Source organism: Rutidosis leptorrhynchoides, chromosome 1 (genome assembly GCF_046630445.1).
Source record: "Rutidosis leptorrhynchoides isolate AG116_Rl617_1_P2 chromosome 1, CSIRO_AGI_Rlap_v1, whole genome shotgun sequence".
Classification (NCBI taxonomy): domain Eukaryota; kingdom Viridiplantae; phylum Streptophyta; class Magnoliopsida; order Asterales; family Asteraceae; genus Rutidosis; species Rutidosis leptorrhynchoides.
Window position 1 is genome coordinate 133156581 of NC_092333.1, and position 144179 is coordinate 133300759.

The window sequence follows — 144179 nt, forward strand, 5'->3', positions numbered from 1 at the left end:
CACATGGGACGGTTGCTTTTGGGTTTAATATTACAACTTTACACTTTACACTGTAAAGAGGAATATTACACTTCATCAAACTGGCCAGTTATCAGTTCTTAAAGCTATATACATACGCAGTACTGGACATAACAGAAAGAGGGTAGACAGAGATAGAGAAAGAGATCACAACTATATATTTTTAACTAGTGTCCTTGTTATTTATAGTACTCCGTATAATTTTATTTTAGTTCCAATCATTTTTAAGGTTCAAGATTTAGGATAGTTTCAATATTAAGGGCGTATTGTTCGTGATTAAGGGTATTGTTGTGCGAGTGCAAGGGTGCTTTCATTTCTATTTTCTACCATTTATAATCATTAAATTGAAGACCTTTTGTAAGTTTGTTATCATTTTTTTTATTGTCATTGTTACTTATTATTATGTTTATGTTTATGTATTTTTATTTTTACTCCCGTATCATTATCATGATTAATTAGTAAATTCCAATAGTGTTTGCTTAGATGTAGATTCCATTAAAATTATCGTTATCAATTTTTATCATTATTATTATGTTTATATTTTTATGTTTACCCTAGTATAATGAGTAGCTAATTTCCCTAGTGTTCACTTAGATGTAGAGCCCCTAGTGAAATGGATTGTTACCTTTTGTAAAAGTAAAAATGTAACTCTAGTATTTTTAACATTGAGCCTAATTAAAAGAACCATTATTATGTACTTGGATATTTAACCCCTGTCACTTAATTTATTAGATTAAAATAACGAAAGTTATTTTTATTTATATAAATTAAGCTTCAACATTTAAAAGATATTTAGATGAACTCATGAATAATTTACTAACACTAAATTAGGAATAAGGTTCGGTGGTTTGGGTAATATCATTAGCTACATAAAAGTGAAATTGTAAAAAGGGAAACCGTTATGATTTGGGTTTTGGCGAAGGTCAAAACTGGGTTGGGTATCAATTTAAATATTTAGGAACTAGTAACTATCTAAATAAAATCAAATGAAAATTAGATTTAATTTAGTTAGTCAAAACTTTATATTTATTCGAAAGGAAAATATAAGTTCTATACTAAACATTTTAATACGAGCTTAAAACTTAAAACAATCCATGGATCTAGAGGTGACACATTTAAGTAAACACTCCCATTTATATATATTGTAAAATTATTATTATTATTAATTACGTATTATTATTATTATATACTAAAAATATAAAAATATACATCAAAATACTAAAAAGTGTACCAGTATTATTTGTCACCTGGAATATAACATACGCGGATCGTGTAGACATCACACGAAACGCGTATATGCAAAACATACGCGAAACGCGTAAGCATAAATCCAGTACTGTTAAGATTTTTTTTAAATTCCAGGTTTTAATTAAATCTTTTTAAATTTACTTATAAATAGTTTAAGTCATAAATTTTATAATATTGTAATTTCATTTACTTCACTTTTAATTAATTTTAATCTTGTATTTTTATTAATAAAATTATTTAGTTAGTTTAATTAAGTTGTATCTTATTATTATTTTGTTAAAAACAAATTCCTAATCCAAAACCCCCACTTTTTAGTATAATTAATTGTTGTTAGATTCTTGAATACTCTTCTCCCTGTGGAACGAACTTGACTTGTCAGTATCTATTACGGCACGATCGGGACCAGTTGCCCGTAGTGTGATAATATTTATTAGTTAGTTTTGTTGTAAAATTTAAAGGTCGGTTTTATCACATCAGGTACCAAGTGGGTTTTCAAGAATAAGATGGATGAAGATGGGATTGTGGTCAGAAACAAAGCTAGATTAGCAGCTCGGGGTTTCAGACAAGAAGAAGGATTGGATTATGGAGAGACATATGCACCAGTGGCTAGGATGAAAGCTATTAGATTGTTCTTGGCATATGCTGCTAAGATGAAGTTTAGGGTATATTAGATGGATGTTAAGTCTGAATTTCTAAATAAAAAGCTGCAAGAAGAAGTCTATGTCAAACAGCCTCCTGGTTTTGTAAGCAGTAAATATTCAGACCATGTCTACAAGTTAGACAAAGCTCTATATGGCCTAAAACAGGCACCAAGAGCATGGTATGAGACACTTCATGTGTATCTCACTGGTATAGGTTTTAAAGTTGGAACAATTGATACCACTTTGTTCTCAAAGGAGATAGATGGTGATCTCTTGCTGGTACAGATATATGTGGATGATATTATTTATGGTTCTAAAAATGAAAAACATTGTCAAGATTTTTCAAAACTTATGTCAATGACATATGAAATGAGTTTACAAAGAGATTTGAAATACTTTTTAGGATTGTAAATTAAACAACTTGATGATGGGATTTTTATAAGTCAAGATAAATATATCAAAAATATGCTAAAAAAATTTGGTCTGACCTGTTTAAAAGATACAGGGACTCCAATGGCAGCATCTATCAAAATAGATGCTGATCCCAATGGTGAACCAGTCAATATCACTGAGTATGGAGGAATGATTGGGTCCCTACTTTATCTCACAGCCAGCAGACCAGATATTATGTTTGCCACATGTCTCTGTGCCAGATATCAAGCTGATCCTAAAGAGTCACATTTGCTGGCAGTAAAGAGGATATTTAGGTATCTGAAAGGTACTGCCAAACGTGGTCTTTGGTATCCCAAAGACCAGGATTTTGAGCTAATTGGGTATTCAGATGCTGATTTTGCAGGATGTAAAATAGACAGGAAAACTACTACTGGTGGTTGCCAGTTACTGGGTGGTAGGCTAGTCAGCTGGACGAGCAAAAAGTAAAATACTGTGTCCACATATACTGCTGAGGAAGAATATGTTTCTGCTGGGAGTTGTACTACTCAAGTACTATGGATGCAAAGTCAGCTAAAGGACTATGGTGTTCATGTTACAAAAACACTAATCTACTGTGATAACACCAGTGCAATTGCCATTACCAACAATCTTGTGATGCATTCAAGGACAAAGCACATTGATGTTCGATATCACTTCATAAGGGATCATGTTCAAAAAGGAGATGTGGAGCTTCACTTCATTTCAACAGACCAGCAGTTAGCAGATCTTTTAACAAAGCCCTTAGATGAGAAACGTTTTAACTACCTCATCTATGAGCTGGGTATGCTTGAACTCTAAAATAAAAGACAATTTTGTTGGTGTGCTGGCTCTACAGCATGTAGGGCAAACCAGTAAGTCACAAGTTTTTACTTACTGCCTACATGTTAAACAATCAGCACAACAAGGTCTTTTATGTCATGGTTATACAATGTACATAATGAAGTAATAAATAGCTCACAACAATAAAAAAAAATACCTTAAAACTGAAACTCATTTAATCCCAATGATTTCAATTAAATATACGACATATTAAATGTAACAAAGATTTTTTGTATTTAATACAAACTTTATTTTGTGGTCTTTAACTTCAAATTTTGAATTAAAACCTATTGCATTTAATGCGTAATGGGAGGTATGAGTGTTCAATTCGATTAAACATCATGTCAACAGTCCATGTCCCCTCGAAAACATGTCAGTCTGTCACGTCTGCCCACGCGTCTGCAGATGACAGTTGCATTTTCTCTCTCCTGCACTTTTTTCACCAATCCGAAAGGTTAAATAAGGCGATCCATTTCTTATAATAACCTTCGGTTATTAAACTTTTCAAATTTACCTTTCTCTCTCAAAATCCCCAAACTTCAAATCTTCAAACTTTCATCTTCAATCTTCAACAATGGCAGAACAACAACAACCACAACCAGATGTGAACCAACCCGAGGAACAACAATCACAGCAACCTGAATAACCACAGCAGCAACAACCTGAGCCACAACCTGAACAAAAACTCGAACCCCAACAAGAGCAACAGAATGAACCTGCATCATTGTTCGCACTTCATCCGAGTCTGGTCAAGGCTGATCCTGCTCCTGCTCATGAAGAATTTCGCTTATCAAGAGGCAATGCTGACCATTCTCTCTCGATTCCCAAATCGAAAGCTAACATGGGTTATGAAACCATGACTGCATATGTGAGGCAATCTCGTCTTGCCAGATCGATTACTGGTGTTCCTTCTCGATTTTATCCAGCCTGTTTAGGCAGATTCTGGTATACTGCCACCATGGCCACCACTCAACAGAATACTCCATGTATTCGTAGCATGGTTACCGAAACCCTAACCTGCTTAATCACTGTTGATGTTATTCGACGTGCCCTTCATTTACCAGATGGACCATTAGTTGATTCACCAAACAGTGATACCTGTAGGCGAGAAGTGTTGGAGATCATTGGATATACTGGTCAAGTAGCCCATACCCCTTTGAGGAAGCATATGCCACTCTTGTGGTACTACTTTTTCTGCCTACTGACACAGTGTATCAGCCAAAAGTCTAAGAGTTTTGATCAGTGTTCTGATTATGAACTCAAAATTGGTCATGGGTTGCTGTACAATTGTAACACTGATTATGCTGCTGAAATTTATTTGAGGCTAAGGGAAATGGTGCTGGCACCAAAAAGAAGTAATTTGATCCCCTTTCCAAGGTTTTTAAGCTTGGTGTTTGAAAATGAGCTGGGTGATGCTTACCAGCAAATTACTGATGAATCTATTGACTTACCATTGAAACAAGGGGGGATGATGAAAGCAACACCAACAGCTCCATATACTGGTCTGACGCCAGGAATGCTTGAGTATCTTGCTGCTAGGGGTGGAGCTACCCAATCGACCGCCTCTGGTAGTGCACCAGCTGAGGGGGAGGGACCTCAGCGCAAGCCAGCTGTCCGACGGAAGAAGCCAGCTACCACAACTAGAACAGCCACCGTCTCAGATACTGGTAATGTAGTAGTTGTATTAAGTTTTACAAATGAGCTCATAAAGAGTTTATGAATAGTAAAAAAAAACAATCCCTAAAGCACTAAGTACAACTCTTCAATAAACACTTCTACCCTATTAAAAAGTTGTACCTTTAGCTTTTAAAAATGTACACACAAGGACCACTACTACAGTGAAACCTCTATAAATTAATAATGTTGAGACCGGGATATTTTATTAATTTAGAGAGATATTATTATATCGATAAATTAATAAATTATCAATTTAAAAAATTGATTTATATTTGTGAGCAAGTCTCAAATTAATGCATCGGCATTCGAAATTATTATGTTCATTCACTTTACCTATTTGAATAAAACATAAACAAGGACCTTCAAAATTCTCATGCATGTACATTCACACATTAATGAACTTGTCAAGTTCAATGTATATTGGGATTTCAAAACAAAATTTAGTAATTACTAATTTATAGTTTTGCTGAGACCAATATATTTACATTGAGATTTCAAAAAAAATATTATCTTATTATTTTATCGATTGAGGTCCAAATTTGTACTGGTCCCAAGTTGGGACTGGACAAATTATTAATTTTATCGAGGTTATTAATTTATCGAGTATTAAATTATAAAGGTTTTACTATATATCTTTCCCCACTTCATCATCATCATCATCATCATCATCATCATTATTATTATTATTATTATTATTATTATTTTTATTATTATTATTATTATTATTTTACTTATTATTATCATGATAATTATAATTACTACTACTATTATCATTATACTACTATTATTATTACTACTAATACTATTATTACTATTGCTATTATTATTGTTATTATTCTTATGATGATTATTTTAATTATTATCATTATTATTATTATTTGATTTTATTCTTACTATTACTATTACTATTACTATTACTATTACTATTACTTTACTATTACTATTACTATTACTATTACTATTACTATTTACTATTTTACTCTAAATGATAAAATGTTATAAATAGTATATTTTTAAGTTTTTACAAATGAGCACAAATATTTTTACAAATGAACACATAATATAAATAGTAATTTTTTTATTTTTACAAAAGAGCACAAAAGTTTTTGTTCATAAACTTTTTACATGTTACAAATGAGCACAAAACTTTTCAATTTTTACAAAAGAGCATTTACGAAGTATTATGTAATGTAATTATAACAGATGAAACGTTTATAATGTGAATATACTATTAACAAAACTAATTATTAAAACTTTCACAAAACATCTACTTCAACGCAAACTATCGATAACTCAAACTCCGCCGGACTTATCACTAGTTATCCAAATATAGATACTCTGTAGTTCCCAAATGTTTCTCGAAGTACCGTAGCTTTGAAAAAATTACACCCCAACTTGCATGTTATTAATTGATTGATGTAATTGCGATAGGGTGGTTATATATGTCTTTTATATAAGTATATTGAGGGTATGAAAAGAGTGATCATCATCTTGATCAAGTCTATCGATCACAAACTAGCTTATTAGCTCCTTTTATATCAGACGAAAAATAGAGATGGAGAAGGAGATTGGTAACATTTTTTATTTTCTTCACCACAAAACAATTTTCGTCACTGGGGCTACTGGGTTTCTCGCAAAAAGTAAAGTCCCTTTGTGTGTTTATATATATTATACAAAGTATTGTATAGGAATAGGTACGGCGTCGTTTTTATGTTCATTCTTTTTAAATTGATTTAATATTTATTTTTCATTCTCATGTATTAAATTTTGGTAGTTATACCTTTTTACTCAGTAGGTTTCAAGTTTTTATTTTGGATTTTTAAATTTCTATTTTTTCTTATACAATTTGATAATTATAATTTTTTACAAGTTACATGGTAACTATTAATGATAACTAATTTGACAGACGTGAAATATGAATACTATACAATACAATTAGAACGACTTAAGACAATTAATTTGATATAATCCAAAAAAAAGAATATTTGATAATGGAATTGATCGTAGATATAAATTTTTATCAATTATCATTTTTTGTACAAAAATAATCGGCAATATATGTAAAATATTCTTTTTACCATACTTTTCGGTTACAAGTCGTATTTTAGCTACTTATTATTTTATTGTCATACAAAATCTCTAAAATATATTCTAAAAGCCTGGGTGGCCAGGGTGCCCCGCAAAAGCTCAGTTGACCTAGTCAATTGGCAATTCACTCCTAGATGGCGAAGGTTCGAATCTCGGTTCGGCCACCAGTTGTATTAGGCGCTGAGACAGGGGTTGGTTCCGACCACACTTGCCCGGAGCTGTGCTGATCCGCGTACAGTTGGCATCCAAAGGGTGCATGGGGTTAAAGGTTCCCCACCATGATAACCTTTTTCACTCCTAGAATACACCCGTTTTGTTATACCCCAACCCAAAACATATCTTTTTCTAATTTCATTTTTTTCCCTTTTCATATATATTCAACCTAAATATTTTCACATGTTTTAATATATTTTTTTAGAACCCATCATTTAGAGATAAATCAAAAGTAAAAAATACAAAAAGTTGAAGGAAATAAAAGAGCTTAAGTTTTATATTAAAAATAATCATAATTAAAAACCATTTTTCCAGACATTTTAATTTAAATAAAATTTAAATAATCGTTTCAACTTTTTTTTTTAACCTTTATCAGAGTATTATATTTATATCCGTTACTTTTCATTTAATAAAATCTTTTTACCAATTATCTATGTGCAAATTTTGTTTATAAAAATATGAAGCGAATCATTTTCCGTAGCAACGAGCGAACACGATCTCGTTTGTTATGTTCATTATGCAGAAAAAAAAAAGGAGTAGTCATTTCCAATGGCGGAAGATAGTGTATCCGGAGGGGGTATCCACCCCACCTAGATTTAATGGGGACAAAAATTTTACACTAAAAAATTGAAAATTTTATTAAAAAATAAGATTTTTTTTTTTTAGTGTTTACTCCTGCTGACAATGAAAAATTTATTAAATTTTTACACTCGCCCCATCTGTACTGGGGTTCAAGTTCCGCCACTGATCATTTTTATTATATAGTGAGTGCAGATGGGTAACATATATAGTACGTGATTATTTAATGTGAATTTCTAAACTATGTGATTTTTTTTTTAACTATTAATATGATACGAATGAAGTTTTATTTAATGTGAATTATATAGTGAGTGCAGAAGTTTTATGATGTGCATTTGGTAAATTGATAACTTCATAAGTTTTGAGTTGTAGTTTGTCCATATGTTAGTAACTAATTAGTATACATTATACTTATGTGCATATATAAATGCAGTTTTTGTGGAGAAGATACTTAGAGTTCAACCAAATGTTAAAAAGCTTTATCTACTTATTAGAACTGTTGATAACAAGTCTGCCTTGCAACGCTTCAACACCGAGGTATTATCTTTGTCACTCACGCATGTAAGGCACGAAAGCTAGATTTATATATGTATAGTATTGTAGTTACAATCGAGTCATTTGTGCATGAATATGTAGGTAGTCGCAAAGGACTTATTTGAGGTTCTGAAAGCGAAATACGGCACAAACTTTTATAATTTTCTAATGAAAAAGGTTACAGTGATTGCCGGAGATATCGCGTCTGAGAACTTGGGAATACAAGACTCGTTTTTGAATGAACAAATGTGGAAAGATGTTGATGTTGTCGTTAATGTAGCTGCCTCCACCAAGTTTGATGAAAGGTCATGTATATATAAGTATCTACTTTAGTATAATGACTCATAAAAATACGAGCTTTATTAAATATAATTTCCATTAAAATTTGCTTACAATAATACCACGAATTAAAACACACCATAATAATTACAATTTAAAACTGAAACCATACGTGTTCATCTAATGCCTTTTAGCATTATGAACGTATAAACAGTCATAGTAATTACGAACTGTTGCTCCAAATACTAGAGTACGATTATTAGCTCCAAATACTATAAAATTGTATAGCACCAGTCATTACCTAAATAATGATCCAAGTAACGGAGTATTAGCCTCCAATATCTACTTTCACCAAAAAGAGTCATTGAACATGAAATAAAAAAAAACATTGTTCAGTATGCAGAAACAAATTAAATACCACATGCCTTCACCAATTCAATCTACTATCAATCTATCTATCATTATTATAGCACTTATAACTTATTAAATCAAAATATAACACTTGCACTTATATGGAGTCTATGAGCTTCTCTTAAAAAGTTATAAAAGTTAATGGGTTTTGTTTTATCTCATTATGTGCAAAACAATCTACTATGGATAAGAATGAGCAGTTTAAATGGGTATATTAAGAATTATGACAAATACAATTTCCATTTGTAATTTGTAATACACATTATGTCCTAGCAATAAATGACTACAATAAAACCATAAACAACATTTAGGATGTTCAACACATGCATACATTATAACTAAAAAACTACATACCTTAAATCTCTTATACATGTTTCTATTAAACATATATCATTACCTGCTCTACTTTTTAAAAACACATTTTCACGTGCTAACAACCAAATTTTCTTAACGAAATAAGTGAGACTAAACAAATTTATTATAAACTATTAACAAGACCCCCTAACTAATCTTCAAATGAAAGTAAGATAAAACATACCATGTAATTGTATTTTTCTCGGACCGTTCATGAACTTGCGCAATCACGATTTAAGTGTCGCTTAAGAACCTGCATAAATTCCAATAAAAAAAATATCATATTTGATATTAAATATTGTCCATAAAGTATAAAATGCAAGCAAAGCACACGTTTTCAAATATAGTAAGCACACTATATGGGTCCAAATTGCTTCATTATAAAGTAACTTGCGGTGACATCTTATCTTACATACATTTATGCCAACATCATAAAATTGCTACTATAATAGATCAAAAAGTATGTTGCACTTTATTAATCCGTTGAGCTTAGAACATTTTCAAGAAGAGATACTATAAAATCTCAAATCTCAAAACTTCACCATATCAGCTACAAAACTCACAATTCTATTTAAATACCAGATTCACCACCACTATTACAGAATTAAAAATAGTTCTACCAAACTATTACAGAATTCAAGCATACGCTAAATGACTGATTAACACTTCATCAAATACCTACCTCGTAAGCCATCACAAGATAGCTCAATGGTTGAGTCCTGAGTTCCCTGCAAGAAGTCTCGGATTCGAATAATGTCAAGGATGAATATCTGTGATGGTCAGGGAAGGGTTGGAAACAGCCAGGGAAGTAATCTTGCTGGGCTGCGTACGTCATAGTATGGAGTCGGATTACTCGCCCTCCCGGGTATTCCGAACAGGAAAAATATTTCTACATTCTTTTACTAAATACCTACCCCTTGACTTCTATAATGCTTCTTTAATAGTTTTAGAGGTTTTTCTTCGTTATTAGGTGATAACACTTGCTGATATAATATGGTAGAAAAGTTTCAGTTAAAAAGCTTGCCTGGTGAATCCTTCTATTCTTCATCCAAACAAACGCACTCCTATGCAGTTTGCATAATTAACTACGATATGATGATCACCACCCTGGGACATGTAAAGTAAGGTAAATACCAACCTCCGACACATCATAACAACATCATAAAAATAAAAAATAAAAATGGTATAAACAAAATAACAACTAATAATACAGTTAAGGCATAGTTTGTAATGTATTTCGTTAAAGAAAAACAGCATAACAGATCTATACAATCACCTTTCGTGAGTTATTAAGATTGCTAATGTCTTCAAACATGTTGCAGTCATCTCTGAATACCTACATATAATTCAATAACTTAAACGTGCACATATTAAATTAAAACTCAATAAGTATACAACTATATATTGATGCTCAACCAATGCATATTAATAATTTGAAGTGCAGATCAAATAAAAATGCATAGACCAACGCAAGCCTATCTACACTTTAAAGCTACATATATTCGCCCATGTACCCATTAATATAAATCAAGTGCAATACATAAATAAAATTGTAAAGTTAATAGTTTTTTGTCTTAGGTATTTCATCGAACAATTTATACACACTTCCTTTAAAAAAAAGCTGATCGATTCAAGCATAAAAAAAGGAAAGTTTAAATGCTTATACATAATACTGAAGTTATATAAGACAACGAACTCAACGCTAATGAGAAGGATGAAAATGGAGTTTTTCATTTTCTACAATCAAAACAGTATGGTCGCAAATGAGATGAACTTGGTCAGACTAAACTCAAAGAAAACGAGCATGGCGAAGACAGAAATTCAAATGATAAAACTCATTGTAAATGAAAGGAGAGATGTGTACCCAATTTGAATTTGAATTCGGAATTAAAACAACGAGTTATTTACTATGAATGAAAGGTTAAGGAAATAATATGAACAAGAATCTGAAAAACTAAATGTGTTGGATTGATTTCAAATGGTTACAATCAAATCCTTATATAGAGGATTAAAGCAAAACATAATCATAACATATCAACAACTAGAACCACTTGTAAAGCTAGATGACAACTAGCATACATGTGAACACACTAATATGACAACTAGCATACATGTGAACACACCAATATGACAACTAGCATACATGTGAACACACCAACAACTAGGCCTAATAAAACAAAATAAAATACAACTTGATTATGCAAGTATGTCATAAAAGATAATGTCAAGTTGGCCACTAAACACCTTAACCATTAATTTGATCAATAATGGCCTAAACCCACTTGGACAAGTTAAGCAACTTGAGCAATAAAGTTCGAAAATCAAATTGAGCAAGTTGAGAAACTTGCGCTACTTGAGTTGTGCACTAACATTTTAACACTCCCTCTTAGTGCAAACTCCCGATCAAAAATTCCGACAACCTCTCGAAACTCTATAAACTTGATTTTCATCAAAGCTTTAGTAAAGACATCATTCGTCTTTACCTTTGTGAGCTTTATATCCCCGCTACAAACCTTTTCACGAATAAACCAACAAAGCATTTCTATATGCTTAACACGTGAACAAAACATAGGCATCGAAGCTACCCTGATCGCACTTCCGTTGTCACAATTCAATTTGACAACACCATATACTTGTTGAAGTATATCACCAATCAATCCCTTTAACCAAGTAAACTCTTTTGGCTCCTTTTCACAATCTTTCTCTTGCTTGAGTTTTGGTTCTATTGAAGTAATCATGTGTCATGACTCCTCCATGTTGGAATGCTCCAAGATACCCTTTGCATAATCCTTGTTAGAGATTAAAAATTCATTTTCTAGCTTACCGGTTTCCACCCCTAGAAAACAACCAATCTCCCCCAGATTCTTCATTTTACAATGACCCGAAAGATCATCACTAAGCTGAGCCTTGAACCTATTAATGGTTCCATATGAGTTCTTCTTCAAGAGGTTAGCCCACTTACAAGTAACCTGATTATTTGCTTTCGGCTTCTTATCAACCTCCCATGTTTCAATCTTCTCCAATGCACCATTCTCTTCTTGCATTGCTATTCTCCAATCCGGAGAATCTTTGGCATCCTTGTAACTTGTCGGTTCCTCGAAAATGCCACCTGAAGAAAAATATGTAAATACCTTGTTGATGTCCATCTCATCATCATTGAGATGCCCGGGTTGTCTTTCTTCCTTTGTTGATTTCTTCTCCTCCGGTTTGTCACTTACTTCTTCATTTTCAACTCCATTTTCAGCATCATAACTCCTTGATTCTGAAATTTGTGTAGAGTCTTCACCATGAGAAGTTCCAACCGAATCATCAACTTCGATAGAAAGACAATGCTCCCAACTTTCATTAACACTTAAACCTTCCTTTTCTTCCGAGAAAAGAACATTACTAACAACTTCCTTATTACACAGGATGGTTTCATCACTGGTCATACAACGAGAGCTACCCGAATCAAAATCCCATTGATTCGCCTTCCTAACCGTGTCAATGGCAAAACATTGTTCCCATTTCACTTCATCATCGTTGCTTGAGCAAGCCACGTTTGCTTTTGTGACTTTAGAACGACAAAATCTCTTAATATGACCAACCTTTCCACATTTGTAACATGTTGGAGGTTTCCTTCCTTTGTATTCATTTTCATCATCAGTTGACGACTCTTTCTCCTCTTCATTCTTCTTGCGGAATGAATCTTCCTTGTCGTCTTTGTTGGATGAAATCTTCTTCTTGTTTTTTCCTTTTGAGAACAATACCGCATCATTTTCAAATACTTTAGCCATTTACTTGGCCAAAGCTTCTTGATTAGAGAGTAAATTCTCCAATTCTTCAACCGAAGGTTGAGTAGTCCACCCCTGAATAGAGGTTATGAACGAGACATACTCTTTCTTCAAACCGAAAATTAGATATCTTTGCAAACGAGCTTCACTAATTTTCTCGTTGGCATCAATCTCTGATATTTCAGAACAGAGATTTTTGACCCGTAAGAAATATTCGAAAACAGTCATACCTTCTTGTCTTAAGATTGCTAACTATTTTCCAAGAATTGCAACCTTGCGGTGTTTTTCTTAGAAAAGAGTTTCTCAATAGTATCCCATACTTCTTTTGGAGAAGTAATATCACGAACGTGTTCTATGAACTCTTTGTTAATTGAAGTTCTCAATGCAAAGAGAGCCTTTCCACACCTTACCTTCCATTTTCTTCTTGACTCTACATTCTCTAGAGTTTCTACCGGAATTATGGCATCACATCCGGCCACAAGTTCTCATAGATCATGACCTTGAAGAAAAGCCTCCATACACATCTTCTAATACGTGTAGTTGTTGCCTACAAGTTTCTCCATTTCATTGACCATACCACCATTGTTTCCATTTGTGCCTTTCATTTTTGATAGCAAGATAACTAGTTTGGAACTTTTGAGTAAACTTTGAGTATTTGCACACAAGAGTTTAACTTTGAACCAAGCTCTAGATACCATAAAACAACAAGTTATTTACTATGAATGAAAGGTTAAGGAAATAGTATGAACAAGAATATGAGCAACTAAATGTGTTGGATTGATTTCAAATGGTTACAATCAAATCCTTATATAGAGGATTAAAGCAAAACATAATCATAACATATCAACAACTAGAACCACTTGTAAAGCTAGATGACAACTAGCATACATGTGAACACACTAATATGACAACTAGCATACATGTGAACACACCAATATGACAACTAGCATACATGTGAACACACCAATATGACAACTAGCATTCATGTGAACACACGAACAACTAGGCCTAATAAAACAAAATAAAAGGCAACTTAATTATGCAAGTATGCCATAAAAGATAATGTCAAGTTGGCCACTAAATACCTTAACCATTAATTTGATCAATAATGGCCTAAACCCACTTGGACAAGTTGAGCAACTTGAGCAATAAAGTTCGAAAATCAAATTCAGCAAGTTGAGCAACTTGCGCCACTTGAGTTGTGCACTAACATTTTAACAGGAATGAAATTTAAAGAAGTCCGTGTAAACAATTTTGAAGAAACTTTACAGATAACGAAAAAAGTGGCCCAATGGAAGAAATATGCGTGATTACGGACCAACGTATTTATAGAAGTGTAATGAAACTATGAAAACTAAATGTGTTGGATTGATTTCAAATGGTTACAATCAAATCCTTATATAGAGGATTAATGTCACAACCCCATTTCGATCTCGAAATGTGACGTGATAGGTGTCCCAGTTATAGTTAACGATTTCTAATGATGGCAGCGGAAACTTTTTTATTACGACATACAAGTACAAGTTTTAAGTTACATGTCGGGACTTAAAAGAAAAGTACAACAAATACAACCAAATCATGACAAAGTACAACACTTAAACATAGTGCATGATGATTTATTTTTAAAACGACATCCCGACATCCTGACGACATCCCAAAAGCCAACCTGAAAGTATGCGGACTCCTGCTTAAGGACCTGAGAAAACACATGCTTAAAAACATCAACATTAATGTTGGTGAGATCATAGGTTTAATGTACATAAATGTATGGACCATGAGATTTTCAAGTATAAACAGTTGTAAATATATTCTAAGTAAACATGAGCTCCCGATATCGAACTTAACAATCAAGAACCCGAAATCATGTAGTCTCACTTAGCTAGAGCTACAAAGTTGAAGGTTATGCATCCGTTAGCCTGAAGACTATGCCGGATGTGAGGAGTCACCCTCAAATAGATCTATCCATAGTATTCGGGTTTACCACAAACAAGTAATTAACGATATTAGAATCGGGGTTTAAGCTAAGTCATAAACTCAACACAATAGAATATAGTTTTAATCACTTATGTCCATAATGTGTAAAACATAAAAGTAGCATGTTTCTCATCCTAAAATAGTAAGTTTGCTAAAAGAAAGTAAAAATGGGACTATGATACTCACAATGATGCGTAACGGCTAAATGTATTAAGTGCGGTTAAGTGATTCGACAACTCCGAGATCAAAAACCTAGATAAATGATTTAGGTCAGAGGTCATACTATGATAAATATAGTATTTAGTTAATTTTATTATATGAGTTAGCAAGTTTTACATGTTCATTTCGGTTTTTGGTTTCGTTTAGTTCTTAGTTTCTTAACTCAGTGTTTTCAGATTTTACTGTTTTGTACCATCATTTTGATCCTAGTGTTTCTCCCAAAATACACATCCATTTAGGATGAGATTACCACCTCTGGAAAGGTGTTTGAGTCCTCTTTTCAAATATGTAAATCTCTATTTAAGACTTAAAATAAAAGTTGGTCGAAATTACATATCTTTACAGGTGTGCAAAATGGTCCAATTTTACATTATTAATTCACATGCAAGCTTAAAATTAGTAAAACACATTTGTTTGACTTGAGCTCTTTAAAGAGATTTTAGAAGACATAGAATAACATATGTTTAAAAGGACTTGACTCCAGGTCTCCATTAAGCTAGTTTTTGCAAGTGGTTTTCTAGTCCTAATTCAGACAGCAAAAAATTTCATAGTTCAACAATAAAAGGTCATTTCTCCATGAATATTACATGTTTTTGAGTGGTTCAAATTGTATTTTACTCCTCTATGTGTTCTCTTTACAGATCAAAAGATTATGTTTCCAGAACCTTTATAGTTTTTGATTTATACCCCAATCTTTAGACCTTGGTCAGATCAATCCAAAGTCTGACACATAGTGAGAAAATAAAAATCAAAAATACCTTTTTCTTTCAGAAAAATCACAAAAATTTTACAGAGAGCGTAGAACATATATATATTATGGTGGATTAAATTTATAAAGCCCAGATCTAAAGTCTAAGTTTGTTTTTAGGTGATGAACATACAAAGGCGGTTTTGGACAGCTTGATGGTTTTAAAGTTTCTAAGTGTTTTAGTTAGTTTTTCTTGTGTTTTATTGTTCAAATCTTCAAAATAACTTTTATTAGTGATATATAACATATATGTAAGTATATAAATATAGCCACAACTTGACAAGATCATGGATTTGGCACATGAACATCCTTGTGTTTAAAACACTAGTTCTTGTATTTTCACCAAGTTTGATCTTGTTAGAGGGCTTGTAAAAGATGAAGAATTTGTTAAATTTTTATACCTTTATGAAGATGATTGATGAAGATTACTTGAAGGTTTACTTGAAGGTGTATGAAGATGGATGAATATGGATGAAGATGGATATGATGGTTAGAGAGGAAGTGTAAGTAACAAGACTAGAGAAAATGAAGAGAGAGTGGTGGTGGTGCGTGTTTTAGGGAAAGGAGGGAGAAAAAAATGACTAAAAGTTCATGCATCATTTAATGTTGTGAGGTGATGGCTAGTGCATGCAATTAGAAGGCTTAATGACATGCATTCTCTTAATCCATGTTTAAGTTTAAGTAATTGTGGCTAGTGAATTAATTTTGAGTTTAAGTGTTAATGGTTGTTAGTTAGTTTTTAAGTGATGCAAGATTCATTTTAATGTGCATGTTCAAGTATCACTTTGATATAAAAATGTGTATTTTACATGTTACTAGTTAATAAGGTCTTTTATATATTATAGTAAATACTTAGGAAATTTATTTACATATACTTATGAAATGGCATATGTAAAAATTATTATAGTCTTTTATTTGTTGTTACCTTGTGAATTAAAGTTAGGGTGAAAGTAGTAGTTCCCTAAATGCTTACAAAATAACTATAAATCTTACAAAAGACTAAAAAGACTCAAGACATCAAATTGCTTATTGTGTCGAAACTTAAACCATTCAAGTTAGGTTAAGAAAACCTAGTCGGAAAAATCCGGGTTATCACAGTAGCCACCCGTTAAATAAAATTTCGTCCCGAAATTTTAGGTAGTACCTGACGTTTGTGTGATATCAGTGAAAAGATGTGGATACTTCTGCCGAATATGGTCCTCCCATTCCCAAGTAACTTCCGCTCCTCTACGAGCGTTCCAACGAACTTTGACAATCGGAATCTTACTATGCTTCAATCCCTTAACCTCGTGATCCATGATCTCAGCTGGTTCCTCGATAAAATGAAGTTTGTTGTCTATACCAATCTCTTTCAACGGAATGACGAGACTCTCATCGGACAAACACTTCTTTAAGTTTGAGACGTGAAAAGCATCATTGATACCGCTCAGTTCTTTCGGTTGTTCCAAACGATACGCCACAGGACCAATCCTTTCAATTATCTCGAAAGGTCCAATATATCTTGGGTTTAGTTTTCCTCGCTTCCCAAATCGAATCACACCCTTCCAGGGAGACATTTTAAGCATGACTTTTTCTCCTACCTGAAATTCTAAGTCTTTTCTGCGATCACCAGCATAGCTCTTTTGTCGGCTCATGGCAGTCCTCAATCTCTCTTGAATCTGAAAGATTTTCTTGGTTGTCTCATGTATGATTTCTGGACCAGTGAGTTGTCTATCACCCACTTGATTCCAACATAGAGGCGATCTACATTTTCTACCATAGAGAGATTCAAATGGTGCGGCCTTAATACTCGCATGATAACTGTTGTTATACGAAAATTCCTCTAACGGTAGATATTTATCTCATCCACTACCAAAATCAATAACACATGCCCGTAACATATCTTCTAGAGTTTGGATGGTCCTTTCACTTTGTCCGTCGGTTTGCGGATGGTAGGCGGTACTCATATCCACGAGAGTTCCTAAAGCTTTTTGCAAAGATTGCCAAAATCTTGACGCGAATCGACTATCACGATCAGATATAATAGAGACGGGCACTCCATGTCTTGAAATAACTTCTTTCAAATATAATTGTGCCAATTTCTCCATCCTATCCGTCTCTTTCATAGCTCGAAAATGTGCAGACTTAGTAAGACGATTGACAATCACCCAAATAGTGTCATAACCACTCGCGATTCTAGGTAACTTCGTTATAAAGTCCATTGTTATTCTTTCCCATTTCCATTGTGGGATTTCCGGTTGCTGCAACAACCCTGACGGTTTTTTATTCTCCACTTTGACTTTCGCACAAGTCAAACATTTGCTCACATAAGTAGCAACGTCTGCCTTCATGTTAGGCCACCAATAAAATTCCTTAAGATCATGATACATCTTCCCGGTTCCAGGGTGACTTGAATATCTCGTCTTGTGCGCTTCATCTAACACAAGTTTTCTTAATTCACCATAATTTGGTACCCATACACGTCATGCAAAGTATCGGGTCCCATCACCCTTTACTTCAAATTGCTTAACGAATCCTTTAATCGCCTCATCCTTCCAATGCTCCACCTTCACAGCCTCTAACTGAGCCACAAGATTCGCACGAATAGTCATATTCAATGCTCTAACTCGCAGAGGTTTAATCCTTTCCTCCCGGCTCAACGCATCGGCAACCACGTTAGCCTTCCCAGGATGATAACGGATTTCGCAGTCATAATCATTCAACAATTCAACCAAACGTCGTTGTCGCAATATTTAATTGTTTCTGATCAAAAATATGCTGAAGACTCTTGTGATCCATAAACACAGTGCATTTAGTTCCATACAAATAATGTCTCCATATATTAAGTGCAAAAACAACAGCTCCCAACTCTAAATCATGAGTTGTATAGTTCTGCTCGTGCACCTTCAGCTGTCTCGATGCATAGGCAATGACCTTCTGTCGTTACATCAAAACACATCCAAGTCCTTGAAGCGAGGCGTCACAATAAACCACAAAATCATCATTTCCCTCAGGTAATGATAATATGGGTGCAGTAGTTAATTTATGCTTCAATTATTGGAATGCAGACTCTTGTTCCTTCAACCATTCAAACTTCTTTCCTTTGTGAGACAATGCAGTTAAAGGTCATCATTTTATCGAGGAACCAGCTGAGATCGTGGATCGCGAGGTTAAGGGATTGAAGCATAGTAAGATTCTGATTGTCAAAGTTCGTTGGAACGCTCGTAGAGGACCAGAAATTACTTGGGAACGGGAGGACCATATGCGGCAGAAGTATCCACATCTTTTCACTGATATCACACAAACGTAAGGTACTACCTAAAATTTCGGGACGAAATTTTCTTTAACGTGTGAGTACTGTGATAACCCGAATTTTTCCGACTAGGTTTTCTTAACCTAACTTGAATGATTTAAGTTTCGACACGATAAGATGTCTTGAGTCTTTTTAGTCATTTATAAGATTTATAGTTATTTTGTAAGCATTTAGGGAACTACTACTGATGTTATGCGAGGTGTATATAAAATAGCTTTATTTTTACAACGAAAAACTATTAAATACGATACAATTTTACACAAGATATTTATTTATTTATAGAATGGATATACTTAAACCTTGCTACAACACTTATAGGCAGTGTACCTAATCGTACAGTAGTGTAGTTTTTAGTAAGTCCGGTTCGTTCCAAAGGGAAAATCTTTAAACAAAGCTTAACGCTATATTAGTTTTAATTTATAAAAATACAAATATATAAATAAGTAATATTATTATTATTATAAAAGGGGGGTTTTTACCGTTTAATGACCGGTTTGTCGATTTTAAAAACTTTAGTCGCAGTTAAAACCTAATGTAAAATATTAAAAATAAATATAACTTAATTTAAAGCATAAAGTAAATAACGATAATGAAATTGCGATAAATAAAAGTGCGATAAAATAAAATTGCGATAATTAAAAAGTACGATAATTAAAAGTGCAATTAAATATAAAATAAAGGAAATTAAATATGAAATAAAAGAATTATGCTTATTTAAACTTCCGTAATCATGATGTTTGACGTGTTGATTTTAGTTTTATGCCCATGGGTTAATTGTCCTTTGTCCTGGATTATTTAATATGTCCGTCTGGTTTTTGTCCATAACAGTCCATCAGTCATAAATATAAAGTGCGAGTATCTTCGTCAAATTATCCTTATATCCGAAGTCAAATATTCCAATTAATTGGGGACTTAAACTATAACAAGGTTTTAATACTTTGTTTAATAATTACACCAGGATATCGACTGTGTGTAACCCAAGGTTTTAATACTTTGTTATCAATTATGCCAAGTGTCCTTGTACATAATTTCACTCCTGTTTTAATAATTTCATAGACTATTAATCCATTCCCGTGTCCGGTTAAATGAACGATTATTCGTACATATAAATACCCCGCCCATCGTGTCCGATCGAGTGTATATGGTTATTTATAGGTACGTCCAATTGTAAATCTTTATATTAAAATTAACAAACTATCATTTAGTTAAACAAATATAAAGCCCATTAATAGCCCATAGTCTAATTTCCACAAGTGTCGTTCTTTTGTCCAAACCCCAATTATGATACAAAGCCCAATTACCCAATTTTAGTAATTAGCCCAACATCATGATTACTTCGGCTTAAATAAGCATAATAATAACTTAGCTACGAGACATTAAATTAAAAAGGTTGAACATAACTTACAATGATTAAAAATAGCGTAGCGTTACACGGACAGAATTTCGACTTACACCCTTACAACATTCGCTAACATACCCTTATTATTAGGATTTAAAATTAAAATTAAAATTAAAATATAAATATATATATATATATTACGTATGAATGAGGAGAAGAAAAAGATATATAAAATGTTCAGAATGCGCGAGCTTTTATAGGCATTTTTGTCCAGGACAGCTCCGCGATGTAGTGACCCGAACTTTTCCATGTTTATATATATTAATTGAGATTGATATTTACATGATTAAATGTTTCCAACATGTTAAGCAATTAAACTTGTTAAGACTTGATTAATTGAAATATGTTTCATATAGACAATTGACCACCCAAGTTGACTGGCGATTCACGAACGTTAAAACTTGTAAGAACGACATGATGATATATATATATATATGGATATACATATGGTTAACATGAGATTATGATAAGTAAGTATTTCCATAAGTATTGATGCGGTAGCGGAGTGGTATAAAATACTATTAAATTTTTGCAGGAAATACTATTAAATACGATACAATTTTACACAAGATATTTATTTATTTATAGAATGGATGTACTTAAACCTTGCTACAACACTTATAGGCAGTGTACCTAATCGTACAGTAGTGTAGTTTTTAGTAAGTCCGGTTCGTTCCACAGGGAAAATCTTTAAACAAAGCTTAACGCTATATTAGTTTACTTTTATAAAAATACAAATATATATATATATAAGTAATATTATTATTATAAAGGGGGGTTTTACCGTTTAATGACCGGTTTGTCGATTTTAAAACTTTAGTCGCAGTTAAAACCAAATGTAAAATATTAAAAATGAATACAAGACTTAAATTAAAGCATAAAGTAAATAACGATAATGAAATTGCGAATAATAAAAGTGCGATAAAATAAACTTGCGATAATTAAAAAGTACGATAATTAAAAGTGCAATTAAATACAATAATAATAAAAATGCGATATTTAGAAGTGCAATTAAATATAAAATAAAGGAAATTAAATATGAAATAAAAGAATTATGCTTATTTAAACTTCCGTAATCATGATGTTTGACGTGTTGATTTTTGTTTTATGCCCATGGGTTAATTGTCCTTTGTCCTGGATTATTTAATATGTCCGTCTGGTTTTTGTCCATAACATTCCATCAGTCATAAATATAAAATGCGAGTGTCCTCGTCAAATTATCCTTATACCCGAAGTTAAATATTCCAACTAATTGGGGACTTAAACTGTAACAAGATTTTAATACTTTGTTTAATAATTACACCAGGATGTCGACTGAGTGTAACCCAAGGTTTTAATATTTTGTTATCAATTATACCAAGTGTCCTTGTACATAATTTCACCCCTGTTTTAATTATTCTAGTGGCTATTAATCCATTCTCGTGTCCGGTTAAATGAACGATTATTCGTTGGTATAAATACCCCGCCCATCGTGTCCGATCGAGTGTATATGGTAATTTATAGGGACGCCCAATTGTAAATCTTTATATTAACATTAACAAACTATCATTTAGTTAAACAAATATAAAGCCCATTAATAGCCCATAGTCTAATTTCCGCAAGTGTCGTTCTTTTGTCCAAACCCCAATTATGGTACAAAGCCCAATTACCCAATTTTAGTAATTAGCCCAACATCATGATTACTTCGTTTTAAATAAGCATAATAATAACTTAGCTACGAGACATTAATGTAAAAAGGTTGAACATAACTTACAATGATTAAAAATAGCGTAGCGTTACACGGACAGAATTTCGACTTACACCCTTACAATATTCGCTAACATACCCTTATTATTAGAATTATAATTAAAATTAAAATTAAAATATAAATTATAAATATAAATATATCGTATGAATGAGGAGAAAAAAGATGATGATTTGCGATCAGAATTCGGTTGCTTTTATAGGAAAATTCGACTTTTGGGGCTCCGCGACTCGCGGTGAAATACTCTTCAAACTCCGCGAGTCGCGGAGAATGAAATTACAGCTCAGTCCCTTTGGAGTCTTTCTTGCCGACGGTTTTTATTATTTATTATAATATATAAATAATTATAAGAATTATTTAAATATTATATTATATTTATGTGCATAGTTGACTTGTAATTTTTAGTCCGTTGCGTCGAGCGTTGAGAGTTGACTCTAGTCCCGGTTCCGGATTTTCGAACGTCCTTGCATACAATTTAATATCTTGTACTTTGCTTTTGAATCTTGTACTCTTGTAATTTTGAGACGTTTCTTATCAATAATTGGAACCTCTTTGGTTGTCTTTTGTACTTTTGAGCTTTTTGGTCGTTTGCGTCTTCAATTCGTCGAATCTGTCTTTTGTCTTCACCTTTTATTATTTAAACGAATATCACTTGTAAATAGAACAATTGTAACTAAAAGCTTGTCTTTCTTGAGGAATAATGCTATGAAATATATGTTCGTTTTTAGCATTATCAAATATTCCCACACTTGAGCGTTGCTTGTCCTCAAGCAATATCGTCTTGAAATACTAGAATCACTTCTTTATTCTTCACACTTTGTGCATCAGTGATTTCTATACGGCGGTATAAACAATGGTAGTAACGATATGGTTTACAGTCCCACATGACTATAAAAATTTAGATCCATTAAGGAAATTGGATCTTTATGAAAACATTTGATCTTTTGAAAATTAAATCTAGTTTTTACCCTAGATAAGTTTTCCGGAATAACTCTTTACCGGTGTTTGCAAAATATTTTTATGGGTTTGGTGGGTTTCAGATTTGAAAATTTTAGCTCAAAACTTGCGGTTTTGTGTCATCCACTTGCTAACCTTGTATTTGGAAAGCAACACGTCCAGTTTACTTGTCCCGTATATTACCTTTCGGTAAACTACCGTCCGGTTGAAAGGAAAGCGTTGAACAAGCAACTGTTAAGGCAATGTCCCCTGATATGCTTTTAATTATGGTCTATAACGTGTCGGACGCAATTACTATCCTTGGTAGGAGCAATAGTAAAGCTCACCCTTATAATAATTTTTTTTATTCGGTATGGCACAAGGTCCTGTCTTTTACCACTATGCAACCACCGTTCTTACGGTTGACACCCGATTTAGTTCAGGTGACCTAATGAATTCCAGGTGAATTCCTAGGATTTTACGTTCAATGGTAATGAACGCATTGAAAATAGGGTTTTCAGAAAACAAATCGGTTTGTAATTTTGATCAAAATATTTTCTCGTTCAAGCTCGAGTTTAGATATCATTGAATTCCATGAGTTTGTAATTCTCAATCTTTAAGGTCAATCTCAAGAATTGAGTGATATCAGTCTTAAAAGCTGATTTTTTAATTTTTAAGGAGATTATCCTTTCTGGGGATCTGATTCATTAGTCTTATCCAGCTAATTTGCATGGTGCCCCCCATTGTACAAGATAAATCCATCTCATAGTTAGGATAAATCTGACCACTTGGCGACCCTGTTTAATGCTGAGGTCCGTGGATTTCCTGCTGATTTTAGTGATGACTTTTCTGGATTTTTCGTCAACCTACAGCTGGCCTGGACGACAACTTCATGACCTAAATCAAGAAGCGTGTTTCTTTTTCGGAAGACTTTACTTCCTTTTAATGATAGAATTGATTCATCGTGTAGATCTATCTCTTCTTTTCTTTCATCAGTTAAAACAGTTTAGTTTAGTCCAAAGCAAAAGTATTTTCAGTTATTTGTTACAGATATATGTGACATATGTTTAAGATAACTTGGTAAATTTTCCCACACTTGGCTTTTATTTTCCTTTTTATCATCCTCTATTCCATTTTAAATGAATTTTAACATTTTAGTTTGTTTCTCAATTTATGTCCTTTCCGAGGTAACAATAATTTCGGTGTTAAAACCTAGTTTTATCGTTCATAAATATGTATAAACATGATTTTGAGTTCATTTAATTGAAAATTTTGAAAAATTTTACTAGAATTGGGTAGTTAGTATATAAGACTAGGGCTGTTCTTTTTTATCAGAGAGCACTAGATTCTAATACAACTACTGCTTTACTAGTATTTTTAATGGTAACCAAGTGTATAAAGTAAAAAAATTTTAAAATCCGAAAGAATTTAACCCCTTTCCACACTTAAGATCTTGCAATGCCCTCATTTGCAAGAAATCAGGAATAATTTAAATTATTGAGGGTGATTTGTGTGAAAATGATTAAATTTTTTCCAAAGTTTCCAAATATATTGGCGTTTGTTTGCTGAATGATAAATGGTGCACATCATTTGTTCATTCCGTCTTGTTGTTATTTCACATATATCTTGTCGTCAAAATTAGTTGCTTTTGCTGAACTTAATGCCAGTCTTTGAAAATGCGTTGTTTTACCCTGTTGTGTACATAAGATAAACTGCAACCATATATACATATTTTTGAAGTTTGGTATATTACCCCACATTCAAAAATTATTAAAATCTAAGAATAAAAGTTAGACAATTATAAAAACTATTACAATATTAACAAAAGTATTAAACGTATCAATCATTACAAATTACAAAAAAAAAAAAAAAAAAAATAAGTATACTAGGGATGATACTGGTACCAATAGGGGTTCCAGGCATAACCATAGGTGCTATAGAATGCTTCGGCAGGGTTATACGTAGGATATGGTGGCTGCATCTCTATAGACCAGGGAGGGAAGATGGGTTTCGGTGTAGGAATATAGTTTCTACCTATATGTTGGCAATGAGCTATGATTTGGTTCTGATGAACTTGCCAATCTTCAAATGCTCTCTGTCTAGCATTTTCGTATTCCTGAGAAGCTATAAACCTTTGCATTTCTTGCATCTCATTCCCCCCTCCTACATTACCTTGCTGTTGGTTTCTCTCCACCTGTGGATGTCTACCATGGTATCGTACTGCGGCGTTATTTTGCCTCTTCAAAACTTTCGCACCATGGTATACATTTAAACCTATAGTATCGCGGGGTTCTGGTTCTTCTACTAATAATCCCCCCCGACTTATATCCACACCGAGATATTCACCAATCAAAGTAATAAAAATACCACCTCCTATTATGCTATGCGGTCGCATCCCCCGAACCATAGCTGATAAATAATAACCCACACAATACGGTATACTTACAGCGCTTTGTGGGTCTCGAATACACATATGGTAAAACAAATCATGTTCATTTACTTTTTCCTTGTTCTTACCCCTTTGTGTAATTGAATTAGCTAAAAACCAATGTATCACTCTTAATTCGGCTCTATCTATATCCAAATAAGAGTAATTTCCCCCTTTGAAACGGTGATGGCTTGTCATTTGACTCCACACACCGTGTGTATCAAAATTTTCATCTATCTTTCTACCGTTTAGTATCAACCCTCTACAATCGGCAGATGCTAACTCCTCAGGCGTATATATACGTAAAGCCTGAGCCATGTCCAGTAAAGACATGTGGCGCATCGAACCGCCTAACAAAAATCTAATAAAAGAACGATCGGTTAAACTAGCTACCCGATCATTCAACTCTATACTACACAACAATTCTTCACACCATACTTTATATACAGGTCTACGCATGGTGAATAAACGTACCCAGTCATTAAAAGTAGAATTACCATACCTCTGTACAAGTAATTCCCTAATTGGCCCGGCCAATTCTACAGCTTCTAAGGGTCCCCATTCTATGACCCTCGGTACCTCAACAACCTTAGAATGAAGAGTATGCAAACCCCTTTGATATTTTGGATAATCTATCCAAAGTCTGTCAAATCTCAGGTTCGGGTGCAACTCTTCCAAGTGCATATCGGAAAAGGTCATTACTGGATGAGGTATATCCTGCTTGTAGTAGTTATCCACCTCCTGTTGTTCCGCATTCTCAGCAGGAGCATTGCGGGCTTGGGATGAAGATTCACCCCTTTCAGTCTGCAAAACACATCAAACACAAATTTTGTGCATCCAAATATGCATTAGTGTCAGCAAAATCATCAATCAAAATAATTACAATGACATTATCAATTTATATCAAACTTAAGCTCATTTTCATATTTTCATCAAATCTACACTTTTTCAAATAAGCATATACGAAAATGTTCGCCAAGTTCATAAGCATTCAATAACATGTCAAAATAATCATTACTAGCAATTAAACAAGTCTCAAATGGCATTATCTTTCAAAAATCAAGTTCATGAATTTTAGACTTGAAAAAGTCCACTTTAATTCTCAAAATCATGTTTAGGCTCAAAGTTTGGATCATTTAACTACCTAAACATGTTACACTACTTAATTTAGCAACAATTCATGACAAAAATCGGCCATAACCTGTTTATATCAAAAAGCCCCAAATTGCTCAAGAACACAAACCCTAGATTATTCAAAATTTGAAGTTTAAGGCTTCTAATCATGTTAAACAGCATCAATCTAGGTTATACAAGCATAATACATAAACAATTTAAGCCTAATTACACTAAAAAGCATCAAAATCAAATTGGGGAAAAATTGCTCAAGAACACCAAATTTCGGATTAAATGGTGTTTAGGTGTAGAAATTTACCGTTTTTCTTGAGTATTTCCTAGATAGCATCCTTCTCAACATGATTTTAGTAAAAAATTTGGTGATTAACGGTTAAAAATTGTGATTTTGGGGTGTATTTTTCGGGTTTTTGCGTGCAGTTTTTCGCAGGTTTTTTTTGTTTTGGGGTTGGGACTGATCTGTTCCAGCTCTTTATTTTTTTTCTGATTTTTCATCCCTCCGCGACTCGCGGTGAATTACACTTCAAACTCCGCGAGTCGCGGAGTTTGCTATTTTTTTTTTTTTTTTTAGTCATTAACTTATAAAACAATTAAGTACTTAATTTTAAAATTTTGTTTCCCTTGTTATTTAGGACGAGGTCGTTTCGGATCGATGTCCTAGTCTGTCCCTCGACAAAATTTCAAAATTTGTCTTTTTGTAGCTATTGTTTTAAAAGCTAAGATTTTTGGGTTTTTTTTTTTTTGTTTTTGGCATACTTTAATTCAATGAGATTAAAAATAATGATAATAAAAGTTCTCGTCCCTCTCTCGGGTAAAGCAATTTCGGTTCAAAGACCTAGTCTTCAACTTACGACGAATTTTAAAAATCATATTTTTAACTTAATGAAATAAAGTAAATTTTTGTTTTTAAATTCACACAACTTAAATATAAAATTTAAAATTAATATTAAAAATTCACACCAAACTTAAAATTTAAAATGCATAAAATTAAAATTTCATATTTTAAAAATTAAAAATTCACACTAAACTTAATTTAAAAAATCATATTATAAATTCACACCAAACTTATATTAATTTTTCAAATATTTACAATTTTAAATATATTGTTTTTACAAAGTTTACAATATTAATTTAAGATTTAAATATTAATTTTAAAAACATGGTAAAAATAAAATTAAAAATCTTTTTGTCTTTTTATCCCACTTTAGTCAATCAAATATTATCAAAAATATGCGCCCCTCTTTTCGGTAAAGTAATTTCGGTTCCAAGACCTAATTTAACTCATGACGAATTTTTGAAATATTTTGGGTTGATTGTTTAAAGATATTTATACCTTAAGAATAAACGTTAAATTTCGCAGCGATGTAATAAATTTTTTTGAATGATATCAATAATTTCGGTCGCCAAACCTAATTTTATTCAATACCAATTTAATACTTTTTAGCGAACAAATTAGCGTTTATTATCAAAAGGTTAAAAATAAAAATAAAAATAAAAACTGTACAGACATACCTGTGGAATAGATTTCTTAGTTATATGATCTATCCCATTCATAAGATAGTCGGTTTAATTGGTTTTCCATGGCTACATAGGCGTAACCTCGAGCATTCAGTGTCTTTTCTTCTAAACATATGAACGGTCCGTCTCTGCATAAAGTAACAAATTCGGTATTTGAATAGGTTTGATTATTTGAACATTTACCTCCATGTGACCATTTTCCGCATTTGTGACATCTTTCTAGGTGTCGTGCTCTTCTTTTCGCTGCGGATTTTGATTTTCCTTTACCAAATTGTAATTTATTATCTTCGCATCTGGATTCTTTTCTAACTCTGTCCATTCTTTCTCTGATTACTGATACTATTTCACTTGGTAGTATGTCATTATTTCTTTTAGTGATCAAAGCGTGTAGCATTAGACCATGGTTTAGTTCACAGGCAGTCTTCATTTTGTAAAAACCTAAAAAAAAAAATTCAGAATGGGGGGAGAAGACTAGTTCTTTAGGGTCTGCTAGGGAAAGACCATTCGGGTTCCATTTTCGAGAACTACACGAAAACAGACAATCTAACTCTAACAGAAATACATATTATCCTTTAAAGACTTGATTCTCCCCACACTTAGTTAGCTGTGGTGTCGAAATTGTGATTAACTTCGTTGTCGACTTCCATTGGACCATGTATGTAATGTTTAACTCTGTGACCATTAACTTTAAATTCCATCCCATTTGAATTTATTAATTCTATCGTTCCGTATGGGAAAACTCTTTTGACTATGAATGGTCCAGACCATCTTGATTTCAATTTTTCAGGAAATAGCTTGAATCGTGAATTGAAAAGAAGAACTCTGTCTCCTTCTTTAAATTCTTTTGAACTTCTGATTCTTTTATCATGCCATTTCTTCGTTCTTTCTTTATAGATTAACGAATTTTCGTATGCTTCATGTCTTAATTCTTCTAATTCGTTTAGTTGACTTAATCGTAGACGTCCGGCTTCATGTAAATCAAGATTACATGTTTTCAAAGCCCAAAATGCTTTGTGTTCAATTTCTACTGGATTTGACATGCTTTTCCATAAACAAGTCTAAAAGGTGTGGTTCCAATTGGAGTTTTGTAGGCTGTTCTAAAAGCCCAGAGTGCATCCTCCAATTTAATGGACCATTCCTTCGAATTTGATCCTACGATTTTCTCTAGAATACGTTTTAAAGCTCGGTTGGTATTTTCAACTTGTCCACTTGTTTGTGGATGATATGCGGTGGAGATTTTATGAGTTACTCCATATCTTTTAAGAACTTTCTCAAGTTGATTATTACAGAAATGAGTACCCCGATCACTTATTAAAGCTTTCGGTGTTCCAAACCTTGCAAAAAGACGTTTTAAAAAGTTGACTACAACTAGTGCATCGTTAGTTGGGAGAGCTTGTGCTTCCGCCCATTTAGATACATAATCAATGGCTACGAGTATATATAGATTATTATGAGATTTTGGAAATGGACCCATAAAGTCAATACCCCAAATGTCAAATACTTCACATACTTGGATGACATTTTGTGGCATTTCATCACGTTGACTTATTTTTCCGGCCCTTTGACATGCATCACAGGATTTGCAAAGAAGGTGTGCGTCTTTGTAAATTGTAGGCCAATAGAATCCAGCATCATAAACTTTTCTTGCTGTTAGTTGAGGCCCATAATGCCCTCCTGTTGGTCCTGTGTGACAATGGTTTAATATTTTACTAGCTTCATCTCCAAATACACATCGGCGTATTATTCCATCGGGACAACTTTTAAACAGATGTGGATCTTCCCAAAAATAGTGTTTTATATCACTGAAGAATTTCTTTCGTCTTTGGTACGATAATCCTTTTTCAAGGAATCCACAAACTAAGTAGTTTGCATAGTCTGCAAACCATGGGATTTCTTTATAATCTATTTTTAATAGATATTCATCAGGAAAGTTGTCTTGTATAGCTGATTCATTTAGAACTTCTAATTCGGGATTTTCAAGACGAGAAAGATGATCAGCGGCGAGATTTTCTGCTCCTCTTTTATCTCGGATTTCAATATCAAACTCTTGTAAGAGTAAGATCCAACGGATTAATCTTGGTTTAGCATCTTGTTTTGAAAATAGGTATCTAAGAGCAGAATGGTCGGTATAGACCACCGTTTTTGCTAGAACGAGATATGATCGAAATTTTTCAAAAGCAAAGACAATAGCAAGGAGTTCTTTTTCAGTAGTTGTATAGTTCGTTTGTGCTCCTTGTAATGTCTTACTAGCATAATATATAGGTTGAAATCGTTTTTCAATCCTTTGTCCTAAAACAGCTCCCATTGCAAAATCACTTGCATCGCACATTAGTTCAAATGGTAGATTCCAATTTGGTGTTATCATGATCGGCGCATTAGTGAGTTTCTCTTTAAGAATATTAAAAGATTTGATACACTCATCTGAAAAGATGAATGGCGCATCCTTTTCTAGGAGTTTATTCATAGGAGTGGCAATTTTAGAAAAATCTTTTATGAAACGTCGGTAAAAACCGGCATGCCCTAAAAAACTCCTAACTCCTCTAACATTGGTGGGATGTGGAAGTTTAGCAATTACATCTACTTTAGCTCTATCCACTTCAATTCCTTCTTTTGAAATTTTATGTCCAAGAACGATGCCTTCTTTAACCATGAAATGGCATTTCTCCTAATTAAGTACTAGATTTGATTTTTCGCATCTAATTAGCATTCGTTCCAGATTAACTAGACATGATTTAAATGTATCACCGAAGACTGAAAAGTCATCCATGAATACTTCCATGCATTCTTCTATCATGTTGTGAAAAATCGCCATCATATACCTTTGAAAGGTTGCAGGGGCGTTACAAAGTCCAAATGGCATGCGTTTGTAAGCAAAAGTACCATAAGGGCACGTGAATGTGGTTTTCTCTTGATCTTCGGGTGCTATTGGAATTTGAAAATATCCGGAAAATCCATCTAGAAAACAATAGTAACTATTTCCGGCTAATCTTTCCAACATTTGATCTATGAAAGGTAAGGGAAAGTGATCTTTTCTGGTGGCGTCATTTAATTTTCTATAATCAATACACACACGCCATCCTGTTACAGTCCTAGTAGGAATAAGCTCATTTTTCTCATTTGTAATGACAGTCATGCCACCCTTCTTCAGCACGCATTGAACTGGGCTTACCCATGGAGTATCAGAAATTGGATATATCAAACCTGCATCTAGCAGTTTAATAATCTCTTTCTTAACTACATCTTGCATATTAGGATTTAGTCTTCGTTGGCGTTGCACATACGTTTTATGACCTTCTTCCATAAAGATTTTATGTGTGCAATACGAAGGACTTATTCCTTTAATATCATGAATCTTCCATGCAATGGCTGGTTTATGAGCTTTCAACACAGAAATGAGTTGTGATTTCTCATTTTCAGTAAGAGAAGACGATATTATTACAGGTAATTCAGATTCACCATGTAAATAAGCGTATTCCAAATGGTTTGGAAGTGGCTTTAACTCTAATTTCGGAGGTTCTTCTATCGATGATTTGTATCGATATCTGTCTTCTTCTTTTAGCATTTGAATTTCTTCTGTTGTTGGTTCATATCCATTAGCTATAAGTGTAGCTAACATTTCAGCTTCATCAATTGGTTCATTACCTTCTCCTAAAGAACATTCTCCTGTTCCTTGTAATTCTGGAAATTCTTCTAATAATTCTGCATGTGCATCTATAGTTTGAATATAATAACATGTATCATCTGCAGATTGTGGTTGTTGCATTGCTCTATCAACTGAAAAGGTAACACTCTCATCCTCTATACTTAGGGTCAGTTTCTTACCGAACACGTCTATCATTGCTTTAGCCGTGTTTAAGAATGGTCTTCCTAATATGAGAGGAACTTGAGAATCTTCTTCCATGTCCAAAACAACAAAATCTACTGGAAATACTAAAGTACCAACTTTAACTAGCATGTTCTCCATTATCCCTCTAGGATATTTTATTGATCTATCGGCTAGTTGTATGCTTATTCTGGTTGGTTTCAATTCTCCAAGGTCTAGTTTAGTGTATAGTGAATACGGCATTAGATTTATACTAGCACCTAAGTCTGCCAATGCTTCTATTGAACTAAGACTACCCAGAAAACATGGAATTGTGAAACTTCCTGGATCAGATAATTTTTCTGGTATCTTATTCAACAGCACTGCTGAACAATTAGCATTCATAGTAACAGCCGAGAGTTCTTCCATTTTCTTTCTATTTGAAATTAGATCTTTCAAGAATTTAGCATATCTAGGCATTCCTGAAATCACATCAATGAAAGGAAGATTTACATTTATCTGTTTAAACATATCCAAGAATTTGGATTGCTCGGCTTCAAGTTTCTCTTTCTTCATTTTACTCGGGTAAGGAAGTGGTGGTTGGTATGGTTTAACATAAGGTTTATCCTTAACTGTGTTATCTTCATTAACCTTTTCAACTACCGGTTCTTTTTCCTTATCTTGATCAGGTTGTGGTTCTTGTGGAGTAGGAATGGCTTCATCAGAAGTTACAGGTATTTCAGGTGGTTTAAGTGTTGTGCCACTTCTTGTGGTAATGGCTTTAGCTGTTTCACTCCGGGGGTTAGCATTTGTATCACTGGGTAGACTTCCCGGTTTTCTTTCACCTATTAACCTTGCTAGGTTACTTACTTCTTGTTCCAGATTTTGAATAGAAGCTTGTTGATTTCTAAATGCTTGAGCATTTTGTTCATTAGTTTGTTTTTGAGATGTGAAAAACTGCGTTTGAGTTTCAACTAGCTTCGTCATCATATCTTCTAAATTCGGCTTTTTATCATCGGTTTGTTGTGGTGGTTTGTTTTGAAAATTAGGTCTTTGCTGATTATAAGTATTATTGGATACTTGTTGATTGCTAGGACCTTGTTGGTTGTTGTATGGAATATTTCTGTTATAATTCTGGTTTTGATTGTAAATCGGTCTTGGCGGTTGATAATTATTCTGATAATTATTTCCAGGCCTTTGGTTTATGTATGAAATATTCTCTCTTTGTTCCATTGTTAATTCAATACTGAGACAATCTTTTGTCAAATGTGGTCCTCCACACTGCTCACAACTAATTCGTATTGAGTGAATATCTTTAGTCATCTTTTCCATTCGTCTCTCCACAGCATCTATCTTTGCGGAAATGGAATCTAAGTCATGGCTAGAATCGGCTCTAGCTGCTTTAGATGATCTAACGATGTCTTTTTCTTGGTGCCACTCATGTGAGTGGGAAGCAGTATTATCAATAATTTTGTAAGCATCAGTTTCGGTTTTCTTCATAATAGAACCACCAGCTGCTATATCTATGTCTTTTCTTGTAGTGATGTCGCATCCTTGGTAGAATATTTGTACTATTTGACAGGTGTCTAAACCATGTTGCGGACATCCTCTTAATAACTTTCCATATCTTGTCCACGCCTCATATAGAGTTTCATTCGGTTTCTGTGTGAACGTAACAATTTCTACTTGAAGTCTTACGGCTTTAGATGCAGGAAAGAATTGTTTAAGAAATTTGTCAATTAAAACATCCCATGTATCAATCGCCCCTTCAGGTAACGATTCCAACCAATCTTTGGCTTCTCCCTTTAAAGTCCAGGGAAATAACATGAGATATATCTGTTCATCCTCCACTTCTCGGATTTTAAATAGTGTGCAGATCCTATTAAAAGTACGTAGATGTTCATTTGGATCTTCCTTCGGCGCACCACTAAATTGGCATTGATTAGTCACCATGTGTAGAATTTGTCCTTTGATTTCATAATCTGGCGCATTAATGTCTGGATGAGTAATTGCGTGACCTTGGCCAGTGCGTTTAGCTCTCATTCGGTCTTCCATACTTAAAGGTTCCAGATTCTCCATAATTGAATTTGTTGAATCGGTATCACTAGATGATTCTGATTTAATGGTTCGTTCCTCAACAATCTCTGTTTGAATGATTGGTGGCTCCGGAGGAAAGTTTAATGGTTCAGGATCTACGAACCGTTCCTGAATATTTTCCGAATTCTCAATTGTGAGGTCGGGTTCAAAAAATGGATTATCGGAAATTTGAACTGAAGTACTTGGTCTACTGGATGACGATTCTAAAGAAAAATCAACGGCGGTTATATTTGCTAAATGTCTTGATCTAGTTACAGGTGGTGAACGTACAAAAGGTGGTGAACGTCTTGCTCGGTGCATTCACTGAATATCCTATTAGTTTTAAAAAGGAAAGAAAAATTATAATAAGTTATCCAATCAATAGACTTTTCTGATTTTGCCCACGTTTCGAATAGCCAAAAGATGCAGCAGAGGGGCAGGATTCGTTTGGTCTCAATATAATTGAGGACTGTTTGGCTCCAATAACCCGGTCCACGTACAAATCCAACTATTACTACGAACCAGAAAATTTTGATGTCTATCAATTTAACCACTCAAAATAAATTTTCGTAATTTTAAGAAATTTAGATAAGAAGTAGAATAAAAATCTATGTCCTAAAACTAGAATAGCGAGAAATAAGAAAGAAAAAGAGTTCGTCGAAAAAGGTCGAAAAAGAAAAATGGTTGAAAAATAAAAGGTGACGAAAAAATAAAAGAAACTTATAAAACTTAAAAATACTTGACTAACCTAACCTTATTACTACAACTAACTTAAAATTATAATCGCAAATTGAAATTACTAATTGGAATGATAATTGATACATAGGTAAAAGTCGTCTAAAAATATTAAAGCTTACAGGAAAAACTAAATCCCAAATGGAAATAACTTAAAAAGAAACTAAAACTTAAAAAGGCGTCGCAAAATTCTAAAGCACCTAAATCTTAGTCTAAAGAAAAGCACTTAAGGAATTTTACGGCAAAGCCTAAAAATCTAGGAGTAAAAATAACTATAGCAAAAACTAAGTTTAAAACTAAATATGAGCTAAAAATACAAATATTATGCTACAACGATTAAAAATGGACAAAATATAAAAATATACAAAAAGTTGTAAAAAGTACAATTTTTATAAAAATATTATTTTTATATTATTTATTTAATAAAACTATTAATTTAATATTTTAATTAAACTAATTAAACAAAATAATAATAAAAACTAAAAACTAATTAAAAACTAAAAACATAATTAGGGTTTTAATTAATAAATAATAATAATAACAACTCCGTAATTAATGCCTGATTAGGGCTTCTGTCGCGTGTCAGAATACCTCCGAGAGTTGCGGTATTTAATGCATCAAACCCCGCGAGTCGCGGGGTTCAGAATTTCAACTGACGGGTTTAATCTTCGACGCGTTTTTCTTTATTTATTTTTATTTTTTTTTATTTTCTGTTTTCTGTTTTTATATTTTCTGTTTATATTATCTTATTAAAATATTTATGTAATCTAAATAAAACTTATCTTTAATAACTAAGATAAAAATAAAATACTTTATAACAATATATGTAACGATTAAACAAGACTACTAACTTAAGGATTTCGAAACGAGACATATATGTAACGATTATCGTTGTAACGACATTTAAATGAATATATATCATATTAAGATATATTAATATATCATAATATCATGATAATATAATAATTTAAAATCTCATTTGATATTATAAACATTGGGTTAACAACATTTAACAAGATCGTTAACCTAAAGGTTTCAAAATAACACTTACATGTAACGACTAACGATGACTTAACGACTCAGTTAAAATGTATATACATGTAGTGTTTTAATATGTATTTATACACTTTTGAAAGACTTCAATACACTTATCAAAATACTTCTACTTAACAAAAATGCTTACAATTACATCCTCGTTCAGTTTCATCAACAATTCTACTCGTATGCACCCGTATTCGTACTCGTACAATACACAGCTTTTAGATGTATGTACTATTGGTGTATACACTCCAATGATCAGCTCTTAGCAGCCCATGTGAGTCACCTAACACATGTGGGAACCATCATTTGGCAACTAGCATGAAATATCTCATAAAATTACAAAAATATGAGTAATCATTCATGACTTATTTACATGAAAACAAAATTACATATCCTTTATATCTAATCCATACACCAACGACCAAAAACACCTACAAACACTTTCATTCTTCAATTTTATTCATCTAATTGATCTCTCTCAAGTTCTATCTTCAAGTTCTAAGTGTTCTTCATATATTCTACAAGTTCTAGTTACAAAAAAATCAAGAATACTTTCAAGTTTGCTAGCTCACTTCCAATCTTGTAAGGTGATCATCCAACCTCAAGAAATCTTTGTTTCTTACAGTAGGTTATCATTCTAATACAAGGTAATAATCATATTCAAACTTTGGTTCAATTTCTATAACTATAACAATCTTATTTCAAGTGATGATCTTACTTGAACTTGTTTTCGTGTCATGATTCTGCTTCAAGAACTTCGAGCCATCCAAGGATCCGTTGAAGCTAGATCCATTTTTCTCTTTTCCAGTAGGTTTATCCAAGGAACTTAAGGTAGTAATGATGTTCATAACATCATTCGATTCATACATATAAAGCTATCTTATTCGAAGGTTTAAACTTGTAATCACTAGAACGTAGTTTAGTTAATTCTAAACTTGTTCGCAAACAAAAGTTAATCCTTCTAACTTGACTTTTAAAATCAACTAAACACATGTTCTATATCTATATGATATGCTAATTTAATGATTTAAAACCTGGAAACACGAAAAACACCGTAAAACCGGATTTACGCCGTCGTAGTAACACCGCGGGCTGTTTTGGGTTAGTTAATTAAAAACTATGATAAACTTTGATTTAAAAGTTGTTATTCTGAGAAAATGATTTTTATTATGAACATGAAACTATATCCAAAAATTATGGTTAAACTCAAAGTGGAAGTATGTTTTCTAAAATGGTCATCTAGACGTCGTTCTTTCGACTGAAATGACTACCTTTACAAAAACGACTTGTAACTTATTTTTCTGACTATAAACCTATACTTTTTATGTTTAGATTCATAAAATAGAGTTCAATATGAAACCATAGCAATTTGATTCACTCAAAACGGATTTAAAATGAAGAAGTTATGGGTAAAACAAGATTGGATAATTTTTCTCATTTTAGCTACGTAAAAATTGGTAACAAATCTATTCCAACCATAACTTAATCAACTTGTATTGTATATTATGTAATCTTGAGATACCATAGACACGTATACAATGTTTCGACCTATCATGTCGACACATCTATATATATTTCGGAACAACCATAGACACTCTATATGTGAATGTTGGAGTTAGCTATACAGGGTTGAGGTTGATTCCAAAATAAATATAGTTTGAGTTGTGATCAATACTGAGATACGTATACACTGGGTCGTGGATTGATTCAAGATAATATTTATCAATTTATTTCTGTACATCTAACTGTGGACAACTAGTTATAGGTTACTAACGAGGACAGCTGACTTAATAAACTTAAAACATCAAAATATATTAAAAGTGTTGTAAATATATTTTGAACATACTTTGATATATATATGTATATATTGTTATAGGTTCGTGAATCAACCAGTGGCCAAGTCTTACTTCCCGACGAAGTAAAAATCTGTGAAAGTGAGTTATAGTCCCCCTTTTAAAATCTAATATTTTTGGGATGAGAATACATGCAGGTTTTATAAATGATTTACAAAATAGACACAAGTACGTGAAACTACATTCTATGGTTGAATTATCGAAATCGAATATGCCCCTTTTAATTAAGTCTGGTAATCTAAGAATTAGGGAACAGACACCCTAATTGACGCGAATCCTAAAGATAGATCTATTGGGCCTAACAAACCCCATCCAAAGTACCGGATGCTTTAGTACTTCGAAATTTATATCATATCCGAAGGGTGTCCCGGAATGATGGGGATATTCTTATATATGCATCTTGTTAAAGTTGGTTACCAGGTGTTCACCATATGAATGATTTTTATCTCTATGTATGGGATGTGTATTGAAATATGAAATCTTGTGGTCTATTGTTACGATTTGATATATATAGGTTAAACCTATAACTCACCAACATTTTTGTTGACGTTTAAAGCATGTTTATTCTCAGGTGAATATTAAGAGCTTCCACTGTTGCATACTAAAATAAGGACAAGATTTGGAGTCCATGTTTGTATGATATTGTGTAAAAACTGCATTCAAGAAACTGATTTCGATGTAAAATATTTGTATTGTAAACCATTATGTAATGGTCGTGTGTAAACAGGATATTTTAGATTATCATTATTTGATAATCTACGTAAAGTTTTTTAAACCTTTATTTATGAAATAAAGGTTATGGTTTGTTTTAAAAATGAATGCAGTCTTTGAAAAACGTCTCATATAGAGGTCAAAACCTCGCAACGAAATCAATTAATATGGAACGTTTTTAATCAATAAGAACGGGACATTTCAGTTGGTATCAGAGCGTTGGTCTTAGAGAACCAGAAATTTGCATTAGTGTGTCTTATCGAGTTTGTTAGGATGCATTACTGAGTCTGGACTTCGACCGTGTTTTCTTTAAAAATGATTGCTTAACATTTTTGTTGGAAACTATATATTTTTAACATATGAATATTATGTGATATATTAATCTCTTAACGTGTTTGATATTATGTGATAGATGTCTACCTCTAGAACAAGTCCCATTGACTCACCTAATAATAATGAAGAGTCAAATGTAAATTGGAATGATTCGTGGACTGATTCACAAGTTCCCGAAGAGGAACCGGAAGAAGAGTCGGAACCGGAAGAAGAATCGGAACCGGAAGAAGAATCAGAACCGGAAGAAGAAATAGAACCGGTGGGGGAAATAATAAAACGGTTAAGTAAAAGAGAATCCTCAACCAACCGACCAACGTTAAATATGGTCAATGGTGTTTCCGCCAAGGAAGCAAAATATTGGGAGGATTACCAATTCTCCGATGAATCGGATTCCGACGAGAATTCCGATGATGTTATAGAAATTACCCCAACTGAATTTAAAAAGGCAAAAGAAAATAATAAGGGAAAGGGCATAAAAATAGAGAAATCTAATTCCAACCCCGATGAACTTTATATGTATCGTCAACCCCCGAAGTCCTTAAGTTGTAACAATGACCCGGGAACCTCTAAACCACCAGGTTTTTCTAAACCAATGTGGACAACGACGGCTCGTATTAGGGGAACATCATATATCCCTAGAAACTTGGCAAAACGAACCAAAACTGAACAAGAAGAAACGAGCGAGTCGGAATAAGATAGTTGTATTCGTGTGGTGTAATATATGTAATATAGTGTGCTTATGCTTTATGATATATGTAAAAATTGCTTGTATTAATAAGTATTTTTTTTATGAATCTAACTCTTGTCTATTTTACAGTATAAAAACACAAAATGGATAGACAACCCAATATTTTAAGAGACCTACCCGGAGACATGATTGATGAAATCTTGTCTAGAGTCGGTCAGAATTCCTCGGCACAACTATTTAAGGCGAGATCAGTTTGTAAGACATTCGAAGAACGTTCCAAGAATGCCTTGGTTTATAAAAGGCTTTCGTTCGAAAGATGGGGGATATCACATTGGGAAATCCATAAGTTACGATGTGTTTACTTTGACGCATATATTGCGGGGAACCCAAATGCTATTTTACGCAATGGGTTAAGAAATTATTTTGACTCAATATATCCGAATATTGGACTTCGTGATTTAGAAAAAGCTGCTAACATGCAACATAAAGAAGCATGTTATGCTTACGGATTAGTAATGTTCGCTTCTCACCAAAGTGAGAACAAGAACATCGGGCTACAACTATTAAACAAAACGTTCCCACAAGTGACGGAGTCGGTAATTGGGGTAAGAAATGAGGTTTTTAGATTGTTACGGGACTGTTGGACATTACGTAACCCTCGTCCCTTTGATGACGTTACAACACGCTGTCTTATCAACGACCATAACGGTTATGTTCCACAAGACCAAGGATGGGAAGTAATCCTAGTAAAACCAGAATGCATGACTTGTTTCTGGACGTATGAATTACGTGTCTTTATTGCCTTTGCTGAATGACTTGTGTACTAGCTAGAATTATCTTCACAACCATCTTGTATCAAATTTATTGTGTGCTATATTTCATGCTATATGTAAAATAAGCGGTATTGTAAGTTTGTAAAATATTGTGAAAAAGTTTGAACGCGAAATATTATTATAATCAGTTTTTCATATAGAATTGTAGTAGTTGAATTGTATATTAGCTACTAAGTATGAACTTAACGGGTAGGTACTACCCGAATTTAAACTTATAAAATGCTAATATGAAGAAAAAGCTTTTATAAATGAGTTCATATTATGCTACGAAATACTATTAACTACTCTTAATATTCTGTATGATTAACTTGTTCCATTTGACTATTTTGAAGGAAATGGCACCGACTACTCGACACACCGTGAATATGAATGAAGAGGAATTCCGTACTTTTCTAGCTTCAAACATAGCCGCAGTACAGGCTGCGCTACATACCAACAATAACCTTGGATCTAGCAGTACAGGAAATCGTGTAGGATGCACCTACAAAGAATTCACTGCCTGCAAACCTTTGGAATTTGATGGAACCGAAGGACCGATCGGATTGAAATGGTGGACCGAGAAGGTCGAATCGGTGTTTGCCATAAGTAAGTGTACTGAAGGGGACAAAGTGAAGTACGCTACGCATACCTTCACAGGTTCTGCGTTAACATGGTGGAATACCTATCTAGAGCAAGTGGGACAAGACGATGCGTACGCACTACCGTGGTCAGCATTCAAGCACTTGATGAATGAGAAGTACCGTCCCAGAACCGAGGTCAATAAGCTCAAGACAGAACTTAGAGGGTTACGAACCCAAGGATTTGATATTACCACGTACGAAAGATGATTCACAGAATTGTGCCTATTGTGTCCGGGAGCGTTCGAAGATGAGGAAGAGAAGATCGACGCGTTTGTGAAAGGATTACCGGAAAGAATCCAAGAAGATATAAGTTCACACGAGCCCGCCTCTATACAACAGGCATGTAGAATGGCTCACAAATTAGTGAACCAGATTGAAGAAAGAATTAAAGAACAGACTGCTGAAGAGGCCAATGTGAAGCAAGTCAAAAGAAAGTGGGAGGAAAACGGTGATAAGAATCACCAATACAACAACAGCAATTACAACAATAATCGCAACAATTATCCCAACAATCGCAACATCAATCGCAACTACAACAAACGGCCCAACAACAACAACAACAACAACAACAACAGCAACTACAACAATCATCCCAACAATAATAATAACCGCAACAACAACAACAACAATCAGAAGCAGCTATGCCAAAGGTGTGAAAAGTATCACTCGGGGTTCTGCACCAAATTTTGCAACAAGTGTAAAAGAAATGGTCATAGCGCGGCGAAGTGTGAGGTCTACGGACCAGGGGTTAATAGAACGAAAGGAACAAATGGTGTCGGAACGAGTAATGGCGGAGCAAGTAGTGTCGGAGCAAGTTATGCCAATGTAGTTTGTTATAAATGTGGAAAACCGGGCCATATTATTAGAAATTGCCCGAACCAGGAGAACACGAATGGACAAGGCCGCGGAAGAGTTTTCAATATTAATGCGGCAGAGGCACAAGAAGACCCGGAGCTTGTTACGGGTACGTTTCTTATTGACAATAAATCTGCTTACGTTTTATTTGATTCGGGTACGGATAGAAGCTATATGAGTAGAGATTTTTGTGCTAAATTAAGTTGTCCATTGACGCCTTTAGATAGTAAATTTTTACTCGAATTAGCAAATGGTAAATTAATATCAGCAGATAATATATGTCGGAATCGAGAAATTAAACTGGTTAGCGAAACATTTAAGATTGATTTGATACCAGTAGAGTTAGGGAGTTTTGATGTGATAATCGGTATGGACTGGTTGAAAGAAGTGAAAGCCGAGATCGTTTGTTACAAAAATGCAATTCGCATTATACGAGAAAAAGGAAAACCCTTAATGGTGTACGGAGAAAAGGGCAACACGAAGCTACATCTTATTAGTAATTTGAAGGCACAAAAACTAATAAGAAAAGGTTGCTATGCTGTTCTAGCACACGTCGAGAAAGTACAAACTGAAGAAAAGAGCATCAATGATGTTCCCATTGCAAAAGAATTTCCCGATGTATTTCCGAAAGAATTACCGGGATTACCCCCACATCGATCCGTTGAATTTCAAATAGATCTTGTACCAGGAGCTGCACCAATAGCTCGTGCTCATTACAGACTCGCACCCAGCGAGATGAAAGAACTGGAAAGCCAATTACAAGAACTTTTAGAGCGTGGTTTCATTCGACCAAGCACATCACCGTGGGGAACTCCTGTTTTGTTTGTCAAGAAGAAAGATGGTACATTCAGGTTGTGTATTGACTACCGAGAGTTGAACAAACTTACCATCAAGAACCGCTACCCACTACCGAGAATCGACGACTTATTTGATCAACTACAAGGCTCGTCTGTTTATTTAAAGATTGACTTACGTTCCGGGTATCATCAAATGCGGGTGAAAGAAGATGATATTCCAAAGACTGCTTTCAGAACACGTTACGGTCATTACGAGTTTATGGTCATGCCGTTTGGTTTAACTAATGCACCAGCTGTGTTCATGGACCTTATGAACCGAGTGTGTGGACCATACCTTGACAAGTTTGTCATTGTTTTCATTGATGACATACTTATTTACTCAAAGAATGACTAAGAACACGGTGAACATTTGAGAAAGGTGTTAGAAGTATTGAGGAAGGAAAAACTGTACGCTAAGTTTTCAAAGTGTGCATTTTGGTTAGAAGAAGTTCAATTCCTCGGTCACATAGTGAACAAAGAAGGTATTAAGGTGGATCCGGCAAAGATAGAAACTGTTGAAAAGTGGGAAACCCCGAAAACTCCGAAACACATACGCCAGTTTTTAGGACTAGCTGGTTACTACAGAAGGTTCATCCAAGACTTTTCCAGAATAGCAAAACCCTTGACTGCATTAACGCATAAAGGGAAGAAATTTGAATGGAATGATGAACAAGAGAAAGCGTTTCAGTTATTGAAGAAAAAGCTAACTACGGCACCTATATTGTCATTGCCTGAAGGGAATGATGATTTTGTGATTTATTGTGACGCATCAAAGCAAGGTCTCGGTTGTGTATTAATGCAACGAACGAAGGTGATTGCTTATGCGTCTAGACAATTGAAGATTCACGAAAAAAATTATACGACGCATGATTTGGAATTAGGCGCGGTTGTGTTTGCATTAAAGACTTGGAGGCACTACTTATATGGGGTCAAAAGTATTATATATACCGACCACAAAAGTCTTCAACACATATTTAATCAGAAACAACTGAATATGAGGCAGCGTAGGTGGATTGAATTATTGAATGATTACGACTTTGAGATTCGTTACCACCCGGGGAAGGCAAATGTGATAGCCGATGCCTTGAGCAGGAAGGACAGAGAACCCATTCGAGTAAAATCTATGAATATAATGATTCATAATAACCTTACTACTCAAATAAAGGAGGCGCAACAAGGAGTTTTAAAAGAGGGAAATTTAAAGGATGAAATACCCAAAGGATCGGAGAAGCATCTTAATATTCGGGAAGACGGAACCCGGTATAGGGCTGAAAGGATTTGGGTACCAAAATTTGGAGATATGAGAGAAATGGTACTTAGAGAAGCTCATAAAACCAGATACTCAATACATCCTGGAACGGGGAAGATGTACAAGGATCTCAAGAAACATTTTTGGTGGCCGGGTATGAAAGCCGATGTTGCTAAATACGTAGGAGAATGTTTGACGTGTTCTAAGGTCAAAGCTGAGCATCAAAAACCATCAGGTCTACTTCAACAACCCGAAATCCCGAAATGGAAATGGGAAAACATTACCATGGATTTCATCACTAAATTGCCAAGGACTGCAAGTGGTTTTGATACTATTTGGGTAATAGTTGATCGTCTCACCAAATCAGCACACTTCCTGCCAATAAGAGAAGATGACAAGATGGAGAAGTTAGCACGACTGTATTTGAAGGAAGTCATCTCCAGACATGGAATACCAATCTCTATTATCTCTGATAGGGATGGCAGATTTATTTCAAGATTCTGGCAGACATTACAGCAAGCATTAGGAACTCGTCTAGACATGAGTACTGCCTATCATCCACAAACTGATGGGCAGAGTGAAAGGACGATACAAACGCTTGAAGACATGCTACGAGCATGTGTTATTGATTTCGGAAACAGTTGGGATCGACATCTACCGTTAGCAGAATTTTCCTACAACAACAGCTACCATTCAAGCATTGAGATGGCGCCGTTTGAAGCACTTTATGGTAGAAAGTGCAGGTCTCCGATTTGTTGGAGTGAAGTGGGGGATAGACAGATTACGGGTCCGGAGATTATACAAGAAACTACCGAGAAGATCATCCAAATTCAACAACGGTTGAAAACCGCCCAAAGTCGACAAAAGAGCTACGTTGACATTAAAAGAAAAGATATAGAATTTGAAATTGGAGAGATGGTCATGCTTAAAGTTGCACCTTGGAAAGGCGTTGTTCGATTTGGTAAACGAGGGAAATTAAATCCAAGGTATATTGGACCATTCAAGATTATTGATCGTGTCGGACCAGTAGCTTACCGACTTGAGTTACCTCAACAACTCGCGGCTGTACATAACACTTTCCACGTCTCGAATTTGAAGAAATGTTTTGCTAAAGAAGATCTCACTATTCCGTTAGATGAAATCCAAATCAACGAAAAACTCCAATTCATCGAAGAACCCGTCGAAATAATGGATCGTGAGGTTAAAAGACTTAAGCAAAACAAGATACCAATTGTTAAGGTTCGATGGAATGCTCGTAGAGGACCCGAGTTCACCTGGGAGCGTGAAGAACAGATGAAGAAGAAATACCCGCATCTATTTCCAGAAGATTCGTCAACACCTTCAACAGCTTAAAATTTCAGGACGAAATTTATTTAACGGGTAGGTACTGTAGTGACCTGAACTTTTCCATGTTTATATATATTAATTGAGATTGATATTTACATGATTAAATGTTTCCAACATGTTAAGCAATTAAACTTGTTAAGACTTGATTAATTGAAATATGTTTCATATAGACAATTGACCACCCAAGTTGACCGGCGATTCACGAACGTTAAAACTTGTAAGAACGACATGACGATATATATATGGATATACATATGGTTAACATGAGATTATGATAAGTAAGTATCTCCATAAGTATATTAACAATGAGTTACATACATATAAACAAGACTACTAACTTAAGGATTTCGAAACGAGACATATATGTAACGATTATCGTTGTAACGACATTTAAATGAATATATATCATATTAAGATATATTAATATATCATAATATCATGATAATATAATAATTTAAAATCTCATTTGATATTATAAACATTGGGTTAACAACATTTAACAAGATCGTTAACCTAAAGGTTTCAAAACAACACTTACATGTAACGACTAACGATGACTTAACGACTCAGTTAAAATGTATATACATGTAGTGTTTTAATATGTATTTATACACTTTTGAAAGACTTCAATACACTTATCAAAATACTTCTACTTAACAAAAATGCTTACAATTACATCCACGTTCAGTTTCATCAACAATTCTACTCGTATGCACCCGTATTCGTACTCGTACAATACACAGCTTTTAGATGTATGTACTATTGGTATATACACTCCAATGATCAGCTCTTAGCAGCCCATGTGATTCACCTAACACATGTGGGAACCATCATTTGGCAACTAGCATGAAATATCTCATAAAATTACAAAAATATGAGTAATCATTCATGACTTATTTACATGAAAACAAAATTACATATCCTTTATATCTAATCCATACACCAACGACCAAAAACACCTACAAACACTTTCATTCTTCAATTTTCTTCATCTAATTGATCTCTCTCAAGTTCTATCTTCAAGTTCTAAGTGTTCTTCATATATTCTACAAGTTCTAGTTACAAAAAAATCAAGAATACTTTCAAGTTTGCTAGCTCACTTCCAATCTTGTAAGGTGATCATCCAACCTCAAGAAATCTTTGTTTCTTACAGTAGGTTATCATTCTAATACAAGGTAATAATCATATTCAAACTTTGGTTCAATTTCTATAATTATAACAATCTTATTTCAAGTGATGATCTTACTTGAACTTGTTTTCGTGTCATGATTCTGCTTCAAGAACTTCGAGCCATCCAAGGATCCGTTGAAGCTAGATCCATTTTTCTCTTTTCCAGTAGGTTTATCCAAGGAACTTAAGGTAGTAATGATGTTCATAACATCATTCGATTCATACATATAAAGCTATCTTATTCGAAGGTTTAAACTTGTAATCACCAGAACATAGTTTAGTTAATTCTAAACTTGTTCGCAAACAAAAGTTAATCCTTCTAACTTGACTTTTAAAATCAACTAAACACATGTTCTATATCTATATGATATGCTAATTTAATGATTTAAAACCTGGAAACACGAAAAACACCGTAAAACCGGATTTACGCCGTCGTAGTAACACCGCGGGCTGTTTTGGGTTAGTTAATTAAAAACTATGAAAAACTTTGATTTAAAAGTTGTTATTCTGAGAAAATGATTTTTATTATGAACATGAAACTATATCCAAAAATTATGGTTAAACTCAAAGTGGAAGTATGTTTTCTAAAATGGTCATCTAGACGTCGTTCTTTCGACTGAAATGACTACCTTTACAAAAATGACTTGTAACTTATTTTTCCGACTATAAACCTATACTTTTTATGTTTAGATTCATAAAATAGAGTTCAATATGAAACCATAGCAATTTGATTCACTCAAAACGGATTTAAAATGAAGAAGTTATGGGTAAAACAAGATTGGATAATTTTTCTCATTTTAGCTACGTAAAAATTGGTAACAAATCTATTCCAACCATAACTTAATCAACTTGTATTGTATATTATAATATTGAGATACCATAGACACGTATACAATGTTTCGACCTATCATGTTGACACATCTATATATATTTCGGAACAACCATAGACACTCTATATGTGAATGTTGGAGTTAGCTATATAGGGTTGAGGTTGATTCCAAAATATATATAGTTTGATTTGTGATCAATACTGAGATACGTATACACTGGGTCGTGGATTGATTCAAGATAATATTTATCAATTTATTTCTGTACATCTAACTGTGGACAACTAGTTATAGGTTACTAACGAGGACATCTGACTTAATAAACTTAAAACATCAAAATATATTAAAAGTGTTGTAAATATATTTTGAACATACTTTGATATATATATGTATATATTGTTATAGGTTCGTGAATCAACCAGTGGCCAAGTCTTACTTCCCGACGAAGTAAAAATCTGTGAAAGTGAGTTATAGTCCCCCTTTTAAAATCTAATATTTTTGGGATGAGAATACATGCAGGTTTTATAAATGATTTACAAAATAGACACAAGTACGTGAAACTACATTCTATGGTTGAATTATCGAAATCGAATATGCCCCTTTTTATTAAGTCTGGTAATCTAAGAATTAGGGAACAGACACCCTAATTGACGCGAATCCTAAAGATAGATCTATTGGGCCTAACAAACCCCATCCAAAGTACCGGATGCTTTAGTACTTCGAAATTTATATCATATCCGAAGGGTGTCCCGGAATGATGGGGATATTCTTATATATGCATCTTGTTAAAGTTGGTTACCAGGTGTTCACCATATGAATGATTTTTATCTCTATGTATGGGATGTGTATTGAAATATGAAATCTTGTGGTCTATTGTTACGATTTAATATATATAGGTTAAACCTATAACTCACCAACATTTTTGTTGACGTTTAAAGCATGTTTATTCTCAGGTGAATATTAAGAGCTTCCACTATTGCATACTAAAATAAGGACAAGATTTGGAGTCCATGTTTGTATGATATTGTGTAAAAACTGCATTCAAGAAACTGATTTCGATGTAACATATTTGTATTGTAAACCATTATGTAATGGTCGTGTGTAAACAGGATATTTTAGATTATCATTATTTGATAATCTACGTAAAGCTTTTTAAACCTTTATTTATGAAATAAAGGTTATGGTTTGTTTTAAAAATGAATGCAGTCTTTGAAAAACGTCTCATATAGAGGTCAAAACCTCGCAACGAAATCAATTAATATGGAACGTTTTTAATCAATAAGAACGGGACATTTCACGCGAGTTGCGGCATTTTTGCACTACAAACTCCGCGAGTCGCGGAGTTCGTAAATTCAGCTCACACAAGTTTGGATCCTAGTCTGCCGACGGTTTTAATATATAAATATAATATATATATATATATATATAATTTATATAATTAATTATATATTATATTATATTTATATACATAGTTAACTTATAATTTTTAGTCCGTTGCGTCGAGCGTTGAGAGTTGACTCTGGTCCCGGTTCTGGATTTTCGAACGTCCTTGCGTACAATTTAATATCTTGTACTTTGCGTTTTGAATCTTGTACTCTTGTAATTCTGAGACGTTTCTTATCAATAATTGGAACCTCTTTGGTTGTATTTTGTACTTTTGAGCTTTTTGGTCGTTTGCGTCTTCAATTCGTCAAATCTATCTTTTGTCTTCACTTTTTATTATTTAACCGAATATCACTTGTAAATAGGACAATTGCAACTAAAAGCTTGTCTTTCTTGAGGAATAATGCTATGAAATATATGTTCGTTTTTAGCATTATCAAATATTCCCACACTTGAGCGTTGCTTGTCCTCAAGCAATATAGTCTTGAAATATACTAGAATCACTTCTTTATTCTTCACACTTTGTACATCAGTGATTTCTATACGGCGGTATAAACAATGGTAGTAACGATGTGGTTTACAGTCCCACATGACTATAAAATTTAGATCCATTAAGGAAATTGGATCTTTATGAAAATATTTGATCTTTTGAAAATTCATTCTAGCTTTTACCCTAGTTAAGTTTTCCGAAATAACCCTTCACCGGTGTTTGCAAAATATTTTTGTGGGTTTGGTGGGTTTCAGATTTGAAAATTTTAGCTCAAAACTTGTGGTTTTGTGTCACCCACTTGCTAACCTTGTATTAGGAAAGCAACACGTCCAGTATACTTGCTCCGTATATTACCTTTCGGTAAACTACCGTCCGGTTGTAAAGGAAAGCGTTGAACAAGCAACTGTTAAGGCAATGTCCCCTGACATTCTTTTAATTATGGTCTATAACGTATCGGACGCAATTACTATCCTTTGTAGGAGCAATAGTAAAGCTCACCCTTATAATTTTTCGGTCTGGCACAAGGTCCTGTCTTTGACCATACTATGCAACCACCGTTCTTACGGTTGACACTCGATTTGGTTCAGGTGACCTAATGAATTCCAGGTGAATTCCTAGGATTTTACGTTCATTGGTAATGAACGCATTGAAAATGGGTTTTCAGAAAACAAATCGGTTTGTAATTTTGATCAAAATATTTTCTCGTTCAAGCTCGAGTTTAGATATCATCGAATTCCATGAGTTTGTAATTCTCAATCTTTAAGGTCAATCTCTAGGATTGAGTAATATCAGTCTTAAAACCTGATTTTTGATCTTTTAAGGAGATTATCCTTTCTGAGGATCTGATTCATTAGTCTTATCCAGCTAATTTGCACGGCGTCCTCCCCATTTTACGAGACAGATCCTCTCATGGTTAGGATAAGTCTGACCACATGGCGACCCTGTGTGATGCCGAGGTCCGTGGATTTCCTGCTGATTTTAGTGATGACTTTTCGAGATTTTTCGTCAACCTACAGCTGGTCTGCATGACAACTTCATGACCTAAATCAAGAAGCGCGTGTCTTTTTCTGAAGACTTTACTTCCTTTTAATAATGGAATTGATTCATCGTGTAGATCCATCTTTCTTACAGAAAATCGGGTAAAACTTTTTATTTTTGTTCAAAACAAAAGTATCTTCAATTATTTGTACAAAAATATGTGATATATAATTTGAATAACTTGGTAAATATTTCCCACACTTGGCTTTTATTTTCCTTTCTTTGCCTTTTTATTTTCCTCTATTCCATTCTTAAATGAATTCTAACATTTTGGGTTGTTTCTCAATTTATGTCCTTTCCAAGGTAACAATAATTTCGGTGTTAACACCTAGTTTTATCGTTCATAAATATGTATAAACATGATTTTGAATTCATTTAGTTGAAAATTTTGGAAATTTTTACTAGAATTGGGTAGTCAGTATATAAGACTAGGGCTGTTCTTTATTATCAGAGAGCACTAGATTCTAATACAACTACTGCGTTACTAGTATTTTTAATGGTAACCAAGTGTTTAGATTAAAAAATTTTAAAATTCCGAAAGAATTTAACCCCTTCCCACACTTAAGATCTTGCAATGCCCTCATTTGCAAGAAATCAGTAACAATTTAAATTATTGAGGGTGATTAGCGTAGAAAAATGATTAAATTTTACCAAAGTTTTCAAACATATTGGATTTTTTTTCTTTTTTTTTTATTTTTTTTTATTTTTTATCTTTAACTTATAAAACAAATAATTAATTAATTTTAAAATTTTGTTTCTTTTAAGAATGAGGGCGTTTCGGTATGTTGACCTAGTCTGACCCTCAACAAAATTTTAAAATTTGTCTTTTTGAAGCGTTGTTTTAAAAGATAAGATTTTTTGATTTTTTAATTTTTTTGGCATACTTTAAGTCAATAAGATTAAAAATAATGATAATAAAATTTCTCGTCCCTCCCTCGGGTAAAGCAATTTCGGTTCAACGACCTAGTCTTCAACTTACGACGAATTTTAAAAATCATATTTTTAACTTAGCAAAATAAAGTAAATTTTTGTTTTTAAATTCACACCAAACTTAAATTAAAAATGCATAAAATTAAAAATTCACACCAAACTTATATTATATTTTTGTTTTTATACATACAAACTTATATTAAAAATATTAATTTTTTCAAATATTTACAATTTTAAATATATTGATTTTACAAAGTTCAAAATATTAATTTAATTTTTAAATATTAATTTTAAAAACATGGTAAAAATAAAATTAAAAATCTTTTTTGCTTTTTATCCCACTTTAATCAATCAAATATTATCAAAAATATGCGCCCCTCTTTTCGGTAAAGTAATTTCGGTTCCATGACCTAATTTAACTCATGACAAATTTTTGAAATATTTTGGGTTGATTGATTAAAGATATTTATACCTTAAGAATAAACGTTAAATTTCGCAGTGATGTAATAAATTTTTGTATGATATCAATAATTTTGGTCACAAGACCTAATTTTATTGAATACCAATTTAATACTTTATAGCGAACAAATTAGCGTTTATTATCAAAAGGTTAAAAATAAAAACTGTACAAACTTACCTGTGAAATAGATTTCTTAGTGATATGCTCTAGCCCACTCATAAGATAGTCGGACTAATTGATTTTCCATGGCTACATAGGCATAACCTCGAGCATTTAATATTTTTTCTTCTAAACATATGAACGGTCCATCTCTGCATAAAGTAACAAATTCGGTGTTTGAATAGGTTTGATTATTTGAACATTTACCTTCGTGTGACCATTTTCCGCATTTGTGACATCTTTCAAGGTGTCGTGCTCTTCTTTTCGCTGCGGATTTTGATTTTCCTTTACCAAATTGTAACTTATTATCTTCGCATTTGGATTCTTTTCTTACTCCGTCCAATTTTTATCTGATTACTGATACTATTTCACTCGGAAGTGTGTCATTATTACGTTTAGTAATCAAAGCGTGTAGCATTAGACCATGGTTTAGTTCACAGGAAGTCTTCATTTCGTAAAACCTAAAAAAAATAAAAATTCAGAATGGGGGGAGAAGACTAGTTCTTTAGGGTCTGCTAGGGAAAGACCATTCGGGTTCCATTTTCGAGAACTACACGAAAACAGAAAATCTAACTCTAATAGAAATACATATTATCCTTAAAAAGACTTGATTCTCCCCACACTTAGTTAGCTGTGGTATCGAAATTGTGATTAACTTCGTTGTCAACTTCCATCGGACTATCTATGTAGTGTTTAACTCTGTGACCATTAACTTTAAATTCAATCCCATTTGAATTTATTAATTCTATCGTTCCGTATGGGAAAACTCTTTTGACTATGAATGGTCCAGACCATCTTGATTTCAATTTTCCAGGAAATAGCTTGAATCGTGAATTGAAAAGAAGAACTCTGTCTCCTTCCTTAAATTCTTTTGAACTTCTTATTCTTTTATCATGCCATTTCTTCGTTCTTTCTTTATAGATTAACGAATTTTCGAATGCTTCATGTCTTAATTCTTCTAATTCGTTTAGTTGACTTAATCGTAGACGTCCAGCTTCATGTAAATCAAGATTACATGTCTTCAAAGCCCAAAATGCTTTGTGTTCAATTTCTACTGGAAGATGACATGCTTTTCCGTAAATGAGTTTAAAAGGTGTGGTTCCAATTGGAGTTCTGTAGGCTGTTCTAAAAGCCCAGAGTGCATCCTCCAATTTAATGGACCATTCCTTCGGATTTGATCCTACGGTTTTTTCTAGAATACGTTTTAAAGCTCGGTTGGTATTTTCAACTTGTCCACTCGTCTGTGGATGATAAGCGGTGGAGATTTTATGAGTTACTCCATATCTTTTAAGAACTTTCTCAAGTTGATTATTACAAAAATGAGTTTCCCGATCACTTATTAAAGCTTTCGGTGTTCCAAACCTTGCAAAAAGACGTTTTAAAAAGTTTACTACAACTCGTTCATCGTTAGTTGGGAGAGCTTGTGCTTCCGCCCATTTAGATACATAATCAATGGCTACGAGAATGTAGAGATTATTATGAGATTTTGGAAATGGACCCATAAAGTCAATACCTCAAATGTCAAATACTTCACATACTTGAATGATATTTTGTGGCATTTCATCACGTTGACTTATTTTTCCGGCCCTTTGACAAGCATCACAGGATTTACAAAGAAGGTGTGCGTCTTTGTAAATTGTAGGCCAATAGAATCCAGCATCATAAACTTTTCTTGCTGTGAGTTGAGACCCATAATGCCCTCCTGTTAGTCCTGTGTGACAATGGTTTAAAATTTTACTAGCTTCATCTCCGAATACACATCGGCGTATTATTCCATCGGGACAACTTTTAAACAAATGTGGATCTTCCCAGAAATAGTGTTTTATATCACTAAAGAATTTCTTTCGTTTTTGGTACGACAATCCTTTTCAAGGAATCCACAAACTAAGTAGTTTGCATAGTCTGCAAACCATGGAATTTCATTATGATCTATCTTCAATAGATATTCATCAGGAAAGTTGTCTTGTATGGCCGATTCATTTAGAACTTCTAATTCGGGATTTTCAAGACGAGAAAGATGATCAGCGGCGAGATTTTCTGCTCCTCTTTTATCTCGGATTTCAATATCGAACTCTTGTAAGAGTAAGATCCAACGGATTAATCTTGGTTTGGCATCTTGTTTCGAAAATAGGTATCTAAGAGCAGAATGGTCGGTATAGACCACCGTTTTAGCTATAACGAGATATGATCGAAATTTGTCAAAAGCAAACACAATAGCAAGGAGTTCTTTTTCAGTAGTTGTGTAATTTTTTTGTGCTCCTTGTAACGTCTTACTAGCATAATATATAGGTTGAAATCGTTTTTCAATCCTTTGTCCTAAAACGGCTCCCATTGCAAAATCACTTGCATCGCACATTAGTTCAAACGGTAAATTCCAATTTGGAGTTATCATGATCGGCGCATTAGTGAGTTTCTCTTTAAGAATATTAAAAGATTTGATACATTCATCTGAAAAGATGAATGGAGCATCCTTTTCTAGGAGTTTATTCATAGGAGTGGCAATTTTAGAAAAATCTTTTATGAAACGTCGGTAAAAACCGGCATGCCCTAGAAAACTCCTAACTCCTCTAACATTGGTGGGATGTGGAAGTTTAGCAATTACATCTACTTTAGCTCTATCCACTTCAATTCCTTCCTTTGAGATTTTATGTCCAAGAACGATGCCTTCTTTAACCATGAAATGGCATTTCTCCCAATTAAGAACTAGATTTGATTGTTCGCATCTAATCAGCATTCGTTCAAGATTAGCTAGACATGTTTCAAAAGTATCACCGAACACTGAAAAGTCATCCATGAAAACTTCCATGCATTCTTCTATCATGTCGTGAAAAATCGCCATCATGCACCTTTGAAAGGTTGCAGGGGCATTGCAAAGTCCAAATGGCATGCGTTTGTAAGCAAAAGTACCATAAGGGCACGTGAATGTGGTTTTCTCTTGGTCTTCGGGTGCTATTGGAATTTGAAAATATCCGGAAAAACCATCTAGAAAACAATAGTAACTATTTCCGGCTAATCTTTCCAACATTTGATCAATAAAAGGTAAGGGAAAGTGATCTTTTCTGGTGGCATCATTTAATTTTCTATAATCAATACAAACACGCCATCCTGTTACAGTCCTAGTAGGAATAAGCTCATTTTTCTCATTTGTGATGACAGTCATGCCACCCTTCTTAGGCACGCATTGAACTGGGCTTACCCATGAACTATCAGAAATTGGATAAATTAAACCTGCATCAAGCAGTTTAATAATTTCTTTTTTAACAACATCTTGCATATTAGGATTTAGTCTTCGTTGGCGTTGCACATACGTTTTATGACCTTCTTCCATAAGGATTTTATGTGTGCAATACAAAGGACTTATTCCTTTAATATCATGAATCTTCCATGCAATAGCTGGTTTATGAGCTTTTAACACAGAAATGAGTTGTGAATTCTCATTTTCAGTAAGATAAGACGATATTATTACAGGTAATTCAGATTCACTATGTAAATAAGCGTATTCCAAATGATTTGGAAGTGGCTTTAACTCTAATGTCGGAGGTTCTTCTATCGATGATTTATATCGATATCTGTCTTCTTATTTTAGCATTTGAATTTCTTCTGTTGTTGGTTCATATCCATTAGCTATTAGTGTAGCTAACATTTCAGTTTCATCAATTGGTTCAGTTCCTTCTCCTAAAGAACATTCTCCTGTTCCTTGTAATTCTGGAAATTCTTCTAACAATTCTGCATGTGATTCTATAGTTTGAATATAATAACATGTATCATCTGCAGATTGCGGTTGTTGCATTGCTCTATCAACTGAAAAGGTAACACTCTCGTCCTCTATACTAAGGGTCAGTTTCTTACCAAACACGTCTATCATTGCTTTAGCCGTGTTTAAGAATGGTCTTCCTAATATGAGAGGAACTTGTGAATCTTCTTCCATGTCCAGAACAACAAAATCTACTGGAAATACTAAAGTACCAACTTTAACTAGCATGTTCTCCATTATCCCTCTAGGATATTTTATTGATCTATCGGCTAGTTGTATGCTTATTCTTGTTGGTTTCAATTCTCCAAGGTCTAGTTTAGCGTATAGTGAATATGTCATTAAATTTATACTAGCACCTAAGTCTGCCAATGCTTCTATTGAACTAAGACTACCCAGAAAACATGGAATTGTGAAACTTTCTGGATCTGATAGTTTTTCTGGTATCTTATTCAACAGCACTGCAGAACAATTAGCATTCATAGTAACGACCGAGAGTTCTTCCATTTTCTTTCTATTTGTGATCAGATCTTTCAAGAATTTAGCATATCTAGGCATTCCTGAAATCACATCAATGAAAGAAAGATTTACATTTATCTGTTTAAACATATCCAAGAATTTGGATTGCTCGACTTCAAGTCTCTCTTTTTTCATTTTACTCGGGTAAGGAAGTGGTGGTTGGTATGGTTTAACATAAGGTTTAGCCTTAACTGTGTTATCTTCATTAACCTTTTCAACTACCGGTTCTTTTTCCTTATCTTGTTCAGGTTGTGGTTCTTGTGGAGTAGGAATAGCTTCATCAGAAGTTACAGATATTTCAGGTGGTTTAAGTGTAATACCACTTCTTGTGGTAATGGCTTTAGCTGTTTCATTCCAGGGGTTAGCATTTGTATCACTAGGTAAACTTCCCGGTTTTCTTTCACCTATTAACCTTGCTAGGTTACTTACTTCTTGTTCCAAATTTTGAATAGAAGCTTGTTGATTTCTAAATGCTTGAGCATTTTGTTCATTGGTTTGTTTTTGAGATGTGAAAAACTGTGTTTGAGTTTCAACTAGCTTCGTCATCATATCTTCTAAATTCGGCTTTTTATCATCGATTTGTGGTTTGTTTTGAAAATTAGGTCTTTGCTGATTGTAAGTATTATTGGATACTTGTTGATTGCTAGGACCTTGTTGGTTGTTGTATGGAACATTTTGATTATAATTCTGGTTTTGATTGTAAATTGGTCTTGGCGGTTGATAATTATTCTGATAATTATTTCCAGGCCTTTGGTTTAGATATGAAACATGCTCTCTTTGTTCCATTGTTAGTTCAATACTGAGACAATCTTTTGTCAAATGTAGTCCTCCACACTGCTCACAACTAATTCGTATTGAGTGTATATCCTTAGTCATCTTTTCCATTCGTCTCTCGACAGCGTCTATCTTTGCGGAAATGGAATCTAAGTCATGGCTAGAATCAGCTCTAGCTGCTTTAGATGATCTAATGATATCTTTTTCTTGGTGCCACTCATGTGAGTAGGAAGCAGTGTTATCAATAATTTTGTAAGCATCAGTTTCTGTTTTCTTCATAATAGAACCACCAGCTGCTATATCGATGTCTTTCCTTGTAGTGATGCCGCATCCTTGGTAGAATATTTGTACTATTTGACAGGTGTCTAAACCATGTTGCGGACATCCTCTTAATAACTTTCCAAATCTTGTCCACGCCTCATATAGAGTTTCATTCCGTTTCTGTGTGAACGTAACAATTTCTCTTTGAAGTCTTACGGCTTTAGATGCCGTAAAGAATTGTTTAAGAAATTTTTCAACTAAAACGTCCCATGTATCGATCGCCCCTTCAGGTAACGATTCCAACCAATCTTTGGCTTCTCCCTTTAAAGTCCAGGGAAATAACATGAGATATATCTGTTCATCCTCAACTTCTCTTATTTTAAATAGTGTACAGATCCTATTAAAGGTACGAAGATGTTCATTTGGATCTTCCTTCGGCGCACCACTAAATTGGCATTGATTAGTCACCATGTGTAGAATTTGTCCTTTGATTTCATAATCTGGCGCATTAATGTCAGGATGAGTAATTGCGTGACCTTAGCCAGTGCGTTTAGCTCTCATTCGGTCTTCCATACTTAAAGGTTCCAGATTCTCCATGATTGAATTTGTTGAATCTGAATCACTAGAGGATTCTGATTTAATGGTTCGTTCCTCAACAATCTCTGTTTGAATGATTGGTGGTTCCGGAGGAAAAATTAATGGTTCAGGATCTATGAATCGTCCCTGAATATTCTTCGGATTCTCAATTGTGAGGTGGGATTCAAAAAATGGATTATCGGAAATTTGAATTGGAGTACTTGGTCGACTGGATGACGATTCTAAAGGAAAATCAACGGCGTTAATATTTGCTAGATGTCTTGATCGAGTTACAGGTGGTGAACGTACAAAAGGTGGTGAACGTCTTGCTCGGTGCATTCACTGAATATCCTATCAGTTTTTAAAAGGAAAGAAAAATTATATAAGTTATCCAATTAATAGACTTTTCTGATTTTGCCCACGTTTCGAATAGCCAAAAGATGCAGCAGAGGGGCAGGATTCGTTTGGTCTCAATATAATTGAGTACTGTTTGGCTCCAATAACCCGGTCCACGTACAAATCCAACTATTACTACGAACCAGAAAATTTTGATGTCTATCAATTTAATCACTTAAAATAAATTTTCATAATTTTAAGAAATTTAGAGAAGAAGTAGAATAAAAATCTATGTCCTAAAAACTAGAATGGCGAGAAATAAGAAAGAAAAAGAGCGCGTCGAAAAAGGTCGAAAAAGAAAAGGGTTGAAAAATAAAAGGCGTCGAAAAAGAAAAAAAAATGACTATAAAACTTTAAAACACTCGACTAACCCAACCTTATTACTATCACTAACTTAAAATTAAAATTGCAAATTGAGATTACTAATTGGAGTGATAATTGATACATAGGTAAAAGGCGTCGAAAAATAAAAATAAGAAAGTAGTGCATCGAAACTTAAGAAGGAACTAAAAACTAAAAATTAAAAGTTGCGTCTAAAAATATTAAAGCTTACAAGTAAAACTATATCCCAAATGGCAATATCTTTAAAAAAATACTAAAACTTAGATAGGCGTCGCAAAATTCTAAAGCACCTAAATTTTAGTCTAAAGAGAAAGTACTTAAGGAATTTTACGGCAAAACCTAAAAATCTAGAAGTAAAAAATAAGCTACGGCAAAATACTAGAACTTAAAACTAAAAATGAGCAAAAAATACAAAAATTACGCTAAAAACGAATAAAAAGGGATAAAATATAAAAATATACTAAAAGTTGTAAAAAGTACAATTTTTATAAAAATATTATTTTTATATTATTTATTTTATAAAAGTGTTAATTTTATAATTTAATAAAACTAAATAAACTAAATATACAAATTAAATAAAAACTAAATTAACTAATTGAATAAATAAAACCTATTTAGGGTTTAAATAATAATAATAATAATAAACTCCGTAATTAATGCAGATTAGGGTTCTGGTCATACGCGTCAGGGCGGCTCCGCGAGTTGCGGTGCCACGTTCCAAGTAAACCCGCGAGTCGCGGAGATTAAAATTTTAAATGCACAAGTTTCGTTCGACAGGTTCTGTAGTTTTTTTAAATTATATTTTATATATTTTTCTGTTTTTAATAATTATATTTTTATAAAACATATATAGAAATACTTTATAATTTTATAAATAAAAATCTTAAAAATAGATTTATATATATATTTTTTTCGGTTTTTAAATTTTTATATTTTTTAATATTTAAAATGTATTTTTACAAAAACTAAATAAAACTTAATAAAAATCTCTTTTTTTTATGTGGCGTTTCGGTTCGGCGTTCCCCGGCAGCGGCGCCAAAAATACTTGATGTTATGCGAGGTGTATATAAAATAGCTTTATTTTTACAACGAAAAACTATTAAATACGATACAATTTTACACAAGATATTTATTTATTTATAGAATGGATATACTTAAACCTTCCTACAACACTTATAGGCAGTGTACCTAATCGTACAGTAGTGTAGTTTTTAGTAAGTCCGGTTCGTTCCACAGGGAAAATCTTTAAGCAAAGCTTAACGCTATATTAGTTTTAATTTATAAAAATACAAATATATAAATAAGTAATATTATTATTATAAAAGGGGGGGGTTTTTACCGTTTAATGACCGGTTTGTCGATTTTAAAAACTTTAGTCGCAGTTAAAACCTAATGTAAAATATTAAAAATAAATATAACTTAATTTAAAGCGTAAAGTAAATAACGATAATGAAATTGCGATAAATAAAAGTGCGATAAAATAAAATTGCGATAATTAAAAAGTACGATAATTAAAAGTGCAATTAAATATAAAATAAAGGAAATTAAATATGAAATAAAAGAATTATGCTTATTTAAACTTCCGTAATCATGATGTTTGACGTGTTGATTTTATTTTTATGCCCATGGGTTAATTGTCCTTTGTCCTGGATTATTTAATATGTCCGTCTGGTTTTTGTCCATAACAGTCCATCAGTCATAAATATAAAGTGCGACTATCCTCGTCAAATTATCCTTATACCCGAAGTCAAATATTCCAATTAATTGGGGACTTAAACTGTAACAAGGTTTTAATACTTTGTTTAATAATTACACCAGGATATCGACTGTGTGTAACCCAAGATTTTAATACTTTGTTATCAATTATGCCAAGTGTCCTTGTACATAATTTTACCCCTGTTTTAATAATTTCATAGACTATTAATCCATTCCCGTGTCCGGTTAAATGAACGATTATTCGTACATATAAATACCCCGCCCATCGTGCCCGATCGAGTGTATATGGTTATTTATAGGTACGTCCAATTGTAAATCTTTATATTAAAATTAACAAACTATCATTTAGTTAAACAAATATAAAGCCCATTAATAGCCCATAGTCTAATTTCCACAAGTGTCGTTCTTTTGTCCAAACCCCAATTATGATACAAAGCCCAATTACCCAATTTTAGTAATTAGCCCAACATCATGATTACTTCGGCTTAAATAAGCATAATAATAATTTAGCTACGAGACATTAAATTAAAAAGGTTGAACATAACTTACAATGATTAAAAATAGCGTAGCGTTACACGGACAGAATTTCGACTTACACCCTTACAACATTCGCTAACATACCCTTATTATTAGGATTTAAAATTAAAATTAAAATTAAAATATAAATATAAATATATATATATATATATATATATATATATATATATATATATATATATATATATATATATATTACGTATGAATGAGGAGAAGAAAAAGATATATAAAACGTTCAGAATGCGCGAGCTTTTATAGGCATTTTTGTCCAGGACAGCTCCGCGAGTTGCGGCATTTTTGCACTACAAACTCCGCGAGTCGCGGAGTTCGTAAATCCAGCTCACACAAGTTTGGATCCTAGTCTGCCGACGGTTTTAATATATAAATATAATATATATATATATATAATTTATATAATTAATTATATATTATATTATATTTATATACATAGTTAACTTGTAATTTTTAGTCCGTTGCGTCGAGCGTTGAGAGTTGACTCTGGTCCCGGTTCCGAATTTTCTAACGTCCTTGCGTACAATTTAATATCTTGTACTTTGCGTTTTGAATCTTGTACTCTTGTAATTCTGAGACGTTTCTTATCAATAATTGGAACCTCTTTGATTGTATTTTGTACTTTTGAGCTTTTTGGTCGTTTGCGTCTTCAATTTGTCGAATCTATCTTTTGTCTTCACCTTTTATTATTTAACCGAATATCACTTGTAAATAGGAAAATTGCAACTAAAAGCTTGTCTTTCTTGAGGAATAATGCTATGAAATATATGTTCGTTTTTAGCATTATCAACTACTTTCACCCTAACTTTAATTCACAAGGTAACAACAAATAAAAGACTATAATAATTTTTACATATGCCATGTCATAAGTATATGTAAATAAATTTCCTAAGTATTTACTATAATATATAAAAGACCTTATTAACTAGTATCATGTAAAATACACATTTTTATATCAAAGTGATACTTGAACATGTACATTAAAATGAATCTTGCATCATTTAAAAACTAACTAACAACCATTAACACTTAAACTCAAGATTAATTCATTAGCCACAATTACTTAAACTTAAACATGGATTAAGAGAATACATGTCATTAAGCCTTCTAATTGCATGCACTAGACATCACCTCACAACATTAAATGATGCATGAGCTTTTAGTCATTTTTGTCTCCCTCCTTTCCCTAAAACACGCCACCACCACCACTCACTCTTCATTTTCTCTAGTCTTGTTACTTACACTTCCTCTCTAACCATCATATCCATCTTCATCATCTTCATCCATATTCATCCATCTTCATACACCTTCAAGTAAACCTTCAAGTAATCTTCATCATCTTCATCAATCATCTTCATAAAGGTATAAAAATTTAACAAATTTCTTCATCTTTTACAAGCCCTCTAACAAGATCAAACTTGGTGAGAATACAAGAACTAGTGTTTTAAACACAAGGATGTTCATGTGCCAAACCATGATCTTGTCAAGTTGTGGCTATATTTATATACTTACATATATGTTATATCTCACTAATAAAAGTTATTTTGAAGATTTGAACACTAAAACACAAGAAAAACTAACTAAAACACTTAGAAACTTTAAAACCATCAAGCTATCCAAAACAGAGTTTGTAAGTTCATCACCTAAAAACCAACTTAGACTTTAGATCTGGACTTTATAAATTTAATCCATGTTAATTTATATGTTCTAAGCTCTCTGTAAAATTTTCGTGATTTTTCTCAAAGAAAACGGTATTTTTGATTTTTATTTTCTCACTATGTGTCAGACTTTGGACTGATCTGACCAAGGTGCAAAGATTGGGGTATAAATCAAAGTCTAAAAAGGTTCTGGAAAAATAATCTTTTGATCTATAAAGAGGACACATAGACGAGTAAAACCCAATTTGAACCAATCAAAAACATGTAATATTCATGGAGAAATGACCTTTTCTTATTGACCTTTGAAATTTGTTGCTGTCTGAATTAGGAATAGAAAACCACTTGCAAAAACTAACTTAATGGAGACTTGGAGTCAAATCCTTTTAAAAATATGTTATTTTATGTCTTCTAAACCCTCTGTAAAGAGCTCAAGTCAAACAAATGTGTTTTACTAATTTTAAGCTTGCATGGGATTTAATAATGTAAAATTGGACTGTTTTGCACACCTGTAAAGATATGTAATTTCGACCAACTTTTTTTTTTAGTCTTAAATAGAGCCTTACATGTTTGCAAAGAGGACTCAAAGACCTTTCCAGAGGTGGTAATCTCATCCTAAATGGATGTGTATTTTGGGAGAAACACTAGGATCAAAATGATGGTTCAAAACAGTAAAATCTGAAAACACTAAGTTAGGAAACTAAGAACTAAACGAAACCAAAAACCGAAACGAACATGTAAAACTTACTAACTCATATAATAAACTTAACTATATTTATCATAGTATGACCTCTGACCTAAACCATTCAAGCTACACAACACCACTATCAAATAGTACATAAGCAATGCAGTTGTTAAGAAGAAATGTACCCGTGACCAACTCAGGATCCTCACGAGCTCTTTTTGCCGAGATATTAAATGCTCTTCCTTTTGCATTTCCATCCTTCTTGGCATTCAGACATTGATTCTTCATGTGCCCCACTTGTCCACATCCATAACAAATCTTGGGTTTGTTTCCAGTTGGCTGCGCGAGATTGACTCTGCAATCTTTGGACATATGTCCCACCTTTTTGCACCTATCACAAACAATAGTGCAAGCTCCATAATGATGCTTATAACATCGATTACAATAAGGTTTCTTGCCATTGTAATTCTTGTTGGCACTCGTATTCTCGGACTTGGGATTATCATGCTTCTTCTGCTGAGAACTATTTCCTTGGTTCTCGTTCCACTTGCGCTTGTTGCCTTGAGCTTTCACATCAGTCGTTGCTTCCGACTTCTGACGACGCGTAATCTGATCCATCAAATTGTGTGCCATTCGGATAGCATCTTGAAGAGTTCTTGGTTTAGAAGACATTACATCACCTTGGATGTCTTCCGAGAGTCCCCACACATACCTCCCGGTCTTCTTTTCTTCAGTAGTAACAAACTCAGGACACATCAAAGTAAGTTCTAGGAATCGCTTCGTGTATCCAGTGATGTCAGTCCCTTGAATCTCCAAATTCCACAACTCAATCTCAAGTTTCTGAATCTCGTTTCTCGGACAATACTCACTGATCATCATTCACTTAAAGCAAAACATAATCATAACATATCAACAACTAGACCCACTTGTAAAGCTAGATGACAACTAGCATACATGTGAACACACTAATATGACAACTAGCATACATGTGAACACACCAATATGACAACTAGCATTCATGTGAACACACGAACAACTAGGCCTAATAAAACAAAATAAAAGGCAACTTAATTATGCAAGTATGCCATAAAAGATAATGTCAAGTTGGCCACTAAATACCTTAACCATTAATTTGATCAATAATGGCCTAAACCCACTTGGACAAGTTGAGCAACTTGAGCAATAAAGTTCGAAAATCAAATTCAGCAAGTTGAGCAACTTGCGCCACTTGAGTTGTGCACTAACATTTTAACAGGAATGAAATTTAAAGAAGTCCGTGTAAACAATTTTGAAGAAACTTTACAGATAACGAAAAAAGTGGCCCAATGGAAGAAATATGCGTGATTACGGACCAACGTAGTTATAGAAGTGTAATGAAACTATGAAAATGACTATTACTCCGTAATTATGATAATGGATGGATGGATTTATTTAATGATGGATTTAATTAGGGAGTAGATATGTGGCTTCTATTATTCAAATACATAACTAAGTAAATGGCTGGCAATACTTGAATGAGCTTTTATTCTACTATGTAAATTATTTTATTTGATTAATAATATCATGATTTTTAATTATGACATAAGCAACCATGCCTTGGAAAACGACATACGTTAATTTTTTTTTATTTTGAGTTAATTATACCATTAGTTCATGTAATTTATCCAAAATTATACCATTGGTCCCTTTGGCAAAACTTGTTAATGATGTTATCGTTATTCTCTTTTATAAAACAATATAGAAATAGAGATATAGATTTATATAATATTATACCATTGTCAAATGAAATTTCATGCCTATGTACAAATACGCCCACTTTATTCATCGTTTCACATAATTTTGTGTCTTTTTCTGTATTGTCAAATGAAATTTCATGCCTATGTACAAATCCACCTCTGTAATAGTATGATTAGTATGTTTTTAGTCTCATAATTAATGTAAATTAGATTTAAATACATGAATCATTTTTCTTGAAAGGTTTTTTCAATTCATGTACTCAATAATAAATTATAGGTTTACTTAAGAATGCATCTATTGAAATTGTAACAATGAAACCCATTAATATTATTGATAATATTAGCCCTACTTATAGAGGCATAACCCTAGAAAACCTAACGGACCCAAGCCTATAATTGGACTTGGGCCTAAGCCTAACTATACTCTAACACTCCCCCGCAGTTCGAACGGTGAAATCACGAAAGTTCGGACTGAAAGGTAACAATAAACATAAAATGAATAAATAAAAACACAATTTTCTCTCTAATTTGTCGTATCGAATTGATTGATATCGCTGATTGGTTGCATTGCTTGACTGCGTATCCTTTTCCGTAACGTTTTTTTTTCTTTTACGTCGTGGCTTGCTTGCCTAAGGATTGAGCAGAACTTGAGCTTTGAACTTTACCGCCGATACAATCTTCTTCAACGCTGCAAAACAAGAGAGTTTTTTTCTTTTTTTTTATATTCCTCTTTTTTCGGGGTTTGGAACCTAGTCACGCTAGGCGGCTCAGCCCACGCCGATTATTAATTGCATAGGTAAGTAAATAAATAAAAAAATGAAATCCGTGCTAAATCAAAGATTAAAAAAAATGTGATGCGATTATGATAAAATTGGAAGAAAACAAAGAGGCTGTATACATAAAAGTGGATCTGGGAATTATTCGGTCGATGTGGTATGGTGCCTCAAAGGCTTTGGTAAATTAAAAATACAAGATATGAAAATCTAGGTGGCACTATGGCATGATAACATATGCGGGAGTATTATTTGAAAGAAATTGCTTATGAGATTGGTGTAGTCTTTATATTAGAAAGGGAAAAAAATACAAAATATGACGGTGGTGGCACATGTTTTGCAGCGGCCATAGGTGGGATGAATAAGGGATTTGTAAGTGGATGCATAAGGGATTTGTGATGGTGATTGACATATGGAAGGTGGCATGCAGACGCCTCAACATGATGATAATAACAATAATACACATAATTGAAATAAACAAATTGAGATTACTCCGGATCATCGACAATTAGTCGATGACCGGAGGATTACAAAGTTGAAGCGGAAGCGGTGGATTAGAGTGTTTGGAGAACCTCCTCGGATACCATGTAACAATGAAACCCGTTAGTATTACTGATAATATTAGCCTTACTTATAGAGGCATAACCTTAGAAAACCTAACGGACCCAAGCTCACAATCGGACTTGGGCCTAAGCCTAACTATACACTAACATAAATGAGGGTGGTGATTCATACACTATCCAAATTTTTCAAATTATTCGTACATCCTTAAATATGCATTATAATGTTGTAATGTACAATATTATAAAGCAGATTTAGTGGTGATGAATAAATTTTGGAGGCGTACAAATTACTTTCCGTTAAACTAAATATGTATACAAATGTGCGAAATAGAAATAGATATAAAAAAGTAGGTTGGAGAAAAAAAGGAAAAATTGAAAGTAAAATGTGTTTTTAAATCATTATTAAACTTAGAATAGTAAATTATAACATTAATAGTCTTTTTTTGTTTACTTGAAATTAAAAGAGTAGTAAAGTTACACCGACAGTCCTTCGGGTTTTCATGAAATCACACTAATCGTTTTTATCTTTTAAAAATTACACTACTTGTCGTGGACTTACCTAAAAGTGTACGTTGATAGTCTTTAATTTACTTAAAATGCTCGTTAATCATCGTTGATTGACTTAAAATGTTCATATCATCACTCTTATTAACGCTCATCTGGACAAGTAAGAGACCATCAACATATACTTTAAGTATGCTAGCGACAATCACTATAAAACAATAGAGACGATCATAGCGTACTACCAATTAGTTTAGGGACGATCAATGTAATTTGCTAGAGATAAAATCGATCGATGTAATTTTATTTAAACCACAAATTTAGATATAATTTACTGTTACTGAAAGTTAACATGTCACCAAAATACCGAAACAATAACAATAAATTGATGTTTCCAACACACGAAAAAGTTTGAATAGTTCCTACACATCATGAATACATTTTGAAGCACTAGGACCCTAAAATATAAATTGTGTACTTGGTTTGTTATAGATACGATGTTGCTCTAGCTATTAACACCTGGGGTGCAAAAAATGTAATGGGTTTTGCTAAGAAATGTATCAACATAAAGCTGTTTCTTCATGTTTCCACAGGTGAGTTAGTAGATAAATTTCATTGCTATCGCGATCAAACTAATTTTAATAATAAAATCATAATATAATATTATATATATTTAGCCTCTGTGTCCGGCGAGACGCCATGACTAATTCTTGAAACTCCGTACCATTTGAGAGATACATTTAACGGAAAGCAAAGTCTCGATATCAAACAAGAGAAGATGATTATCGAGGATAAACTAAAGATGCTCAAATATGATCATAACATTAACGAGAAAGCTATTACAATCGCAATGAAAGAATTGGGCATGAGAAGGTTATCAGATTATATTATATGCACTTTAGTTATCAAGTGATTAATGTTAGGAAGAGGGGATCGCCTAGGACGTTGGGAGATACAAATTTGAGAGAAAAAACAACTCTATTACTCACAAGAATAGATTTACAGAGTATTACAAAACTCTTACAAAAAAAACTCTCAAACTCACACACACTCTCTAGGTTGTGATTACACTTCTCTGAGTGATTTTTGGATGATTTACAATGAAAGTTTGCATCTCTATTTATAGCAAAAATTATATGGCGGTGAATGGTGTGAACGAAGAAGGTTGGCGGAAGTTGGCGGCCGTCATCGTGTTCAAGTTTGCTACTTCCGTATGAGTTGTTCAAAGCTGGAAACGTTGAACATCTAGATGGCAGCTGGAACAGAGCCATCTAGATGACGGCTGGAAACCATCAATTCTCCCCCTCCAGCCGAATCCACGAACATTCCAGTTATGTCTCTGCATAACTTCAACTTTTCTCGAGTCACCACCTTTGTTAACATATCTGCAGGATTCTCCTTTGTATGGATCTTCACTAGTCTCAACAGTTGTCGATCAATTACCTCGCGTATCCAATGATAGCGAATATCAATATGTTTTGTACGAGAATGGTACATGGAGTTCTTGCTCAAATCTATAGCACTTTGACTGTCACAATATACCTTGTACTCCTTTTGCTTGATTCCAAATTCTTGAAGATAACGCTTTAACCACAACATTTCTTTTCCAGCTTCTGCGGCAGCAATATACTCTGCTTCAGTTGTGGATAATGCAACACACCTCTGTAGTCTTGACTGCCATGAAACAGCTCCCCCTGCAAAAGTGTAAATGAATCCTGAAGTAGATTTCCTACTATCAGGATCTCCGGCCATATCCGCATCTGTATAGCCTTCCAAGATTGGATCAGCTCCCCCGTAACAAAGACATAGATTCTTTGTACCTTTAAGATATCTGAGAATCCATTTTACCGCCTTCCAATGCTCTTTCCCGGGGTTCGAGAGAAAACGACTCACCGTTCCCACTGCATGAGCAATATCGGGCCTTGTACACACCATCGCATACATCAAACTTCCAACTGCTGAAGAATATGGTACTGACGACATCTCCCCGATCTCTTCCTTGGATGAGGGACAAGAACTCTTGCTTAACTTGAAATGGTTAGCTAATGGAATGCTAACAGGTTTGGCATTGTTCATATTGAAACGTGAAAGCACTCGTTCAATATACTTCTCCTGAGATAGCCATAACCTTTTATTCTTCCTATCTCGGGTTATCTGCATTCCCAAAATCTGTTGAGCCTGTCCTAAGTCTTTCATGTCAAAAGACTTAGAGAGTTCCTTCTTCAGCTGGTTGATCTTCGTTGCGTCTTTCCCTACGATCAAAATATCGTCTACATATAGTAGAAGAGCAACGAAATCTCCTTCAGAAAACTTCTGAATGTAGACACACTCATCTGCTGCAGTTTTCTTGTACCCGTGACTCACCATGCACGAGTCAAACTTCTTGTACCACTGCATAGGTGCCTGCTTCAAACCGTACAAACTTTTCTTCAGCTTGCATACGAGGTTATCTCCTGAAACCTCAAAACCTTCTGGCTGCTCCATGTAAATTTCTTCATGTAAATCTCCATGAAGAAAAGCTGTCTTTACATCCATCTGTTCAAGCTCCAAGTTCATACTTGCGACCAATCCAAGTATGACTCTAATTGAAGTCATCTTGACTACTGGTGAAAATATCTCGTCAAAATCAATCCCTTTCTTCTGTTGGAATCCTTTGACTACAAGTCGTGCTTTGTATTTCACCACTTTTCCACTACCATCCTTTTTCAGCTTGAACACCCATTTATTTTTCAGTGCCTTCTTCCCGCGTGGAAGTTCTACAATCTCATAAGTTTGATTTTTCTGTAGAGAATCCATCTCATCCTGCATTGCGAGCAACCATTTTTCTTTATCCTTATGAGTTACTGCTTCATGAAAACTCTCCGATTCTCCATCTTCAGTAAGTAGAAGGTACTCGGATTCTGGATATCTACTCGATGGAATCCGACCTCGTTCAGATCTACGAACTTCTGGAACATTCTGAGGAGATCCACCATCATCTTGACCTTGTGATGGTGCTGGAACGTCTGGCAGATGGGGTTGTGGCTCCCCCTGCTCAGCACCGTCATTTTCCTCATTATCTTTTACTTCTGGCATTTCTTCTTGCACTGAAAATTCATTTCTCATGAATGATTCCGTTGTTGCCTCTGGCACCCGAGCAGCAACATTTGACTTCTGAGATATTGTGGGTTTTTCAATATCTTCTATTGTCTGGCTTTCATGGAACACCACGTCCCTACTTCTGATCACCTTTTTCTCCTTTGGATCCCATAATCTGTATCCAAATTCTTCATCTCCATAGCCTATGAATATGCATGGAGTGGTCCTTGCATCCAGCTTCTGCCTGAGCTCCTTGGATACATGTGCGTACGCCAAACATCCAAATACTCTTAAGTGAGAGTATGATGGATCCTTTCCAGACCAAAGTTTCTCCTGAACTTCAAAATTCAATGGTACTGATGGAGATCGGTTGATCAAATAACAAGCGGCTCTGACTGCTTCTCCCCAGAATGGCTTTGGCAGCTTAGCCATACTGAGCATGCTCCGAACACGTTCCATGATTGTTCGGTTCATTATTTCTGCTATACCATTATGTTGAGGGGTACGTGGGACCGTCTTCTCATGTCGGATGCCATATGATCTGCAATAGGCATCGAACTGCCTGGAAGAGTATTCACCGCCGTTGTCGGATCGAAGACACTTTAACTTCTTTCCTGTCTCACGTCCTACCATGACATGGAACTGTTTGAAGTAATTGAACACCTGGTCCTTCGTCCGCAAGAAATATACCCACACCTTTCGAGAAGTATCATCGATAAACATCAGAAAGTATCGATTGCTGCCAATTGATTCAACCTCTAAGGGACCGCAAACATCAGAGTGTACCAGACTGAGTAACTCTGATCTTCTCGTTGAAGAGGAATTAAACGAGACTCTATGTTGCTTACCAAACTGACAATGATTGCAAGGATCTAGTGCAGCGTCCTTGTCTACATTGATAAGCTCCTTCTTTATTAGGGTAGACAACCCTTTCTCACTCATGTGACCGAGTCTCTGGTGCCATAAATTTTGTGAAGCCTCCTTTTCTGCAACATTAATGCTATCTGTGCAGATCTTCACATGAGTCTTGTACAGTGTGTCACAAATGTGTCCTCGAGCGACTATCATAGCGCCTCTTGACAATTTCCATGTGCCTCTACTGAAATGACTATCATAGCCCTGTTTATCGAGAGCTACTCCGGAAAGTAGATTCAGCCGAAGATCTGGCACATGGCGGACATCCTTCAGAGTGATTGTGCTCCCGGAACTTGTCTTTATCTTGACATCACCAATTCCGACAATCTCAGCGGAACTGGAATTTCCCATCTTCACAACTCCAAAGTCACCAGCTTTGTATGTTGTGAAGTATTCCTTGTATGGAGTCACGTGGTAGGAAGCTGCAGTATCTACCACCCATTCTGTTTCTTCTCGTGAGACGTGAAGGCATGTCTCATCATGGGTTGAACAATAAGCTATATCACCAGAGATAGTCACTAATGTTTCTCCACCCTTATTCTTCGGCTGTGAACTGCTTTGACCTTGTTCCTCTTTTAATCTATAGCAGTTCTTCTTCATATGTCCCTCTAATCCACAATGATGGCATTTATATGTTGATTTTCTGCCATCAGCTGACCTGCCCCTGCTCTTGCTTCTGCCTCTCCATTTATTTTTGCTACTCATTCGCTGTCTCCCCCGATTCTCTGTGACAAAGGCATGGGTCTGATCTGTGCCCATGTCTTTTCTCCTTGCCTCTTCACTGAATAGGGCATCCTTGACCATTGTCATGGTAAGTTTGCCATTCGGGGCTGAGTTGCTGAGTGTTACTACCAGCGTTTCTCAACTATCGGGAAGGGAACTAAGTAGCAGTAGCGCCTGAACTTCATCGCCAAGCGGCATCTCTACAGACGATAACTGGTTGACCAAGCTCTGGAACTCACTGGTATGCTCGGCAACTGAAGTTCCACTTTTGAGCTTCATGTTGACTAAACGCCTCATCAGCAGGGCTTTATTCCGAGCAGTCTTGGCCTGGTACATGTCCTCCAACTTTTTCCAGAGGACATATGCGTCTGTCTCTTGTGCAACATGGTGGAAGACACTATGATCAATCCATTGACGGATCTGACCAATAGTTTTTCGGTTTGATTTCTTCCACTCTTTCTCTTTGGCAGAATCAGGGTTTATACCCTTCAAATCAATAGGATCGAACAAATCCTTACAGCTGAGGAGATCTTCTATTCGAGGTTTCCACAGCGTGTAGTTTGTGGCTGTGAGCATAATCATAGCTCCGAAAGATGATGTTGACTCTTCTGTGGACATTATCACCTTACAAATAATTTTTCAACACAAACGGGGTTGAATTGTAGAAAACAGAGATCACCGTTACGTCCGGAATGGTTGAAAATGGTGGAATAGACACTTCGCGGCTTCAATTCCACTTACGAGGCAAAATTATAATTTTTATAAACTTCAGGGACCAAAAATGAAATTCTGAAAATTTCAGGGACCAAATTGTAAAATTTCAGAATTGCTACAGTACCGCTACAGTACCGCTACATTGACTTGCTACAGGGCCGCCAGCTGCTACAGTGAATTGCTACAGTGATCGTCTTCTCCGGCGAAAATTCCGGCACCGGTCGTCTTCTCCGGCGAGATTCCGGCGAGTTGACCAAACTTTGACCGCGTTTTCTGGACTCGTTATAACTCCGTTTAAGTCGCCGTTTTTTGCGTTGGACTCGGTTCGACGAGACGAATCCAATGGTACACTCAAAATTGAATTTTGAGAAAACTTCAGAAGACCCAAAAACTCAACCAACGTCTCTAACCAAGCTCTTGATACCACTTGTTAGGAAGAGGGGATCGCCTGGACGTTGGGAGATACAAATTTGAGAGAAAAAACAACTCTATTACTCACAAGAATAGATTTACAGAGTATTACAAAACTCTTACAAAAAAAAAACTCTCAAACTCACACACACTCTCTAGGTTGTGATTACACTTCTCTGAGTGATTTTTGGATGATTTACAATGAAAGTTTGCATCTCTATTTATAGCAAAAATTCTATGGCGGTGAATGGTGTGAACGAAGAAGGTTGGCGGAAGTTGGCGGCCGTCATCGTGTTCAAGTTTGCTACTTCCGTATGAGTTGTTCAAAGCTGAAAACGTTGAACATCTAGATGGCAGCTGGAACAGAGCCATCTAGATGACGGCTGGAAACCATCAATTAATTCGTGTGGTTCTTAATATTTGTTTAATATATAGGGCAAATCATTATGGTTGGCCAAATACATATGTTTTCACTAAGGGGGAGATGATTCTTGGGCACTTGAAAGGAGATGTACCATTAGTTATACTTCGTCCAACCATCATCACTAGCACCTACAAAGAACCCTTTCCCGGCTGGATTGAAGGTCTCAGGTAGGTAACCGTTAGTAGTGTAACAGAGTGACGGAACGTGATGTTTTTTATTAGGGAGACCCAATTACGTAAAAAAAGAAATTAGGGAGGTCCAATTAAGTTAAAAAAAATTAGCCCATGAAAAATTATAAAAATTACACTAAGAGTCTAACAAGTTAGGGAGGTCAAGACCCTTTTGGTCCTCCACTACCTTCAGCCTCAAGAAGTATTTTATATATGCAATGTAAGTTTAATTTAAGTTATTTAAAAAATAAATTACAAATAAAGGTATAACAAGGAATTTAATGATATCAATTTAAAGCCCAGATGGAGTAAAAACAATTAAGAATATTACTAACTCAAGCAAATCATGGGTGATGATATTTTCAAACATGCTTTTAATAAATCCACACACATTTATTATTACTTTCCAGTTATACCCTCTAATAATTTGAATTGAAAAATTTATATAACACATCATTAAGGGTAATTTAATGAATTTGTGTGGATCCATCAAAAACAAGTTTGAAAATATCAATTCCCACTTGAAAAGTCACTCTCATTGAGAAATGTGTGCGCTAAGACACGTACAAAGTGTCCTTGGTGTTCTTTGAGGGTGAGGTCAGCTTTTATAAACAAAACCATAAGTCCAGAATGTTATAGAATAGAACCTCGTCAATATTATTGGATTATTGATTTCCTATTTATAGCGATACAAGAATGATAGGTACCCTAGAAATGCTAACGGACCCAAGCCCACATATTGGACTTGAGCTTAACCTATTATCTAACACTCTCCCGCAGTCTGAACGGCGAAATCGCTAAAGTTCGGACTGGAATAAAACAATAAATATTAAACAAAGAAATAAAAAGAAACTTTTTTTTTCTCATTTGTTGCACCGAATTGACTGATTTCGAGGATATTGTTGCATCTTGCTTGACTTCGTTTCATTTTCCGTAACGTCTATTTTTTTTACGTCGTGACATGCTTTGCCTAAAGATTGAGCATGATTTGGGCAGACAACTTTGTCGACAATACGAATGTAATGCTGCAAACAAAAATTTTGACTACTACATATTCATTTTTTTTTTCGAGGTTTGGAACTTAGTCAAGCTAGGCGGCTCAGCCACACGCCGATTATTCGATTAGATATCAAGGATAGTAGAAAGAAATAGAAAAGATACGGAATTATACCTATATCTAAAAGGTAAAGCCAAAATGAATAGTACTATTTATCTTTTCACTTTCTTCAAACTTCACCCCTTAACTTTCAACAACATACAAATCAAACCCCCCCTTTATACGTATATTTTCCCCAAAATTTCACAACCTTAACCCCCTAAATTTTATTAAAATACAAATCGAACCCCCACTTTACTAACTTTTTTTTTTACTAATACTCAATTTTCACAAACTTAACCCCCTAACTTTTATTAAAATAAGGTAAAGTCGCAATGAATAGTACTATTCATCTTTTCACTTTCTTCAAACTTAACCCCTTAACTTTCAACAACATACAAATCAAACCCCCCACTTTATACGTATATTTTTCCCAAAATTTCACAACCTTAACCCCCTAAATTTTATTAAAATACAAATCGAACCCCCACTTTACTAATTTTTTTTTTTTACTAATATTCAATTTTCACAAACTTAACCCCCTAACTTTTATTAAAATACAAATCGTACCTATATCTAAAAGGTAAAGTGGAAATGAATAGTACTATTCATCTTTCCACTTTTCCCAAACTTAACCCCTTAACTTTCAATAACATACAAATCGAACCCCCCACTTTATACGTATATTTTTTCCAAAATTTCACAAGCTTAACCCCCTAACTTTTATTAAAATACAAATCGAACCCCCACTTTACTAATTTTTTTTTTTTACTAATATTCAATATTCACAAACTTAACCCCCTAACTTTTATTAAAATACAAATCGAACCCCCACTTTATACGTAAAGTTTTTTCAAATTTCACAAACTTAACCCACCAACTTTTATTAAAATACAAATCGAACCCCCACTTTACTAACTTTTTTTTTTAAATAAAACCCGAACGCTAAAAGCAGCAACTTTCACAAAAGGAACAACCCTTCAATGTTATGTCGAAAAAAATCTTTTTTACAAAATAGATCAAGACTTTTTTTTAACTCGCATTCAAAACGGAGCCCCCGGCGCGAAGCGAGGGCTCCACAACTAATCTAATTCTAATTCTAATTCTAATTCTAATTCTAATTGATGGATATATAACACAGAATTTTTTACTTTGCTCTCTCACAGTTAAAAGAAATCCCCAATTTTTCCAGAAACCCTAGTTATTAATCAAGAAGAAAGAAAATAATTAAAAAACAATTAAGGTAAATAACAAGAGGTTGTTTGTCAATTTCTAGTAATGATTCTGAAGCAACCGTTCTACATAAGCAAATATTAAGGAGTGACATTTTTGTATAGAAAAGATAATAAGAAAAGGTGCGGCGACGAATACAATCAAACGCAAAGTGGTTTTTTTTTTATTTGCCATGCGACTGTGTTGCTGTAGGGAAATATGAACAAAAACAGCAACCATATAAGATAGCGACAAAATAATAATAATAATAATAATAATAATAATAATAATAATAATAATAAGGGCAGTCCCTATTTTGGGGTTGGGTCAGACGATGAACGCAAAGACTTACCGATGTGTGTTGTGCTACCGGTTAGGTGTTCCATTGTTCTCTATCTCGACGGCATGCTCTGCCTGTTCAAGGGTTTTTACTGGGGATATTTTCGGGGATCACGCGGTGTCTTGTGCTGGTATGGTGGGTATTAAGCATCGACATAATATTGTCCGGGATTCCCTTGTTGATGTTTGTTATCGATCTGGGATTTCAGCGAGAAAGGAGGTTGACATTGGGTTGTCTGGAGGGAACGACAGGGCCCTAAGACCTGCAGATGTGTTACTTTATTCCTGGGATTGTGGTCGCGATGTTTGTGTTGACTTGACAGGGTCTTCTCCTTTGACACAGTCTGGGCTTTCTGACTTTGTCCCTGGACGTGCTGTGATTGATGCGGCTCGTCGGAAGCGGGTCAAGTACGAATCTAGTTGTCTGGCGTTTGGTTATGGTTTCATTCCTTTCTCATTTTCTTCCCTTGGGGAATTAGAGAAGGAGGCTGTTTCTTTGCTAAAGCGGGTTCAGAAGAGTTCGATGGCGCAAGATATTGGTGCCAGTGCTGCTGCTCATATTTTTACTAGGATAGGTTTTGCTATTGCTAGAGGTGTGGGGGCCCAGATTGTCTCTAGGCTTCCCACTAATTTTTTGTAAGTTTTAAAACTTCTAAGTTTATAATAATAATAATAATAATAATAATAATAATAATAATAATAATAATAATAATAATAATAATAATAATAATAATAATAAGGTGATCACACCTCTGCTTGGCTAAGGGCAGTCCCTATTTTGGGGTTGGGTCAGACGATGAACGCAAAGACTTACCGATGTGTGTTGTGCTACCGGTTGGGTGTTCCATTGTTCTCTATCTCGACGGCATGCTCTGCCTGTTCAAGGGTTTTTACTGGGGATATTTTCGGGGATCACGCGGTGTCTTGTGCTGGTATGGTGGGTATTAAGCATCGACATAATGTTGTTCGGGATTCCCTTGTTGATGTTTGTTATCGATCTGGGATTTCAGCGAGAAAGGAGGTTGACATTGGGTTGTCTGGAGGGAACGACAGGGCCCTCAGACCTGCAGATGTGTTACTTTATTCCTGGGATTGTGGTCGCGATGTTTGTGTTGACTTGACAGGGTCTTCTCCTTTGACACAGTCTGGGCTTTCTGACTTTGTCCCTGGACGTGCTGTGGTTGATGCGGCTCGTCAGAAGCGGGTCAAGTACGAATCTAGCTGTCAGACGATTGGTTATGGTTTCATTCCTTTCTCATTTTCTTCCCTTGGGGAATTAGAAAAGGATGCTGTTTCTTTACTAAAGCGGGTTCAGAAGAGTTCGATGGCGCAAGATATTGGTGCCGGTGCTGCTGCTCATATTTTTACTAGGATAGGTTTTGCTATTGCTAGAGGTGTGGGGGCCCAGATTGTCTCTAGGCTCCCCACTAATTTTTTGTAAGTTTTAATACTTTTAAGTTTATTATTATTATAATAATAATAATAATAATAATAATAATAATAATAATAATAATAATAATAATAATAATAATATTGATTGAAGAAGAAGAACGAAAAAAAAAGGAAGAAGAATGATACGATTTTGGGATTGATTGGTATGGTTTAGTGGATGGTGAACGATTAATTATACATGATGATGGTGGTGATGATATTTGTAGGGTTTAACCAGGATCATACCGTTCTGATACCATGCTATAGAATAGAACCCCGCCCATATTATTGGATTATTGATGTCCTATTTTTAGTGATACAAGAATGATAGGTACCCTATAAACCATAACGGACTCAAGCCCACATATTGCACTTGGGCTTAACCTATTATCTAACACATAAGCCATAGTAACTCATTTTTGTGGAGTGATATACCGATTAATATGATCGCTTAAAATTAAGTTGGTCTAATTACACCTTAATTGTTAGCTGTTTTCAAAGAACCTGATATATATCATCTATCTCAGCCATATTCAACTTGTAGATGGAGGAATCTTATCTATCTGCACACTGTACGAGCTTAATCAATAATACGTCAAATAGGCAAAAATGTAAAAAGTAAGTTTCCAATAATGGAAATATCACTTTTTCATTCGCTCATAGAGGACTTTGATACCAACTTAGGTAAAAATCGATATGTGACATTTTTATTTAATTTTTTCGGCGAGTTGTATGTTTTATTTGGAGATTTTGAAGACGCACTTGAATTCGATACGATGTATGATAGTCATGGTGAATACTATTATGTACCTAGACCTTTTATAAATTAAAGTTACTTGTAACAGAGTAGTAACGTGCAATTTCAATATTTAAACAACACTTTTATTCATAAACATAAAAAAACGATTACAACAAACGTAGTACAACAAATTACTTCTAAAAACCTATGGCAATCTAGTTGGACATGTATTCATGTTGTGACCTTCAGCCCTGCATGTACCACACTTTAGTTTATGCTTTTCACGTTCATCCATCTGGTTCTTAAAACGTTTTGATTTCTTCCTCCCCTGTACATAATCAATCTTGTTAGATCTGCCATAATGTTCCAATCAAAAGGTGCCCAGTAACTCGCGTCTCTCAGTGGATAAAAATGATGGCTATATTGCTCTCTCCATACGTTAGTTGTGTACTTTTACTACACAATCTATTTTACATTCTCATGTAGATGGCTACACACAGAAATGACATGAGAGCAAGGTAATCTTTGATGTTGTCATATTTCACATGAACACCTTTTCTCCTTAAACTCCACAGTGTAATCGGTGCCACCTTCACCACTTTTTTGATAACTTGATTGAAACTTGAACACACCTTGTTGCTCGTTATAACATGTTGATTTGTATCTTTGAGCTCTTTTTACCCGTTCGTTAAAGATGTTAAACATGTTCTTGGACAGTGCTGAATTACATTGCCTTGCTTATCGATTTTGATCATAGAAGTGTTGTCTGGTGTAGTCAAAGGTATATTCAATACACGCTTTGATCGGCATCATACGGGCATGACGTAATACATTGTTGAGGGACTCAACAATATTTGTCGATGTGTTACCCCAACGACTCATGTCTTTGTCCCTATACACAGTCCACATGCTTAGTTCAGCATCATGCAAATATTGACAAGCCTCTATACTAGCTTTTTTGATGGCTTTGAGGGAATTCTTGTAGAGTATTTGATTGGATGTTGAACCAGCTGTCCAACACAAGTGTTTGAGCGATGCAACTTTAGTAAATTTGCTCAATAAGTTGCTACGGATGTGGTGCAAACATTACCTATGTTTCCAACCGTATGTTTGAGCACCCATTGCATGTAGGATACCTTGGTGTCGATTAGAGATGACACACAACTTTCTGTTTCGGCTTTGTTCTGGAACACCATTTCTGAACAACATATATAAGTTCGGCTTTGTTCTGGAACATCATTCCTTTTGTAATAAAACCAGTCTCTTTATCATAAAAATCCATGAAGCTTCTTGGTCATCATCGAATGGAAAAGTATTACTACCCTCACCTTCATTAACAACCCCGAAACATGAAACTGGAGCAGGCTTCGGATTTGTTTCCACTTCCTCTTCTCTACATTCGTGAAAGGACCCGTTCATATACATTATAAACGATTCACAATAGTTGATTACATCGCGAGGTATTTAACCTCTATATGATACATTTTACAAACATTGCATTCGTTTTTAAAAGATAAACTTTCTTTACAACGAAAATTGACGGTATGCACACCATTTCATAATATATCCAACTATAATTGACTTAATAATAATCTTGATGAACTCAATGACTCGAATGCAACGTCTTTCAAAATATGCCATGAATGACTCCAAGTAATATCCTTAAAATGAGCTAATGCACAGCGGAATATTTCTTTAATACCTGAGAATAAACATGCTTTAAAGTGTCAACCAAAAGGTTGGTGAGTTCATAGGTTTATCATAACAATCATTTCAATATATTAATAGACCACAAGATTTCCGTTTATAAATATATGTACACTCGCAAGTGTATAAAAGTATTCTATAAGTTGTAGGCACCCGGTAACAAGCCTTAACGTTCATGTTTTACCCTCTGAAGTACACCAGATCAGGTGTGTTTAAAATAACCTCGAAGTACTAAAGCATCCCATAGTCAGGATGGGGTTTGTCAGGCCCAATAGATCTATCTTTAGGATTCGCGCCTACCGTACATAGACAAGTAGTTTAATGTTACCAAGCTAAGGGTATATTTCTGGTTTAAACCCACATAGAATTAGTTTTAGTACTTGTGCCTATTTCGTAAAACATTTATAAAACAGCGCATGTATTCTCAGCCCAAAAATATATATAAAAAGGGAGTAATGAAACTCACTTTTGCCTTGAAGGTATTTAATTCGACTTGGTCTCCGATAGATATCACGAACCTAACCATATATATAATATATCAACATATTTTCTTTTTTAAGTAATCGTTACATATATATATACTATTAATACTTTTAATATTTTCTTAGTCCGTAGTTAGCCGTCCGATGTTAGTGGTCCACAATTAGTTGCTTAAATAAAATAAATAAAGACCCCATCGTATTCATATTGATCAGAATTAATCTCGACCCATGGTACCATGTTGTCAAATGACGTGTTGCGTACATAAAGTACCGTGTTGTCAAATGACGTGTTGCGTACAATCATGAGGTCTTATGATTAATCTTCTCGTGTTGTTTACGGGTGGTCCTGAAATATATAAAATCAAATCATAAGTAATTATATATAAAATATCATACTAATTAGAAAAGATATGATTAATTTACTTTTTCTCCAAATATTTTCGTAGCTAAACTAGCTTCAGATACCCAATCTTGTTTTAGTCGTAGTTTCTTCATTACAACTCCGATTTTGTTGGTTCAACTTGACACTTCCTTGGATCGAGTCAAATTTTAAGAATATGAACTGAAAATACCTTAGTTTGTATTCGAAATCATAAGTTATAGGTCAAACTTTGGTGAAACTTATGAAAGTGATCATTTTCCATCATAAAAACAACATTTAATGCTCATTTTTCTAAAAATACTTACACTTTGAGTTAAACCATGAAATTTTTATGTGTTAACATATTCATAAGAAATATCATTTTTCCAGAACATGAACTTCCAATTCAAAGTTCAAGATGGTTTTTAATTATCCAACCCAAAACAGCCCCCGGTTGCACTCCGACGACGTAGATTCAGTTTTTAAGATGTTCTTTGTAAAACCAAGTTATATCTTGTTAGGTTAGCATATCATTATGATATATTACAGGTCTTGAAGTATTTTAAAAGTCAAGTTAGAAGGATCTATTTAGTTTGCGAACAAGTTTGAAATCATTCAAACTATGTTCTTGTTGTTAAAATTTTATACCACAAAATAAGATAGCTATATGAATATGAATTGAATAAGATTATGAACAAGGTTACTACCTCAAGTTACTTGGACAAAGTTACTGCAAAATATAAGAAATAATCTTGGAATCAAAGAGTGGTGGAGTTAGATCAAAAGGTTGGAAGTAAACTTCTTCAAATGGGTGGTTATTTTGATATGTTCTTGAAAGAGTTTTCTTATGGTGTTTAAGGCTTGTAATTGAAGCTAAATGATGGGGAAAATGCTTGGAGAAGATAAAGTATGAAGTTAGGAGTATTTTGAGAGAGAAATGAGGGTGTAGGTATGAGAAAATGGAGTGAAGAAATGGTGTTCATTTATAAAAACGTTTTTAGTTTATAAAGAAAGAAAAGGATTCCTAATTTTGTTTTCTTACTAATAATTCATACTACTTGACAAATCCTAGTTACCTCATATCTAGGGCAGTAATAATGTTGATTAGGATGTTGATTTGATGTGTATATACTAATAGTAAATACGTATAGAAGCTGGGTATGATACGGGTACATATACCCTAGATATACGTATAGAAATCTTGAGGAAACGGAACGAGAATTCAAATATAGCTATCTTTTGTGAATATACTTATATTGTTTTATGTACTTAAGTCCTTAAAAAGTGATTAAATACTTTATATATACGATACGTGTATAAGCATTATATATTATAAGTATATATATCAAAGAATGTTACGTATAGTTATCGTTTTGAAAACTTAAGTTAGTAGTTTCAAAATATACTTATAACTCATTGTCATTAGTACACAATGAGATGTTAAACCATCCTTAGATCATTTTAAATATATATAAATACATATATATACACAAATGTATAATTATCGTATGTTATATAGTTCGTGATATCATCGGTCATATTGGACGGTCAAACGTTGTGTAAAACTCTTTTCAAAAACACAAGTCTCAACAATTTGGATTGCTTATCATGTTGGTATGGTTTAATTTATGTAAATATTAATCTCATAAGTATAATTTGGTCGGAAAATTCCGGGTCATTACAGTACCTACCCGTTAAAGAAATTTCGTCCCCGAAATTTGATAGAGGTTGTTATGGATAACAATAAGAAGGTTTTCATGACAAATATAAGGTGATAATGGAGTTTTATCATCATTGAGTAATGTAGATAAAACAATTCGATTATGCGAAGAATATAAATGAGACTATCGTAAAAGAGTGAGATGAGTAAAATATATTCGTCTTAACCGATGACGTAGTTATGATTGATTTCCGGGATTTAAGGGATTTAAAGTGAATCTTACGTAACAAGATTTGGTTCTTTGGTGATTAAGGAAATCAGGATCTTCTTTGATTATATGCAATAATCTGTTTCGATTGCTCTGTCAGATATTTCACTATAAATTCACCCCTTCGTTTCCTTATTTTCCACGACTCACACCTTCTATTCTTTCTCCCTTGATTCTTACTTTAAAGCATTCATCAATATGCTCCATCCAGTCCTGATTTTTGATATACTCCTAACTTTTATATCTGTCATTCTTCTTTTTCATCTACCACCAGAAGAATCTATTTACTTCTACTATACTCTTGTGTTTATAGTGTTTCTAATTCTCCCGTGTCTCTATATTGCTATATGCATCGATATACACGGTTTGTAATTTCGGGGTTATTATCGGAGTTTATATTCTTCATTATTTTTCAGAGCTTCATGCTTTCGTTTTCTCTTCCCGACTTCGAGTCAAGCGAGTAATGGTCCGGAATTCGTAGATATGAAATTCAGAATGAACATAGCTAATGCTCTAAGAAGAAAATGGTAATAGAACGATTTTGATTTGTTAAATTACCAGAATACCCTGGAGAAGACCGAGTCATCCAGAAAAATATTCTCTTGATATGTTTAGAGATTAGATAGAATGTAAGAGTCGTGTAAATGGCACATGATGACGGTACTGTGAATCATCATGCTTCATTAGAAACTCAGCATGACTTACTGTAATATAATGACGTTAATCAAGTGTCATTATATTATACTAATCCATGCTTCAGTTCTCAACACTACTTCAAAACGTTCATATTTTAAACTCGAAGGTTTTAGAATTTAGAAACTAACACAGTTTCTTTTATGTTGCAGATATTACGGAGAGATAAATGATCTCAGATAAGAATAGTTGTGAAAATATCACCAGAAATATGGAGGATATTTATAATAGAACATACAAGAATATCTTAGAATTTCTAATATCAATGGACGATGAAGAAGATTTGTCAGTGAAGGTTTAGAATGAGAAATAAGATGTTTGCTAACGATTTCAGTAGGCACAGAATCATTTGGATTCTTTGAAGGCAAACTTATTCTTTGTGATTTGTCCACGGCTTTCTTCATAGTTTCGCATAATCCGCTTTTCGGTACTAAATTTTCTATTGAGCGTTCCTAACACTCCTTTCTTTATCATCAAACTTTTGGCCATTAAGATCATCTACAACATGCTGCTTCATCAGCATTTTCAAAGTTAACTGATCTGGGTCATCGGTTATCAAACCGAGGTAGTTTCAGGAGAATTGTGTTTTTAGAATGATTAATCGCTGATGGTAATATTGTGGAATATAAAAGGTTCCCCAGTAACAATAAAGAGTACGCATATATATCGCGGTTATAATAAAGTTGTTTCGGATGAAAAGTCGAAGTTGACTTGCTGGAGCTGTGACAAAATTAGCTACTTTGGAAAGGGATTGCAAAACGATCTTCGGTAATAACAATGTCAAAGGAACTAGAACAGATACGTGTCAAACGTTTACTCAGTTTCCGGGGATTTTTCAGGTGCATAACTATATGCATCAATCTTTTCTTCCGTATATGAAGTGTGGTTGGTTTATCCTCTCGATTGAGGTGTTTTTAAGAATCATGATAGATTTGAACGCTGATTGTAATCGTCGAGATACAATGAGGTTTAAGATGAAATCAAGTGGCAATCTTGAAGAAATGTTTAGTTTCATATGTTATAATCAATATTTTAATTCATTTTAATTGTCCAATGTCATTAGTCCACAGTCGATAGTCCACAGTAACAGTCCAATAATTCATATATAGTTTAATATATAATATACGAATTAATTAATACGTGTCGTGACCCGTATACGTCTCAGACTCGATCACAACTCAAACTATATATATTATTGTAGAATCAACCTCAACCCTGTATAGAGAACTCGATTATTACTGCATATAGAGTGTCTATGGTGATTTCAAATAATATATATAGATGCGTCGATATGATATGTCAAAACATTGTATACGTGTCCCGATATTTAAAGTGCGTAAAATAATTACAGAAATTAAATGACGATAAATAAGAGTGCGATAATTAAATTGCGATAAATAAACTGCGATAAATAAAATGTAATCAGTTAGCTAGGAACAGTTAGCTGGAACAGTTAGCGTGGATTCTTAACAAAATTTTTCATAGTTAATTTGTTTGTTTCTAACAGATTTTATTTTGTCATATGTTTTCTTCATATGCCACTTGTTGGATTCTGGGAAGTCAAAATCCAAATATGAAATTGAATGAAAATGGTTATTCTGTGGTGAACGGATACATATATCGGTGGTTGTAAGTAGGATAGTAAATGACTGTTGAATCAGCTTCGACGAATGTACAATGTAACTTATTAAGATGAAATCTAATTATTCCTCGGGTATTACCTACCAGTTAAAAAAAAAAATTCACCATTAATATTTTGTACAAAAGAACTTTTAATTACAATCTTTATGAAAACATATATACATACATATTTTCTTCAGATGAAATCATGAATTTAATGAGTTAATATGATATTAATCTCATTTTCTTTTCGGTTTGAGCTAGAATAAGAAATCTCTAAAACTTTTTAAAACCACATATTCTTTGCAGAACATCAATGAAGTTATTGATCAATACTTCATCGTTCATTATTGTTGGTACTTCTTGGTATCTATGGTGCGTATGATGTTGATGTTTGTGGGATAGATTATGATGTCGAGACGTGTGATGCGGATGTTGTTTGTTAGTGGTGATGATGGTATTGTTGATGTTATTGATGGTGGTGCTGATTATGCTGCTGGTGCTGCTACTGGTGTTTGCAACCTTCGCACCATGTTCTCCAAAGCCGTCACGCGAGCGCGAAGTTCGTTAACTTCTGCTAGTACACCGGGATGATTGGCGATTGGAGCGAGCGAATGAACAAGATTTGTAATATGAGATAGTATATAATCGTGACGAGATACTCTAGAAATGAGAGAGAAAATGGTGTTTCGAATAGGTTCGCCGGTAAGTGCTTCAGGTTCATCGCCAAGAGGGCAATTTGGTGGATGGAATGGATCACCTTCTTCTTGTCTCCAGTGATTTAGTATATTACGAACCCATCCCCAATTCATCCAGAATAGATGATGGGAAATTGGTTGATCCATTCCGGTGACGCTGCTTTCGGAGCCCGAATGGAAATCCATATCGGCATAACTGTTGGAATCTGAAGAATTCGAACTAGATGCGGAATCCATCTTGTATAATGGGGAAAATGAATTTTTGGTATGGAATAGATTATAGGAGTTAGATTTGGTACTCTTCAATACATAATTTACATATGTATATATAATACCAAAATCCCGTAAATTATTGAGAATCTTTGAAAAGATATCAGTCAAAGTTCGCAATAACAGATATGCTAAGATAAGAATTCGTCTATACACTATCAATGCAGTAAATGCAGTAAAACGTGTCTAGACTTATGAATGATAAGCAGGTAATTTCCTAAGGATGATAAGCAGATGATTTCCGACTAGAAATGATAAGCAAAACTTTTGACATGTAGACACGGTCGAAGTCCAGACTCATTAATGCATCCTAACAACTACTAGTTAGACACACTAATGCAAGACCTGGTTTGCTACGACCACCGCTCTGATACCAACTGAAAGGACCCGTTCATATACATTATAAACGATTCACAATAGTTGATTACATCGCGAGGTATTTAACCTCTATATGATACATTTTACAAACATTGCATTCGTTTTTAAAAGATAAACTTTCTTTACAACGAAAATTGACGGTATGCACACCATTTCATAATATATCCAACTATAATTGACTTAATAATAATCTTGATGAACTCAATGACTCGAATGCAACGTCTTTCAAAATATGCCATGAATGACTCCAAGTAATATCCTTAAAATGAGCTAATGCACAGCGGAAGATTTCTTTAATACCCGAGAATAAACATGCTTTAAAGTGTCAACCAAAAGGTTGGTGAGTTCATAGGTTTATCATAACAATCATTTCAATATATTAATAGACCACAAGATTTCCGTTTATAAATATATGTACACTCGCAAGTGTATAAAAGTATTCTATAAGTTGTAGGCACCCGGTAACAAGCCTTAACGTTCATGTTTTACCCTCTGAAGTACACCAGATCAGGTGTGTTTAAAATAACCTCGAAGTACTAAAGCATCCCATAGTCAGGATGGGGTTTGTCAGGCCCAATAGATCTATCTTTAGGATTCACGCCTACCGTACATAGACAAGTAGTTTAATGTTACCAAGCTAAGGGTATATTTCTGGTTTAAACCCACATAGAATTAGTTTTAGTACTTGTGCCTATTTCGTAAAACATTTATAAAACAGCGCATGTATTCTCAGCCCAAAAATATATATAAAAAGGGAGTAATGAAACTCACTTTTGCCTTGAAGGTATTTAATTCGACTTGGTCTCCGATAGATATCACGAACCAAACCATATATATAATATATCAACATATTTTCTTTTTTAAGTAACCATTACATATATATATACTATTAATACTTTTAATATTTTCTTAGTCCGTAGTTAGCCGTCCGATGTTAGTGGTCCACAATTAGTTGCTTAAATAAAATAAATAAAGACCCCATCGTATTCATATTGATCAGAATTAATCTCGACCCATGGTACCATATTGTCAAATGACGTGTTGCGTACATAAAGTACCGTGTTGTCAAATGACGTGTTGCGTACAATCATGAGGTCTTATGATTAATCTTCTCGTGTTGTTTACGGGTGGTCCTGAAATATATAAAATCAAATCATAAGTAATTATATATAAAATATCATACTAATTAGAAAAGATATGATTAATTTACTTTTTCTCCAAATATTTTCGTAGCTAAACTAGCTTCAGATACCCAATCTTGTTTTAGTCGTAGTTTCTTCATTACAACTCCGATTTTGTTGGTTCAACTTGCCACTTCCTTGGATCGAATCAAATTTTAAGAATATGAATTGAAAATACCTTAGTTTGTATTCGAAATCATAGGTTATAGGTCAAACTTTGGTGAAACTTATGAAAGTGATCATTTTCCATCATAAAAACAACATTTAATGCTCATTTTTCTAAAAATACTTACACTTTGAGTTAAACCATGAAATTTTTATGTGTTAACATATTCATAAGAAATATCATTTTTCCAGAACATGAACTTCCAATTCAAAGTTCAAGATGGTTTTTAATTATCCAACCCAAAACAGCCCCCGGTTGCACTCCGACGACGTAGATTCAGTTTTTAAGATGTTCTTTGTAAAACCAAGTTATATCTTGTTAGGTTAGCATATCATTATGATATATTACAGGTCTTGAAGTGTTTTAAAAGTCAAGTTAGAAGGATCTATTTAGTTTGCGAACAAGTTTGAAATCATTCAAACTATGTTCTTGTTGTTAAAATTTTATACCACTAAATAAGATAGCTATATAAATATGAATTGAATAAGATTATGAACAAGGTTACTACCTCAAGTTACTTGGACAAAGTTACTGCAAAATATAAGAAATAATCTTGGAATCAAAGAGTGGTGGAGTTAGATCAAAAGGTTGGAAGTAAACTTCTTCAAATGGGTGGTTATTTTGATATGTTCTTGAAAGAGTTTTCTTATGGTGTTTAAGGCTTGTAATTGAAGCTAAATGATGGGGAAAATGCTTGGAGAAGATCAAGTATGAAGTTAGGAGTATTTTGAGAGAGAAATGAGGGTGTAGGTATGAGAAAATGGAGTGAAGAAATGGTGTTCATTTATAAAAACGTTTTTAGTTTATAAAGAAAGAAAAGGATTCCTAATTTTGTTTTCTTACTAATAATTCATACTACTTGACAAATCCTAGTTACCTCATATCTAGGGCAGTAATAATGTTGATTAGGATGTTGATTTGATGTGTATATACCAATAGTAAATACGTATAGAAGCTGGGTATGATACGGGTACATATACCCTAGATATACGTATAGAAATCTTGAGGAAACGGAACGAGAATTCAAATATAGCTATCTTTTGTGAATATACTTATATTGTTTTATGTACTTAAGTCCTTAAAAAGTGATTAAATACTTTATATATACGATACGTGTATAAGCATTATATATTATAAGTATATATATCAAAGAATGTTACGTATAGTTATCGTTTTGAAAACTTAAGTTAGTAGTTTCAAAATATACTTATAACTCATTGTCATTAGTACACAATGAGATGTTAAACCATCCTTAGATCATTTTAAATATATATAAATACATATATATACACAAACGTATAATTATCGTATGTTATATAGTTCGTGATATCATCGGTCATATTGGACGGTCAAACGTTGTGTAAAACTCTTTTCAAAAACACAAGTCTCAACAATTTGGATTGCTTATCATGTTGGTATGGTTTAATTTATGTAAATATTAATCTCATAAGTATAATTTGGTCGGAAAATTCCGGGTCATTACACTTCATCGCCAGAAACATTCTCTTCAACATTATAATGAGAAACTGTACTGTCGCTTCCAGTGGACATATCATCATATGAGTTAACTACATTTTATTCATCTCTTCGTTGTTATTCTTCATCTCATCGTTGTAGTTCATCATCAACAACTGTTGACTGGTTGTGAGATGTTTATGGACCACCTTCCACAGTTTGAATAAGATCCATAAAACCTGAACTGTGTGTGGTTGGAAAAAGTTCCTCAAACTGAATTTCAATTTGTGCCTAATAGGTTGGATCATTCTGAAAAATAAAACAGATTGTTTCTAAAGTGTAATCGTCGGTAAGTTCATTTTTGCATTCATTTCCATTTAAAAGAACTCACAAGATCATTTTCAACGTATGTGATCTTTGATTGGACCCTACATAATTATAAGCCATTTGGTTTAACTTCATACATTTAAACTTGGTGTTCAATACAAAACTCCTTCTATTTGTTGTGTTATCACCAGTAAGCCAACCATTTTGAAAAGAAATTTGGCCTCCCCAAAGAAAATGAACCATAAATGGATGAATTGTAGTCATTTTTGAATGTGAGATTAGTGTTTATTGTAATTACAAGGGATGATTTTGTTGATGTACGAAAATCAATTTGCTTTGTTTGAGATGTAATTGTGTTCTTTGTGATGTTGTGTTTGATTGATGATAATGGTGATATAAATAAATGTAAAAACATAATAAATCTGATCATGACAAGATAGAGTTTCAGGTTTCTGTCCATTATTGCTGTGTTGTGGTGCAGACTGTAAAACCGAAGTTTCAAACTTCGGATCTACTGTTTTTCTGCAAAACCAAAGTTTGAAACTTTAGTTTAGGGTTTCATCTTCAAAAAGGACAAAACCGAAGTTTAAAACTTCGGATTTGAAAAAACCGGAGTTTCAAACTTCGGTTATCCTATTTTCAGAAAACATTTTTCTCTTTTTCTATTTTTGCAAACAATGTTATAATAAACACTATTTTAAAAGAAAAATTCTCTCCAAAACGAATACATTCCTCTCTTGGTAATACATCAAAAGCACATAGTTTGTGTTGTAAATATTTATATGCATCAAGTTCTTGACTTTCTAAATATTGCTTCAGTTTAAACAATGCCAAATTTTCCACTTGTCGAATTCGTTCCTTAGACACATCCAACATGATTCCTATATCGGCTAACAAATTCAATACCTTGCATCAATTTTGTACCTTAATCGGATTGCTTTTCTCTCTTTTGGGTTTAGAACACCAAGGAGGTTTGTGATATGGTTTCTCATGAGTTGCTTTGTCGCACTAGCATCCAGTGCATCAATTGTGGTGTCAGGAGTGATTTCCTATCATAAAAAGAATGAAATCACATAAGACTTCTTGATACTTCAAGGAGATGCAAAAGAAGTCCAGTCCTAACCCCTAAATTTTGGGCTTTAATGCGGTCATCAAGCCTAACCAAATGGGCCAATCATTAAGTCCATTCCTTTTACTTAAGTTTTGTTAAATTGATTATTTGATTATAAATTATGAAGTTAGATTCGGAAAAAATAACATATATTGGGAATTCATATTGAATTATGACATCAGATGAAGTCCAGCCCATGAGTTTCTTAGACTCTAAAACCAATTGGTGATACAGTATTAGTCAATAGTGCACATGGCATTGGGCCAATAACGCCTCCCAATAACGCCTTTAATCAGCAATGGGCCTCCAGCAAATCTACTTGCCCATATCCGACACAACCATGGGCCAGGCCCAATAATCAACCAAATAATGCTGGCATCCTTGGGCCTAGGCCTCAAGCCCACATGGCAACAGGTTATCCAGGTTCATCTTCGTCATCTTAAGCTCCAACCGACATTGATCAAGCTATGAATACTATTCCGCTAAACCCATCGGATGATAATTGGTACATAGACACCGGCGCTTCTTCTCCCATGACAGGTTATTCAGGTACCCTCTCTCCCTATTTTAATTTACGCATTCCTAACACATTATCGTTGATAATGGCAATACGTGGCACATGACATATGATTCTCTTTAAACCTTATCTCCTTTACCTTTAAAAAACGTTCTTCATGTACCTAACATCATCAAAAATTAAAGTCTGTACGTCGCTTATCCACTGATAATTTTCTTGCTGTAATTTTTGATCCTTTTTGTGAAGGATTCCAGGACAGGAATTCCCATCATGAGATGTAATAGCATCGGGGACCTCTCAAAAATCACTTCTTCCACTCTTAATCAACTCAACACACCCACTTCTCTTGCTGCTTTTTCTCAAGATATATGGCATAAATGCTTAGGGCAACCAGGGCTGGACTTTGGGCGGGGCTAAAGGTGCAACCGCACCTGGGCAACACAATCCAAAGGGCATCATATTATTGGTCCAGTTTCATATATACTAGGTTCATTAAGCCCAATATTTTAGCCCATATAAATAATAAATTGTTTTACAAAAATTAAAAAATGAGCCCACTATCATTGGAGTAAACTTAAATACGGAGTAAAATTAAATACAGAGTAAAATTGATTCGTCGTATCATTGGGGCATCCAAACGTCCTCTACTCCTCCGTCTCCTTATCAATTCGACGATTCCCAAATCCCAAATCAAGATAATCAATTTCTTTTTATCTATTCTATACAATACCATAAATAATCTCCATGACTCCACCATGATTTTATATATTTGATTCATTTTTCCCCCAATTAGACTCGAACGTCACTTGAGATTATGGAGTTTACAAAGAAGATGGATATTTTTCCAAAGTTTTACTTGCATACAAGATTTTGCTAACCGTCCCGGTCACTGTAGCATCTTCAGAACGGAGTTTTTCAAAATTGAAATTGTTGAAAAATTATTCACGAAGTATAATGAGTCAAGAACGGTTAAACGGGTTAGCAATTATAAGTATTGAAAATATATTTCTATCAAATGTAGATTAGATTAATTGATTGAAGTTTTTGCATCAAAAAATGCACGTAGACATCATTTTAGGTGATTTTGTAGTTCCGAACATGTGTATTTGAATTGTATTTGTTAAATAAAAATCGGTGTGAGTATGAGCCGTCTAGCTTGACTAGGTTTCAAACCCCTAAATATTTGTGTTGTGGTATTAATATATTTTGAGGGGGCAGGGGGCATATTATTGAGATGTTCGCACTGAGCATTCAAATTCTCAGGACCGGCTCTGAGGGCAACCTGGCGCTAATATTTTCGTTTTCTTAGCAATAAAAAGTCTATCAGTAGTGAATGTAATAAAAACTCATTTTTATGTGAGTCGTGCATTTTTGGTAAACATATTAAATTGCCTTTCTTTACTACCACTACTGTATTTCTTCTCCCTTCTAAATTGTTCATAGTGATGTGTGGACCTCTTCCGTTGAAGGTTTCATGTGAAGAGTATAAATTAAGTGACTATTATTTTTGTCCTCTGTTAATTATTATTATACACCTAGATCAAGATTTGTCATTTATGTTATGTTTATAATAAAAATAATACTTCGTATACTAATATAATATTGTTATTTAAAATGCACGAGGGATTGAGATTGATGTACTCACAACTCAGTAGCTTCAAAAATTAACTCGTAGAGCAATCAAGGGTTTCTTTGCTTACCAAAAAAAAAAAAAAAAAAACAACCAAACGTCCCAAAACCATAGCTTACATAGGGAGTGTTTGAATTTGCTTTATGAAAACAGCTTATACGTTTTACCTATTTACTACTCAAATAATTAGTTGTAAGAAAACGAGTTAATCATGTTTTGCTTTAGTAATGGGTGACTTGCTTTTCATTTTCACGTTTTGAGCCTGTCAAATCGCAATTAATTGATTTTAAAGTTGAATTTACCAAACAATATTAATCACGTATTTGCGATTTGAAAAATAATCAAATAATCACATCCTAAATGCTAAGCCAAACATCACCATGGTTCAATATAATGACTCACACGGTAACACCATGTGACAATTAGTTCACGATGGAACGTACCATGTATTATGATCCAATAACATTGAAAATATGAAACAGTTGCAAAAGATTGGCGCATTCGTATTCATAAAATACACTACTTTATAACTATATATTGAAAAAGGATCATGCTGTCTTGTTAATTTAATGGATCATGTTTGATAAGTAAAAAATAAACTTTTGTATATGAAAGTTCTCCATTTATAAGATTAATTAAGCTTAATAATACTACAAAATGCAATAAGTAGTATCATCAATCATCAATTAATACAACACTTTCAAAAAACAAGTTGAATATTAAAATCTTATAAATAAATGAACCCAAGAGTTTATGGTTTGCAAAACTTATTTACCAACTTCAGGTCTTTTGAAAAATATATATACCACACTAATATGTCTTTTATATTCACTCCATGTTTACATTGGACAGTCCCCGCGATGATAGCTACCGTAGCTTAGTAGTTGAGGGACATGCAACACAAAGCGGTGGTCCTAGGTTCAATCCCAGCCCCATGTCTCTTTAAGCATGGGTTACACGATTTTCTCACATGTTGGCTGTGGGATCGGTCGATGTGGGGTCATCAGAGAGTCGGTTTTACCCTTATGTTTACATTGGACAACATTCACACGATAATATATATTCTTTTCACCAATTCAGAGTAATTTCATGTTTTTTAGATTTTTAAACTTTTACCTCTAATTTTTTTAGTTACGGAGTATTACGTCCACTGATGTTCAAAACGTTACAAGATAACATCAAACTTAATATTTTGTACACCAAAAAGCAATTGAATTATAAGTAAATTACATTACCTACTCGAGTACTCGTACAATTTAAAACTTAAAAAAAAAAACAATAGACTTCAATTAATCATTAATCCAAACAAATTTGATTCTAAATCGAAAGGTTTCAGGGAAAAAAAAAAAAAAAAAAAAAAAAAGTTTAACAGGACATCTTAAATGTTTCAAAGTGGAACTTTAAACATCTCCATAATCCTCTAATGAATGAATGCAATGAATGAATTTTCAATAGTTTTCATTTGTCGATAATCCTTCAATAACTTATTATTAATTGGTTTACGTTTGCACCTCTGTTCCAAAAAAATTGGCCATAAAAGCTAATGCATAGGAAAGTGATCGATTTAGAAACATTATCCCCCACTATAAGAAAAATAGTCATTTGTGACTATCTTTAGTGACAACTTATTATTTGATCACTAATAGTGCTATTCAGTTACCATTAAAAAATTTGTCACTAAATTTTGGTCACCTAAACGATATAACTGACCAACAAACAAATAGTCACTATAGTGAACAATAGTGACCAACAAACAAACTCATTTTTCTTGTAGTGTACCCGTATTGTTTCATCTTATATCTGTTAATACCTTTACCTTTTTATGTTGAGTGATTGAGTGAATGAACGAAGAGAAATAGCCATGAAGAATAGCCATGTGAGGATTGTGGTATACGTGAAAGGGATAATATTAATAATAGCTAATGGGTTTTTTTTATTCTTTATTATTCTATTTTTAGTTTTTAAAAGTGTATTTAGAGATAAAATTACAAAATGAAATATGCACAAGTTAGGAATATATTTTTGAAGGGGATTATCACCAAAAAGCCCATTTTTTTGAACTTGTTTGCGTGAGAGCCCATAAAAAAAAAGTTTGACAATTTGCCCTCGCAAGGAGCAAGATGCATCTTGCTCCCTTGCGTCTTGCGTCCTTGCGTCCTTGCGACCTTAGTCACACTTGAGAGCAAGGAGCAATGTGCCTCTTGCTCCCTTGCTCCCAGGTGGAAGCAAGGACGCAAGATGCATCTTGCTCCCTTGCTTCCACCTGGGAGCAAGGTGCCTCTTGCTCCCTTGCTCCCAGGTGGAAGCAAGGGAGCAAGATGCACCTTGCGTCCTTGCTTCCACCTGGGAGCAAGGGAGCAATAGGCACCTTGCGTCCTTGCTTCCACCTGGAAGCAAGGGAGCAAGATGCACCTTGCTTTCGCCTGGGAGCAAGGGAGCAAGAGGCACCTTGCGCCCTTGCTTCCACTTGGGAGCAAGGGAGCAAGAGGCACCTTGCGTCCTTGCTTCCACCTGGGAGCAAGAGGCACCTTGCTCCTTGCTCTCAAGTGTGACTAAGGTCGCAAGGACGCAAGGCGCAAGGGAGCAAGAGGTTTCTTGCTCCTTGCGAGGGCAAATTGTCAAACTTTTTTTTTTATGGGCTCTCACGCAAACAAGTTCAAAAAAATGGGTTTTTTTGGTGATAATCCCTTTTTGAAGGGACATGGATTCGGTAAATAAGATTCGCACATACATGTGTTTGTAAATTGAAAAGACCATAAATAAACATAACGGTTGAGTTATGATTTTGAGTGATGTATATCCGTATGATTCAGGTGGGCCTAATTTTATTAACAAGACGGGCTTTGTACGTTGGGCCAAAAGGAAGCTAAAAGAGAAAATAAGAAGCCAAAGAGCCCATTGAAGTTGAATAGTATTTTGTTGGTCTTGACTTCGGGTCCAAGGAAGAAACGAGAGAAATGGGATAAGAGTTTGCATATGATTTGTTTTCAAACTATTAATTATTTGTTTTTGTTTGTTTAAATTAGAAGCCAATCCGTATTTGTTTCTAGGTAGTTTGAGGCTTATCCTTATTTGTTTTTAGCTAGTATTTAAATTAGGACCTCGTCAGTTGATCATAATGGTTATAATTTTGTGAGTTAATAAAAAAATAAACCGTGAAGGTTTTGATTTCCAATTGAGAAGGTTGTTTACAGTAAAGCTGAGAAGGTTTTGCTATTTATCTTTTCTATTGTTTTAGCCACGATCTTTTCAATACACTATTTGGTATCAGATTCCAGACATGGCTAAACAAGCTGAGTTCGAGATATTGAATCGCAAGATTCAAGAGTTGAAAGACATGCAACATCTCTTGCGTAATATAGAGATGAAGCTTGAAAATCTTGAATTTGAATTTTCAAGAAAGGCTCAATCGGATGAATTTATTTATTCGGCTGATCTAGTTTTTAATATGGAGTACGTTCCCGAACCTCATGTGCTTGAAGACACCGTACTTATTTATGATAAGGATAGTGAAGAGGGTGCAGATTATGATGTTGATAATATTGGCATCAATTATGTTTCTGGTGTAAAAGCTGAAGTGGCAGGTGAAGACACAAATGTCGAATCTTGTCTTGAGTCGTTGAACTTTGTTGGTGGGACCCACAAGGGATTGACTGAGCCAGATGAGTGTTATGTTGTACTTTAGTACAAGAGGACGATGTGAACATCACTCGGACAGCTAATGGTCTTTTTTATGTGTTAGAGAAAATTAACGAAAGCATGTTTAAGATTGTACTTCCGATTCAATATTATCATGTATTCACCATTTCTAATGTTGCTAATTGGCCGGGTAGTGGTGATGATGTAGACTCGAGGACGAGTCTTTTCGAAGAAAGGGAGGATGATGTATATCCGTATGATCTAGGTGGGCGTAGTTTTATTAACAAGACGGGCTGTGTACGTTGGGCCAAAAGGAAGCTAAAAGAGAAAATAAGAAGCAAAAGAGCCCATTGAAGTTGAATATTATTTTGTTGGTCTTGACTTCGGGTCCAAGGAAGAAACGAGAGAAATGGGATAAGAGTTTGCATATGATTTGTTTTCAAACTATTAATTATTTGTTTTTGTTTGTTTAAATTAGAAGCCAATCCGTATTTGTTTCTAGGTAGTTTGAGGCTTATCCTTATTTGTTTTTAGCTAGTATTTAAATTAGGACCTCGTCAGTTGATCATAATGGTTATTATTTTGTGAGTTAATAAAAAAATAAACCGTGAAGGTTTTGATTTCTAACCGAGAAGGTTGTTTACAGTAAAGCTGAGTAGGTTTTGCTATTTATCTTTTCTATTATTTTAGCCACAATCTTTTCAATACACTATTGAGCCTCTTTGAACTTTGACCCATGTGCGAATGCACAGCTTACACACCTAAAATCCGGACTTGAAAAAGGGTAAGCACCCTTCGTGTTTGATAAAACTCATACGGTTAAGATTAGTAATATCGGGCTGTGATTAGAAGCATGAAAGGAGCTCTGTTGAATGACACCAATACTAGCGAGTTCCACTGGAGCAGCCGTGCTATTATATGCGAATGTTAAGCATTTTTTTTAGGACAACCAAGTTGGTGGTGGTGGAGTGGACAAGGGCCTACCCCTTTAACAAGGGGATCATGGGTTCAAATCCATGCAAGCAATTAAAAACCCCATCTTGACCACGGAGGTTCACCCGCGATGACTCCGGGCTGCCCGCAAAGCAGGTAGTCGCTCTGGGATATAGTAGACTCGCATAGCGAGGAGGAAACCCAGGCTAATTAAAAAAAAAAAAAAAGCATTTTTTAAGGACTTTTTTTTTTTTTTAATATATTATGCACTAAGAGTAATACATGATAATAATTAATTACTTTAGGTGAATGTATTTATGGTAAAAGGGGTATGGATATTAGTTGAGATGATGCTAGTGATAATTCTATAACATACGTATATAGATTGCTTGTACAAAATTGTAAAATACGGAGTAATTCGATCATAATCATTATAAAATCCTCAGTATATCATCGAATATTATTCAAATCGTTACACATGATCATTACATATGAGCGTTACATACATCGTCAATAAAATTTCTCAAAAGGAAATCGAAAATGAAGATTCATTAAACTTCAGAGTAGTAATTCATAAACAGAAGATTTGTCGTTTGCAGGTGGTCGTTCAAAAGTGGCGGTGATGGTGGTGGTGTGGATGTGGTTTGTGGGGTGGTGGTGGAGGAGGGTGGTGGTAAATTGGTGGTGAAGGGTGGTGATGAATTGGAGGAGGTGGTGGATAATGATGATGATGATGTGGTGGCGGTGGTGGTGGATGGAGGTGATGTGGTGGCGGTGGTGGTGGATGGCGGTGATGTGGTGGCGGTGGTGGATGAGGGTGGTGGTGATGTGGTGGCGGTGGTGGAGGGTGGTGGTGACCTGGTCTATGCATCTTTCTAATTTTGTTCTCTATCTTTCTTGTAAACGGATATAGATAGATATAAAATTGTTTATGTGAAGACTTTGATAATTTTATAGGGCGCATTTGTGTTATTTCCTTAACGTGGTGGTTTATCTAAATAGATACGGAATCTATAAAATTACAGATATTTACGTGTATATATTTTTTTAAAGAAACCAACATCATAGCGTGTACAAGAAATAAATCCACTCGTCGAATAGCTATCGAACATGGTCATCAATTTCTTTATCTAGTGATCATAAATGAATGATAGATGATAAATAAATATTTATGTCGATGACGTTCGATTTAGAAAACGAACTGATGCGAATTTATAGGTTGACACGAGATGGTAATGGATCATATCGTCGTATTCATTTGAATTTTTAAAGTTATTTAAATATAATTCATCCATATTTATATACATATTGAACTAAACGGATTAACGAATATACATTAAATGTTATTTTTCTTTTTGATATTTTTATCATAAACAGAAACCATCAAATAAGTTTAATAAATGTCTTAACATAATTTAATAATATTTTTATACATAAACGTGTAACTGTTATTGTCAATTAAATAAAAGTGTGCGTGCGCGTATATATATATATATATATATATATATATATATATATATATATATATATATATATATATATATATATATATATATATATATATATATATATATTACATGCAAATGTTAATTAATGTTCATATCGTTAACAAATATATGTTAATTACCACAAATTTCATGTTAAATTGTTAATTATATAAAGTGTTCACATGTTACACAAACAAGTAAGCACATGTGAACAGAAAACTATATATTTAATTATATAGGTAAAATATAAGTTTTTTCAAACTATTTTATATTCGTTCTTACTCTCCATTAACATTTATGGGTGATTCAATCTATTCACATGTGAAAATCTTTGTAAATTAAAAGTTCTAGCAGTTCTTGCCCTTTTTGTGGTTCTCGTTTGAACTTTTGACTATATATATATATATATATATATATATATATATATATATATATATATATATATATATATATATATATATACGTGTATACGTATATATATACTTGTATACGTACATATATACGTGTATACGTACATATATATACATATACATGTACATATATACGTATACACTTATATATATATATATATATATATATATATATATATATATATATATATATATATATATATATATATATATATATATATATATATATAACGGATTCAGGGATAAGCAACTTTAGGGGTATAACGGGATAAGCAAAATTACTTTTTTTTTTTTTTACTTTTTAATTTTTTTTAAGATTTATAAATGTGCACCAAAATGCTCTCCTAATCTATATTTTTATAAGCCAAACATATTCGAAATCGTTCAAAAAACGATAATGAATGATAATAACCGTGATGAAATTCATCACGGTTATTATCATTCATCCCCGATTCTTTAACGATTTTATTATTTTTTTGTAATTTTTGCATATTCTTCTATTTGCATATTAAGAGACCTAAAAAGATAATCTGTTTCAAAACTTTTTTTAAAATATTTTTGCTTATTTCGTTTGTACCTTTTTAAGCTTACTCATGGATTTCGCCCTCATATATATATATATATATATATATATATATATATATATATATATATATATATATATATATATATATATATATATATATATATATATATATATATATATATATATAGAACATTTGCAAGGATCAAATGAGAACCTTTTTCGGTCAGAGAACCATGAGAACTACTAGTTCAAACATTTTTGTTGGATGCAAAAATTAAGATTATTCTACATGTATGTAGAACATGATGTTCTACATCATTTTTTCAGTAGTTTTCTAACATGTTTTTTGTGATTTTAGAATTTAGGTTTTAGATTCAGCGTCTAGGGTTTAGATTATAGGGTTTAGGGTTTGATTGATTTTTTAACACGAACGATTTAGACTTTCGGGTTTTGGGTTTAAAACCTTAAGCTCAAAATCGGGCAAAAAAAAAAAAAAAAAAATTAAACGAAAATAGATGTACTTCTGTGACATCCTGGTGATTGTTCTATATGGCCGGGGTCTTTGAGTAGAGGGTTTTAGTCTTACAAAACACTTCAAATTTTAGAGTGAGAAAGAAGCTTGGAGATCTTGAATGTAGAGAAAGAAGCAACCATTGTGAGAAGAAATTGAAGGATTTGGTTGATGCATGTTCCAAGAGGGTGTAGATCAGCAATAATAGAAGGAGCTACAACTGTTCATCATCATCATTGTCCTTTATTTTTTTGATTTTGGTTGCGATAAGGAGCTTAACAAACTATCAACCTTCACGTTTTGTCATCAACAAGGTGAGTACATAGCTAGTAGGGTCGCTTTCAAAAATGAGATTGTATATTGTCGGATTGCACTCGTGTAAGAGTCAGTATGCAAACTTGGGACCTTCTGAAAGTGTTTGTTGTGTATTTAATTGTGTGCTTTATTTAAAGAGGAAAGTGACTACTTAGTCCATAAGGTTGGAATATACTAGCAAGAGGCTAGCTAAGTGGGCATGGTAATTGTAGGGTCAATTACGATAAATATATATATGACTTGTCACGATTGGGTTCGGATAAGTGGAACTATCTCGGAATCTGGATGTCCATCATTATGGGTGTGTAAGTTGCATGGTGACGATGTGTTTATATTTATTACTCCCTCCGTCCCATATTAATAGTCCACAGACAAAAAACACACAGTTCAAGGAAATATCATAAAAGTACTGTACTTTCTGTTTACTTTTCAGTTTTTACCCTTAACTTTTCTTTCTCCTTTAATCCTATCAACATACATTAAGGGCATAATAGAACTTAAGCTTCTTATTCTTTGCTATTTATGGAACTGGACTATTAATTTGGGACATCCCAAAATGAAATACTGGACTATTAAGATGAGACGGAGGGAGTATCATATTTGTGTTATTGCTAGCTTGTAGTCACTAAGCTGTATAGCTTACTCATTTATTTGTGTGTAAGTTGTAGGTTCAAGTGGTGATAAAGTACATAGGGAAAGAAGGCAACTATCGAAGGATTAGAGAATGAGCTTGTAGTGGTAAGTGGATCATCTAACTCTTACCACCGTGAGAACTTCACCGCTTGATCGTCTAACACCAACGGGTTATATTTTGTAAAATCTATTTTGCATCTTTTGAATTTCTAAAGATATTGGGTCTCTTAGTTGCGATTGTAAATGCTAACTTAATCATTGAATGGGCACAAGTGAAGTTTTAGGCTTTTAATATATGATACTCTAATGTTTATGTCAAGTGGATGGTTATAATTTGGGTCAAAAGCACACCTTTTGTTATGTAATGGGTCGTTTTATATCAAATGATGCATTGACCTTGTTATGAATGTTGTTTTTAGATTAAGATAAATTTTGAGGTTAAACATGATGTAATGATTGGTATGTGCTTGGATGGTCATTTGGGTCACTTGGAAATTAAAAGTGATTAAGTCTGGTGCAGGGCAATTACGCGCCGCGCACTTCGGTCAGGCGCCGCGTAGTTTGGCATGAACTATAGACAGTTTAAAAAATTGAGTTTAAGGGTGTTTCAAGTTGGTATCAAAGCGGTGGTTTAAGGGACTTGGATAATTCACTTTAGGATTATCTAGGCTTAAACCGCTAATTTGTGGACCTAGTGTGTTTATTGCATGACCATTTCATTTAATTTTGGGTTTTATGCATATATGTGATTGTGATAGAATTTTAATTGCGATAGGTAATCGGGTTCATGTGCTTGACGTGAAGGGATAATCCATACTTACTTGACATTATCTGATGGTAATGGGAAAGAAGTGTGAATTGACAAAATATAACCACACTTTTCCAATGTGGTTATATTATGGTGACTCACACAGAAGTTCTGTGGTCGTCACATAGCAGAAGGGAGTAAGTAGGGAAGAGTTGTCTAGACTTGGGTAATATATGTGTAAACTGTTATAAGGTTAAGGGTAACCTAATTGTAGGGGATATATAAGAAGGCTGCCTAGTGGAATTCCTCAGCGTTTCTCAGTGGAACTAGGTGAACTAGAATGAGTATGTATTGTGGTGCCTGGTAGATGTAGATTTTATATTAATAGAATGCAAGGTAGTGCTTAGATGATAGTGTAACTCTTTTATAGACGATAGTGAGGGATCTTGGAAATCCTACTGGTGTGATGACGTATGATTACGGATCGTGAGAGTGAGCTTATCGTTCCGTATAGTGAGTCACAGAATGATCTAATCCCATTTCCTGGATTCATTTGGGGAAGTGAAGTCGGTGAGTTGAGAAATGTGTATAAATGATTTTTGATATAGGACGATTAACATTCATGAGTATATTCCTGTCTCGGGGGTAGTTGTGATGACCCGGGAATTTTCGACTAACTTTAAACTTAATCTTTATATGATTTTGACACGATAAGCAAAGTCTGTAATACTGAAATCTCAAAAACTTTGAACTGTGTTCATGTATTCATTTACCCTTCGACTGCTCTCGACGATTCACGAACAATTAATTGTAAATAGATATGTGTGTATGGATATATAAATAATAATTCGAATTATAATTTGAAGTATTATATGTTGTTGTTATAGGATATCATAATAATTAATATTTAAAATGTATCTCTATATATAAATAATATATATTAAAAAATAAATATTTAATGATTGTAATACTCGTTTGATGTTTCGATTGATATTAAGCAAGTTAAATTCAAACTTTTGTAATTTTAAAATAAACGGTTATCCGAAAATGAGTTATAGACTTATTAGAAATGAATTTTGGATCAAGTTATTAAATCTTAACACTTTTTATATTTTACTTAGGATTGGGGTGATTAATTAATGTAATTTTTTTATTTAATAGTTAATAAACAAATTTTAAACCATAATGACCAAAATAAATAAATATGGTTAATTTAAAAATATGGGATTCTTCTGAACACTTTTATTCGCCACTGAGTAACAACGGACTACGAAATAGCACTCCGTGAAATTAGAACACGTTTTAAAATTTTGTACAATTATTATATTTAGAAGTTGCTTTTCCATTTTTTGGATTTACACAAAACTAATTAGGATCCGTGAGTTGATTGAAAACACAATAATTATTACTATGGCTAATTGAATCCTACTTGATATTAGATCCGTGAATTGATGACTTTTCTAGTGTGATTATTATTATCAATATTATTATAGTATAGTATTATATTTATATCCATATCTTTCTGCAATCTATCCACTCTCCATATGCATTATATATGCATATTACATATACTTAACATTTACGGAGGGAAGCATAATCAACCATCATTCTTTACTACATCTTCCTTCTTCTTATTCCTTGGTGAACTTGTTTCATTAACCTATCGATGAACAACCTGCACCACACCCGTTTAACCTTCCACCACCAACGATTAACCCATCATCGTGAACCTACACCATGAAAACAACCACCAACTTCTCTCTCCCTCTCTTAATTCTCGTAACCAAAGAACCATAACAATCACCACCCATCAATCTTCCTGCTTTAACGACCACCAAAACACCACCTATTATCAACACCACCTTATGTGTTTTCTTCAAATCAATATGCAAAATTAATCTTTGCTATACTTTTACGAGATTAACTTAACAACACCTTTATCACCTCGTCTAATCATCGAAATACACAACATCGAACTAGAACCATTGCAATCACATGACCACCTTCGGTTTACTTGTGGTTAGCCGATAACCAAACCCATCTCCATCTTGTTTCCTATCCGAGAACAAACATACACCTCACATACACAAGCACTCTTCTTCTTCTTCTTTGCTTCGGTTGATCAAAACCACAAACCACTATAACCACCGCCACCTGAGACATTGCAGCCATAAATCACTAAACACCCGTCACCATCGAATTATAATTTTTACTGTTACTGCTATGCTTCTTCTGCTCTAAAACAGCCCGAATCATGTACTTATTACTTTTTATGTTCGAACACCATGAACCATCATAAACCCCCACTCATCCACCCTTATATAATGCTACAGCTACTACTCAAGACTATTCAGTTTTCTGTTTTCAAACGCCACCATTTGCAGACCCAACAAACCCTCTCGCTGTTACTGCTGCATCTTATTTTCTATTTTAAATCATCTCCATTGTTTTCCTTTGCTATTGCTCCTTTCGTTTTTTATTTTCTGATACACTGAAGAGCTGTGAAACACGATGATAAAGATGTGTGCTTGTGGAACACACCACAACTTCATGGCAGACAACAAAATAACTTTAAAAACCCACTTGAACGTGAATTACTTTTTCTTTGTTGTTTGTAGGGACGTGACTTGTTAATTGTTGTTTATTTACATTAAATAATGAGGGCTGCTGTGTGAGACCTTTGTAAACAATCTTAACCGAACCCACACAAACTAAAACTTTAAACTTTCAGCTGCTATTAGAATTCCACGAGGCAGATTATAAAAATAGGGCTGAGAATTATTGAGTTATTTAACGGGCATAATTAAATGGGGTTGTAAATTTTGTTGTTTGGGCTTCTTGTAAATGAGTATGATGAATTAAGTTGTTTTGGGCCGATAGCATGCTTATAGTTGCTGTTAGGCTGCTGCCATATTAATGAATCGATAAGGTGATCGAGATGAATAAAACTTACGATAATAATGATGATGAAGATATAAATGGGTGTTGTATTTTGAAGACCATAGACTTTAAGGTTAAAAGCAATTAATCTGAGTTTATTTCAGAAAAGCTAGTGTGGTTGAATGGTTTGAGGTGCGTGTTGCTTACCAAGAGGTCGTGGGTTCGAAACTAGGAAGCTGCAAAATATTTTTTTAGTAAAAACTACCTTAGGAGTGTGGGCCTGTTGGACCAAGTTTCTGTTGGGCCGTGAATTGAGTCACCAGGAGCAAAACCCACCATGTTTCTGTGTTAATGATTTTGCGAAGGGGAAGAAAACAAGGAGACAGAGAACAAATCGATATATATACATTTAGGGTGTTATAATTTCAGAAAAAGCTGAAACAGCGTGTTGGTTTGTGGTATTATACATTTGGGTGAGCGAGAGGTCATGAGTTCGAGCCTGGGCGGAGGTGTTTTGTTTTTAAATCCGATTCTTTAGGAGGTAGCATTTTCAATTATTATTATTGTTACTATTATAATTATTGTTATTATTATTATTATTATTATTATTATTATTATTATTATTATTATTATTATTATTATTATTATTATTATTATTATTATTATTATTATTATTATTATTAACATTAGTATTATTATTAACATTAGTATTAGTATTGTCATTAAAAAAATTATTAGTAGTATCATTATTATTAACATTACAATTATTATTAAAATTATCATTTCTAGTAATATTATTATTATTATCATTATTAAGTATATTTACTGTAAAGACCCGTCCTTATCCACCTAGACGAAGTCATCAACATTTGGTCCCATTGCGATGATCGACTCCAAGTAATGTCCTTAAATTGAGCAAATGCACAGCGGAAGACTTAATTCGTACCTGAGAATCAACATGCTTTAAAGTGTCAACCAAAAGGTTGGTGAGTTCATAGGTTTATCATAACAATCATTTCAATATATTAATAGACCACAAGATTTCATAATCATAAACATAATACACTCGCAAGTGTATATAAAGCATTCTAAGTGGTTGAGCACTTGGTAACCATACTTAACTATTAATCAACGTCGCATATTCCCTTTATTATGAAATCTCACTACACTGTACCAAGTGTAGCCTACAAAACGAAGTACTGTGCAACCGTTGAATACTGGTCGTCCAGTCCGGTTGGGGTTGTCAGGCCCGATAGATCTATCAACAGGATTCGCGTTTACAATACTCATGTAAATATTAGTTACCAAGCTACAGGGAAATATGCCAGTGGTACAACTCAACGTAGAATGTATTTTTAAGTACTTGTGTCTATTTCGTAAACATTTATAAAAACAGCGCATTTATTCTCAGCCCAAAAATATATAATGCAAAGCAATTAAAAAGGGAGCAAATGAAACTCACCATACTGTATTTTGTAGTAAAAATACATATGACGTCATTTAACAAGTATAGGATTGGTCTCGGATTCACGAACCTATATCATTCATATATATATTAACACATATAATTGTAATCAAATGAATTTACATATTAATAGTGATATAATTGTTATTTTTAATTAAGTGTTTCATTAGAACCCTAATAAGTTGCATTTATTAAAATATTCATATAGTTATGTTATATGTAGTAAATATAGTTTTATATAACTAATAGTTATTTGACAAAATCATATTGATAATAATAATAACTAAAAGTTGTTTTATTTTACAATATTAGTAATAATAGTTCTTATGATAATAATATTGATAATATGAAAATAATAATATTAATTTCAAAATAATAATAATGATAGTAATAATAATAATTTTGATAAATATGATAATCTTTCCAATAATGGTAATAATAATAATAGTAATGATGATACTTTTAATATAAATGATAATTTTTAATAAAAATAATACTAGTTAATGATATTTTTAATAATAATTTTAATAATGCTAATAATAATAATAATAATAATAATAATAACAATAATAATAATAATAATAATAGATAAATAACTACCTCAAGGCAGTACTCCTTAAAAAAATAATGCACAAGTCCGGGTTTGAACCCGCAACGTCCCACTAACCCGAAAATTCCCTTAATCATTCGTCCGTAACTGTCTTTCTGTTCTAGTTCATACCATTAATTCTTTTGATTCATTATTAGCATATCATATTATCTTCATCATCATCTTAAGTTAAACATCATCATACTTATTACTACCATAGAATTATATCATCTTCATGATCATAATTCATGTATCATCTTTTATCATCATCATAAAATCAACATTATCATATATCATATATTACATGTCATATATCATATATCATCATGTGTAACACCACCCCGACATCATCTTTTCTGGTTCATCACGTCCATCATCACTTTGATATAAACATCATCGTCCTCATATCATCTCCACATATTACCCATCATGATCATAATCCAAACCGCAGCCTCATCTCCCCGATCACAAGAGCATCATCATTCCCATCATGTCACGCATATTATCAAACCGTTATCATCATCATTAACTTCTTCTTCGTCCGGAATCGTCATCAAATAATTACGATCATATGCATATCATAATCATAAGCTCATCATCACAACACAATTAATACGGTCCAACTGAGAACATTTCAGCCCACAACAGAAAAATAATATCTAGGCCTAGTTTCGCTTTGGCCCAACACAAAGATCCCGACCCTAAACAGGTTAGAACTATGGTGGCCCAACCTAAAAAAATAATTCGGATTTGAGAATCGACTAAGCGTAATATTTAAGTGGGTTTTTGTTTTGTCTTATAATTCTCCACCGACGATTTATAATGATTAAGTTTATCTGTTTTCCATATTGTCGGCCATAAGACTTTTCAAAAAAAAAAAATAGTTGCATATAATGAAAATCATTTCTCATCATCTTCGCTTCACTGTATCGGAATCATAGTGGAATAATCAATAGCAGGAATAGTTTTTTAAAGATTTCATGTTTTGAAAGGAAACAGAAACAGAAAGGGAAAGTTGCAGGTGATGGTTCTCTTCGGTTTGTTCGATCTATAATCACCATGAGAGAGAGAGAATGGGAGGGATTAAACATGGCGAGGGTGGTGTTGCTTCGTACAGAAAACGAAAGGAACAAAGCAAGGAAATAACGATGATGATAACACGGGTGTTTGTTTTCTGATATTTACATAAAGCACGATAGTAGTAGCAAACGGGTTTGAAATGTGGCGGTTGTGGTGTTATTAGTTATGGTGAGTTCAAGGGAAAAATATAGAGAGGGAGAGAGATTTGATGGCGGTTTGTGGTTATTTTAACTGGCGACTGCAGCAAATCGTTGATGATTATCTGGGTTTCGAATAGCAGTAGCAAAGAACGAGTGGCACAACAGCAAACAATCATCCTTTATGATAGTTTGGGTTTCGAACAGAAACAGCGAAAGACAGGAGCATTAGAGCAGCGTAATGGGTTTTCGAATGGTGTTTAGGTTTGGTTAATGGTCGGTCATGGGCAGGGGTTGCAGAAATTAACAAGAGCTGCAGAAAGAGAAAAAAATAGAGATTGAGGGATATGGGGATGATTGTTGTTGAGTGGTTGTAACAAAACAGACAACGATCGGGTTGCAGATATTGTTTGAGTTGTAACCGAAGTAGAAATGGATACAAGTAGTAAATTCCCGTGGGTTTGATGGTGGTTACAAGATGGTTGTTGATGGGTGGTGGCGATGGGTTTTATTACACATAAGAGAAGTAGATAGATGGTTTACTTATGCTCCTATATGCAGATTGTATGTATGCATATATAGAGAGTTTAGATTAGATAATGATAAACTTGATACAGTAATAGAATAGTAATAATAGATATTTCAATATGTAAAGTATACACTTTCATAATCACGGATTCAATAATCATAATATAATAATATTAATAATAATACACGTGTTTTTTTTTAATTTAAATATCTTACCAACAATTATCACGGAGTGCGACATCGTACTCCGTTATAAATTAGTAGCGGATAAAAATAGTCCTCGGAAAAATCCCAACTTTTTACATCAATTATATTTATTTATTCAAGTCATTATATATATCAATCCTATAATCTATGAAGTTTATTTATGTACCGACGTTTAGTTTTAACTCCTCATAAGTTTGTATTAGACTTATTTAATATTAGTCGAAATAACAAATGAGTGTTACAATATATTATTTAATAACTTACTTTATAGATATATAGATATGTTTTAATAATAAGTTATATCGTGAATTATTTTACATTATTATTTCTAACAACTAAATCATATAATATTTTATTTACGTATTTCATATCATTATATATATATATATATATATATATATATATATATATATATATATATATACATACATATTTTTATATATACATATTTATTTACAATTAATCATTCGAAAATCGTCAGGAATGATCGAAGGTTAATAAAATATATGGACCATTTCAAAATTTTTGAGACTCAACCTAACAGACTTTGCTTATTATGTCAAAAATATTAAATCGTATCGAAAGTTTGGTTCAAAATTAGTCGAAATGTTTCGGGTCGTGACAGTACCTACCCGTTAAAGAAATTTCGTCCCGAAATTTGATCGAGCTCGTCATGGTTAACAATAAGAAGGTTTTCATGACGAATATGAGTTGATAAATAGGGTTTTATTACTGTTGAGTAATATGGATAAGATAATTCGATTACTCGAAGAGTATGAGATAAGCTACCACAAAAGAGTGAAATGAGTAAATGTAGAATCGTTTTAACTGATGACGTAGGTATGATTGATTTCCGGAATTCATGAGATTTAAAGAAAATCTTTGTAATAAGATTTGGTTCTTCGGCGATTAAGAGAATCGGGATCTTCTTTGATTAAATGCAATAATCTGTTTCGATTGCCTTGTCGGATATTTTCTCTATAAATTTACCCCCTTCGTTGCCTTATTTTCTACAACTCGCACCCTCTATTCTTTCTCGTCAATTCATACTTTAAGATATTCGTCAATGTGTTCCATCCCATTCTGATCCTTGACATACTCTTAACTTTTATATCTGTCATTCTTCTTTTTTATCTACCACCGGAGGAAGTTACTTTCTTCTACCATTACCTTGGGATTTTAGTGTTTTTGATTCTCCCGTGTCTTTATGTTGCGATAAACATTGATATACATGATTTGTAATTTCCGTGTTGTTATTGGGCGTTATATTTTCTCTTATATTTTGAAGCTCTATGCTTTTGTTTTCTCTTCTCGACTTCAAGTCAAGCGAATAATGGTCTAGAATTCGTAGATATAGAGTTTCGAATGATTATAACGTTCTAAGCACGAAAGAGTGTATTCTCACGATTTGATTGGTTAAATTACCAGAATCACTGAGGATGGAACTATCAATAATATATTTTATTGATATGTTCGGAGGTTGAACAGATTGAACGAGTCGTGTAACATGGCACATGATGACGTTATGATCTGTGAATCATCATCACGTTTTATTAGAATTTAGCATGACTTACTGTAATATAATCACGTTGGCCAAGCGCATTATATTATACTAACTCATGCATCAATTCCCAACACTTCTCCACAATTCATTCATAATTTATACTTAGACTTTACAGAAGTTTTCAATATAACAGAATACAGAAAAACACGAAGAGGTAGATAATTTCTGACAGGAATATTTATGAAAATATCCTCAGAAATATCGAATATATTTATGATGATATTTTGGGATTTCTAAGTTTGAAGATTGATGGAGAAAAATTTTCCGCAAGATTTTAACATGACTTTGGAGCAAGATCTTCTCTAAAGGTTTCTTCGGATCTAGAATTACCTGAATTCTTCGAATATAGGGTTTGGTCCTTGTATTTGTCCTTGGTCTCCTTCATGGTTAGCTCAATCCGTTTCTCAGTACTAAATTTTCTATCGAGCGTTCCCAACACTCCATTCTTTATCATCAAATTCTTGACCATTTAGGCCATCTACAATTTTACTGTTTCCTCTGCATTTAATGTAGCCATATCTGAATCGTTGGTTATCAATCCGAGATGGTTTCAAGAGAATTGTGCATTTTTAGATGATTAAACGCTGATGGTAATATTTTGAAATATAAGAGGTTCCCCGGTAACAATAAAAGAGCACACATATATCAAGGTTATGATAAGGTTGTTTTGAAAGAAAGATTGAAATTGTCTTGTTGGAGCTGTGATAAAATTTGCTACTTTGAAAAAGAACTGCAAAGTTATTTTGGGTAATAATAACACTAAAGGAATTTGCACAGCTACTTGTTAAACGTTTACTCAGCTTCCGAGAGTTTTTCAGATGCATAACTATAGGCATCAATCTTTCCTTTTGTGGATGAGGTGTGGTTGGTTTATCCTCTCATTTGAGGTATTTTCAAGAATCATGAAAGGTTTGAACGCAGATTGTAATCACCAAGATGCAAATGAAGTTTAAAATGAAATCAAGTGGCAAACTTGAAGAAATGTTTAGTTTCATATGTTATAATCAATATTTTAATTCATTTTAATTGTCCAATATTATTAGTCCACAGTCGATAGTCCACAGTTGCAGTACAATTATTCATATATAGTTTAATATATAATATTCGAATTAATTAATACGTTTCATGACCCGTATACATCTCAGACTCGATCACAACTCAAACTATATATATTATTGTAGAATCAACCTCAACCCTGTATAGCTAACTGATGTTTTAGCAGAGTGGTATAAAATACTATTAATTTTAGCAGGAAATACTATTAAATACGATACAATTTTACACAAGATATTTATTTATTTAGAGAATGGATATACTTAAACCTTGCTACAACACTTATAGGCAGTGTACCTAATCGTATAGTAGTGTAGTTTTTAGTAAGTCCGGTTCGTTCCACAGGGAAATCTTTAAACAAAGCTTAACGCTATATTAGTTTACTTTTATAAAAATACAAATATATATATAAGTAATATTATTATTATAAAGGGGGGTTTTTACCGTTTAATGACCGGTTTGTCAATTTTAAAACTTTAGTCGCAGTTAAAACCAAATGTAAAATGTTAAAAATAAATACAAGACTTAAATTAAAGCGTAAAGTAAATAACGATAATGAAATTGCGAATAATAAAAGTGCAATAAAATAAACTTGCGATAATTAAAAAGTACGATAATTAAAAGTGCAATTAAATACAATAACAATAAAAATGCGATAATTAGAAGTGCAATTAAATATAAAATAAAGGAAATTAAATATGAAATAAAAGAATTATGCTTATTTAAACTTCCGTAATCATGATGTTTGACGTGTTGATTTTTAGTTTATTCCCATGGGTTAATTGTCCTTTGTCCTGGATTATTTAATATGTCCGTCTGGTTTTTGTCCATAGCAGTCCATCAGTCATAAATATAAAGTGCGAGTGTCCTCGTCAAATTATCCTTATACCCGAAGTTAAATATTCCAACTAATTGGGGACTTAAACTGTAACAAGATTTTAATACTTTGTTTAATAATTACACCAGGATGTCGACTGAGTGTAACCCAAGGTTTTAATATTTTGTTATCAATTATACCAAGTGTCCTTGTACATAATTTCACCCCTGTTTTAATTATTCTAGTGGCTATTAATCCATTCCCGTGTCCGGTTAAATGAACGATTATTCGTACATATAAATACCCCGCCCATCGTGTCCGATCGAGTGTATATGGTAATTTATAGGAACGTCCAATTGTAAATCTTTATATTAACATTAACAAACTATCATTTAGTTAAACAAATATAAAGCCCATTAATAGCCCATAGTCTAATTTCTACAAGTGTCGTTCTTTTGTCCAAACCCCAATTATGGTACAAAGCCCAATTACCCAATTTTAATAATTAGCCCAACATCATGATTACTTCGTTTTAAATAAGCATAATAATAACTTAGCTACGAGACATTAAATTAAAAAGGTTGAACATAACTTACAATGATTAAAAATAGCGTAGCGTTACACGGACAGAATTTCGACTTACACCTTTACAACATTCGCTAACATACCCTTATTATTAGGATTAAAATTAAAATTAAAATTAAAATATAAATATAAATATATACGTTTTATGAGAGAAGAAGAAAAAGGATGATAAAAATGATCAGAATTCGGTTGGCTTTATAGGGATTTGAGTTCAGGTATACTCCACGACTCGCGGCAATTTTTGCCTTCAAACTCCACGAGTCGCGGAGTTTGAAATTACAGCTCACAAACTTTGGAGTCTTTCTTGCCGACGGATTTTTATTATTTATTATAATATATAAATAATTATAAGAATTATTTAAATATTATATTATATTTATGTGCATAGTTGACTTGTAATTTTTAGTCCGTTGCGTCGAGCGTTGAGAGTTGACTCTGGTCCCGGTTCCGGATTTTCGAACGTCCTTGCGTACAATTTAATATCTTGTACTTTGCGTTTTGAATCTTGTACTCTTGTAATTTCGAGACGTTTCTTATCAATAATTGGAACCTCTTTGATTGTATTTTGTACTTTTGAGCTTTTTGGTCGTTTGCGTCTTTAATTCGTCGAATCTGTCTTTTGTCTTCACCTTTTATTATTTAAACGAATATCACTTTTAAATAGAACAATTGCAACTAAAAGCTTGTCTTTCTTGAGGAATAATGCTATAAAATATATGTTCGTTTTTAGCATTATCAAATATTCCCACACTTAAGCGTTGCTTGTCCTCAAGCAATATCTTCATGAAATACTAGAATCACTTCTTTATTCTTCACACTTTGTACATCAGTGATTTCTATACAGCGGTATAAACATTGGTAGTAACGATATGGTTTACAGTCCCACATGACTATAAAAATTTAGATCCATTAAGGAAATTGGATCTTTATGAAAACATTTGATCTTTTGAAAATTAAATCTAGCTTTTACCTTAGATAAGTTTTCCGGAATAACCCTTCACCGGTGTTTGCAAAATATTTTTGTGGGTTTGGTGGGTTTCAGATTTGAAAATTTTAGCTCAAAACTTGCGGTTTTGTGTCACCCACTTGCTAACCTTGTATTTGGAAAGCAACACGTCCAGTTTACTTGTCCCGTATATTACCTTTCGGTAAACTACCGTCCGGTTGTAAAGGAAAGCGTTGAACAAGCAACTGTTAAGGCAATGTCCCCTGACATGCTTTTAATTATGATCTATAACGTGTCGGACGCAATTACTATCCTTGGTAGGAGCAATAGTAAAGCTCACCCTTATGATTTTTCGGTCTGGCACAAGGTCCCGTCTTTGACCACTATGCAACCACCGTTCTTACGGTTGACACCCGATTTGGTTCAGGTGACCTAATGAATTCCAGGTGAATTCTTAGGATTTTACGTTCAATGGTAATGAATGCATTGAAAATAGGGTTTTTAGAAAACAAATCGGTTTTATTTTTGATCAAAATATTTTCTCGTTCAAGCTCGAGTTTAGATATCATTGAATTCCATGAGTTTGTAATTCTCAATCTTTAAGGTCAATATCTAGGATTGAGTAATATCAGGCTTTAAAAGCTGATTTTTTATCTTTAAGGAGATTATCCTTTCTGGGGATCTAATTCATTAGTCTTATCAAGCTAATTTGCATGGTGCCCCCCCATTGTACGAGATAAATCTTTCTCATGGTTAGGATAAATCTGACCACTTGGCGACCCTGTTTAATGCTGAGGTCCGTGGATTTCCTGCTGATTTTAGTGATGACTTTTCTGGGTTTTTCGTCAACCTACAGCTGGTCTGGACGACAACTTCATGACCTAAATCAAGAAGCGCGTTTCTTTTTCGGAAGACTTTACTTCCTTTTAATGATGGAATTGATTCATCGTGTAGATCCATCTTTCTTACAGTAAATCAGGTAAAACTTTTTAGTTTAGTCCAAAACAAAAGTATTTTCAGTTATTTGTACAAAAATATGTGATATATGTTTTGAATAACTTGGAGAATTTTCCCACAATTGGCTTTTATTTTCCTTTTTATTGTCCTCAATTCCATTTTAAATGAATTTTAACATTTTGGTTTGTTTCTCAATTTATGTCCTTTCTGAGGTAACAATAATTTCGGTGTTAAAACCTAGTTTTATCGTTCATAAATATGTATAAACATGATTTTGAGTTCATTTAATTGAAAATTTTGAAAATTTTTACTAGAATTGGGTAGTCAGTATATAAGACTAGGGCTGTTCTTTATTATCAGAGAGCACTAGATTCTAATACAACTACTGCTTTACTAGTATTTTTAATGGTAACCCAGTGTTTAAGATAAAAATTTTAAAATCCGAAAGAATTTAACCCCTTCCCACACTTAAGATCTTGCAATGCCCTCATTTGCAAGAAATCAGTAACAATTTAAATTATTGAGGGTGATTTGTGTGAAAATGATTAAATTTTACCAAAGTTTCCAAATATATTGGCATTTGTTTGCTGAATGATAAATGGTGCACATCATTTGTTCATTCCATCTTGTTGTTATTTCACATATATTTTGCATCTTGTCGTCAAAATTAGTTGCTTTTGCTGAACTTAATGCCAGTCTTTGAAAATGCGTTATTTTACCCTGTTGTGTACATAAGATAAACTGCAAACATATATACATATTTTTGAAGTTTGGTATATTACCCCACATTCAAAAATTATTAAAATCTAAGAATAAAAGTTAGAAATTTATAAAAACTATTACAATATTAAATAAGTATTAAACGTATCAACATTACAAATTACAAAATAAATAAAACTAAGTAGACTAGGGATGATACTGATACCAATAGGGGTTCCAAGCATAACCATATGTGCTATAGAATGCTTCGGCAGGGTTATACGTAGGATATGGTGGTTGCATCTCTATAGACCAGGGAGGGAATATGGGTTTTGGAGTAGGAATATAGTTTCTACCTATATGTTGGCAATGAGCTATGATTTGGTTTTGATGAACTTGCCAATCTTCAAATGCTCTCTGTCTAGCATTTTTGTACTCCTGTGAAGCTATAAACCTTTGCATTTCTTGCATTTCATTTCCCCCTCCTACATTACCTTGCTGTTGGTTTCTCTCAACCTGTGGATGTCTACCATGGTATTGTACTGCGGCGTTATTTCGCCTCTTCAAAACTTTCACACCATGGTATACATTTAAACCTATAGTATCGCGGGGTTCTGGTTCTTCTACTAATAATCCCCCCGACTTATATCCACACCGAGATATTCAGCAATCAAAGTAATAAAAATACCACCTCCTATTATGCTATGCGGTCTCATCCCCCTAACCATAGCTGATAAATAATAACCCACACAATAAGGTATACTTACAGCGCTTTGTGGGTCTCGAATACACATATGGTAAAAAAAATCCTGTTCATTTACCTTTTCCTTGCTCTTACCTCTTTGTGTAATCGAATTAGCTAAAAACCTATGAATCACTCTTAATTCAGCTCTATCTATATCCAAATAAGAGTAATTTCCCCATTTGAATCGGTGATGGCTTGTCATTTGACTCCATACACCATGTGTATCAAAATTTTCATCTATCTTTCTACCATTTAGTATCAACCCTCTACAATCGGCAGATGCTAACTCCTCAGGCGTATATATACGTAAAGCCTGAGCCATGTCTAGTAAAGACATGTGGCGCATCGAACCTCCTAACAAAAATCTAATAAAAGATCGATCGGTTAAACTAGCTACCCGATCATTTAATTCTATACTACACAACAATTCTTCATACCATACTTTATATACAGGTCTACGCATGGTGAATAAACGTACCCAGTCGTCAAAAGTAGAATTACCATACCTCTGTGCAAGTAATTCCCTAATTGGCCCGGCCAATTCTACAGCTTCTAATGGTCCCCATTCTATGACCCTCGGTACCTCAACAACTTTAGAATGAAGAGTATGCAAACCCCTTTGGTATTTTGGATAATCTATCCAAAGTCTGTCAAATCTCAGGTTCGGGTGCAAATCTTCCAAGTGCATATCAGAAAATGTCATGACTGGATGAGGTATATCTTGCTTGTAATAGTTATCCACCTCCTGTTGTTCCGCATTCTCAGCAGGAGCATTGCGAGCTTGGGATGAAGATTCACCCCTTTCAATCTGCAAAACACATCAAACACAATTTTTGTGCATCCAAATATGCATTAGTGTCAGCAAAATCATCAATCAAAATAATTACAATGACATGATCAATTTATATCAAACTTAAGCTCATTTTCATATTTTTATCAAATCTACACTTTTTCAAATAAGCATACACGAAAATTTTCGCCAAGTTCATAAGCATTTAACTCAAATAACATGTCAAAATAATCATCACTAGCAATTAAACAAGTTTCAAATGGCATTATCTCTCAAAAATCAAGTTCATGAATTTTTAAACTTGAAAAAGTCCACTTTAATTCTCAAAATCATGTTTAGGCTCAAAGTTTGGATCATTTAACTACCTAAACATGTTACACTACTTAATTTAGCAACAATTCATGACAAAAATCGGCCATAACCTGTTTATATCAAAAAGCCCCAAATTTGCTCAAGAACACAAACCCTAGATTACTCTAAATTTGAAGTTTAAGGCTTCTAATCATGTTAAATAGCATCAATCTAGGTTATACAAGCATAATACATAAACAATTTAAGCATAATTACACTAAAAAGCATCAAAATCAAATTGGGGAAAAAATTGCTCAAGAACACTAATTTTCGGATTAAATGGTGTTTAGGTGTAGAAATTTACCGTTTTTCTTGAGTAATTCCTTGATAGCATCCTTCTCAACATGATTTTAGTAAAAGATTTGATGATTAACGGTTAAAAATTGTGATTTTGGGGTTTTTTTTCGTGTATTTTCGGCAGTATTTCGCTGTATGTTTGAGTTGTGGTGTGCAACTGAGCTGTTCCAGCTCCTTTTATTTTTTTCTGTAATTCGATCCCTCCGCGAGTCGCGGAGATTTCCCCTTCAAACTCCGCGAGTCGCGGAGTTTTTTTTTTTTTTTTTTACATCTTATACTAATTAAAACAATTAAGTAATTAATTTTAAAATTTTGTTTCCCTTGTTATTTAGGACGAGGTCGTTTCGGATCGAGGTCCTAGTCCGTTCTTCGACAAAATTTTAAAATTTGTCTTTTTGTAGCGATTGTTTTAAAAGCTAAGATTTTTGGGTTTTTTAATGTTTTTGGCATACTTTAATAAGATTAAAAATAATGATAATAAAAGTTCTCGTCCCTCCCTCGGGTAAAGCAATTTCGGTTTAAAGATCTAGTCTTCAACTTACGACGAATTTTAAAAATCATATTTTTAACTTAATGAGATAAAGTAAATTTTTGTTTTTAAATTCACACAACTTAAAATAAAAATACATAAAATTCAAAATTAATATTAAAAATTCACACCAAACTTAAAATTTGAAATGCATAAAAATAAAATTCATATTTTAAAAATTAAAAATTCACACCAAACTTAATTTAAAATTTCATATTATAAATTCACACCAAACTTATATTAAATTTTCAAATATTTACAATTTTAAATATATTATTTTTACAAAGTTTACAATATTAATTTAAGATTTATAAATTAATTTTAAAAACATGGTAAAAATAAAATTAAAAATCTTTTTGGCTTTTTATCCCACTTTAATCAATCAAATATTATCAAAAATATTCGCCCCTCTTTTCGGTAAAGTAATTTCGGTTTCAAGACCTAATTTAACTCATGACAAATTTTTGAAATATTTTGGGTTGATTGATTAAAGATATTTATACCTTAAGAATAAACGTTAAATTTCGCAGTGATGTAATAAATTTTTGAATGATATCAATAATTTCGGTCACCAAACCTAATTTTATTCAATACCAATTTAATACTTTATAGCGAACAAATTAGCGTTTATTATCAAAAGGTTAAAAATAAAAATAAAAAAAATAAAAACTGTACAAACATACCTGTGAAATAGATTTCTTAGTTATATGATCTATACCATTCATAAGATAGTCGGTTTAATTGGTTTTCCATGGCTACATAGGCGTAACCTCGAGCATTCAGTGTCTTTTCTTCTAAACATATGAACGGTCCGTCTCTGCATAAAGTAACAAATTCGGTGTTTGAATAGGTTTGATTATTTGAACATTTACCTCCATGTGACCATTTTCCGTATTTGTGACATCTTTCTAGGTGTCGTGCTCTTCTTTTCGCTACGGATTTTGATTTTCCTTTACCAAATTGTAACTTATTATCTTCGCATCTGGATTCTTTTCTAACTCCGTCCATTCTTTCTCTGATTACTGATACTATTTCACTCGGAAGTGTGTCATTATTACGTTTAGTGATCAAAGCGTGTAGCATTAGACCATGGTTTAGTTCACATGTAGTCTTCATTTTGTAAAAACCTAAAAAAATAAAAATTCAGAATGGGGGGAGAAGACTAGTTCTTTAGGGTCTGCTAGGGAAAGACCATTCGGGTTCCATTTTCGAGAACTACACGAAAACAGATAATCTAACTCTAACAGATATACATATTATCCTTTAAAGACTTGATTCTCCCCACACTTAGTTAGGTGTGGTGTCGAAATTGTGATTAACTTCGTTGTCGACTTCCATCGGACTATCTATGTAATGTTTAACTCTGTGACCATTAACTTTAAATTCAATCCCATTTGAATTTATCAATTCTATCGTTCCGTATGGAAAAACTCTTTTGACTATGAATGGTCCAGACCATCTTGATTTCAATTTTCCAGGAAATAGCTTGAATCGTGAATTGAAAAGAAGAACTCTGTCTCCTTCCTTAAATTCTTTTGAACTTCTGATTCTTTTATCATGCCATTTCTTCTTTCTTTCCTTATAGATTAACTAATTTTCGTATGCTTCATGTCTTAATTCTTCTAATTCGTTTAGTTGACTTAACCGTAGACGTCCGGCTTCATGTAAATCAAGATTACATGTCTTCAAAGCCCAAAATGCTTTGTGTTCAATTTCTACTGGAAGATGACATGTTTTTCCATAAACAAAGTCTAAAAGGTGTGATTCCAATTGGAGTTTTGTAGGCTGTTCTAAAAGCCCAGAGTGCATCCTCCAATTTAATGGACCATTCCTTCGGATTTGATCCTACGATTTTCTCTAGAATACGTTTTAAAGCTCGGTTGGTATTTTCAACTTGTCCACTTGTTTGTGGATGATATGCGGTGGAGATTTTATGAGTTACTCTATATCTTTTAAGAACTTTCTCAAGTTGATTATTACAGAAATGAGTACCCCGATCACTTATTAAAGCTTTCGGTGTTCCAAACCTTGCAAAGAGACGTTTTAAAAAGTTGACTACAACTCGTGCATCGTTAGTTGGGAGAGCTTGTGCTTCCGCCCATTTAGATACATAATCAATGGCTACGAGTATATATAGATTATTATGAGATTTTGGAAATGGACCCATAAAGTCAATACCCCAAATGTCAAATACTTCACATACTTGGATGACATTTTGTGGCATTTCATCACGTTGACTTATTTTTCCGGCCCTTTGACAAGCATCACAGGATTTGCAAAGAAGGTGTGCGTCTTTGTAAATTGTAGGCCAATAGAATCCAGCATCATAAACTTTTCTTGCTGTTAGTTGAGGCCCATAATGCCCTCCTGTTGGTCCTGTGTGACAATGGTTTAAAATTTTACTAGCTTCATCTCCAAATACACATCGGCGTATTATTCCATCGGGACAACTTTTAAACAAATGTGAATCTTCCCAAAAATAGTGTTTTATATCACTGAAGAATTTATTTCGTCTTTGGTACGATAATCCTTTTTCAAGGAATCCACATACTAAATAGTTTGCATAGTCTGCAAACCATGGAATTTCTTTATAATCTATCTTCAATAGATATTCATCAGGAAAGTTGTCTTGCATGGCCGATTCATTTAGAACTTCTAATTCGGGATTTTCAAGACGAGAAAGATGATCAGCGGCGAGATTTTCTGCTCCTCTTTTATCTCGGATTTCAATATCAAACTCTTGTAAGAGTAAGATCCAACGGATTAATCTTGGTTTAGCATCTTTTTTCGAAAATAGGTATCTAAGAGCAGAATGGTCGGTATAGACCACCGTTTTTGCTAGAACGAGATATGATCGAAATTTGTCAAAAGCAAAGACAATAGCAAGGAGTTCTTTTTCAGTAGTTGTATAGTTCGTTTGTGCTCCTTGTAACGTCTTACTAGCATAATATATAGGTTGAAATCGTTTTTCAATCCTTTGTCCTAAAACGGCTCCCATTGCAAAATCACTTGCATCGCACATTAGTTCAAATGGTAGATTCCAATTTGGTGTTATCATGATCGGCACATTAGTGAGTTTCTCTTTAAGAATATTAAAAGATTTGATACATTCATCTGAAAAGATGAATGGAGCATCCTTTTCTAGAAGTTTATTCATAGGAGTGGCAATTTTAGAAAAATCTTTTATGAAACGTCGGTAAAAACCGCCATGCCCTAGAAAACTCCTAACTCCTCTAACATTGGTGGGATGTGGAAGTTTAGCAATTACATCTACTTTAGCTCTATCCACTTCAATTCCTTCTTTTGAAATTTTATGACCAAGAACGATGCCTTCTTTAACCATGAAATGACATTTCTCCCAATTAAGAACTAGATTTGATTGTTCGCATCTAATAAGCATTCGTTCCAGATTAACTAGACATGTTTCAAATGTATCACCGAAGACTGAAAAGTCATCCATGAAAACTTCCATGCATTCTTCTATCATGTCATGAAAAATTGCCATCATACACCTTTGAAAGGTTGCAGGGGCGTTGCAAAGTCCAAATGGCATGCGTTTGTAAGCAAAAGTACCATAAGGGCACGTGAACGTGGTTTTCTCTTGGTCCTCGGGTGCTATTGGAATTTGAAAATATCCGGAAAAACCATCAAGAAAACAATAGTAACTGTTTCCGGCTAATCTTTCCAACATTTGATCTATGAAAGGTAAGGGAAAGTGATCTTTTCTGGTGGCGTCATTTAATTTTCTATAATCAATACACACACGCCATCCTGTTACAGTCCTAGTAGGAATAAGCTCATTTTTCTCATTTGTAATGACAGTCATGCCACCCTTCCTAGGCACGCATTGAACTGGGCTTACCCATGGACTATCAGAGATTGGATAAATTAGACCTGCATCTAGCAGTTTAATAATCTCTTTCTTAACTACATCTTGCATATTAGGATTTAGTCTTCGTTGGCATTGCACATACGTTTTATGACCTTCTTCCATAAGGATTTTATGTGTGCAATACGAAGGACTTATTCCTTTAATATCATGAATCTTCCATGCAATGTGTGATGACCCGAAAATTTCCGATCAAATTTAAACTTTAATCTTTATATGTTTCCGACATGATGAGCAAAATCTCTAATGTTGAGTCTCGAAAGCTTTGAAACTATATTCATGTAATCAATTACCCTTTGACCATGCCTAAAGATTCACGAACAATTATGTATACATATACAATTGTGTGATTATTAAATTGAGATATATATTAATAAAACATTGAACGGATTAGTTGATATGAATATAAGCTATGAGATCTATTTTATGAACTTGGAAATGCTATCAAGGTATTGAATGAATAATACTTTACATGAACGTATTTGTTCGATGTAAGTTTATCGACGAGATTAAAAGATAATATCAAGTGGTTGAATTATCAGATACATTGAATTATGATTACGAGTCTTTGTTATGAGGTCCACTTTGATCTAGGAAATCTTTCTTTTTTTAATGGTATTCGGAATAAATGGTAAAGTAATTTACAAGTAAGAACAAGGTGTCACATAACGAGAGTTGGACAAAAGTTAGTGGAAATTTCTGTTTGATCTCTAATACGTATCTTACAATAATTTTCTCGTGTTATTATTAAGTTAATTATTTAACTTTCATAATGCTTGATCATATAGAAGAAATAATTGAGATAAGGTTCGTCGACTAGATAAACCCATTCGATACGTTACATTAAAATAATTATATACGTTTGATTATCCTTGAGGCTTAACCTTACGAACTTTCATCTAGAAACTGGGAACCATTATGACTTATGCATTAGGTGACTTAACTTTATTAAACGAAGACGTTTCTCGATAGGATAGAATTTGTTATTTAAAAAGGTTTTGTTTAAATAACGTAAATTGAATATATACATAGGTCGAAATGGTAATTGTAAAGCTAAGTATATAAATAACGTGCAACGTGTGTCTACAACGTGGTTATGTATATTAAATATATATTATTATTTCAAATTAGTTAAGTAAACGATAGTAGCACTTGTCATTCGATTCGATTGATATCAAGATATATTATTTAGAAAGCCTAAGGATATTAAAACAAACGTTGGCGCATAAAGGAAATATATTCTTAAAAGCATAAACATCATATGAAATAATATTTTCAATTATATAGACGATCTTAAATTATACTTTGAAGTGTGTCTAGTATTTGAAAAACTAAAGGTATTATTATTCAATAAATAATTATAATATATATAAAGTTATATTTCTAAATGAATATTTATATACTTATATATTTTTACAAAATGATAAAATATAATATTAACCTTGAGGTAAAAACGTTTTGATTTAAACAAATACTATTAGTTATGCTTTGATAACTAACGAGACTTTGATTCATAGAAGTAAATGGCCAAAACACTCAAAAGATTAAGTTACATTTTATGTGGGTTAGTTTTCCATTAATTTAAGTCTAATTATTAATAAAGGTACACGTTGCGTAACGTAAAAGGCTAGTTTTCTAAACGTACGAAAGTGCGCTCGAAAAACCGAAAGTGGTACATGAGTCGAGTGACAACGTACGAGTCATTTGAGTAAAAATTACATTTTTACCATGAACATAAATATAATATAATATATAAGTAATTATATAAATTAAATAATATATTATATTAAATATTATATAAACTATGCAAAACATTACACGTTCTTTTTATTTATGATGTGAACTTTAGCCACAAATCACGGAACACATTCCACGTTTTTTTTTCTTTCTTTTTTTTTTATTCATATGTGATGTAAAAGTTGAAAACCACAAATCACGGAGGAATAGAATGGATGGAGTGGTCAGATTTCTATAAAACGCATTAAACTTTAGAGGATACAACACACACACACATATAATCTTTATCTTCCTATCTAATCTATATCTTTCTATCTAAATTACATACTCCGTATATTATTTTTTATTTAAATTATTATTATTATTATTATTATTATTAAGATTATTAATCTTATTTTTATTAGTATTAGTATTGTTAGGAGTAATAATACTAGTATTATACATAAAATACTATGACGAGGTCCTGCCCGCGTAATTTCAAAATAAGTTTTTTTGAGTAGGATAGGGCTAAGAAAATTATGGGTTATAACTATGGAGGTCATGGGTATGGATTACGGGTATGCTCGCGAGGTCAATTTAGTGTTTATCATCTCCGTTGCATCTACGTACCTTTCCTACAATGTTGAACCTCAATATTGATACGTGAGTACTCGTAAATTAATTTTTACATATTAATAATGTATCCCTGACTAGTGCTCGAGAAAATAGGATGCTTGTACTTTTGATATTGCCCTTAGATAGGTTATGTTGAATCTTGAATTAGTTACACCTGCGGTTGAGATAAGGTATAAGATATGCATGTCCTTGGAAAGCTAGTGAAAAATAAAGAACTTTTCCTTTAGATATAGAATGGATTCGATGAACGGATTAGAAGTTATTGTCAATTGAATTTTTGTAAAAATGATTATTATTATCGTCGTTATTATCGTCGTTCTAACTTTTATCCAATTACTACTTCTGTTATTATTATTATTATTATTATTATTATTATTATTATTATTATTATTATTATTATTATTATTATTATTATTATTATTATCATCATCATCATCATCATCAATAAAAGTATTAAAAAAGAATAAATTATTATTATTATTATAACCCTCGTTATTATCATTAAAATTTTAATTAGTATTATTATTATTATTATTATCAATAAAATAGTTATTAGTATTATCCTTATCATAATATTATTATTAGTATTATTAAAACTAATATTAGTAACACTTAAGTATTATGATTACTATTACTATCATTAAAATGAACGCGATATAAAAGATGATTTAAAAGCTATTAACAAATTAATTAGGAAATAATGAGTATGAGTATCATGATGAAAATTAAAGATATTGATCTAGATAAAATTATCATTCTTCATTATTTTTACCACTATTATTATTAAAAGTATCATTGTAAATATTAAGAATATCATCATTACAAAAATTATTATTTTAATAGGAATATCATTGATAATATAAAATTTCATTATTAATAAGAATTATCATATTGTTATAATACCAATTTCGTAAATATAAATATTATTATTATTATTAGTAGAATAATAATAATTATCAATACAAAATAATACAACTTTTACTTATTATTATTATCAATGTTATTTTGTTAAATAAAAATGTAATACAAATAATATAATTACCTTAATAAAACCTATCATAACATTTTTATGATATTCAATAAACTTTATAAATTTTATTATCTAAGATATAAAAGTATATTTTTATATATATAAAGTTTTATTTATAAATAAATTATATTATTTACTCTAATAAATCTTTTAAAAATATTTAAAAATATAAACGACGATATTTAAACTATATAATAATCATGTACAAATTTTGGAAATCATTTTGAGTCAAATTAACTTTTGTTAACTTTGGTATATTAGTCTCGAGCTTTAGGATTGTGGTACACTATGACTTGACTTAAATTGTTAGACAAATATTGACCAACATATAAATATATATAATTAATATAGGTTCGTGAATCCGAGGCCAATCTTGCACTTGTTCAATGATGTTATATGTATTTTTACTACGAAATACAGTATGGTGAGTTTCATTTGCCTTTTTACCCTTTATATTTTTGGGCTGAGAATACATGCGCAACTTTTATAAATGCTTTACAAAATAGACACAAGTAATCGAAACTACATTCTATGGTTGAATTATCAAAATCGAATATGCCCCTTTTTATTAAAGTCTGGTAATCTAAGAATTAGGGAACAGACACCCTAATTGACGTGAATCCTAAAGATAGATCTATTGGGCCTAACAAACCCCATCCAAAATACCGGATGCTTTAGTACTTCGAAATTTATATCATGTCCGAAGGAGGATCCCGAAATGATAGGGGATATTCTTATATGTATCTAGTTAATGTCGATTACCAGGTGTTCACCATATGAATGATTATTTTTGTCTCTATGCATGGGACGTATATTTATGAGAACTGGAAATGAAATTCTTGTGGTCTATTAAAATGATGGAAATAAATGATTATGATAAACTAATGAACTCACCAACCTTTTGGTTGACACTTTAAAGCATGTTTATTCTCAGGTGTTAAAGAAATATTCCGCTGTGCATTTGCTCATTTTAAAGATATTACTTGGAGTCTTTCATAGCATATTTCGAAGAACGTTGCATTCGAGTCATTGAGTTCATCAAAGATTATTATTAAATCAATTTATAGTTGGATAGTGGATATTATGAAATGGTATGCATGCCTGTCAATTTTCGATGTAAAGAAAGATTGTCTTTTAAAAACGAATGCAATGTTTGTAAAATGTATCATATAGAGGTCAAATACCTCGCAATGTAATCAACTATTGTGAATCGTTTATAATGTATATGAACGGGTCCTTTCAGTTGGTATCAGAGCGGTGGTCTTAGCGAACCAGGTCTGCATTAGTGTGTCTAACTGATAAGTCGATAGGATACATTAGTGAGTCTGGACTTCGACCGTGTCTGCATGTCAAAAGTTTTGCTTATCATTTTGTGTCGAAAATTAGCTACTTATCATCTTCAGGAAATTACCTGCTTATCATTTTTAGTCTAAGACACGTCTTGCTGCATTGATTGCATGAATAGTGTATAGACAAAAATTCATATCTTAGCATATCTGCTAAATCATATCTTATCGTATCTGTTACTTTAAACTTTTCCTGACATATCCCGCAAAGTCCTCCGTAATCTACGAAATCTTTTGATCTATATATATACATATATATATATTCTATGTAATTAGAATACCATCTGTTAGCCAAAATCATTTCATATCGAAAAAAAAAATCCTTTATCCAATCGTACGAAATGGAATTCGTCATCAGTTCAAGTCACTCAGATTCCGAAATGGAATCCCATTCAAGCTCCGAAAGTAGTGTGACCGGAATAGATCAACCAATCAGTCATCACCTATTCTGGATGAATTGGGGATGGGTTCGTAGCCTCCTCAATCATTGGAAACAAGAAGAAGGTGATCCCTTCCATCCACCACATTGCCCTCTTGACGAAGAACCTGAAGCACTTACCGGCGAACCTGTCTGAAACACCATTTTCTCGCTCATTTCCAGAGTATCTCGTTACGATTATATATTACATCAAATTTTAGATTTTATTTATCCGCTCGTCCGAACCGACAATCACCCCGGTGTAATAGAAGAAGTCAACGAGCTTCGCGCTCGGGTAGTGGCTTTGGAGAATATGGTGCAGAGATTACAAACACCAGCAGCAGCATCAGCAGCATAACCAGTACCACCATCATCAACGCCAACAGTACCATGACCACCTCCAACCACAACCGCGTCGTAAACCTCAACTTCACAATCTGTCCCACGAGCATCAACGTCATACGCACCATAGATACCAAGGAGTACCAACAACAATAACTGACGAAGTATTAATTCATAACTTCATTGGAGAAACATTCTGCGGCGATTATGTAATCTCTAAAGTCTTAGAGAGTATCTAATCTAGCCCTAACCATAAATCAGTTAAGCGAACCAAAATAATAGAAGGAAGAGTAGAAACCCTGACAAAAATGGTGTGTGATTTACAAGCTAAACTTGCTTTACCAACAGCATCAATAGTACCGTCAGCGTTACCAGCATCGTCAGTACAGTCAACATCCGAATCAACAACACCGATAACATCACAAACTCCGTCAGTTCAAGAATCACTGTGGACATCATTACGAATCAATAACGTGTATATTGTATCAACGAGTTATGAAGAATTAACTCATTCCCTCTGAAGAAATTATATGTATATATATATATATATATATATATATATATATATATTGAAATAAATCTTTTTGTGCTAAGCTATTGTGTGTGAATCTTAACTACTCGGTTAATTCATATTACAAATATGCAATAATGTACGTCCTTCGGCCGCAACTTAACCAGCGTTAACTACTATCTCTGTCTCAATTCAACAAATTCCAATTCATAATAAATCAAGTATATATTTGATTTTACACTTTCATTATCGATGTACCCGAAACTTTTCAGATAACATCATTCGTACTTTGTGAAGTTCATAAGAATTTAATGAAAACCAACATCACGTCTCAACAAATAACGAAGTATTGATTCATAATTTCAATATTATTGAAGAAATACTTATGTAATCTCTAAAGCCTTCAAGGGATTATTCAATTCTAGTTCCAACCGTAAATCGAATGAGTTTAATTTAGTATTAACTCATTAAAATCTATGTTACATATGAGGAGAATATATACATATATATATTTTCATAAAGACTGTAATAAAATTCTTTTGTACAAAATATCAATTGTGAATTTTTTTAACGGGTAGGTAATACCCGAGAGATATATAAATTCACAAATAATATGTTACATTCTTCGAATCTGATTCAGCAAATCATCCATTATACTCCCTACTTTCACAATAATATACATTCTTTTATAGAAATCAAAACAACCATACTCATCTAAAATTTAATTACATATTCTGATTTTAAAATCTCAAAATTCAACTCGAGATATGACCAAAATCATCACTCTTAGATCCTTACATCTTTCACAAGCTATATATTTTGACTTCAAAACTGTGTTAGAACATCAAATGTATGTTAACGATTATAATCTGTGTTCAAACCCTTCAAAAATTTCTGAAGACACTTCGAATGATGAGCAATCGAGATGATGATCCAACCACATGTTACCCACAGCTATGTACCCAAAAAACTCTTGAAACCAAAGTAAAAGTTTAAACAACGTATCCGCGTCAGATTCTTTGGAATTTATTAGCAAAAATAACTTTGCGACTCCTATTCAAAGTAGCCAGTTTTGTCACAGCTCCAGCAAGTCAACTTTGACTTTTCAGTCAGACTAACCTTATTATAATCTTGAGATATACACCATCGTTACCAGGGAACCTTTTACATTCCACCACATTATTAGCAGATGTACCAACAACTTCATTACCCTTTGACTTTAGCCTCTCCAAAAAGTCATTATAATTATTTATTGAAACCCATCGTTTACTCATTCTCATCTTGTAATGAGAATTGCCATACGAATCATTGGGAATTAGCAATCAGTATTTTGAAATCTCGCAGCATTTCTACGCCAACAGTTATATGTGTATATATAACGTCTATCTTCTGGACTTAATTTGAATGTGAAGTTTCTGAAAAACACTCCGAACTACGAATTGGTTCTTCGAAAATAAAAATAAAAAAAATGCTGATGAAGCAGCAAAAACTATAAACGACTTTAAACGGTAAAAGCTGGATGATAATGATGAAGTGTGCTGGCAAAGCGCAGAAAAAGAGAAGTTTTGGAACTGGAAAACGGATTGAGCAAAGTAAGAAGGAGGCTGTGGACAAATTACAAAGACTGAACCTGACTTCAAAGGATCCAAATGATTCAGTACCTGCTGAAGTCATTAACGAATACCTTGCTCCTGACTCTAAACCCCTGCGGACAATATTCTTCATCATCCTCTGATATTAGAAATTCTAAAATATCATCATATCTTTCATTATAAATATCCTCCATATTTCTGAAGATATTTTCTTAATTTTTCTTATTTGAAATCATTTACCTCTTCGTGCTATCTGTATTACATCATAAAAGAAACTATTTTAGTTTCTAAATTCTGAAACATTCAAGTTTAAAATAGGAATATTTTGAAGTAGTGTTGGGAACTGAAGCATGAATTAGTATAATATAATGACACTTGATCAACGTGATTATATTACAGTAAGTCATGCTGAGTTTCTAAATGGAACGTGATGATTCACAGATCATAGCATCATCATGTGCCATGTTATACGACTCGTGTATTCTATTTAATCTCTAAACATATCAAGAAAATATTTTTCTTGATGATTCGGTCTTTCCCGAGATATTCTGGTAATTTGACAAATCAAGATCGTACCATTACGATTCCCTTCCTAGAACATTAACAATGTTCATTTCGAAATTCATATCTGTGAATTCTGGACCATTACAAGCGGTGCTTAATCACAAGAAGAAGAAACGAAAGGACAAAAACTCCGAAATAGAGATTGGAGTATAAATCGCAGCAAATAGGAGAGAGCATTAACTGTGGATGACAATGATTAGGGGAGACAGAAGTAGGGACACCGAAATATAAGGAAAGATATAAAACCCAACAACAACCCAGAAATTACAAACCATGCATATCAATACGTATTGCTACGTAAAGGCACGGGAAAATTAATAACACTATAACCCCAAGATAATAGTAGAAGTAAATAAAATCCTCCGGTGGTAGATGAAAGAGAAGAATGATATATGTGAAAATTAAGAGTATATCAAGGATCAGAATGGGATGGAGCATATTGACAAATTTCTTAAAGTATAAATTAAGGAGAAAGAATGGAAGGTGTGAGTTGTGGAAAATAAAGAAATGAAGGGGTGGATTTATAGTGAAATATACGACAGAGAAATCGGAATAGATTATTGCATTTATTCAAAGAAGATCCCGATTTCCTAAATCGCCGAAGAACCAGATCTTATTACGAAGATTTTTTTTTAAATCCCTTGAATTCCGGAAATCAATCATAACTACGTCATCAGCTAAAACAATTCTATATTTACTCATTTCATTCTCTTGCGATAGCTTCACTTATACTCCTCGCGTAATCAAATTGCTTTATCTACATTACTCAATAATGATAAAACTCTATTTATCAACTCAGATTCATCATGAAAACATTTCTATAGTTAGCCATGACAACCTCGATCAAATTTCGGGACGAAATTTCTTTAACGGGTAGGTACTGTGATGACCCGAAAATTTCCGATGAAATTTAAACTTTAATCTTTATATGTTTCCGACATGATGAGCAAAATCTCTAATGTTGAGTCTCAAAAGCTTTGAAACTATATTCATGTAATCAATTACCCTTTGACCATGCCTAAAGATTCACGAACAATTATGTATACATATACAATTGTGTGATTATTAAATTGAGATATATATTAATAAAACATTGAACGGATTAGTTGATATGAATATAAGCTATGAGATCTATTTTATGAACTTGGAAATGCTATCAAGGTATTGAATGAATAATACTTTACATGAACGTATTTGTTCGATGTAAGTTTATCGACGAGATTAAAAGATAATATCAAGTGGTTGAATTATCAGATACATTGAATTATGATTACGAGTCTTTGTTATGAGGTCCACTTTGATCTAGGAAACCTTTCTTTTTTAATGGTATTCGGAATAAATGGTAAAGTAATTTACAAGTAAGAACAAGGTGTCACATAACGAGAGTTGGACAAAAGTTAGTGGAAATTTCTGTTTGATCTCTAATACGTATCTTACAATAATTTTCTCGTGTTATTATTAAGTTAATTATTTAACTTTCATAATGCTTGATCATATAGAAGAAATAATTGAGATAAGGTTCGTCGACTAGATAAACCCATTCGATACGTTACATTAAAATAATTATATACGTTTGATTATCCTTGAGGCTTAACCTTACGAACTTTCATCTAGAAACTGGGAACCATTATGACTTATGCATTAGGTGACTTAACTTTATTAAACGAAGATGTTTCTCGATAGGATAGAATTTGTTATTTAAAAAGGTTTTGTTTAAATAACGTAAATTGAATATATACATAGGTCGAAATGGTAATTGTAAAGCTAAGTATATAAATAACGTGCAACGTGTGTCTACAACGTGGTTATGTATATTAAATATATATTATTATTTCAAATTAGTTAAGTAAACGATAGTAGCACTTGTCATTCGATTCGATTGATATCAAGATATATTATTTAGAAAGCCTAAGGATATTAAAACAAACGTTGGCGCATAAAGGAAATATATTCTTAAAAGCATAAACATCATATGAAATAATATTTTCAATTATATAGACGATCTTAAATTATACTTTGAAGTGTGTCTAGTATTTGAAAAACTAAAGGTATTATTATTCAATAAATAATTATAATATATATAAAGTTATATTTCTAAATGAATATTTATATACTTATATATTTTTACAAAATGATAAAATATAATATTAACCTTGAGGTAAAAACGTTTAGATTTAAACAAATACTATTAGTTATGCTTTGATAACTAACGAGACTTTGATTCATAGAAGTAAATGGCCAAAACACTCAAAAGTTTAAGTTACATTTTATGTGGGTTAGTTTTCCATTAATTTAAGTCTAATTATTAATAAAGGTACACGTCGCGTAACGTAAAAGGCTAGTTTTCTAAACGTACGAAAGTGCGCTCGAAAAACCGAAAGTGGTACATGAGTCGAGTGACAACGTACGAGTCATTTGAGTAAAAATTACATTTTTACCATGAACATAAATATAATATAATATATAAGTAATTATATAAATTAAATAATATATTATATTAAATATTATATAAACTATGCAAAACATTACACGTTCTTTTTATTTATGATGTGAACTTTAGCCACAAATCACGGAACACATTCCACGTTTTTTTTTCTTTCTTTTTTTTTATTCATATGTGATGTAAAAGTTGAAAACCACAAATCACGGAGGAATAGAATGGATGGAGTGGTCAGATTTCTATAAAACGCATTAAACTTTAGAGGATACAACACACACACATATAATCTTTATCTTCCTATCTAATCTATATCTTTCTATCTAAATTACATATTCCGTATATTATTTTTTATTTAAATTATTATTATTATTATTAAGATTATTAATCTTATTATTATTAGTATTAGTATTGTTAGGAGTAATAATACTAGTATTATACATAAAATACTATGACGAGGTCCTGCCCGCGTAATTTCAAAATAAGTTTTTTTGAGTAGGATAGGGCTAAGAAAATTATGGGTTATAACTATGGAGGTCATGGGTATGGATTACGGGTATGCTCGCGAGGTCAATTTAGTGTTTATCATCTCCGTTGCGTCTACGTACCTTTCCTACAATATTGAACCTCAATATTGATACGTGAGTACTCGTAAATTAATTTTTACATATTAATAATGTATCCCTGACTAGTGCTCGAGAAAATAGGATGCTTGTACTTTTGATATTGCCCTTAGATAGGTTATGTTGAATCTTGAATTAGTTACACCTGTGGTTGAGATAAGGTATAAGATATGCATGTCCTTGGAAAGCTAGTGAAAAATAAAGAACTTTTCCTTTAGATATCGAATGGATTCGATGAACGGATTAGAAGTTATTGTCAATTGAATTTTTGTAAAAATGATTATTATTATCGTCGTTATTATCGTCGTTCTAACTTTTATCCAATTACTACTACTACTATTATTATTATTATTATTATTATTATTATTATTATTATTATTATTATTATTATTATTATCGTCATCATCAATAAAAGTATTAAAAAAAGAATAAATTATTATTATTATTATAACCCTCGTTATTATCATTAAAATTTTAATTAGTATTATTATTATTATTATCATTAAAATAGTTATTAGTATTATCCTTATCATAATATTATTATTAGTATTATTAAAACTAATATTAGTAACACTTAAGTATTATGATTACTATTACTATCATTAAAATGAACGCGATATAAAAGATGATTTAAAAGCTATTAACAAATTAATTAGGAAATAATGAGTATGAGTATCATGATGAAAATTAAAGATATTGATCTAGATAAAATTATCATTCTTCATTATTTTTACCACTATTATTATTAAAAGTATCATTGTAAATATTAAGAATATCATCATTACAAAAATTATTATTTTAATAGGAATATCATTGATAATATAAAATTTCATTATTAATAAGAATTATCATATTGTTATAATACCAATTTCGTAAATATAAATATTATTATTATTATTAGTAGAATAATAATAATTATCAATACAAAATAATACAACTTTTACTTATTATTATTATCAATGTTATTTTGCTAAATAAAAATGTAATACAAATAATATAATTACCTTAATAAAACCTATCATAACATTTTTATGATATTCAATAAACTTTATAAATTTTATTATCTAAGATATAAAAGTATATTTTTATATATATAAAGTTTTATTTATAAATAAATTATATTATTTACTCTAATAAATCTTTTAAAAATATTTAAAAATATAAACGACGATATTTAAACTATATAATAATCATGTACAAATTTTGGAAATCATTTTGAGTCAAATTAACTTTTGTTAACTTTGGTATATTAGTCTCGAGCTTTAGGATTGTGGTACACTATGACTTGACTTAAATTGTTAGACAAATATTGACCAACATATAAATATATATAATTAATATAGGTTCGTGAATCCGAGGCCAATCTTGCACTTGTTCAATGACGTTATATGTATTTTTACTACGAAATACAGTATGGTGAGTTTCATTTGCCTTTTTACCCTTTATATTTTTGGGCTGAGAATACATGCGCAACTTTTATAAATGCTTTACAAAATAGACACAAGTAATCGAAACTACATTCTATGGTTGAATTATCAAAATCGAATATGCCCCTTTTTATTAAAGTCTGGTAATCTAAGAATTAGGGAACAGACACCCTAATTGACGTGAATCCTAAAGATAGATCTATTGGGCCTAACAAACCCCATCCAAAGTACCGGATGCTTTAGTACTTCGAAATTTATATCATGTTCGAAGGAGGATCCCGGAATGATAGGGGATATTCTTATATGTATCTAGTTAATGTCGATTACCAGGTGTTCACCATATGAATGATTATTTTTGTCTCTATGCATGGGACGTATATTTATGAGAACTGGAAATGAAATTCTTGTGGTCTATTAAAATGATGGAAATAAATGATTATGATAAACTAATGAACTCACCAACCTTTTGGTTGACACTTTAAAGCATGTTTATTCTCAGGTGTTAAAGAAATCTTCCGCTGTGCATTTGCTCATTTTAAAGATATTACTTGGAGTCTTTCATAGCATATTTCGAAGAACGTTGCATTCGAGTCATTGAGTTCATCAAAGATTATTATTAAATCAATTTATAGTTGGATAGTGGATATTATGAAATGGTATGCATGCCTGTCAATTTTCGATGTAAAGAAAGATTTTCTTTTAAAAACGAATGCAATGTTTGTAAAATGTATCATATAGAGGTCAAATACCTCGCAATGTAATCAACTATTGTGAATCGTTTATAATGTATATGAACGGGTCCTTTCACAATGGCTGGTTTATGAGCTTTCAACACAGAAATGAGTTGTGATTTCTCATTTTCAGTAAGAGAAGACGATATTATTACAGGTAATTCAGATTCACCATGTAAATAAGCGTATTCCAAATGGTTTGGAAGTGGCTTTAACTCTAATTTCGGAGGTTCTTCTATCGATGATTTGTATCGATATCTGTCTTCTTCTTTTAGCATTTGAATTTCTTCTGTTGTTGGTTCATATCCATTAGCTATAAATGTAGCTAACATTTCAGCTTCATCAATTGGTTCATTACCTTCTCCTAAAGAACATTCTCCTGTTCCTTGTAATTCTGGAAATTCTTCTAATAATTCTGCATGTGCATCTATAGTTTGAATATAATAACATGTATCATCTGCAGATTGTGGTTGTTGCATTGCTCTATCAACTGAAAAGGTAACACTCTCATCCTCTATACTTAGGGTCAATTTCTTACCGAACACGTCTATCATTGCTTTAGCCGTGTTTAAGAATGGTCTTCCTAATATGAGAGGAACTTGAGAATCTTCTTCCATGTCCAAAACAACAAAATCTACTGGAAATACTAAAGTACCAACTTTAACTAGTATGTTCTCCATTATCCCTCTAGGATATTTTATTGATCTATCGGCTAGTTGTATGCTTATTCTGGTTGGTTTCAATTCACCAAGGTCTAGTTTAGCGTATAGTGAATACGGCATTAGATTTATACTAGCACCTAAGTCTGCCAATGCTTCTATTGAACTAAGACTTCCCAGAAAACATGGAATTGTGAAACTTCCTGGATCAGATAATTTTTCTGGTATCTTATTCAACAGCACTGCTGAACAATTAGCATTCATAGTAACAGTCGAGAGTTCTTCCATTTTCTTTCTATTTGAGATTAGATCTTTCAAGAATTTAGCATATCTAGGCATTCCTGAAATCACATCAATGAAAGGAAGATTTACATTTATCTGTTTAAACATATCCAAGAATTTGGATTGCTCGGCTTCAAGTTTCTCTTTTTTCATTTTACTCGGGTAAGGAAGTGGTGGTTGGTATGGTTTAACATAAGGTTTAGCCTTAACTGTGTTATCTTCATTAACCTTTTCAACTACCGGTTCTTTTTCCTTATCTTGATCAGGTTGTGGTTCTTGTGGAGTAGGAATAGCTTCATCAGAAGTTACAGGTATTTCAGGTGGTTTAAGTGTTGTACCACTTCTTGTAGTAATGGCTTTAGCTGTTTCATTCCGGGGGTTAGCATTTGTATCACTAGGTAGACTTCCCGGTTTTCTTTCACCTATTAACCTTGCTAGGTTACTTACTTCTTGTTCCAGATTTTGAATAGAAGCTTGTTGATTTCTAAATGCTTGAGCATTTTGTTCATTGGTTTGTTTCCGAGATGTGAAAAACTGCGTTTGAGTTTCAACTAGCTTCGTCATCATGTCTTCTAAATTCGGCTTTTTATCATCGGTTTGTTGTGGTGGTTTGTTTTGAAAATTAGGTCTTTGCTGATTGTAAGTATTATTGGATACTTGTTGATTGCTAGGACCTTGTTGGTTGTTGTATGGAATATTTCTGTTATAATTCTGGTTTTGATTGTAAATCGGTCTTGGCGGTTGATAATTATTCTGATAATTATTTCCAAGCCTTTGGTTTATGTATGAAATATTTTCTCTTTGTTCCATTGTTAATTCAATACTGAGACAATCTTTTGTCAAATGTGGTCCTCCACACTGCTCACAACTAATTCGTATTGAGTGAATATCTTTAGTCATCTTTTCCATTCGTCTCTCCACAGCATCTATCTTTGCAGAAATGGAATCTAAGTCATGGCTAGAATCGGCTCTAGCTGCTTTAGATGATCTAACGATATCTTTTTCTTGGTGCCACTCATGTGAGTGGGAAGCAGTGTTATCAATAATTTTGTAAGCATCAGTTTCGGTTTTCTTCATAATAGAACCACCAGCTGCTATATCTATGTCTTTCCTTGTAGTGATGTCGCATCCTTGGTAGAATATTTGTACTGTTTGACAGGTGTCTAAACCATGTTGCGGACATCCTCTTAATAACTTTCCAAATCTAGTCCACGCCTCATATAGAGTTTCATTTGGCTTCTGTGTAAACGTAACAATTTCTCCTTGAAGTCTTACGGCTTTAGATGTAGGAAAGAATTGTTTAAGAAAATTTTCAACTAAAACATCCCATGTATCAATCGCCCCTTCAGGTAACGACTCCAACCAATCTTTGGCTTCTCCCTTTAAAGTCCAGGGAAATAACATGAGATATATCTGTTCATCCTCAACTTCTCGGATTTTAAATAGTGTGCAGATCCTAATAAAGGTACGTAGATGTTCATTTGGATCTTCCTTCGGCGCACCACTAAATTGGCATTGATTAGTCACCATGTATAGAATTTGTCCTTTGATTTCATAATCTGGCGCATTAATGTCTGGATGAGTAATTGCGTGACCTTGGCCAGTGCGTTTAGCTCTCATTCGGTCTTCCATACTTAAAGGTTCCAGATTCTCCATAATTGAATTTGTTGAATCGGAATCACTAGAGGATTCTGATTTAATGGTTCGTTCCTCAACAATCTCTGTTTGAATGATTGGTGGTTCCGGAGGAAAGTTTAGTGGTTCAGGATCTACGAATCGTTCCTGAATATTCTCCGGATTCTCAATTGTGAGGTCGGGTTCAAAAAATGGATTATCGAAAATTTGAACTGGAGTACTTGGTCGACTGGATGACGATTCTAAAGAAAAATCAACGGCAGTAATATTTGCTAAATGTCTTGATCTAGTTACAGGTGGTGAACGTCTTGCTCGGTGCATTCACTGAATATCCTATTAGTTTTTTAAAAGGAAAGAAAAATTATAATAAGTTATCCAATCAATAGACTTTTCTGATTTTGCCCACGTTTCGAATAGCCAAAAGATGCAGCAGAGGGGCAGGATTCGTTTGGTCTCAATTTAATTGAGGACTGTTTGGCTCCAATAACCCGGTCCACGTACAAATCCAACTATTACTACGAACCAGAAAATTTTGATGTCTATCAATTTAACCACTTAAAATAAATTTTCGTAATTTTAAGAAATTTAGATAAGAAGTAGAATAAAAATCTATGTCCTAAAACTAGAATAGCGAGAAATAAGAAAGAAAAAGAGCTCGTCGAAAAAGGTCGAAAAAGAAAAATGGTTGAAAAATAAAAGGTGACGGAAAAATAAAAGAAACTTATAACACTTAAAAATACTTTGACTAACCTAACCTTATTACTACAACTAACTTAAAATTATAATCGCAAATTGAGATTACTAATTGGAATGATAATTGATACATAGGTAAAAGTCGTCTAAAAATATTAAAGCTTACAGGAAAAACTAAATCCCAAACGGAAATAACTTAAAAAGAAACTAAAACTTAAAAAGGCGTCGCAAAATTCTAAAACACCTAAATCTTAGTCTATAGAAAAAGCACTTAAGGAATTCTACGGCAAAGCCTAAAAATCTAGAAGTAAAAATAACTATGGCAAAAACTAAGTTTAAAACTAAATATGAGCTAAAAATACAAATATTACGCTAAAACAATTAAAAAGGGACAAAATATAAAAATATACAAAAAGTTGTAAAAAGTACAATTTTTATAAAAATATTATTTTTATATTATTTATTTATTAAAACTACTAATTTTTCAATTTAATTAAACTAATTTAACTAAATAAAACAAATTAAATAAAAAGAAATTTTAAAATAAAACTAATTATAATAATAATAGGTAATTAAGGTTTATAATAATAATAATTAATAAATACCCCGTAATTAATGATGTTTAGGGTTTCTGTCGGTGCGTCAGAGAAACTCCGCGAGTTGCGGTATTTCAAGCAGCAAACCCCGCGAGTCGCGGGGTTCCAGAATTCAACTCAGGTACAGTTTTTTATTCGACGTGTTTTTTTTCTTTTTTTTATATTTTCTGTTTTTATATCAAAATATTTGTATAATAAAAACTTATATTTAAAAACTTAAATAAAAATAGAACTTCTTTATAATTTTAAAAATATCTTAAAAATAGATTTATATATATTAATTTTTTTTTCGGTTTTATATTTATAAAATATATTTATAAAATAAATTAAATAAAACTTATATTTTTACAAACTAAAGAAACTTTATAAAACTTAAATATTTATCAAACTCCTAAAAATATTTATATTTTTGTTTTTCTTTTTATATTTTCGAATATTTAAAACGCTTTTTTATAAAAACGAATTTTAATAAAAGTAAACTAAAAATCTTTTTTTTATATATTAGCGTTGCGCTTTCGGCATTTAAGAGTTCCCCGGCAGCGGCGCCAAAAATAACTTGATGTTTTAGCAGAGTGGTATAAAATACTATTAATTTTAGCAGGAAATACTATTAAGTAGGATACAATTTTACACAAGATATTTATTTATTTAGAGAATGGATATACTTAAACCTTGCTACAACACTTATAGGCAGTGTACCTAATCGTACAGTAGTGTAGTTTTTAGTAAGTCCGGTTCGTTCCACAGGGAAATCTTTAAACAAAGCTTAACGCTATATTAGTTTACTTTTATAAAAATACAAATATATATATAAGTAATATTATTATTATAAAGGGGGTTTTTACCATTTAATGACCGGTTTGTCGATTTTAAAACTTTAGTCGCAGTTAAAACCAAATGTAAAATATTAAAAATAAATACAAGACTTAAATTAAAGCGTAAAGTAAATAACGATAATGAAATTGCGAATAATAAAAGTGCGATAAAATAAACTTGCGATAATTAAAAAGTACGATAATTAAAAGTGCAATTAAATACAATAACAATAAAAATGCGATAATTAGAAGTGCAATTAAATATAAAATAAAGGAAATTAAATATGAAATAAAAGAATTATGCTTATTTAAACTTCCGTAATCATGATGTTTGACGTGTTGATTTTTAGTTTATTTCCATGGGTTAATTGTCCTTTGTCCTGGATTATTTAATATGTCCGTCTGGTTTTTGTCCATAACAGTCCATCAGTCATAAATATAAAGTGCGAGTGTCCTCGTCAAATTATCCTTATACCCGAAGTTAAATATTCCAACTAATTGGGGACTTAAACTGTAACAAGATTTTAATACTTTGTTTAATAATTACACCAGGATGTCGACTGAGTGTAACCCAAGGTTTTAATATTTTGTTATCAATTATACCAAGTGTCCTTGTACATAATTTCACCCCTGTTTTAATTATTCTAGTGGCTATTAATCCATTCCCGTGTCCAGTTAAATGAACAATTATTCGTACATATAAATACCCCGCCCATCGTGTCCGATCGAGTGTATATGGTAATTTATAGGAACGTCCAATTGTAAACCTTTATATTAACATTAACAAACTATCATTTAGTTAAAACAAATATAAAGCCCATTAATAGCCCATAGTCTAATTTCCACAAGTGTCGTTCTTTTGTCCAAACCCCAATTATGGTACAAAGCCCAATTACCCAATTTTAATAATTAGCCCAACATCATGATTACTTCGTTTTAAATAAGCATAATAATAACTTAGCTACGAGACATTAAATTAAAAAGGTTGAACATAACTTACAATGATTAAAAATAGCGTAGCGTTACACGGACAGAATTTCGACTTACACCTTTACAACATTCGCTAACATACCCTTATTATTAGGATTAAAATTAAAATTAAAATTAAAATATAAATATAAATATATACGTTTTATGAGAGAAGAAGAAAAAGGATGATAAAAATGATCAGAATTCGGTTGGCTTTATAGGGATTTGAGTTCAGGTATACTCCGCGACTCGCGGCAATTTTTGCCTTCAAACTCCGCGAGTCGCGGAGTTTGAAATTACAGCTCACAAACTTTGGAGTCTTTCTTGCCGACGAATTTTTATTATTTATTATAATATATAAATAATTATAAGAATTATTTAAATATTATATTATATTTATGTGCATAGTTGACTTGTAATTTTTAGTCCGTTGCGTCGAGCGTTGAGAGTTGACTCTGGTCCCGGTTCCGGATTTTCGAACGTCCTTGCGTACAATTTAATATCTTGTACTTTGCGTTTTGAATCTTGTACTCTTGTAATTTCGAGACGTTTCTTATCAATAATTGGAACCTCTTTGATTGTATTTTGTACTTTTGAGCTTTTTGGTCGTTTGCGTCTTCAATTCGTCGAATCTGTCTTTTGTCTTCACCTTTTATTATTTAAACGAATATCACTTTTAAATAGAACAATTGCAACTAAAAGCTTGTCTTTCTTGAGGAATAATGCTATGAAATATATGTTCGTTTTTAGCATTATCACTAACTCCCGCATTACTGCATATAGAGTGTCTATGGTTATTCCAAATAATATATATAGATGCGTCGATATGATATGTCAAAACCTTGTATACGTGTCCCGATATTTAAAGTGCGTAAAAATAAATAACAGAAATTAAATGACGATAAGTAAAATTGCGAGAATGTAAATTGCGATAAATAAATTGCCATAAATAAAATGTAATCAGTTAGCTAGGAACAATTAGCTAGGAACAGTTAGCGTGGATTCTTAACAACATTTTTCTCGTAGTTAATTTGTTTGTTTCTAACAAGTTTTATTTTGTCCAGTGTTTTCTTCATTATGCCACTTGTTGGATTCTGATAGGTCAAAATTCAAATATGAAATTGAATGAAAATAATTATTCTGCGGTGAACGGATACGTATATCGGTGGTTGTAAGTAGGATAGTAATTGATTGTTGAATCAGATTCGAAGAATGTACAATGTAACTTATTAATGTTAAATCTAAATATTCCTCGGGTATTACCTACTCGTTAAAATATTTTCACTATTGACAGTTTGTACAAAAGAATTTTTAATTACAATCTTTTATGAAAACATATACATATATATTTTCTTCAGATGTAATTATGGATTAAATGAGTTAATATAATATTAATCTCATTTGATTTATCGTTAGAATAAGAATATATAATCTCTAAAACATTAGAGATTACATAACCGCCATGTCGAACGAAGATAAAATAGATAGAACGATATGTAGTACGTTGATTATATTCGAGGTACAGAATGAGATATTGGGGTAAGTGATGTTGAAATTTATGTTGTTGGTGGTACTGTTGATGCCGGTGATGTTGTTGAAGCTGGTACGTTTTGCACCATATTCTCCAAATTGATTACTCGAGCGCGAAGTTCATTGGCTCCTTCTATTATTCCGGGATGATTGTCGGTCGGAACGAGCGGATGAATAAGGTTCAGAATTGTGGATAGAATGTAATCGTGTCAAACTACTCTGGAACTGAGGCTGAAAATGGTGTTTCGGATAGATTTACCGGTAAGTGCTTCAGGTTCTTCGCCAAAAGGCAATTTGGTTGGTGGGAAGGATCGCCTTCTTCGCGTCTCCATTGATTAAGTCGACTACGAACCCATCAGATGAATTGGGGACGGCTGCTTGATTGATTCATTCTGGTGACACTGCTTTCGGAGATTCGGCGAAACTCCATATCGGAATCCGAGGAACTTGAACTAGTGGTGAGTTCCATTTTATACGATTATATTAATGGTTTTCGATATGAAATGATTTTTGAATATCGGATGATATTCTAATTACATAGAATACCTATACATAGTACAGGGGAGCCCGTAGATTATGGAGGGAATTAAGGAAACGTGTCAGACAAGACTTAATGTGATGGGATGTGAATTTGTCTGTACACCGTCTATGCAATAATTGCAATAAGACGCGTCGAGATTGAAAATGACAAGTAGATATCTTTCGACAAATGGTGGTAAGCAAAAACTTTTAACATGCAGACCAGGTTCAAGTCTAGATTCATTAATATAATCTAACAACTACTAGGTCGAAGTCCAGACTCATTAATGCATCCTAGCAACTACTAGTTAGACACACTAATGCAAGACCTGGTTCGCTACGACCACCGCTCTGATACCAACTGTAAAGACCCGTCCTTATCCACCTAGACGAAGTCATCAACATTTGGTCCCATTGAGATGATCGACTCCAAGTAATGTCCTTAAATTGAGCAAATGCACAGCGGAATACTTAATTCGTACCTGAGAATAAACATGCTTTAAAGTGTCAACCAAAAGGTTGGTGAGTTCATAGGTTTATCATAACAATCATTTCAATATATTAATAGACCACAAGATTTCATAATCATAAACATAATACATTCGCAAGTGTATATAAAGCATTCTAAGTGGTTGAGCACTTGGTAACCATACTTAACTATTAATCAACGTCGCATATTCCCTTTATTATGAAATCTCACTACACTGTACCAAGTGTAGCCTACAAAACAAAGTACTGTGCAACCGTTGAATACTGGTCGTCCAGTCCGGTTGGGGTTGTCAGGCCCGATAGATCTATCAACAGGATTCGCGTTTACAATACTCATGTAAATATTAGTTACCAAGCTACAGGGAAATATGCCAGTGGTACAACTCAACGTAGAATGTATTTTTAAGTACTTGTGTCTATTTCGTAAACATTTATAAAAGCAGCGCATGTATTCTCAGCCCAAAAATATATAATGCAAAGCAATTAAAAAGGGAGCAAATGAAACTCACCATACTGTATTTTGTAGTAAAAATACATATGACGTCATTTAACAAGTATAGGATTGGTCTCGGATTCACGAACCTATATCATTCATATATATATTAACACATATAATTGTAATCAAATGAATTTACATATTAATAGTGATATAATTGTTATTTTTAATTAAGTGTTTCATTAGAACCCTAATAAGTTGCATTTATTAAAATATTCATATAGTTATGTTATATGTATTAAATATAGTTTTATATAACTAATAGTTATTTGACAAAATCATATTGATAATAATAATAACTAAAAGTTGTTTTATTTTACAATATTAGTAATAATAGTTCTTATGATAA

At 33.1% G+C, this 144179-nt stretch overlaps 1 pseudogene; it reads left to right on the forward strand.

Annotated features, from left to right (window-relative positions):
- Positions 1 to 6390: 6390 nt before the first annotated feature.
- Positions 6391 to 73124, forward strand: LOC139865188 (alcohol-forming fatty acyl-CoA reductase-like; annotated as a pseudogene).
- The last annotated feature ends 71055 nt before the right edge of the window (positions 73125 to 144179 follow it).